The following is a 123,020-nucleotide window of genomic DNA, read 5'->3' as shown; positions in this document are numbered from 1 at the left end:
AATGAAAATAATCACTGGGAATTTTCAGTAAAGACAAACCCAGTAGTGAGCAATGGCTATTAATGGAGACGGAAATAGATGTGAAAACAGGGTAAGATTTTAAGAGCAATATGGAATTTAAAGCCTTTTGCATGTGCCAGAAATTAAAGCATCTTAAAGAAACTTTTGGGCTTCTTTTCCATCAAAAAATATCAGACGAGGAATGAGCATTTCTTATCCAGTCTATAAATATTGAAAACTATCTGAAAACTGAGCTTTACTTGTGTTCTATTACCTCTAGCTGTTTTGGTATTCTAATAATTCCACTGGCAACTCAGGAGCATAGAAATGGAGTTCTCGTGCCATTGTTTCTGCTTGGTCATAGCACCATTAGGCATAGAGTTTAAATCACAACATATTTGTTCCTGCAGATATAAATTTTTGTGACACCATCATTCTGGTACTTTGTCTCTCAACATATTTCACAGTCTTATATCCTGACCTCTTTCTCCTTTCCTGTTGTAGCTGTAGTGATAAACTCGTGCCCTGCAGTCACAATGACTGCAAGATAATTTCTCCCCCTCTCCACCTCCAAAAAGGCATTTTACTTTTTTTTCCTTTTCTTCTGGACTGTACAGAGGGCACCATCTCATTCTCTGATACTAGCAAAATTGATGCATGTCATTAATCTGGAGAGGGCTTTATAAGAAGGAGAGTACACTAAACATTAGCTTAACTCAGCCCTTGCACTAAGATGCATCGCAACCTACTGCTGCATGTTACAAGGCAAAGTTAGCCTTCCAACCTAAAATCTGTCTCACAGCTAAAATTACATTAATTTCTCAGGCTATTCCTTTTACCTGACAATAAGGCTTTTTTCTGACCATTGGATATATTGGATGAAATAGTATTTTATTTTATTGAATACACTTTCCAAAAAACAAAGGAAGACAAGTATTTAGCAATGTTGGCATTAAGAGTTTAAATAAAGAGCATAATACATTAACTAAGTTGAAATCTGAGTTAAAGAAAAAAATTATATGCAAGATTGAATTTTCCTGAGATAAATAAACAATAAGCAAAATCTGGACTTGGCTCAAGTTTAGCTTTGCCAATAAGGGACAGAATTTCACCCACTGTATCTCTATCTCTGCTAGCTGGAAGTTTTATATCTTTTTGCTTTAAGCATTCAAGGACAAAATCCAATTAAAAATGTTCTGTATGGGATAAGCAATTTGTGAAAATAAGAGTCATGAGTAGTATGGAGGAATCAATAGGGATCTGTTCTTTCCTCCTCCTTCCAGTGCAAAAATGAGGAGCATCCAGTGAAGCCAGCAAGTGTATGATTGCATGCTTTATGGTTGATTTATTTTTTATTAAGTACCCAAGCCAGCTTGGCAAACTATTTTTTGATGTATTTTAGTGAACTTCCTGAAGCTAGACCCGTAGTCCAGTATGGGTCTAGACTACAGACTAGTTATTTGTTCCTCTGGTCTGCTGTCTAACGGGCTCCATAGCTTCTCTCTGTCCTTAACAGATCATGATCCTATTCCATTTCTGAGATGAAAATTCACTTCTAAAATTTATCAAAAGTGCTTACAGACAGAAGGTGATCAGACACAGCAACAGGTATTTTCTGGAGGGATTATTGGCAGCAGCCAAAGACTTGCTCTGCTAGTTTCTCTGGAAATCAAGTGGGACCTGAACGCAGAGGGAGAGCCAGATCCCGTGAAAAATCCCAAAGGACCACGTCCCATCTAGACGCAGTCCAGCTTAGCGATTATGGCGAAAAGAGAAATGTGAGCAAAGGGGGTAACAACGGCAGCAGAGGAAGCTCGAGGGGGTGGGGTGGGGGGCGAGGGAGGGGATGAGCTTCGTCCACTGCCCCTGACCGAACGAGGTGGGCAGAGACAGACGCCGTGTTGACAGGGGAAGGGTGACGGAGCTGCCGCCCTCCCGCCCTGTGCCGCGGGACGCTGGGCGCGACGCCCACCCGCGGGGCGGGGCGCTGTCCGCGCCGCCGGTGCTGAAGGGGCGGCGCCGCACCGGCACCTGCCGCTCGCCGCCAGCCGAGCTGCAGCCGCCAGCGGCCGGCCATGGCCGCGCTCCTCTGCCTCGGTAAGTGCGGTGGGAGGCGGGGAGGGAGGCAGCCCCCAGCCTCGCCAGGACCCTCGCTTTGCCCCGGCTTCTCCTCTCCTCTCGGCGGGTTCCCCTTGCTTCTTCTCCCGAGGAGCCTCACGGTGGGAGGGCAGAAGGTACCTTGTCGGGGGTTTGCACCGGTGTGCGACCTCCAGGCCCTTCTTCATCCCGGCTCCGGGTAGCGTGTCTGAAGCGAGAGGTAAGGCAGGGTAGTAGAGGCGGCAGCGGCAGCAGCGATAAGAAGTTGAACCAGTGAGGAGATTCACAAATGGGATGCCTTGTCTAAATAAACAGCCACTTGTTTGCTAAGTGGATAGCATTTCGTGCTGGCAGTACTACACAGAGGGCTATTGACATTTACCTTTGGGTTTGAATGGAGAAAAAGGGAAAATCAACAAAGTTGGTACAGAAGGATTTGGTAGAAGAGAACGCAATAAGACAAGTATATTTTAATTTCTTTTATTCTTCTTCCCCCCCTCTACATATTGTATACGTGCTGCTTCTCTCTTTAACATCCCACTACTCTAAACTCATATTTCACCGTTAAAATCGTTCTGTAGGTAGTTCTGCCCCAGGTTGTATTAGAATAAAATTGTCCTTTATCACTTTTCAACTATATTCAACTATAGTTTGCCTTTCTCCTTTGGAGCTAGCTATCTTGCTGCTCTTGCCGTTGGATAGAAACCACAGCTTGGTTTCCCATTATTAATTTTTATCTGCCAGATAATAATTCTGCAGACACTAATTCCTCTGTTCCTCAGTTCCCAATCTGCAAAATGAAGGTGCCAGAATGTCCTTTTTTCTCCCCTTTCCACTTTAGACACCAAATTCTTCAGAACAGGCAATTTTACATCTACCCAGAGAATCAATAGACACCTGCTTAAAAATACAGACACCTGTAGAAACCTGAATTTATGTGTCGTCCTGTCAAAATGCATCCCTTTCAAAGTTTTAGCTATAAACTAACTCCTAGATCTCCTTAAGTCTTATAAGTAGAAAACGGTTGCTTCGTACTCCAAACACTAAATAACTAAAGTGAATGACTAAAGTAATATCTGTCAATTTAAGCAATTGTATAAGCTACAGTGCACTGGATTGTAAAATCATATAGGCCAGTTTGTTTCATGTATGCTTGCAACAGTCCTGTGTACTGCTGAGGAAACAAAAGACCCATCCATAACACGCCTTTAGATCTAGAGAAGCCCTTTCTTAGACTAAATTAGCTTCAATCATAAAATATGCCACTCAGCTCTTTATTTTGCAAAAGTATCTCCTCCTTTTTGTGGGCAGAGTTTCCAGGTGGGTTCAAAATAAACACACTCTGAAATAATCCTTACAAAGGAGCAGGAGCTGCTAATTGGCTGCTCAGTCAGTCCTACTTCGACTATTCATTTTCAGCCACTGCTTCTCAAAAGCTGTCTTAACCGGAGGGAGAGAGCACAGGGTCTTTGTGCTGCAGATCCTAATCAGATGTGTAAGTCTTCCATTGTAAATCTTACCTACAAAATAGGTAAATGGTCATCCAGCAAAATACCTTTTCTTAAAAAGTTCCTGTTTGTAATTTCTTATTGTCTACTTAGGGTCTTTTTCACTTGTAAAGTATTTGACAACTTTTTTTTTTCTCTGTCATCTGAATAAATAGTAAGTAATTTCACAATTAGAAAGAACTTTTGGAGACAGTCCCAAGACTAAAATGTTGTCATAATGAGATAAAATTTTCCCTATGGATGGGCCAGATGCACATTCCTCAACGTCAAATAGCAGGAGCTGTTTCTATTTATCAGTCTTCCAGGCTGACCGACAGACACAGTCTAATATGCAGAAATATGCACAACTGGCAAAGAATTAGCACCGGCTATAGTAAGCACATGTGGCTTCTTCGGTGTCTCTTAGGCACACTAGATGCTATTGGACTTGTCAGTTATAAAGTATTAAATGTTGCTTCATCTTTAACAATATGGGTCCAGAAAGTGTTCCCTGCGGTAGCACTATTATAACACAGGTAAGCATAATTTCCAGGAGGGATGGCATCACCTCTGAACAGTAGTGGCTCTTTAAGATTACTAAGAGCAATATTTGATATTTAATTTCTTATTTCACAAATGTAGCATTGGAAACATTTCATTTCTCTGGCTAGGGTCTGGACAAGTCCTGAGAGAATATTTCATGCCTCTTGCAGATTATGTTTAAGGAATTAAACAGTGCTAGAAATTCTTCAATTTCCATATGAACTTTTCTGAACATAAGGAAAAAAAGGGGACTTTGTCTGGGAGATGCTGCGTCCTTCAATACCTAAGGAGAACACTCCCATCAGGTGTTCAGCAGCTAGTTTGATAAGGCCCAAAATCAGTGTTTGAAACTTAATTTTATGGAAAATTAAGACACATAGTTACAAATTAGAGGTTGTGTTACCATGGGAATGTTGATGAAAGAGCTAAACCCCAACTGATTTGTCTTTTCTTAGCAAGGCGAGGCAATTTAATTTTCTACTGATAAGCCAGAGGTGGTGCTGATTTAAAATTGTTTACCTTGAAACCTCCATATCGGTCTTCGGTTTCAGAACTTTTTTATGCAATTAACATGGCCTTTCGGTTCAGTGCGCTCAGGGAAGCAGATAAAGACATAAATGCGGGGCTTTCAAGAAATGATGCATCTGTGAAGTAAAAACAATGAGGGTGAAAAGTATTGTATTATGAAATAAAATCTCATTTATTATCTAGCAGCTGTGTAGCTGTCAAGTCTCTTTCATGTGGTCTATTAATAGGAATTCCTGTCTAGTCTCTAGCTTGATGAAATTGCAGTCCAAATAAAATGCTATTTCCTTCGAATTTTTTATACTCTCTTCCTTTCTATTATTTATTATGGGTCTCAGAACTGCAGTCATTTCTATATATCTATGGACTGATGTCATATATCACTACTGAGGTAAAAACAATACAAAATATGCCACACTGCAACTTTGAAAATTTACAATTTAAATTTAATTTTCCAGTTGTGAAACTGAAGAAAAGCTTTTTTTCTGTTAAAAAGTAACTTGGTAGAAAAATTTGAATCTATAGATAAACTACGCTAAATACTGTAGTATATGGTATTTATATATAAAAATTGTTATAAGCTAAATGTAAATGAAAAAGGTCAGTAAAATATCTATTGTATTAAATAGTCATTATATTCTGTCTTTACAGTGTTGTTCATGTACTTCACAAGTATATCTACTGCCCAGACTACTGACTGTCTGCACTTGAGGGAGCAATGTATAAATGCTGCAAATGGATGTGAGAGCGCCTGGAATGTTCTTGAAGATATCTGCAATATTTCAGGTAATTCTTTTAGGTGCACACAGCTTTATTTTGAATTGATGAATGGTTGCATATTCATAGTTTATCATAATATTGCTGTGGTAACTGAATGAAGTCAGTAAGATTTCAAAGAGAAAATGATGGCAAAAGACAGAGAACTTCTGAAATCCTTGACAACGGCTGATACCATTTTCAGTAACAGTCACACGTTTTCTTCAACAAGGTGATAAATGAAATTTCTGGACTATGAACAAAGTCAGAGCCTGAATCAACTCAAGAAGTCTGAATTCAGCAGAAATTATGCTCCTGTGGGATCCTGTTAAACAAAGCCAGCATGCAGCTGGAAAAAAATTCCAACCTTTCTGTCCATAATTCAGAGTTGATCTGCCTGGAATTTGCATTTGGTCGATCTCATTGTTAGACTTGGGCGATACACTTTCTGGAACATGTGTCTGATGCTCTTCACTTTTTGCGATCTGTTTTACTAATCCAGAGGGGATGTAAAGCAATAAAAATGTCGGTAAATAGAATTTACAGACACTAGTGATGAGGCACTGGAACAGGTTGCTCAGGGAAGTTGTGGATGCCCCATCCCTGGAAGTGTTCAAGGCCAGGCTGGATGGGGCTTTGAGCAACCTGGTCTAGTGGGAGGTGTCCCTGACTATAGCAGGGGGTTGGAACTAGATGATCTTTAAGGTCCCTTTCAACCCAAACCATTCTGTGATTCTATGATCTCGCACAATACCCAAAACAAGGTAGTAGTTACTTAATTTTCAAATATTGTATTAGAATATGAAACAAATCAAATAAATCATGCCTTAAAGAGAGTTGTGTTGTAGGGAGGCACATTGTATTTATTCAGTGAATTACACCTACATGTCAGAGTGATTCACTTGCAGGGAGTGATGGTACAATAAAGTGCAGGTTACGATGTGACTAAGCCTCCTTGAATTGTTAAACGGATTCTCACATAAATGAAAGCAAAAAATCAGTCTCTGTCTCTGTTTATTGCAGTTCCAAAGCTTGGTGCATCATTTCCAAGTATTTTTCAAGTGGGTAGAAGAAGGACCAGGTATTATAAGTTTGACCTGAAACTCATCCTACTCTCTGTTGTCACTCAGATGAAAATGTTGCTTTCTACAAAAGCCTATTATCTTCTTGAACAAATCTTGGGTATCGGTCACCATCTCTCTCTTTCTTTAAATCCTTCTAAGACCTTGCTGTTAAATGTTGAGTATTCACTTGCCAGGTGCTCTGAATATGGAAGGCAGAAGAGTGTACAGTGTGGTAGTGTCATTAGACCAAGCTAGTAAAGACACCTTCATTGACTGACAAATGTCAAGGCCCTTGATCTGCCAAAGCTACATTAGTACTAGCAAATAAAATGGGCCAGGGACTATTCCCCCAGCAGCATAAACACAATCACTTGCCATTAGCCTAGCCCATGCCTTGGTCGTGTTCATAAATGTAGCCAAGGGTATGTAGGTACATTACTGCCAATGTAATTCCATATGGCAGGTTCTCCATCACTGGGAATCAGAGGTATCTGTATTGCCATGAAAACCTCCCTTCTCATATTGAAACTATTCGAACAGAACCAACCATGTCCTGATGCCATCATCTGTTCTGAGCCTCAACTGCAGCAGAGTTGATAAAGTGAATGTCCCTTTGTCTGTCTTGATGTCAGGACCCCGTCTCACGTTTGGTCTGTGTGGATGGCCGGGCAGCAGAAGATGCCGTCTGACTTCATGGTCAATAACCCATTGCTAAAACATTCACCTGCAGTGTGAACTATCTGAATGCCTCTGTCTGTCTGATTTGTTGCAGAGATTTGAACTCAAGTGTCCCAAGTCACAAGGCAGTATTTAAAATAATTAGAGCAGAAAATATTCTGAGGGGTCCTTCTTAGTGTGTCCTGTTCCAGATATGTATCTGTATTGCACAGAATGGCTCAATACTTTTAAGAACAGACAGAGTAAATGAAAAATACATGACAACCTAATGGTTACAAGAGTCCCCAAAGGAAGTGTGTTTCAGCTCATGTTCTATTGAGTTTTTAAATATTTTATGTGAAGTGGAACAGTTTCAAAAGATATGGCTGCTGTTTGAAAAAACATATTAGAATATGGAGTAATTTCAGGCTCAAGACCATGATCTAAAGATGAGCTCTCTAGAACCAAACCTCTTCCCCAAATCATAAGTTGTTTAATTTGCTTCTTGCACATCATTCCCAAAGTCATTAGCACCAAAACTACTGGACATAAAGATCAGGATTTGTACTGTAGCCTATTCTTCATCATACCCTGCAACCAGATGAAGTGGACCAGCATGATGATGACTTCTGTGGTCTCCCCTTTGGATTTATTACATTGTCCATTATACGCCATTATATGTCCATTATATGCTATTTCCCTCACTTATTGTCCTATGGGCTTATTCACTGATATTAATGATATTTGTAACTGGGTAAGAGTTACTGAAAAGAAATTCTTGCTTGTTTGCTTTTGCATCTGTATATTTCCTTAGCCAAGGACTCTCCAGCATTGCAGGGCACTCTGATATTGTGTTGGGTCTAGGACAAATTATTCTAAATGTGCTTATTAGGTGCCATGACCCCAGACGGTGTAAACCTGCAGTCAGACAGCTGGTAATACCTCTCGGAGTGCCCACAGAAACAGCAAGAGAAAATCTACCAGCAGCATTATTAGTAAGAATAACATTACACTGTCTGTCAAGAGTATTCTACATGTGTAAGACTAAAAACTTCATGGATGAGCTGTAGGAATGGGAAAGGCCCTTCAGTGCTGATCACAAATGTGTTTGTTGGAGGCAATAGTCAATGCGGCAAATATCCCTTTTGCTAGTTTCTTTACGAAAAACCTAACTACAGATGATAATTATGCTGCTTCTCTGTGGTGTGAGTTCAATAACTCACTCCCCCAGGCTGTAACCTCCAAGTTAAATGTATGCATTATCAAGACCTCCATCTTTTGTTCTTCAAGAGCAGGTCTTGGAACACTCTCCAGATGACTACCTAAGTCACTCCTTTCTCTGTCAAACTGTCCATCATTGCTCCCCTACTCCTACAGCAGCATTTTCAGAGTCTCAGTTTATAGTCCTCTGAGTCCAATCCTTCTTCCATTTCTTCTTCTATGCCAAGATACAGTGAAAAAAAAAAAAAAAAGAGACTGAAAATGTCTATAAGACAGCTTCCAGGTCAGGACAGAAAAGACTGAAATATTTAATTTTGATGGAATCAAAACTTTTCACTTTGAAAATGTCAAAAATGTTTCAGGACCGCAGAATGAAGATTTTAAGGTTTGGGGTTTTCTGTTTTTTTCCTCTTTCACTGAAAAAAAAATAGAAATTTCTGGGTTCTGATTTAACCATGAGTATACATTTTCTTAATTTTTCAGAACTGGGCTCAAAAGAAAAAAAAAAATCTCAAGTCTCTTAAATATTAAGGAATCACACTTTGAATTAGGTTTGGAAGAGTTTATTTTTCTTAGAATCATTGAGATTGGAAGGGACCTCTGGAGACCCAGTCTAAGCCCCCTGCTCAGGCAGGGTCAACCGCAGGCTGTCTTCCAGGAGTGTGTCCAGTTGGATTTTGGATATAACTAGAGATGGAGGCACCAAAACCACTCTGGGCAACCTCTTCCGCTGTTAGACCACTGTCATATTAAAAAGGTTTTTCTGACCTTTAAATGTACTTTCTTGTACTCCAGTTTGTACCTCTTGTCCTCTCACTCGATACCACTGAGGAGTCCATCCCTGCCTTATTCACTCCCCTCCCATCAGGTATTTATACACACGGATGTGTGTACTGGTACACCCCTGAGCTTTCTCTCCTCCAGGCTGAGCAATCAGGACAGGTGCTCCAGTCCATTAATCACACCTATGACACTTTGCAGGAGTCATTCCAGTATGCCCATGTCCCTCTTGTCCTCAGGAGCACAGCTCTGGATGCAGCGCTTCAGACGTGGTCTCACCAGTGCTAGAGGGGAAAATCCGGTACTTTCCTGTGTAGTCTTCAGGTGCAATTCTCACTGAGATGACTGAAGAGCTGGCTGCGCGAGAACAGAGATTATCACCCTGCAAATGTCAGCTTCTACTTTGTCATGCTCCTATCTGTGGTCACATGTACATAAATTATGTACATATAAAGAAATCAAATTATGAATAATGCCTGCTAAGCATTAAGTCAGAGGGCATTTTTTGTAAATACCTTGGAAGCGTATGTATAATATATTACCCAGAACTAATCAAATGTAAAGCAACAATAATTGAAAACCAACAATAAAATATTTCCTTCTGTTCATCACAGCTGAATCAACACAGTGTACAAATAGACCAATACTGATAATAGGTTATTTCTACACAGCTTTCAAGAGGCCAGGCAAGGGACCCCCATAAATTTGATGTGCTTCCTGATTCTGTCTATGCCCTTTGTATGTTTGTAGCCCCACAACCTACATCTCAGCCCCTGGTTGTCAGCTGCTGTGATTCAGCACAGTCTGTTCACTGCACACGGGACCACTCTGAAGAGAGCCCCTGTACCCGACTCCTAACCACAACTTTTTAGTGTCATGAAGAGAGATGAGCTAGGTGAGGCTACATAAAATACACTAGGATTTGTGTTTCTTATTCTCATACCTCTACTCACCTCCACCCTTGAGGTGTCCTCAGGACCTTGAAGAAGGCAGTCGTAAATTTTGTAAATTAGCTCATTTTTATATAAGCCCCTCCTGATCTTCGTTGCTCTTTTTCTACCCCTGGAATTTGTCCTTCTGAAAATGTCTCCTGAAATTCTTTCATTATCCCTTACTCACTTGATAAAAAATACAGTACAATATCCACCCTCCCACCTCCATGTGACTCCACAGTTCCCACGTCACCACGTGCTTTCCACCCTATTTTTATAGTCAGGGAGTGCTTTATGTCTCTGACCTTCAGTAGATCTCCCGAGCTCCTTGGCTACTGGAAAAAAGAAAGAAATGTGAGGGCTGAGGGTCAGGGTCATGGTTTACTACTAAAAATGCAGAAGGCAAGTTGGAGATGGGGTTGGAGAGATACAGGCAAGCCCAGGGACCATCACCTCCTGCATTGCTGATACAAGAGGTGAAGTGGGAGCAGAGACTGGGGGCTATAGCTTTTGCTGGACTGCAACATCACCCTGTAGCAGCGCACATTTTAATACGTCCCCAAACCCTCCTTAATGAGCAACAGCAGCTGGAGAATGGGCAATGCTGACACTGTCTGAAACGGGATTTTGGGGCAGCAGGATGTGGATGTGCATTCTGGAATAGACGATACTCATTCCTTCAGGCACAGGCAAAACACACTGTTTCGTCTTGCAGGCCTTCGCCTAGACTGCCTTCCGCTGCTATTTGTGTCAACAACATATAAATGACGTTAAAACTCTAATCACATTAAAGCTTGCCCCTGGTGGCGGTGACACATGGCTGCTAGCTTTGCAGTTTTACTGGAGCCCACGGTCTCTGCTGCTCCGCGCTAGTGACCGGGGAAACAGCCAGGCAGGAAGCCAGACATCGCTGTTGACAGGGCAGAGACAATAACAGATGTGCTCGGTAGATTAAAACCCATCCTCGTGCCACCCGGTGACCAGCCTGGATCTTGTGAGCCACATACTCCTTATCTTACATATTCTGAGATACTTAATATCTGTGAGGAGAAGAGAGGCAATGTGCTGGTTTGGGGACCTGCATACCGGTTTTGACAAGGTAGATTGTGGCTTTCACAAAATAAACCTTTCTTAAATGGTATGAAGCTGCTGCGTCTATAAATTTCTTAAGTAACCTGTAACTTTCTTAAGCAATGATAAGTAATGAAATACTTTTAAAACCTTTTAGTCCATAAAGTAGAGGGTTGATTGATTTACCTTTGTACCACAAACTAGGACATGCTCTTTGTTTTTACCATGAATACAAGCAAAATACGTCCTGACAGCTTGTGTGAGTGTCTTTGTCATCGAGTCCAAGCGCACACGCAAGCAATGGGCTTGAAACTGAACTGGGAAGCTAAGGCTTCTGCATTATTATTTTTTTGTGTATGTGTTAACTGCTCCCTTATTTTTATCATTAAAAAATGAAAAATCAGAATATTCTTGGACTACTTTAAATTTGTTGTCGTTGCCAAACTGAGGCAGTGAAGTAGTTCTACAGGGTAGCAGTCCGCGGGCATACCCAAATGGCCAGGCTCGTGCCACCGTCAGGTGTGTGAGGGACCTGAACCAGAGCTGACATCCCTCGGGATGGGGTTAGCACCACCCTTATTGCGGGGCTGTGCCTGCCCTCCTACGTCCCCACTCTTACTCCGTTACGTGGCAGTACCTCACCCCGCGCTGTGAATTCCCATCCCTGTGCCGGGCACCTCATTTCTACGCAGGACCAAGACGAGTGCCTCAGTGCCTCGGTTCAGGATGTGTCCCCCCACTCCTGTGCACCTTTTTACTTTAGTGTCCGTGCCTCCTCTACCTAGAATAAAAGGTGTGAGTTCAAGGTTTTACGTACTTTGGAAATGAGAACAGAAACAGACTTTCTGGCAATGGGTCAGATCAGATAAAGGAAGGCAATATTGTAGCACAACTTTATTATATCCTTCTGAATATTATTTAAAACTTGTAAATTATGACAGGTTTTCAAACAAAACTAGGTTCAAACCATCTTCTCCTGGCAAAACATTTTTTTTGTGTGCTTCAATTGAATTGTTTTATGTAACCATATCCCTTAAGCGTTCATAAACATTAACAACTTTATAATTTTAATGGTAAGTTCTAGGTAATAGATGCAAGGCAGAAGACGTTATTGGATGTAATAGAATCATCCAGGTCCTGGCTGACGAATACCCAGAATTTAAAAACTGTGTCTGCACTACAGATGATTTCTGTAGCATCACGACTTTGCTTGGGAAACAGTGCAGCATTAATAAAGGTAACTAAACATAAAGTTTTAATTATGAAGAGCAAAGAGAAAGATATAACTTTGTAACCCTCATTTTAACTTGCTTCAAGTTTATTTGCATATTTCTCAAATCTGATCATTCCCAAGAAAAATTAGTTTTGTCTTTTCTATGATATTCGCTCTCCAACATGCATATGAAAGCAATGCCATATCTGCTTTTGAATAAATAAAAGCAATAAAATGCATGTGAGAAACTCAAATGGTTTCTAAAGGTCTTGCTCAATCTAGTGGAAAGCAAGAGTGAAAATACAATGTTTGTTGGGGACCACTTGTTGCCCCAGGAGGCTTGAGCACTACTGGATCTATGTTAAGTATAGAGAGCCACATCCAGACACCTTGTGAATGTGAATGTGAGTGAATGGGGACGCACAGCTCTGCAGTTGTGTCACACTGTGTTACAGGAGCATCTTCACTACATCTAGGAGATGTTACTGGGTATGGGAAACACATTTACTACCTTTATAAAGCTGTACATATTATATAAAATGCATCCTTTTAAAAATTCTATTGTAATCAATGGGCCCAGCTCCTTTAAATTTATTTTTTATTATTCTAACAACTCTTTTCCCTTCAGAAAGCCTATCTCTATAACTGAGAATTACTTGGTGCATGAAAGGCTTGCAGTTTCAGATCCAGTGTCTCCTGGAGTAACGATTCGCAAAGCTGACATAAGAGAGGTAAAATCAGCCAGTGAATGAGAATCTGGAAAGTGAGCCCCGATGTTGATTCCTGGCACCGATCCATCACTCCCTGCTGGCATCAATCAGTGTACATCATTTCATAGTAGAATATATGGCTTTAATGCAGAGGAAATAATAGCATCCTGATCTGTTACTCCTTGCCCCAGACGAGAAAAGTGGGTATCTAAAACCTGATGCTGATGTCATTGGAACAGTTGCTTTTACTTATAGAAAAATGAAGTAGTTTGTATCTTTTGCTGATTGAGATTACGCTTCTCACCAGTAAATTTGGATGGAGTTACACTAGTATCGGTTTTACCTACAGATGATAATTTATGGTGTTGGTAAATACTTTCAGAATTAATTCTCCTGTCTAACTTCGATGACTATTTTGGTAATGAATGAACCATCTTCTGGAACTGCCATACTCTCTTTACAAGTTGCGCATTGAATTAAGATGATAATCCATGATATGTCCAATCTCTAGGTGGTTAAAATTATGTGAGATGAATCCCTCTATACAGTAATTTTAGTGAGAGTTTCTCGTATTACTGCTGGCAGCTGAATTGTTAAAGTAGAATGTATTATACAGCTACCAGGACACAGTAAGCATGAGTAAGATTCATTAGTCTGCAAGCCTCCGAAATTATTACGTATTTACTTATGGCTCAGAATGAAACTAGGGCTGTTTTCGTTCATTTTATTGCATTAAGACAATCATCCTTTTCCTGAATTTGTTTTGAGCTGACCAGTGATGGTTCTCCATCTTCCATTTGATTTATATCTCTGTTTGTACCTATTTGTACAGAATATTTGGAAACTTCCTCAAGACCAGATACTGAACTGAGTTTTAGGCAACACAGAAACCCCAAACACCAAAGACACCCAGAAGAATTAGAGAATGACTGCAGAATTGCAAAACAAACCTGTCAAGAGGACTCTTACTGCTTTTTAGCATATAAGAGCTTCCAGCGAGCATGCCGGGCAGACGTGGCGAAATGTAGGCTCCCGATGTTCAACCAGGAGTGTTTGTCAGCGTGGAAAGAACTGAGGAAAACAGTGCTGGGAGAGTGCAAGTGCCCCGAGCCACTTCAGATGAGATGCGTTAAAATATGGCAGGGAATATTTAACAACCCTTGTTTACAATACTCTCAAGAGAACCAAGCTTCAGCAGCTAGTGAAAATGATGGTGATGATGATGATGATGATGGAAATCAGGACACCGACACAGGTTAGTGGTATTCCAGCAGTCTGAATGCTTTCATACATAACCGTAGTGCACAAGTCTGTAAAAAGGGATTTCTTAATCATGTGCAGTTTAACAGTGTGAACAGGACAGTTTTAGGAGGTTTATTTAGATGCGAATGAATAATCTGATAGCGAAATGATAGCCTGAGTGCAAATACTATTGATCTTCAATGTGTTAATTTGATACAACCTGATCCAAATCAGTCCCTTTTAGTATTACACTGTAACTAGAAACAATATAAGACCAATAATGATAATTTTCTAATAGCAAGACTTGTCTGCCTGCCTTGACTTTAGATCATGACAAGCAGTTAGTTGAGCTTGAAAACCGGGTGCACTGATGAACACATTGAGGCCTCTGGCCTTTATTTATTCTCAAGAAATCTGCGTTGAGCAGCTCTAAAAACTCCTCCTGAGCTCACAGGATCTATAATTATGTAAAGTATGTTATCAGAAGCCATTGATAAACTGTGCTTTCACCCCAAAACTTATGAATATATGCATCGGTGATTTTAGAGTTTGTTAAGAAGCTGACAGGTCATATTTGGTCAAGCTAATTTGTTTTATTCTTGTTTATTTTTGCTACTGGCACTATGCCAGCAACACAGCCAATACTTCAAAGTTAAAAACTAAGCTAAGACGCAATTTATTACTTTTGCTGTATCTTTTTGTTCTAGACAATATTAGTACAGAAACAAAATTACAGTGGAGTTTATCTGCTCTCTCCAAACAAGGTAAGTCTGATTTACTTGCAAATCCTAATAACTGAATGAATACTTTTCACTCAAATGACTGAAGTGCAGACAGTCAATAGATCCAACACAGAATCACAGAATCAAAGAATACCAGGTGGGAAGGGACCTCAGAGATCATCTGGTCCAAACTCTTTTGGCAAAAGCACAATCTAGACAAGATGGCCCAGCACCCTGTCCATCTGAATCTTAACAGTGTCCAGCATTTGGGAATCCACCAGTTCCCTGGGGAGATTATTACAATGGCTGATTGTTCTCATTTTGAAAAATTTTTCTCTTGTGTGTGATCAAAATGTCCCCAGGAGCAATTTATACCCATTACCCTGCATCTTTTCCATGTGACTCCTTGTAAAAAGAAAGCCTCCATCTTCTTTGTAGCCACCCTTCAAATAGTGGAACATGGTGAAAAGGTCCCTCTAAGCCTTCTTTTCTCAAGGCTGAACAAACCCAGTTCTCAGCCTTTCTTCATATGGCAGGCGTCCTAGTCCTTTGATCATCTTGGTGGCCCTTCTCTGGACCCTTTCCAGCCTGATCATATCTTTTTTATACAGTGGGGACCAAGACTGAACACAGTATTCCAGGTGTGGCCTGACAAGTGCTGAGTAGAGTGGGATAATGACTTCTTTATCTCTCCTGATGATGCCCTTGTTGATGCAACCCAGCATCCTGTCGGTTTTCTTTGTCGCAGCAGCACACTGGTCAATCATATTGAGCTTGTTGTCCACAGAGCCGCTCCCCAGATGGGTAGATCCCAGTCTGTGCTGCACTCCTGGATTATGTTTTCCCAGGTGCAAGACCTAATGCTTGTCCTTATTGAACTTCACAAGGTTATTGTTAGCCCACTCTTCTAGCCAGGTCTTTCTGCAGGGTGGCCCTTCCTTCCAAAGTCTCCACTTCCCCACTCAGTTAGGTGTCATCAGCAAACTTCCTCAGGGTACACTTGATCCCATCATCCAGATCACTTCTGAAGATATTAAATAGCATTGGGCCCAGTATTGATTCCTGGGGGACCCCACATGTGACAGGTTGCCAGTTAGAAAAGGAGCTACTTATCACCACCCTCTGTGTGTGGCCTGTCAGCCAGTTCCCCACCCACCGCACAGACCACTTGTCTAGACCATAACGCATCAGCATATTTTCAGTTAAGCTACTGGGTAGATGAGAATCCAAAAATGTCAGGTAACAATCCTGATCCTGTTAAATTTACAAGATCTCACTTATCTCACTTATTTATCACTTAATCTCACTTATAACTTGGAGAAGGGTTGCTTATGAGGACCAAGCAGTGAAGGGAAAAGTATAAAGGTCACATAACGGGCTTAAAAGAGGCAATGCTGCAAGAGCTGGATCTGTTTTGGGGAGTCACACTTGGTTTTAATGGGAATGTTGCAGGCAGGATGACTACCGATCATCACTTGAGAAAGGTTTTCTTGTGATTTCATTTTAAAAACTGTTATTCTTTTTAGCATACACAGCAAACAGAACCTGTTTGGATGTGAACAAGGAGTGTGTTGAAGATGAAGTATGCAACAAACAGTTGTCCCTGTACCTTAAGGTTTGCTCAGTAAATAAGAAGTGCAACATGGAAGAATGTCAAGCAGCCATAAGGTTCTTCTACCAAAACATGCCTTTTGAAGTGGCCCAAATGATGACATTTTGTGATTGCATCCAGGCTGATGAATCCTGCCACAGAGCCAAAGAACTTCTCCATGGCAAGCCCTGTGCAGTTACTGCAGTTCCACCCCCATCGTGTCTGAATGTAATCCACATGTGCGAAGAGAACGAATTGTGCAGGTAAGAAGAAGAAAGGCCCAGTAATGTGCTTTTGAATAATGATTTGATCAAACAATTTTTATATATATGCCAGATATCTCATCCGTAAGAAAATTATTTTCTGCACTGTATCTACTGTATATCATCACTTCTGTTTGACATCTTCACAGATGTCTGCATCAGCTGTGGTAATTCCACAAGTAATTCCATAAGTAAACTGAAAAGATTCATTTTCAGAAAGGTCTGGAATCTAGTGTAGGCTTTTCTTCTAACCTGTTTCATGACACTTAACACCATTTCTCCTAGACAAACTACGCTGTTGCATATTTTCATTACCACTTTTTTCAGATGACACCTGCCAGTCCACACCTTTGCCCTTGAGCAGTTTGCTCAAATTGTGCAGCAGACCGGACAAAGTTTGTTTGGTTAAAGTAATTACCTCTTCCACCGCAGAGTCTGACCCTTCGTACCCAACCGCCTTACAGCCAGCTTGGCTTGTTCAGAAAACTTGTCTTATTCTTTGCATCTCAAGCAGACCACCAAGCTCATGAAGAATAACACAATTTTCAGGTTTGATTTTATTTTTAGAAAGCATGCAACAGGATTAGCCCATATTCACAGTTGTACTAAATTGCCACCGTTTGAGGGTGGTCAATTGGCCCACTTTGATTTTCAGTGTAGTCACCTGTTCCCTTGTGAATTAGATCTGAATTTTACCTCAAAGCTCTGCTCAAATTAACCTTCAGTCAACAAATCGAGAGGTCGAGAGAGGCTTTCAGTTCTGTACTGGCTATTCAGATTGACGTCAGTGGAAACTGACCTTTTTTTTGTCAAAAATTGGGCTACAAATGTATGTCTGTGCACGTGCATGTGTACACATGTAATATCATAATGGAGACTTGCTGAATTACCCGTTATTTTGGGAACATTAATGTTTCCTGGCATGGACAATCAGTGGATCTAATTAGCAAAATTAGTCTGTGAATTATGGCTAGCCATATCTATAAATTAGGAGGTGAATAAAAATAATTCCATTAGCACAGAGATGGCAACTGCTTTGAAACCTTTGCTTGTTGTAATGCAAATATTTACAGTAATGTCCTAGCTGGTATTGTAACAGTCCATGCTTTACTATGGGACTTGCTTGTAAGAGTTTCACAATATCAAAAGTAAATTAATAACCTAATTTTATGATTAAGGAAAAAATGTTCAATATGCAACAGTTTACCTTTATCGTCCCCTAACATTTAATGTAGGTGATAAATTGGTTTCTACTTAATATCTACAGATTTCTTAGTTAACTTTTAATAGATGTTTTCTATTGTTATACATAGTGCATTAAAGGCCAATTTTATTCTACCCTACGAGCAAATAAACTGAAATCATTTGGGATTATTGAGCTGGGAAACAAGTTAATTCTTCTCATAATTTTCTCTGCTATCAATTAATCTATAAGGTAAACTGAATTACTTCTAATTTTGTCCTGAGACATTTTGTATTTTGTTAGCATTCAGGGGGAGGAGGGGTTGGCATTGGATGTAGATTATTTTATGATGAAATAAATTGAATATTCATTCTTCCTTCACACTGCCCAACAAACTGATCCACTAGAACAACACCTGGTGTGGTTTCCTTGTGATGACTGGTCTAATTCCTCTGTCCACATTTCTTCTGAGGATCTGAGACTGGTGGTATTCACACGGATTTTTGCTGGACCCTGGAAAAATCTCCACGGGTGCTGATTGGAAGTGCGGTTGCTTTTTTCTCAAAAGCTTTTCCAGTAAAACCAAGTTTTTCCTCAAATTACAATTTTGCAGATTTCTCTCAAACCAATTAAGTGCAAATCAGAGCAGAATTCAGGCCAGCTATCACTGAATATTGTGATTTTTAAGGCTTAAGTGGTACCTTGGGAAAACTCTCTCTTTGTGATGATCCTCACATGTCCTTTTGTGAAATCACAGAGTTTTTAAACTATTGTCGTATACATATTATTTTTTCCACCAGGAAAAAATACACAAATTTTCAGTCAAAGTGTTGGAGGCATGTGACGAAAAAATGCTACGATGATGAAGCTTGTCTTGAAACTTTAATCAAGGATGACATGCCCTGTTCTGCAAACGCTGATTGCAAAGCAGCCTACATCAGCAACTGGGGCACGATGCTGCGGGTGGAGTGCACCTGCCAGAATTTGCCTCCCACGGAGCAGTCTTTGTGCGAGCTCTTCCATCACATGCTCCACAGCAAATCCTGCTTCAGTGAGTTACGTGAGTAACGCATAAAACTTTAAAGAGCAATTAAAGAGTATTAAAATGCTGACTTACACCAAATCTTTACCATAACTTTGCTACCACTGATTTCAGCAAGATTTACATGTGCGGGTTTTTTTTTAATTCAAATCAAAATGTAAATTCCGTGTACAGTTTTTTCCTCTGGTTTTGGGAATTGGTAGTAAACCAAGAAAATTGACTATATGTCCTATTACATGAATTTGCTGGAATAACAATAATAGAGTAAATTCTGGGGTCTAGACTATTACACAGATTAGAAAAGTCCAAAGCCTTCCTGTCATTGGCTTAATGTTGTACTTCGGTACACTGTTTTTACAAATAACATGGCATATTATGTTGTTTTTTCCTTTCTTTTCTTCTTGGAGTCTAAATATTAGTATAGCTTACACATATTTAGCAACCAGACTTCATTCCACAGAAAATTACTTCAATGATTTAAATAGGAACCCTCAAAGAAAAAGCTGCTGTGAATGGAGGCTTCAGGAAGTGACCTTCAGTAAAAGCACTGGGATTAACTCGGATAAAATCTATGTAGTTTCTCAGAACCACTAAAGCCATTCATGTGCTAAATCAGCTACTTATTCTTGTTAAATATAAAAGACCTTGCCAAGTCTTTGTTTAAGAGAGAATTGTTAATGCAATGAAGGACAAGATGAGAGCAGATATTAATGTTTTACTCTGAATCAGGAGTGTGCCTTCGAAGCAAATCCCCTGTTTGTCCCCACTTATTGTGCTGTGGGTCACATCACAGGGTGGTTCCTGGACTCCTGCAGCCTAAAATTGAACCTGAAGGTCCATCTGCTGCTTCTGCAATGCTCCAGCTACATCCAGGCACCTGTTCCATGGGCCAGATTAAAGACCAAAGTACCCTCTTCTCCTCAAATCTCTGATCTATCACACCAACTATTTTGCTATATAAATCCTCTTAGGATATACTACTATGCCAGTCATCTTCTATATGAGAATATATATATTCTCAACCTAGCTTGAGAGAGGTAACTATATCTAAAGATTTCAATGAAAAGCCATGACTTTTTCTTAGTTCCATCTGATGGACTGTCTTTTAAAAACATGTATGAATTTCATGCATGCATTTCATTGAATGAATTAGCCAATGTTTAGTTTTAACAGCCAAAATGTTACCACTTATAAGGGTGCAATTTTTTTCTTGTCGCAAAGTCTACCCAGAAATTAAAATCAAGTTGCTGAATCACTGCCCTTAAGCTTAGTTAATCACTAGTAAAATTCAGACTCTGAGAAAAGATTAAATTTATATAACTACTCCCCTGGAAAAGTGATACCATAACACACTTAGATTTGAGACTACTGGCAATGATTTTTCCAATAAATGTTATTTATTTGTTTGCTTGCTTTATGTCTGCATTTAATGGTCCAAATGAGGGATCACGTCATTGTGTTAGTTATTCTTTACCTACAACGCAAAAAGATGACCCTTGTGTCATAATAATCAAATAATTGCTCATGAGCTTTTGCCATTCCCTGAAGCAGTCTCAGGATAAAATGTTGTGGGGTTTTTGTGATGGAAACTTCCTCAACCTAATTGGGACTGAAGAACAGAAGCCTGCTTGCTCCTGTGGTGCAACAAATTCCTGCTAGTTAAACAAAAACAGTTCGGGGATCCTGGGCCTTTGGCCGAGTAAAGGATTGGCCCCTACTCTACAGAACATTTGCAGTCTTGTGAATCTTGCTTTTGATTTTTAGATGTCTAGTTGTACTGCAGCTACGCTGAAGAGAGAGATGATTACGGGTTCGATTGTAAGGCACAGAGCTAAGTGCCAGTATCTGCATGGCATTTCAGAGACGTGGAGTGAATGAGTGCTCTGTTACAGACGCCATCCAACCCTTTCTGCTAACGCGTTCATCTGCCCTGAGTGTGAACTTTGGATAACTTTCATTCTTGCAGTGGTGACGATTTTTAACGTTGAAGTTTTTCTGAATAGACAAATACCCAGGGCTAGCAAAAAGGATCTCTGCCTCTAGAACTGCTGTGAATGGACCCACAAAGTGGTGTTTACACCATCACATCTTCCTACTCTTGTGTAGCACTGCCTGGCTACGAGTGTTTGCTCTTGGGACTGTGCTTACAAGATTAAAGCTTGCTGCAGACTCAATAAAAGGCAAGAACTGTCAGTAACTGGCTGCTACATGAGACAGAAGCACGGCGTGGATCAGTGCCAATGTAGGATCAGTGTCACAACAGGAATAAGCAAAAATGCCAGTGACAGAAAGTAAAAACCTAAGTTTCCAAAATATTTGAACTCTGGGTTGTATTTTTGGATCTCAGAGAAAAAATACATTTCAAGGAGATTTAGTCCATTGCTATTTAGACAATGTTTCAGGCTGCAAACATGAACCTTTGTCATATTGGTTTAATTCCTCTAGGGAATAAAAATTTCTCAGCTTACGGTTCCTGTGAGTGACCATGCATAGTCCTGTATGGTTTAGCCTCGTGGTCTGTAAACTATTCTACTTAGGTAAACATTTTATTTTTCATTTCAACAGAAGACGTGTATTTTCAGATACATTCATGAAATCATGCCCACTAAGAGGACAGGCCTTTGTGAAAGAGTTGATTGAGGTCTAGCAATTCATTTGGAGAATAAGCTCTGCCTTTTGGAAATGACTTCAAACTACTACACATTTCTCATCACTTTGTTTGGTGGGCCCAACTCTTTTGGTAGGCCTATTTCTAAAATAGTTTATGTGAAAAGAGAATTCAAGCTGTTTTGAGGCAGAGAGTATTTTAAAAGCATGCTTAACCCTCATAAAACAAGCTACAGGGGAGGCTTAACTGAGATGTCAAAGGAAGAACTGTCATTCACTCACTCATTTTGTTCATCGAGCATCAGTAAACAATATTTTTAAATAGCTGCCTTTATAAATTCTGCCACTCTTATCAAAACACAAAACAGCAATATTTACTTAAATTATTTTATTAAAGTAATATATTGAATTTTCAATATTCAGGTCAAATTCCCATTAAGAAGAAAGGTTTTCATTGGGTAAACACAGAAATGCCGGGAGAAAAGCTTTCCAGAGCACAGTTCCATTCTTCTTCAATTAATGGTGAGTTTGGGCAAACCACTCCATGATTTTAATAGAAGTACTCTTGAAATTTCCCTCTTGTATCATAGAGAACACTAAAGGTTGGGTCCCTTGGGTGGGTCCATGCGAGTGAGCTCTACCTGTTGCTCCCCCGTTCAACAAAATGTGGAAAAATCTCTCTACCTGTTTGGCTTGGCTTATATAACCACCAAATAAAGATAATGAGACTGAACCTATTTCTCTGATAAGTGGTTTTGAAATAGATGTTTCACAATCACTATATTATAATTGGAGAAAATTAAGCTATTAAGCCTGCCAGAGCCTGACTCGCCGTACAGTCATGAGAGTAGTAGTCATAATGTGTAATACAAATTATTAGCTTTGATGTCACACCTACTTCTCTCCTCTCTCTCTTGACTTTTTGTGCCGGGGTAGTTACAACAACGAAATTGGGAAGCCACAGTAAGTGGTCTGAGAAGGGGCTTGTGTTACAGTCCATCAGACTTTACCTCCTCACACAGCAGAAGGGCATGCAATTGCGGATCGTGATATCCCATGGGCTGAAGAGCTGCATCTGGTTTTATTTCCATGCATTTACAGTAAGCAATTAAGTGACATAAAGTTAAAGGATATTGAATTAATATACAATTTTTCTCATGGTTGAAATAATATTAGTTCTAAATTTCCTTTTGAAGGACCCCATTACAGAGTGAGAACACTAAAGAGCTTAATGCACAGATATCAACTCTAATGAGAATGACCTGTTCTACCTTGTGTTGGGCAGATTACAATACTCCAGACATTACTACAAATTAGTTCCCAGAACTGTTCATACTGAGCACCTTTAACAGTGAAAAAATAATTCAAGCTCTGTATGCAGTACAAACTGAAGGGACTTCATCCTCTCCATCCTTTAACTATTGCTGAAGTGGCAACCTGGGATGGATAACAATAGATTCAAGGGAATGGGATTCCTGAGACCCCTATGTGAATAATTAAGCATTCAGCTGTAATTTTAGCATTACAATTACTTAAGAATTATGCACGCCATCCAAGTGCTCTGTGTAGCCAGAGAAGAAAGTCAGGGGCCCTCGGAGTAAGATTAATCCCACCTTTTCAGACTGTCTTTGCTGGAAGTGTTGGCTTCTTTTTGCCAACTACAGAGGGAGCCTGAATCTCTAGCTGGAACGAGACTCTAGTGGTTAAATAATGCAAGTTATAATGCAAGAAACTCTGCTCTAAGTGAGAAAAGGTAAAATGTGAGATATTTCACCCCTGTGGCTAGGTCTAACTGCAGACCCTTTCAGTGGGTAAATGTATTATCCATTTCCCTCAGAGATTCAGATAAATGTTTGCAAAAAGCAGCCTGCACCCAGTTAATTCTGTTCGCATTGAAGTCTGAATACTTTCCAAAAACCTGTCCTTGAACTCTTAACAGAATTTTGGATGGCTTTAGAAAAATAAAAAGAATGCTGACCAGCCTAAACCATACAATAAAATATTCCTTCTGTTGGAGCTGTCATATACACTAGATGGGAACTCTCTGAGCTATAAATGTCTCATAGGAAGCGAGGTCAAGGAGAAGAATCTGATTCAGGATATCTACCTGATGATAAAAACCATATTGCAAATTGTTTCATAAATCCCACTGCCAAAAATCTAACCCGGTATCCTAGATTCATATGCTAGTAAATGTGCATTACTCAGGCTGCAAAGGGAGCTATCATCTTTACAAAATATTTATCTTAACTGAAATCAAATCCCAAGAAGAATCCCAGGGTGCAGAGGCAAAACGGTTAAATTATCAAATATGTCCTTTTGTGCATGTGAAGATATTTGAAGATATTTGCTTCTTGGCTATTTTCTGCTTGGAAAGCAGGAGATATGGTTTGCTGATGTCTTGTCCCTACATCAAAATCTCAGAAGAATCCTTTCGTTAGCTTGTCATTGAAAGATGCATGCATGTCTTTCACCAATTTAAACTAATGACTGTCTACAGATGAACATGCTCGGAAGAAACTCAGTATTTCTTCAACTTTTTCTTAATTTTATAATTCAAAAAAACACTGTTCAAACCCAGTAAAATTTCTCCATCCTATTTAGTGGCACTGCAAATTATGACACTAGATAAGATTGGTTTTAATAAAGGGAGTCTTTCATAATAAATAATAAATCTAAACATATATACATATATTCACATATAGTTGCAAATAAAGATAGCTCTGTTCAGTTGGAAGAATATTATTCCAGCTTTTGGTGTAACCATATGATTGCGTGAAAATCTTGACTGGATTTACACTCTTTCACATACCCAGCAGGGTACAGGTCACCCCAGTCGTCTGTGGGCTGATACAACCTCGTTAACGAGATGTGATGTGGGCAGAGTCCTAACCACATAAAAGCTAATGAGACTTTTGCTGTAAGCTTAGATGGGGCCAGAATTTTATAGCACTTTGGAAACAACATCAAAAAGTGAGAAATCAAACAAAAAATCTCCAAACTTCAAAAATGTTATTATTGCTTACCTAGTTATGCACTTTCAGCCTGGTTTTGACTTTATCCTATGCAAATTATCTCCATGATTTTACAGATCCACATAATTCAAAAGATTGCTTCCCACACTTTAATTTCAAAAATGATTCATGTGTGAAGATAAACAGTTGCTTTCATCAGCAGAGTGCTTTGGAGCTTAAGTATTTTTGCCTGGAAGAGAAGGCTAGAAATACAGCACTCTTATCCTGTTCTTGTGAGATACAATAAAATTGGGCTTGACCCAAAACTGTTGAAATTAATCTCATTTTGTCTTAAATTGTAGACTTATATTTCCTACTGAGGAGTTTTTGCCGTGCAGAGAATCTAGATAAACAAGTAATTGGCAGGGTTTATCTATAATTATACCAGCTGCTGTGGGAACTGAGATTAGTTCAGCTCCAGTGACTTTAATTTGTAAGGTATGAAACATTGTCAATCTGATTGTTCTATAAATGTAGCAAAAAGCCTGTGACGAGCTGTGGGTAGCTAAGAAACCTCTGAGCACCAGCCGGAATTAATCTGTCTGATGAATATTCACAGCCATTTCATTATGTATACATAAGCAGGTAGATTTACACAAGAGTGTAATCTCACTAATTGTTCCAGCTGCTGAGCCCACAGCTATCCTCTACCAAACTTCACCACTGGAAATGTCCATGTGTCTGTGTAGACAGCTCCAGCTAGTGCTTCAGTGGTACCTGCCGCTCCAGCCATCGCGTCCCTGAGGTTTGCAGCCCATCCAAGGAAGGGCAAGACATGCATCACGCAGCTGCAGTGGTCCTGCTATAGGCCTGCCCCGTGGTGAGAAGGTCCACAAGCTTCTCATGACTGCAGGCCACCTCTGTGGGACAGAGCAGACCTCCCAGTGCCTCGCAGCCCTTCCCTTTGCAATGGAAGTGACTGCTCTCCACTTTTGTCGATTCACTTTCTACAAGACCGAGCTGGAAACATCTCGTATTTTAGCCAAAGTCTTTAGACACTGCGTGTGCCTTTCTTTCTCCATGGAACATGTAGGTATTTGTATCCTTTTCCCCATCTAGTCAGAGAACCCAAACCAGATTTGCTCTTCTGTACCTCAGTTGAAAAGAATTGCTGAAATAGGGACAGCTGTTTCTTAGAAGAGTAATGACATAGGCAATACATTTTTTACCATTTCTGCTAAGAACAGGAAATTATTCTAACTTTTAAATACGTTTTTAATGCATGTGATGGATCTATCTGCTCTCCAGAGCAGGTTGGACAGTTGGACTCGATGATCCTAAAGGTCTTTTCCAACCTAAATGATTCTACAATTCCGTGATTCTGTGATCCCAGTGAACTGTGAATGGGCACACAGCATGAGACCTAAGGTTGTTTACCGATCCGTAACTACAAACCTGCCTAATTTCAGTCAGTACTTTTATTGTTCCTTCAGGGCACTGGTTTTTCAGCCTTAACTTGTTGATAGTTAGGTCATGTTCAGATGATCAATACCATGTATACAGAGATCAAAATGGGATAATACAGCCCGTTATGTCATACAGGAATTGAAATGTGGATTCTGGTAGTTTTCATGGGCAACATTTGGATGAACAGAGCCAAAATTTCATATCTATATTTCTTAACTCCCCCAGCACTATTTCACATTTCAAGAACTGATTGGATATAGATTCATGGTGAAAATTTCCATAAAATATCTTCTGGATTTTTGAAGAAGAGCAGAGTGCCTATCAAGAAACACGCACCCCAATGACATTTGAAAGGGAAGATGAATAAGCACATTCAAGCAGTTACAACAAAAATAAAATACAAAATGAAGAATTAACTCTCCAGCCACAAAATTGTGCCCTCTCCTAGCTTTACGAATTCTCTCAGTTCTTAGAAGCTAGGAGAAAATATGGGGTTTCTTGCATGTTCTCATCATTAACATCTTTCTTGTGTTCCCAACAGAACTGAAAATGTGATAATCAACATCTCTTTTACCAGCAATTACTTCACCAAAACCATAGCATAAGATTTCGACAAAAAGTAGAACGTTTTTATTTCATTTTATCATTTCAGAGTGTTTTATCAAAATAAAACACTTTTTCCAATGTTTTTTAAAAAAATATTATGTTGTTTTGGTGAAATTATATTAGCCCATTTTTAACTATGCATGACCGTTACTCCTAATAATTTTCCTAGTCTTGTGATAAGTTATGTACTTTTAAAATCTCTATTTGCCATAAATATGTGTGAACCTCACTTTCCACTTCAAAAATGTTGGAAACTTTTGACCCTACAACTGCTTCTGCAGTTCTAAAAAGTATTTAATAAATGACTGAGTGTACAATTAAGATCAGAAACTGCAAAAAAACCCCCAAAATTATTCTTTTCCTAAAACTCAGGATCTTAAAAGAAATGTTGTACCTTGAGAGGAGGAGCAACTGCTGATCCATTTTTAATGTATGATATTAGGGGTCCTGCACTGTGACCTTGCCCCTCTTCCTTCAAAAATTCACCACATGAAATATCCTTCAGTAGCTTGCTACATTAGGTGGTATGTTCATTCTGTCCAACTTGTGATGGTTCAATCATTGGTTTCATTTTTCTTTTATTGGAAAACTTGACTTTTTGATAGCTTTTTGAGAAAAAGTGAGTGGCACCCTGCAATAAAGACCAGGCAGGTCCAACCCCCTGCTCAGCTCTTGCCCATGTCTTGCCTCGTTGTAGAACAGATATTCACTCTCTCTTACTGGAGCTGCTCCAGTATCCATACCGCCTGCGTTTGTGTTACACTATACGCTAGATACATTGCATATATGTAGCGCAGACAGAAATGTCTCATTTAGGGTCTGTGTGTGCATATGTATGATCAAACAAACAGAACATACGATAACTGATTCAGAGACCAGAACTTGGCCTTCTCACAGCCCAGATAAGTGGCCCAGTGATGGGGCCGGGACTCCATCTCTTCCTCGGTGAATGTCGCACTGACTATGTAAGGTGGAGCAGCTTGGGAACAGCTAAGGCTCTCTGCATGTAAGTTCCTATACAAACAAAACTTATTTAATTGTATAAACATGACAGAATCAGTGCAACAGGAAAGTAACAGAAGGGTCTCACGTTTTATGCTTGCGGCTCTGGATTTGAGTCGTTTTGCCAAGTCATCTAAGGTCCACACCTCTCCATCTCAGGTTCAGGGTTTACGTTACATTCTCAACTGAAACTTTTCCTTCAGAATATTTGATCAAAAACCGATGGATTCACTCCTCCAGGAAAAATAAGTTTCCTCTTATTTGGAAAACAAAAGTTGAAACAACTCCCAGTTTTTCAACAGTTGGAATCTTTAGCACGTAAGCTGCCTAAGTGACTTTTTGGTGAGAAGCCTAAGAGAAAGAGGAAACTCCATGGGCACGGGGCCCAGAAACACAGTGTTAGATCCCATTTTACTTTAATTTGATTCTAGATCAAGTACTGCTGCACACTGCGATTTGGTAATATGCGAAAAAGGAAAAGAGGTCTAGCAGGTAAGTAAGAGCCACGTCTCCTCTGATACACAGAATAAAATTAACACCTTAAAATCCATGGGGAGAACACTCCAAAATACAAATCGGAGTAACAAGCTGTTCCCCTGGAGTAGACTAAAAGGTAGTGCTACACATAGGAAGTGCTATTGGAGCTGGTATTTACTGAAAGGAGTCTAAAAATTATTTTGCACCAACTGGTGCAGGCAGAATTATTCCTACCCTTGGCATACCATCTAGGTTTTTTTCCTCCTTTTAATTACTTATGTGAGAATTGATAGCTAATTTAGCTTACGTAAGTAGGCATTCCACTTCAGATCTCAAATCTGATTCTGATTACTGAAGAAGTAAATGTTTCATGTCTGCTTTCTATTTTTCACTTGTAGGTGAAACAGTCTACGTTATTGCCTATTCCTCCTGCATAGTTCTCATCCTAGGAATAGTCCTGTTGACTCTCCTAAAGATCAGGTAATTCGATAGGGATATTAATCATTGGTTCTAGGAAATTGGAAAAGCAGAAAATAAAATGTTTTGACTTAGCTGAGAGGTTGGCACTGCGATTGTCTTTAAAAAACAGTCCAGCGTGCCCCAGTGATGGAAAGAACTGACATTGCGGGTGTCAGCAGGGAGGAGTGAAATACGATGCGTATCTACAATGCCCCCCATTCATGCCGAGATCCCAGGCTTCAGGAGGTTTCATTTCCTGTCCCATGGCAGGAGAAGGTGAAATCTGAATTCAAAAATTCTGTGAGGCTACCTTCCCAGCCCTGTAGCAGGCAGAGGTAATGCAGAAAGGAAATGAGAATATTCAGCATTATAACATATTTAGAAACCAAACCGTGAATGCTGCTATTGTAGTTAATATTCTTGCCAAATGCCATTTTTGCTGATAGGATTCTGTAAACAGTCCCCCACACACAGCATGAGAAACTGCCCCTACACCAGTGCTTGGTAAGAAAACAGAAATGTGCATTCACTTAGTCAAACGAACATGGCCTTCTCTTAAATGATACATTTTCTTGGACCAAATTAAATGGCCAGATTTCAAGAATTACACTGTCAGATGATAGGTAACAGAGCATGATGTAGCAGGAGCTATATATAGTGGGAGGGATATTGAGTCAAATTTCATTATTAAATTCAGAGGCAGATCAAAGAGGAATCATGCAGAAAAATGCAAAAGGCAAGTCAAGGATATATGGGAACAGAGGCTTTCTCTTTAGCTTTGCAGTTAAAGGAATATCAGCATATAAATAAAACTCAGATTTAAAGAATACAGGGGATGGAAGAAAGAACAGTACATTAATAACGGTGAAGGGAATTATTTTATACCACAGTGTTCATCATAAAAAGAGGGGAATTTTGCCACTGATTTCAATTAAGCCAAAGTTCAAACCAAAAGCTGTATAGTTTATTGTTAAATACATGCACATTCTTTGTTTTCAGAGCCTGCAGAACAAAACATGCGTCAAGAAGTCCCTCGCCAGACCATTCTTCTGAAACATTTATGGTCCATTATAAAAGTCACAGATGAGCTGCTCGGTTGCTTATGCTTTTTAAGGCTATTCTTGAAAGCCGGCCTGTTGTACATATGCGATAATAAAATATATATTAGAAAGACTACTATAAATTATGGAATTTTGTAGTTGAGCATACAAAAGATTTTTATATTTATTAACACATATTAAACCTTTCACAAGCTAAAAAAAAAAAAAAAAAAAAAAAGTAGAATTTACTCTCTCTCATTTGTGTAGGTTCACAGATCTGTCCCAAGCTGCACAATTCCCGTATCTTTAGATGCACATGGCAACGGTATAAATGCTGTATCAGCATGAATCCGCCTAGCAGCGGCAATCTTTGAAACCCACCCTTCTGATCTGAACTCATCTGGCGGAAAGGAAAAAAATCCACTCAGAAACATTTGAGAGAGCTGTTAAAAAGGACATATGGGGTAGTTTTGTACACGAGGTTCCCAAGTACCTAATGCCGTATGTGTAAGGCAGCGCTCACAGGTGGGCTGCCTGGAGTTTGACGGTGGAGCACTTGGTAGGGTAGGAGGAGATCAGGCTTACAACCATTTTCAGTATGAAAAGGAATTAAACTCTGACTCAGCTGGTGCTTTGACTCCAGTATGTTATTGATGAAACTGGTTATTCTTGCTCCTCCTTCAAGAAGAAATGAGTGAGCCTTTCCAATTCGAATGCAGCAATTTTAGAAAGCTTTTTGTGGTCCGAAAGCCCTGTGGATAGAGCCACTTGCTTGGGGCTGAAGTGCCTACTTCTCAAGAGAGGTGTCACAACCCATCTCATCTGTGTTTCCTATTCGTTGTCTCTAGGCAATACCCGAAGTGCCTAATTCTCCCCGTGCACTGTACTGGGAGTCACGGTCCTTAACACACCACTCTGGATCCCACTTCTGGCTATGAGTTCTGGATTTCTCCCCGTAGCTGAGTTCTTTTGCTAGATTTAAGCTTCTATTTACTAGCAATTGGTTGTCTTTGTTATATCTTTGTAATGATCTGGTGCTGGTCAGCACAGGATAATAGACTGACATTTCCTATACAACCGTTCCCATGAGCAGCACATGAATTGTCTTGTTATGATAGCATCTGATGAATTAATTTTATTTTGAATTCGATTAATTTGCATTTTGAATTCCCACTAAACGTAACTCACGCAACAAACAGCATCAGGATTGAAATACTGGTTCCACTGAATTCTGTTCCAGTTTTGACCATGACTGATTCAGATCTAGGGTGGCAAACTGATGGTGTGATCAGAAGAGCTCTTCAATGTGACTTTTGCTTCTGGCTTTGGGAGTGTGAAATGATTCACTGTGCAATCAAGATCTCAGGTGTGCAGTTGGTTGGGGGAGGGATTAAGAGCTTTTTAACAACTATTACAACATGAATTTCCTCTTTCTTTAGGATCTGGATAAAACCAAAAATTCATTCCTGTTTTGCAATCAAGTACTATCTCATTACTAAATCAGCCCTTGGACAAAAATGTAACAGAAAAGTGGAAAGATTTTTAGTTTGTTAATCAAAACGATCTCCTTCATCATTCCAGCAATTTGCAGCATTTAGTTTACCTCCCATCATGTAGGTATTTTGGCAGTAGCATATTAATATTCTTCATCTTAAAACCATAAAGAGGAAAAAGTTCAAACTGAAAATACTGCTGAGCATATGTTCTCATCAGTGCTGGATAAAAGCATTCCTTTATATAGGAAATATGAAGTGAACCGTGTGTTGGTTTTCGGTCTGACTTCAAAAAACAATGATGCAATGCTCAACCCTCTGGGTCACAAAATTTGAAGAAATCCATTTAAATTCTTATTTATTTAAACCTCAATTATAAAAACACCTCTTGTAACTTTCTGTCTTACAAACTTTTTGTTTTCTTATTATCTTACATTTAAATGCTAGGAACTCTCCTCATACACGTGCTTAGACACGCACACGCAAGTATGTAAAATCTATTTGAAGGGGAAGGTAAGTGTGTGAGTTACTCTGAAAGGCAGCAAGATATTTAGCAGCTACTGCGTTGCTTCCGTAATTTTACAAGCTTTCTTCATTAGGGCTGACTTTACTGCTTAGTGGAAAAGTACATTTCCTCCACTATACATGTAATATGTATTCGATTTATATTTCCTAGTGACGCTGGATTTTGTTAACCGTATCTAGGCATTAATTACTAAATAAAAGAATTTCTGCTGGGATTATCTGCATTCAGGTGATCATGATTAGACTCTAACTGCTTCATGAGCAGTTTTGTGGTGGAAGTACTATCTTTGTAACAGCCTCATCATTAAAATCTTTTCCTCTAAAGCGACACACCTGCACCTAATTCCCAGCTGAGAAAAATTAAGTCTCACTGGTGACTCGGGATTCCCAGGCCATAGGTCATTGTGGGTACGGACGTGGTGTTCATCCCCCTTCCACGGGAGCTAGGACGTCAGGGAGTGAAGAAATGAAGACTGATTGGGCTAGAGGGAGAAAGCATCAATTTTAGCCTTACAACACTCTCATCTGAAAGGGGGCATACTGAGTTCCAGTTTTTTCTTTCAAGATTTCTTATGCAGTTTATCTAAAGATTGTTTCAAATTGAGTGTGTAGAGTTTCTGAGACAAATACACAGGACTAGCTGTTCCTTACGCAGCATTGAAGCTACAAAGCTGTAATGGCCAAGTCTCCACTTCTGCTGTGAGTCTTGAATTCTTCAAAAGGAAGATTTTCCTCAGCCGTCTCACCTGTTTGTGAGGTGAGAGAATGGGCTGCTTGGAGAGACAGCCGGTCAGGCTGTTGTGGGAATCATCTGAGCTAGATGTCAGCTCAAGCTAGTAACACAAAAGATGGGACAGAAGCAGCACAAACGCCATCCCCAATCTCTCAAAAAAGTTCATGGGGGTGTCTTTCCACCAGGGAAAATACTTGGATTCAAGGTGGTGAAGACAGCTGTCTGCACCTCATGTTGAGGCACTTCAACGGTAGCATGGGGTAGGGAATTTGACTGTTGACTTTTCCCTGGTCAACGTGCTGATGTTTCAGGCCACACGCTGAACTTATTCAGTCTCCCATGAAGTGCGTAGGGGGTCTTAGACATCACTTAGAAGGCACAGATTTCTACTCTGCAGTGGAATACCTGAGGTTAGATAATGCTTTATTGAATTTTTCGACTCCTACCTCTACTCCTGCCTGTAGCTTTTAATGTTTAGTTAATGGAAGGCAGAAATGTTTCCCTAGTGACTCAGAAGCTATAAAAGCATACAGGAAAACTGATAAAAAGGTAATTCTAAGAAAATGCACTCCAAATGGATTACGCGGTAACAAAGTCAACACAGGGTACACGTCGGAGTGACAGCTTGTATTTACTAATGCTGTATGTGTGAGCTGGTTACTCAGAGCTGCTGAATCTGGCATAATACATGAGCGTATCAGTTTCAATAAACACCGAGATTTTATTTCAGCTTTAACACCACGTACTGCAAAATCACAAACGCATTTAGCCAAGAGGGTGCATGACAATTCCTTAACAAACATATCATCTCTTTGACATCAGTTTCAAAGGACGACGTTGACTTTGGCTGTAGTCCTTCTGCCTGCTGTGTTATTGCAGCAATGAGGATCAACACTGCGTTACAGCAGGACTGCAGAGAAAAATAATCCTCAAAAATATAACGTAACAGAAGAAAAGCATTGATCAGCAAGTCAAGAACTGGAAAGCAAGTGTCTTTCATTCGGTTCTCCAGACTGATTCTTCTGTTTAGTCAGTTGTCTAGGCATTTCACAATCAATAAAGAGAACTCAAGGCAGTCTGAGAAATCACACAAAAATTCAGTGTCAGAGAATCCTCATTTTCAGGTATCATAATAACTAAACAATATTTCTGCCCCTTAAAAATAACTCTGTGAAAAAATAGGCAGATCTTAAACATTCACACCAACTCTTTGGAAAAGTATTATTTCACTGCAACAGCACTGATCCCAAACATAGGAATTTTACCTCACAGACTTGCAGTCTTCATTTTGTGACTCCTTATTACAATAATAAAAGTTTTATGAACTGAAATGACGCTATTAAGAAAGGAGAATTAGCCAAAGCCTCTCTGGACTTATTCACAAGACCAGAATATTCACTTCTTATTTCCATAAACTCTGGTGATACATGAAAATGAAATATTAAAGTTCTGGTCCAGAGCCCAGTTGCCCTAAAATATAAAAGTCTGAACTACCAAGTAAGCTGCTGCTGGAAGACATTAGCACTATCCATGTATGGGATCCATGTCATTGCTGTCTCGTAAAAGGCACTGAAGAACAATTATGCCCGTAACTAATGGAACTGAACAACTTCTCCAAAAAAGCACACCAGCCATGCCTTTAGAACAATATAGTATCTTGAGCAGCCAAAGAAGCTGGAATTTGACTTTCTATTGCCAACAACGTGGGAAAAAGAAAAACTACTATGAAAGTATTAAAGAAAATTCCAGCAACATGACATTGATCAGCTGTTGAACCTACCCAAGTTCAGACCAGAACACAGACCAAAGACTGCCCTGGGAACTCCAGTTTACGTACTCCACAGCCCTGGCAGAAGTAAGACGATCTCCATGTTGTTCTGAGAGATCTCTGCAGTGAATTTGATACAGTGAGCTACAGAAGAAAGTCTCCAAAGCACAGAAGTAAGTATCTTGGTACATCTAATTTGTCTCCAACAAGACTTAGATAGGGCAGTCAGTAACTACTTCTTCTCTCCCTCATGCTTTTGGAGTTTCCACTATCCCCTTTTCAGCATTTACAGAGGACCATCACCAAAAGAGACAGGGAGACAGCATTACCCTACCTTCCAACAGTGCGATCATGATATTCAGAACTCTCTTGCTTTTTCTTGACACCTTTTAACAAATATATATGTAAAATTTTTATAATGACATAGTAATAGCAACACCTGCTCATGGAAGCCAAACACCTGGATGCAAGCCTTCCGCACCCAGAGGGTTGCTTTAGAATGAAGTGACAGCAATGTACTCGGGGGGGGGGACACACTGATAGGGACTAAAAGAGCAGGCACCACCACTGGTGGGTCACTCTGAACATAAGCATACAGATTTCGAAGGTCAGAAGCACTGGAGAGCAGTAGCGCCATCACACCACTTACAGTTCTTGCCGTGTTTTTGAAGGGATGTAGTCTCAACTGCTTTATTATGTGCTGAACTCAAGGCTGCTTATGAGTGATGCACGCTCATGGTACAGCCACTGGATTAGCTCTTGATCTTAAGGGCAATGTATGCCAATTTTGTAAAGCCAAAGATTAGGCATTAAAACGCTCCACACAGTCAAAACGATACCAGCCCAGGAAAGCGGAGCACCAGAGCTTGACATGCCTAACAAATTTTAGTGGCGAGAACAGGAGATGTCTCAGGATTCTCAGACACACTACAAGTAAAGGATTTTGTGGGGATTGCTCACCTGGACCCACAGGCCTAAATTCATCCCAGGTGGCACTTTTGGCACATAAATGTTGGGTTTTTTTTAATCTGGCTCTATGTTTCTTCCTCCCTTGTAACGATCCTGACAAACAATCCATTTGTCTGTGACCTCCACCCTGGATTACTATAACTCACGATGTGGCTGAAGCTGAATGTGCGGGTAAAGCACGGGCTCCAGATGTGACTGCTCATCTTTTCCAGTGCTCACATCATTACAGAATAACGGATCTGCATTTAAGGCTCTCCACAAGTAGTTTCTAAAACAGACCCAATAAAGAACTGAGGCATTTTAGGTTGTTCATTCCCGTGATTTAATAGGTACCCTGTTTCAGTACATAAGGACTGTTAGGAGCCTCAGAATTGCAAACGACAGCCCAGATGCGGAGAAGCCTCGGATGCACTATGCACAGAGGCATATCTGAAAACAACTCCAGAGTGTAAGGGTCTCCTAGTGCAAATGTTAGCAATCCTTCACTGTAGTTAGGAACATAGATGTCTAGAACTCTCAAAAAACTGAACAGAGCTAAGTCTTTTATTCTATAGTTTATGTTCTACACAGGTATTTTACTTAATGCAAAAGTTGTGGTAGGAGTGAAACCAGTCACTTTTATCTAAGATGTTGTAGCTAGTACACCAAGCAAAAAAGTAGACAGTATCAGTTCAGTTCATAACTTGGCCTACAGTTGAAGCCCTCACCACCATCTTCAAGGAAAAAAAACCCTTATCCGTTGCAGAGACATTTTTTTCCTGAGATCTTTCTGGTCTCAGGAAGTTTGAATTCCATCCTACCCAGCGGCACAACTTCATCCAGATTTACTAGAAGGTGTGTTTTTTTTCAGTTCTGTATATAGCCTGGCTGTTAGATCCATTGATTAGGATTCCAAAAAATATGCATTTGAAACTACTCAGGCTAAGTATCCAGCTAATCTCAGACCAAGTGATTAGCCCAACATCCAGGCTAGTGTTTAAAAGGTGGTCTGCATCACAACTACTTTTTTTTCAAGGGATAACTTCACTTTCATTCTGTGAGCAGCTCAGTCTTGCTTATGTTGGTTAAACACGCTCACAGGAGCTTGGATTGAAGAACACTCATCAGGCCCCACATGAGAACTCCACACTTCAGCTCAAAATGAGCTAATTCTGTGCCTGCACAGAAGCAAACTGAAGAAGAAATTTTACTGTTAAACAGGAAAGTATTATAGTGTGGTTAGTCGCCTTCAGGGGTAAATGGCATCTGAATTAGGAAGTCTTCAGGATGTCAACTGGCACCTCATTTAGGCTTAACTACTAATTATTAGACTAAGTACAACCTAAGTACCGCTGCAGATTCCTCACTTCTTCACTGGACCTAATCGATTACAGAATTTTTAGATCTGTGAATGGTTCAAGACACGTATTTACTAAAGTTCGTGTTTTGATATATGAGCTGTAGCGGCTGCTAAATAAGAAAGCCCCAGCTAAAACATAGGAAAATGAAGACAGAGTATTTTCTGTGGTGATCCAACTATCCATCCAGAGCAGACCAAGCAAATCAGGGTCTTCATGTCTTTAAGAGTACTTGAAAGTCCTCTCACTAGATACCGCAAGAAGGGGTGCAATTTAGTATTTTGGATTGATAGGCAAGATATTTCCTGCCTCACCTGAACACATTTCTCTGCTTATTCATTGACTCTTACCACGAGAAGAGTGAAACAATGTAGTTTATATTGGTTTATTGGTTTTGACTATCATTGCAGCATAAAGAGGATAGGGGTTTTGTATCAAGTTTCTAGCTTTGAGTTACCTGTCATGCAAAGTTTGACTTTCTTAAACTGTGCCAATTCTAAACTACAGTACTGGCTAAAAGATCTCAGAAAACGTTTGCTGTGGAATTTCAAAGGCAAGCTGAGACTCAGCTGTAACTTGGCAGAGCTGAGTTCCAGACAAAAATGATTCAGCCTTTTCCTTCTTTATGTGTTATCTTTCACTTTCTTTCATCTTACCCTTTTCCAACCTTGCATATTTTGGAGGAAAATGGAGAATACAGAAAAAGATCATAGTCCAAGGTTTTGGACTTTTATGGTAACAGGCCGTTTTCAGAAAAAGTCAAGGTTAAGTACACAGAGAATTACAGAAGGATCCTACACAAACAATAACAGCACTGTGTTTCAGACTGAAAAAATGACAATATTTTCATGGCGCATTTGAGCAGTTTATAGATAGGATAAGGCTCTTCTTTTAATTTGTCCATTATTGATCTAAAAGTGACAATGCAGTTCACTGGCATCTTGCTGAATTAAGACATTGAAAAGTACAGTATCACTATCAGTAGAGCACAAAGAAAAACTGTGTTTCCCTTCATATAAACTAGTCCATCAGAATATTATTATCCTCAAAAATTCATGACTTATAAGTGAGAATGTGAATTCATAGATTATAGAATAAAAAACCAAATTGTTTTATGAGACTTTGGACAAAAATCCCTTCTACACTACTACTACCCCAAATGCTGGTTGAAATCCTTGCCAATTTTTAATTGCTTCATATAATTAGGTTTTAATACAGTTGACGAAAAAAAGCAACTACAACAAATTTAACATATGTAACAAATAAGGAAATTTGCAATAGATTTGGAGGATATGGCAGACTGCCATTCACCACAAAGTCTTGGAACAAGATAAAGTCATCCGTATACTTAACAGATGTTAAACAAAACAAAAATAAAAAAGTGCTATTGCTAAAAAATTCTTATGGTGAATTCAGATTTGGCTCCATGTTCATAACACAAATGACTTGACAAATGAAAAGTAAAGATTCAGATAAATAAAACACATAATAGAATGGCCACACACAGTGTGGGATCTCATAAACTACTGCAAATATTTGTACTGTCCTAAAAGTCATCTTGATTAAAAATTAACTATGTATTCACTGCTTCTACTCAGTTTTCCTGAAAAGAAACAAATTCAGTTTAAAACATGGTAACATGTGCCAGTGTTTATACATTTTTCTTATCTGCAGAAGTACCAAGCACAGGATTCTGTACTACAGTCGTTCATTTCTTACTTACAAATCAGACAATTCTTGACAAGACAGTACAGTACAGTAACTCTTCCCATAATAAAAAAATTATATAGGGGTTCTATTTTGATTCTTTGCTGAAACAGTAATCTTATATTAGTTTTCTTGATATAAATATCCTTGGTTAAGGTAGATGACAAATGTAATTAAGCTGCAAAAAAAAATTGGTTTAATTGATAGTTCCATTATTGAAGGAAGCTTGTGCAACCTTTGAGTTTGTTTTCTTGTTCAAAGCTGCACAGATGAAGTTTCCAGCTTCCATCACGGCATAAAGATTGACTCCCTAAAAAAGAGGTGAAAAATGTTAAGAATAATAAACGCATATGTTGAAAATGCTCAAACTCGAATTATTTTTTTTTACTTCAGGGTCTGATTTTTGCAAACAAAGGGCCTGATTCATGTCATAGGTCGGTAATGGAGATCAGTAGAGTTACAGCGACACACGCAATAGTCACAGCTTCCAGTTGTTTGGAAGGTTCTACCACTTTGAGGGTGATTTCTTATCCTAACAGGAGCAGAACGAATAGTCTAGTAGTACCTTTCAAACTCAAAAGAATCTGGGATAAAGAACTGGAATAACAACTTGAAGAAGCTGGAAGTAAAATATAACATCTACAATGTGCTGTACTTATCACCCAATGCTAAGAAACTTCATACTTATATAAGTATCCCATTTGGAGCGCAGGAAAATGGAGGAAACACACTTGTATTGGGAATTGAGTTCCGTGAGAAACAGGATCCTGCATTATCCTGAATAAATATAATCTCCTTCTTGAAGAAGTTCCTTTCAATGCAAAATTACAATTTACGTTGCTAGCACAACTGAACAAAAAATTGCAGCTGCTTGATCTGCCTGTGCTAAAAAAATGTACCTTGAGCAATCAACTGTTTTTTAAGCAACATAAAATAAATATCAGTGCTGCCTGATTGCTGAAATGGAATCAGATCACTGATCAAAGGGGAAAAAATACTGCATTATTAGTCTTCTGGATTATTCACGAATAGTAAAAGCTTTAGAGTTAGATCATATAACTGGTAAGTAAGTACTTGCTCCAAAGATTGGAATTTAGAAGCCAGTAAGGTTCCTGTAGAAGTGATTCGAAAGAGGACTTTGAACTACCAATACACTGAGCAGTGACATAAAACTGACAGAAGTGTGTCACTCAGCATTGAAGAGTACAAGATGTATTGCACCAGAAATACACTTTCATAACACTTAAGGATTTATGCGCTAAAGTTCAGACCAAGACCTGATTTAGATGCTTAATCCTTTAATTGGGTCTAGCGCTTATTTCCATGTTCTAAAGTAAACTTTGCCTTTTTCATTCTTGGAATTGGATAAAAATGTTAATGAGAATAGAAATTACTTCATAGAAATGTAATCAAAAACATTTTTAATTTGAAAAAAAAAATGCTTCAAGGTTTCCAATCAGATCTAGTATATAGCACCATCTAAAACATATTGTTCAAAGACACCCTTTTATAACTGTCTCATTTTAATACATTTATAACAAGGGTGATTTCAGCTCATTCTGTTTATCCTTTATTGGTCATTACTTAGGCTTAGTTTGTAGAGTGCTATTGCACATAACAAAATCTAAAAAAAATCTTACAGAATCTGTGCTTTTTTACTAGGAAGGAATGAGAATCATACCACCATAGACTTACTTGGCAGTTAGATTATGGAAGATGGCAAAATAAAACCCCCAAACTGTACAAAATTCACATTTTCAGCATTGTAATACTGCATAATGTGATATGTGTTGATAAGAAATTTAGGTTCACAGTTCACATTCATTAAATGGAATACAAGCATCTCCGCCTCTTCCATTGTCTTTCTTATGTAAGTGTCGTGAGCCAAAGAGGATTACCGTGGGGACACAAAACGCAGCATTCGCAAGCATGACTTGCAGATGGGGATGGGAAAAGAGTCATGACAGGTGTTTTTAAGGTTGTTGAGTCAAAATAGTATGTCTTCAGATAGATACTCAGAAATACACTTAAGAGTATTTGGTAACCACTCCATATATCCAGAATTATGCCTTGACACAAAGGAATGAAACCATGAAACACAAAGACAAGTACTTCCAATAGTAAATGGGAACTTGGATAAGTGCCTTAAGTCAGAAAAGCTTCTGCCAGAAGGCAAAGTCCTTTAACTCGCATTGACTTCAATTAATCAGTTCTCATTCGGCATTCATAAATACCAAGTCTATTATCTCTCTGAACTTCGGTTTCAGTGTCAGTAATGTGAGGCTAACAGTACTTAGTTGCTTCTCAGAAAGGCTTATTGTTTGCCAAGCACTTTGAAGGCATCATAAGCACAAGTACTATTACTGTAATTACACAAGAACCATATAGAAACTGTTTTTATAGAAAGTACATGTCTCCCTACAAAGTTTCATAAGCATTAATGATCTATGACATAATTATCTATCCATTACCATGGTACAACCAATAAATCTCTTTGTAGACGGGCTCTGCTAGAAAATTATTTCACATTTAGCCTCCTAGAGATTCATTTCACGCATCACTTCTTGGTTACGTGTTCTGAAGAACAGCATAGAACAAGCATCAATTATTATTCTGATGTATCTAGTCAATCTGAACTCAATAATGTACGCTTAAATACTCTCCATCCTTTGGTTGACACTTTAAGTGACTTCAGTCAACAGAATGAAAGCTTTAGTGCATAGCTGAGAGGAACATGAGAAAGCACTCCTTGCAAATGGACAGCATTAGTAATTATAACTTCATTTTGTGCCATTACACAAAAAGGGATATATTAATAGATTTTTGCAACAATGATTTTACAGAATTGGCTTTGGTACCAAAACTAACCAGCACTGCAAAGACCAAAGCTCATATATTAAGGTAGTAATTTTGAGGGTCTGTGTCTCTCATCCAGTAAACCACTCTTTTCTTCATGGGCCAGAAAAGCGTCAAGGAGCAAAACCTTGTGTTTTGCTATTGCATAATCTAAATTTTTTTTAAAAAGCGAGAACTGAATGTTTGATGGTGAGATCCTTATCTCCATGGGATTCGGTATCAACCTTTAGGGCATGCTGCTTGGACACCGGATCACTAACAGATTAATAAATCTTATCAAGAAGCTTGGAACTAAGTATTTTTCATTTAATCAGGCTATTTTTATTTAATTGATTCCTTTTGCTTTGAGTCAGTTGGAAAAGTTAATGCGTATTTTGCCCAAGGAAAGGCTATACTGAAAGCCTAAGTCTAAGGTGCACAGCAATGAAAAGTGAAATGCATGATTTCTCCTCCTTATTCCAAAGAACTGTGTTGTTTCAAAAGAATAACACCTTCTTCATGAAAAAAGCTACCCCAAAGCACACATGAACAGTTCATAACAGAGTCCACGTGTACAATGGACACTTGTGCTTAAACTTTTTCTAAACAGGTATCTGACATCTACCCAAAACTCCCTAAGAAGCACAAGAAAGCAGATAAATATTACAGTGAACTCTGTAAGGTACTGAATACGCTTTGACAGTGCTCAGGGGGTGTACAATTCAGAAACAAGTTCTATGATTCTTTTATGTCAGGGAACTCAAGTCGGCATGTATGCCATGCTGAACTGCAACCTACAGACAACTGATAAGCTCCCCAGTAACTCAGATCTTTCTATTTCAGACACCAGGCTTTCCAATTGCTTTCTACAGTAGGTTAAATACAAACCACACACAGTGCAGTTTTGGCAGCTCTTTATATGTTCTCCTTTGAGCTTGACTCTCAAAGTCTGTGACTAAGTTAAAGGTAAAGTCACTGTTACTGCTTGAGTTAGTACACACTCATTATGCCACATTTCCAGAACAACGACGACCAACAGGAAGACCAAAGAGCACATTCTTTGGAGAAGGCAGCATTACTTGGTTCCCAGGAATACAGAATTATTAACATGCCAACCAAACCAGGGATACTAAATGCGTGCTCTTGAAGTGTCGATGCTCACTGCTGAGGTTCATTAAAGCGCAGCTCAGTGCAGATAAGCTGTTTTGCCCTCACTTCCAAGAACAGGGCTGGAAACAAAAATGACTGTGAAGTCTGCTAACCAGTAAATTTTGAAATATATTAAGTGGATACCTGACAAAATAGCATTGTCCTGTTTCTCGGGCTCCAAACACCACATTTTTTTTCTGCTTTGAAGCCAGAAAAATTGACAATAAATTAATAAGCACTATGAACCAAATCCAAAACTCTGTGAGAAAAGCTGAGGTCTGCTCAGTCTTTCCACCGAAGAGCTGGTCAGCATTCTGGAGCAATGTCTATAGTAGTGGGGGTTTTGTGGTTACTGGGGCAGAGCAATGACTCAAAGCAGTTGCTACTAGGCTCCTCATAGCTCCAGGTAGGGAGAGGGGTAATTCAAATTTCTGTTAAATATGAAAACCAGTTCTACTCTAAATTGTTAGTGAAGACAACATCATTCATGTTATCTGTCAAGGCATGTTGAAGTATTAAGTTTGAAAAACTACTATTTGTTCCCAATATTTTATTGTACAGCATAAGTAATTTTCAGGTATGCATCGTATGTTTTCTAGTAAAATATTTTCGTTTTCCTTGAAGCCGTAAGTAGAAAGTAAAAACATCTTACTGTATTGATTCCCAGACCATTAAGCATGTATATGACGTCCTCTGTGGCTACATTTCCAGTAGCACCTTTTGCATAGGGACAACCACCCAGTCCTGCAACCGATGAATCTACTACAGCAACTCCCATCTGGAAGATAGCAACACAAAAATCCAACATCAGCACAGAGTATCGTTTATAATTAATTATTCATACATAGCAGGCTATACATATTAGTGACCATGGATAAAATACACATTTCTCCACAAGTGGATGTGGTTCTTGGACAAAATTCCTTATAACGGTGTCAGTCCTGACATCTTTATAAGGTAAGACTCTTCAAACACAGGATGTGGAACAGAGAACTAACAGTCCATTACACGTGATTTTGGCATATAAGATGATTGCTGTTTTAGAGTCAGAGTTTTATGTCTTTTCTCTCTTTATCCCTCTACATGTTGTTTTTAAGTACCCTGCATCTATTCCTGCAAAGGCTTACATGCAACCAAACACAATCAATGCATTTATTCAAATGTGTGATTTTAAGCATATGTCTAAGTCTTTGCAATTGGGAAGTCTTACTATTAGCATCTGATTTCCACGTCAGCCAGAAGATTTTGGGACATCTACTCTCTAAAATGTGTTTTATATTAATGGCTATTCTTCCACAAGGAACTTCCCTCCTAGCATTTTCTCTCTTTTCATTTCCTTTTCTTTCTTCTTTATTAGACATCATGAAACCACCGTGTAAATAATTTTTTGTTCTTGTTTCAGAGGAAGACTACAAGGTATTTTCACGCAAACTGAACACCACAATGTAAGGAAAAATTAAAATTTGACAGACCTGTTAAAGAGTTCATGAGTTTAAATCAACTGGAAATAAAAGATTAAAGAACGTTATCCTGGTGAGTCTGACCCATTGTCTATTGTATTCACCAGTCCATAAGAAAACACAACCCCCAAAATAGCAAATTTCACACCCTAGCACAGTCCTGGAGCAGTGTTCAAAAGCCTAGTTTTTAAGATGCTTGGAATAACTAATAGCTTGGATAGCATGGAAGCTCTCCATAGATACAGGTTACAATCTTTGAATATTTTTTAAGTGACTACTTGATGCACAGTGTTAAGCTTTCTCATTTAAACTAAGACTTGAAAAAACAACCAGCTGTCATACATTCATAGTTCTTTGATTTTTATTTTCTTCCTACTGCATCCAAGCTCCTTCTCTCTCCTGATCCCCTCTCAGCATATTCATGATAAAGAATCGTAAACCAGTTACCAACTCTGCCCAACAGATAATATTAAATTTCCTATGGGATAAAGCCTAGCCTGGGAGATTGGCCAGGGACGGAAAGGAATAGAGCCTGTGATTTCCACTGACTTGTTTAGTGAGCTCTCGCACCCTCTTCTTTCTGTGATTAGATTTTAAAATAAAGCTGAAATTGGGAAGCATTGGTTTCTGTTTTAACATGCTAGGTATGTGATCCAGGACACTGGGTCTCCCTTGCTAGAGACAGCTCTTCAGACTTCCCCTTGAAGAAGATTAGATGCTTTTGGAGGCATTCAGGCTCTAGAGATAATCAGAGGCAGGCAATGATATTAGGCAGAGAGGTCATCAGATCTTCAAAGAAACCAGCTTCTCTCTACCTTAAGAACACTAGAGGTTTCTCCTCCCCCTAGGGCTAATTTAGGCAGACATGCACCAAAAGTTTAGAAGTCAGGCAGACCGAATCAGGGTGCAATCACAGCTCAAATTCAGGACAGGAGTTCCTGTTCAGAGATAAGTTTTCAATACTCCAACTTCGACTTTGTGTCCAGAGAGATTCAGAGGTTAAACCATGCCTGTTACTCACGTTTGCAAGTCAGTAAGATCAGCTTAGAGGCCTGATGGCACAGAGACTTCTGTTGCCCTCCTTGAGCCTGAGCTTCTCCTTCACCGCCATGCATACAACTAGCTGGCAAGGTAGGCAAAAGATGATGTCCTGCATGTAGCAGTTGTCAGGTCCCCTTTCCGAATATACCCAACAGTGGGGTTTTTTAGTTCTGAAATAAACTTCCCTAATGTTTTGTTGTATTTGCTTCTAGTTTTAACAGTGCTTTCCATAGCTTTATAATTGGCCTTACAGAGTCTTTGAAGTTCCAACATTTCTGGAGGGCAATAATAAAGAATAATCCAATGAAGCTTTGTCCCAGGTCCTATTCTCAGACAGGGAACACTATCTTGAGCTAAGTAGCTGCTCAAGGGCTGTAATAAAGACCTCAAATGAGCCAAGGTGCATAACTGTGACAGGCAAGACAGTACTGTTTAATATTGCTCACACAATGAGACTTTCTAAGAAGGGATATTGTACTTTAAAGTACACTAATCTGTGAATTATGGAGTGAATCACTAAAGTACATGTTTCACATTTCAGTCACTTGTCACACACTTTGTTTGTATAACCCACCGGTCAGAAAATGTGTTATACAACACATCTGTGTCCAATACACAGAGGATATGCGTTTATGATAGCTTTCAACTGGAAATTCTGTCTCTTTTTGCATTAGCTGCTAAGATTCATATATTTACTCTGGAAGTCATTGCTTCAAGCTTCACAGTGTCAGCTGTCGGGCTTGCTGTCCCTGTAGAAACACACCTAAGGCCTCTTAATGGAAAGACTCAGGGTACGGTGAAGGTCTGGGGAAGAGACAAGGGAGACTAACATGTAGAAGTGCTGGTATGATACAAGCATGAATCACACTACTGTGCCTGCTGTTTCAGGCTGATTTTGAGATTTCCATCAAAAATCACAGTTTCAGGAATGAAAAGGTAGAAGAAAGTGTCCTTCATGGAGTTTCCCCCAGCTGTCAGGTTATGTCATAACTGCTAGAGCATTCTTCTTGATGTACTTATTTTCAGTAACTTTTACACAGGGATAAAAGCTATAGGCAAATAATGTGTTGAGGTACAGCAAAGCTGTTAAACTCCCAAGAAAGATCAACAGGCTCAGAAACAGCTTTAGTAGCATATAGAATCATAGAATCATAGAATGGTTCGGGTTGGAAGGGACCTTAAAGATCATCTAGTTCCAACCCCCCTGCCCTGGGCAGGGACACCTCCCACTAGCCCAGGCTGCTCAAAGCCCCATCCAGCCTGGCCTTGAACACTTCCAGGGATGGGGCACCCACAGCTTCTCTGGGCAACCTGTTCCAGTGTCTCACCACCCTCACAGTAAAGAATTTCTTCCTGATATCTAGTCTAAATCTACCCTCTTCCAGTTTGAAGCCATTATCCCTCATCCTATCACTACATGCCCTGGTAAAAAGTTTCCCTCCAGCTTTCTTATAAAAAAGATACTATATTATTAGGTCACCTATATTACTATCAGTAGCCTGCTCCGGTCCTTCACAGGGATCTCACTGTGAGAAAAAAAAAAAGAAACAATATACTGCCAGCATTAAACGGTGTGTCTGGTAAAGGCACTGGATATACATACATATTAATTTCTTAATAAGCTTGTACAAATACACGTGATGCCACTGTAATTCTGCATTTGCAGTGCAAGCCTAATAACACTGGGTATACTTTGCTTATTATTCTTTGTTGAAAGTGTTTGTGAATACATGGAGGTGTATGGGTTAACACAGCAATATAAAGGTAACATGAAATACAAATCTTTGGCTAAGCACATCCTAGTATTCTCAGGCAGCCTCCTCTGAGTTAATTTGAACTACCTCCACTGGAAACTGGAGTGAGCTCAGTCATTTTAGCCTAACGTACATGTAAGAGCATAAAAAATGACGTCTTCTGCTGGGTAAGCAGTGGGAGCAGCAACCTCCAGATGATGGACCATGATAACTGCTCTGTCTTTTAAAGCATCAACTATTCTAGCTAAACAGAAAAAGGAGAAAGTCTAGTCACAGCTTTACATTGGCAACATCCTCAGTGTGGCGGCTTTCATCCTAGTACAGGACACTTAAGCCATTACTTCCCAGAAGTACTGTATAAATGATTGTATCTGCATCAGGATGAATTCGCTGTTTTAACATTCAGCCAGTTGTAGACAAGGTCTTGACATGGTGTATATAATACAGCTGCTCTGACTGACCTCCAAATCTGACATGTCTTCAAATCAGTGCTTTTAATACGTGATGAGTGGGTTTCTCTGCCTTTAAGATATTGTCCTTTAAAGTCTCTTAATAACGCTTCTGATAAGATGTCCACTGCAACATACTGCTATTTCAGCAGCAGGTACAGCTGCATCTGTCTGCTTTTGCATATGGTACGGGCAAATATAATGTGTTTTCTGATTCATGTGCAGAATCACTGCAGTTCATCTCCAGTGTGGCCCCATTCAAAAAGTCCTTAAATACTCCATACTCCAAGCTCCATTCTAACAGTGCTAAAAACAGATGTTGGAAAACATCCTTCAGCAGCACTACTAACTAATTTGGAGGTTAATATTACAGCCCAGCCTGTCCAAGTACAGAGTCTGAAATAGCACCTAATAAATAACTTCTCTGCAAGTCTGAGCAGCTATGAAGCTGTTTTGCTTTTGCAGTCATTAGAAGCAGAAGGGGCTCAAAAAGAAAAGCTAAAAATTGACATAATGTGTAAAACAAAGCTTCTTCCTTCATCACATGTCCAATATTTGTCAGGCTTTTACAAGAGATAATGAGTTTCAAGCCTTTCAGCAATTTGAGCTTGCAAAACATCCACTGTCAATATGAGATCTTTAAAAAGCCCACAGTCTCGTTGTCACTTTCTGACAGGCACTAAATTGTGCTGAGATTCATGAGAAGTTGCACTGCAGCTATTTTGTAGGATATGTCTTAGACGAGCACTCACAGAGCTGCTTACGTAGGGATGTCTGTGTGGGTGAACAATGACTTGGCTTCCAGGACAACTTAAGCGCTCCCATCTTTTTTGACACTTGTAGAGTTTTGATAATCGCTAAATTTCTGACAGTGGTTCCTGAACATCTTCCAAACTTTAGCTTTGGCTAGCTTTAGCTAACTCTCTAGAGAAGGCAAAAGACTTTTTGCTCCTGTCCCATGCTATCTTCCTAATTCCCCAATGAGAGAGCAAGGAATTAAATTCATCACCTTTGTCAAATAGCCAGTTTTAACAGGAAACCATTATTGCCAGTGAATAATAAATGCTTCATGTTTCTCAGTTTGCTTTACTGCCTTCCCAAAACTTCTTGTTGGGACAGTCTCCTTCCGTACTGATCTTTAAACCTGGCTCCATCTGACAGAAGTTTAACTTTGTCCCTTTCTTAAAAATGGCAAGGTCAGCATCAGTAACTCCAGGGATTCATGAGGTATAAATCAGAAGCTAGAAACAAGGTCTCTCATAAATTAGGGTTTTTTTTAAACTATGAGATTTTGAAACCATAGTTATCAGGGATCCTGGGTATGCATTAAACAGGAAAAGATTTGCTGTCCCACAAAGTTTAGGGGCCACAGCATCATGTGGTACTGAACCTTCACAAAAGTTCAGTACCACAGTGCCTTAAAGATAGGTGCACGTAGCTGTGACAAAGAATTGCTGTATTAGTTCAGCATTTTTTCAAGAAAGGGAGAAGGAAGGGAGGAAGAAGTAAGAGGAGGACCTACAGATGTTAGGTCAAAGGTTGTCCACACAAAAGACAGAACAAGACTAACACTATTTAATCCTGCAGCCCTGTCAGTAGCTAGCTGGAACTCTTGGTGTGGTGTGGTGCCTGTCATATTACTGCATCTCTCTGGCACCAGTCTGCTACCCACCACTACTTGGTATGCCATCAGGAAAAACGCCTTCTCCTGTAGAGACAGAGATAACCATAGAAATATAAATAACTGCCAGCAACACTTTGAAAGGTGGCTGTGCCCGCAGAGACCTTTCTCTAAGTTACATTATCAAGTTGTCTAAAAGCAAGGCTTGCCATACCCCTTTATTTCAATAAAACAAACGTATGTAAATAAATATTATTCTAGCATTTGAGCAATTAGAAGCATAAATTTCTACATGTAAAGCAATAAAATGAGACAACATCTCTCTGTGGAAAACCCTGAAAGTTAACTGCATTTCCTTCCTGCTTCTTTTCTCTCCGCTCTTGCTAAAGATTAATGTATCACAAAAGAAAACGCCACTTTTCAGAGTTAACTCCATCAGTACTGACCACAGGGTGTCACTGTTACATTAAAATCTATAATTTCCCAGTTCATTTAGTTAGAAAATTAATACATTCAGTGAAAACAAAATCCTTCTCTCCCGAAACATATTGAGATACAAGCCATTTGTGGGCAGACGTGCTGCACAAAATAGGTCAATACAGCATTCCTTTAACTTATTGCACACATCTTTTCATATTGCTACTGACACATTTATTATAAGCAAAGCTGGCAATGACATCTAGAGTTAAAGTTCCCTAACACTTTCCATCATAAGGCCCTACTTTCAGTTGTTTATTACTTTGTCAGCCTTTAACTGCTGGAGCTTATATTTTCCATGCCTCGTCTCTGCTTCAGGCTGGATTGTTTTGGAAAGTTTTAGTGAAAAATGGGGCTGGCCACTTCCGAGAACAAGTTTTGGGGAAGAAAAAGGCTCTGTTATGCTAATATCCAATAATTCTAACACGAGCTTCTTGGAGATATTCTCGTAGCTTTGCACTCTCAAATTTGGCACAGGAGGAATACTGAGTTTAAGAGAACACAGGGTCTGGACTTAGTTACGAGCTTAGGAAAGCTCCACCTCAGTGTCAGGAACTGCTCAGCCTGGTAGCTAAAATGCCCGAGGGTCAAGAGAGCAGCAGCTGACCGTGTTCTTTTCCTCAAACCCAACAAAGAACTGTGAAGCAATTTCTCTGAAACCAACTGGAAAATCTGTGTCTCTGGCTGACAGTGCATCACCTGCACAAAAAACCTCTCACCGGCGGGCTCGAGCAGCTGAGATCTGTGTTGCGGATCCAGTTCTTCAGAGAATGTTCGTGGATATTTAGAGGAAATCCACTGGAGTCTCATTAAACATGAGACTGCTTTTGAGATTTTGAAATGCTTAAAAAGGCCTAATAAAAATCCTATGCCATAAAAAAATTAATATTGGGAAGCAGATGTTCACAAATCACTACTAGTATTGCCTATGCAGGTTTATTTTGCTCCTTTTTGGATATGTGCACTGTTCTATTTACAAGACTTTAGGGTTTGCTCCCTCGGGGTTGTACACAATTGAGCTGCTCCCTTGCTAAGGGACACAAAACCTGCAGGGGGAGCAGGAGACGCATTTCAAGGTCCTGAAACCCAAGAAAGACGCGATGACCATCAGAGCACTGAGTGACTTTTCCAGTCTCCCTTCCTTCCCTCCCCAAGCAACCCAGGGCATTACCAGATTTCCCAGTTCAGCTGTTGCTGATTTGAAGCAAGTAGTTGTTGCCCCTGATGCTGTTCAGTAGAAGTTGCTGCTCTGGAGTAAACCTGTGGGGGTTTAACAGTTTGTCTGCTTGCTATGTGTTGTGGAATAATCTGATCTAAAAATGCAGGATATTCATGTTATAGATTTAAGTCTGGACACAGTCAGAAGACGAGTTAAACAGGTAGAGCAGAGCAGATAATAATCCTGGGACCTGGAGGGAAAGGGGGAACCAGAGAGGAAAGGCAAAGGGCAGCTCTGGGGAGAGAATCATCAGGTCGAGAGATGCAAAAAACGCACCAGGTTGTCTGTGCCATACATGCAAGCCAGGTGACAACCAGGTTTTTCTCACGTGCTACATGCCAGCATAAATGACTAAAAATAAACCTGAAAATAAACTGAGGACTTTGAATGGGCAGGGAAGACAAAAAAATTACTTAACTTGTTGGTAAAGTTAGAGGGTTGCTCTGGGAAAGGAAAATTTTGCTGGGATTGGGGAAAGCATGTTTGGAACTGCTGACAGTGAAGGTTCGATGAAGAAAGAAAATCCACTCACTTTGCAAGGGATGGCTCACAGAGGATAAACTGGGTAGGGACATACCTACTAAAATAAAATGTCTGAACTATCATAATGGCTGAATTATGGGACATCAGCTGAGAATGAGTTGAATGAAGGATGAAACCACAGGTAAAAATCAATGTTTGAGATGCAGGCTGCAGACAGCGCACTTCACTGTGAGTTGCAATATTGAAAAAGGACAGGGTGCTACTATGCAGAATCAGGGAAAGGCACTGATCTAGTATTTAAAATGCATATGGCAAATGTGGAACATATGAACCGGCCAATGAAAATGTCACATCTGACACAAGCATCACAGTATCTGAAAAAGCTACTTTTTTCTACATTCAGGAAACACATAACCTAGTTCATCGATTTTAGCTATCCCTTTTATTGGTATCTCTACCTTAGAAAGAAACTACAAATTCTTTTGATCTTGTTGTTCAGTCCTGGTTAGTTTCTGCCAGCTCCCAGCCCTTCTAGTTACAGGAAGACCAATTTCCTCAGCTCAAGCTGGGTGGCCAAAACTGTTCCTGGAGGTGTAATTTCCCTCACTTTGTATAAACAGAACACTTTCAGCATGATGCACCAAGTGGCAGAGGACACTAGCTTGTACCAATGTGAGCAAATAAGATAGGTGGGTGGCAGAAAACTTCTATTTTTATAAAATAAATTTGTAGCAATGATGGCATTTATAAGAAAGCTGGGAAAGCAGAGCAGAACTATTTTCTTTCCACGGTAGTATTATGGTATGTCAGCATCAGGGTATCTAAAGGAACGAAATAGTAACAGCATTTAAAATCCCATCTGACTTCAATTCAGCCAGAGCCCTCACACAGCAGCACCTGACTCCCCTAGAGCCAGGAACATCACCCACCCACAAAAACCACTTTGTTTTGACTTTCATTCCCTGTATTATCTCTGAAATCACACCCACCTGCCACTCAGCAGAAATGGGGACCTCCCGCGCGTCCCCAGGGCTCATCTCCAGATGTGCTGTGGAGTCCTACAGAAGTATCAGCTCCTGTCTGGGGCTGATCACCCATACAACATGTGTGGTCTTCGCAGTCTAAAAACCACCACCGGCTCCTTGGTATGGAAGCTATGGAAGCTCAATGGACCAACATGGGTGGAGGGACCCCAAGATGACCTTAGGAATTCTAATGGGTTCTTCAGGTGTCTGAAAATATATGCTAAGGTCAGCCTCTTCTCTGTCTTCCTCTGAGTAGCTTTCTCCAAGAAACGCTAAGGCAGACTAAAGGTGAGACCCCAGGTTAAGTTATTGGACACTAAGATTGATGCCTGTTAGCTCTAGTGCAAGAACATTTTCTTCTTTGACTACTTCAGCTTCACCCAGTGCTTCCCATCTCAGCTGCATAACGAGCTTCCACATTTAGAGTTAAAAGACCTTTTGAGATAGTAGTGACTTTTAGTATTGTTCCCACTCACACGTTGTCAACTAGACCTACACTTGTTTCTCCTGGATGTGATGATACATAAAGAGAGGGAGCAGTTGCTAAATACCCTTCAGTCCAAGTCTCCCTTGTCTTGCCGCATACCACAAGGTTTTGGCTACTATCACAAACACGATGGCAGTAATGGCATATTAAATGATCTGTTGCACATTACAATTTAAGTACATGACTACTCCTGTCTCATGCTTCCAAGGCTTTTCCTCTGATGTCAGTACCTATGCTTTCCAGAAACTTGCTCACGTTACTGTTTCAACTATTATAACATCTTCCTTCCCATCTCACCTATTTAATAGGAATCAAGCTCAGCTGTAGTCAAATCATCCCCCCCCAATAACCACCACAGAAAGATTCAGCTGACTTAGAAATGCAGCAGATTCAGCAGTGGACCTAAAAAAAAAACCCACAAGCAGCCAAACACAAATACATCCAGTAGTCAAGCAGTGGTACTACTCTACCTAGGGCTCGGGTTTTTCGTCACCTTCCTTCTAAATAAATATACCACTATTGGGGAATGTGGGACACCCAGGCAGTGAACCACAAAACTCCTGCCTATGGCTTTTCTCTCTTTGAGACCCAATCTGCGCTGTGCTTCACAAACACATGGCAACATCTAAATGGAAGATCCTGCTGAAGCTTAAGTTTTCGTCTACTTCGGAAACACCGGAATGGTGGTGGGTTCTGTATCTATTATTATTAGCTCTAACCTGCAGGTGGAGTTCATAGATTTGATTCCTCTTGCAGGTCTCAATAGCAATCAATGAAATATCAGCATTGATTAATTAAGCAAGCAGAAAGAAAAGGACCTAACTGTATCAGAGAACAAAAGCATGTCTGTGTCTTTTTAACTGTTCTTATGGTTTTCATCTTCTGGGGGGGACGAGGTGGGGAGAACAACAGCTGTGTTAATTTACGGAGTTTCTTATTTTGCAAAAGAAGATACTTGAAGTTTTCTACAGGAAGTCACACATTTTCAACAGGGTACATGTGTTATAATGATGTAATTTGCTACTTAGAATGGGGAAATCACTTCAACTTTCATCAAGTGTATAAAAGTGATATCTTTATGCATTGTTTCAGTTGTTCAGAACAATTTAGAATGTACTGCAAGGATGTGCAGAATTGTGAATTCTAGTTTAGTTTTTCCATAATCCACGGTACCTTTTGCATTTTATATTAATATACACAATATATGCTTCAATAGTATATGCTCATAGCAGTTATTTTCTAATGTGAGAGATTCCTCTTCTCATTTCTGGAGATATAGTTCACAACAGAAATGAACTGTGCATCTTAACGTGAATAGATGTATATCTCCATCATTCACTATCACTCCATATTAGATTTAAAGTCTAGGCCAAAAATAATTTGTACAGTTAATGCTGTTAAATAAAACCTGCACTTTTTATTCAGCCATAACTACTATTTTGAATCTCTTTCAATTCTATTTTCATAATCCCCCGAGTGAAACAATACTTTATTCTATTTTAGTACGTAGGATGTAAGGAAGTTCAGAGACTCTGCTCCGCAATATTCATTGACAAAACATACTCAGCATAAAGAAAAGCTGATTGCCAAGACGTATGGTAAACTACCCTTAGAAAAAAACCTCCTGGCATTTATTACGTCATCTGGATTACACAGGTGCATATCCATCTTCTCACATATTTGGAAAATAGGAACTGCATTCTCCATTCAAATGCTTTCAACTTATTTACAGCTAGATCTGGAGACTTAATATTTATCATCACAAAGTATAAAGCCAAATGTCCTTTTTCTTCAGGAGCACCAAAGATTAACAGATTAGAATGTTTTCCACATGTCCATTTTACTGTCAAGAGAATATTAAAGAAGTTTTCCAGCTTCCGCAGCTCAGCCAGATGTCAATGGATCCCACAGTGAAGCAAAATTGGCAGAGTAGCCTTCTCATGACCCCGGCATTGTTTTATCAAGGATCAGTTTAAAAGTATAAAGGGCCATTTCTTGCTGAGATCTGTAATGTTTTTCAGCCCTTTTCCCCTGCAATTACACAAAAGTGCTGACTTTGTTGAACTACTGATACGCAGTAGTATTTCTTATGACTTCTCTCACACTGTGCTGTAATTGCTGTTTGTGTTGGCCCAAGAAAAGTACCACGTCTTGTTTCCACTGTACATTTCCGGACTCTGGTTTCAGTAACATCAGTGTAGGATATTGTACTGGGCATATGTTTTGTTGTGTAAACATTAACTGGTAATTTACCCTGTCAATCTCCACAGTATGGCCTCTAATTACCAGAGGTTGAGGGGCTTCAGTTGGACATTTTATAAAATATTTACAGTAGTTATACTGCTTCTTTTTTTCTTCACTGGTATCTGTTTACCGAAAATCATTGCAAGGGAAAAAAATACAACATCAAAAACCATAAAACAAAACCCAACAACAAAACCAAATGTATTCATTCTTGCACACCTCGTTCTGTAGAGAAACTAAAGACTAGATTCCCAATTAGTTAGGCAAAAGTTATGGCAATATTGCGCTAGACATTACGGTATAATAAAGTATTAGATATTTCTGTTTTCTTTCAATTTGATTATTCCCTTTTACATCTTTTGTAACAAAAAAAAGCTATGTTATTTCTATCAGTACTTTTTTCCTTAAAATTCTTTCTCACTCAGTAGCCCCTGAACTTGCAAACAGCTATGCACATGCTTAATTTGATTCAAGACTCAGACTCAGACAAATGTATTTAACAAATGGGACCACTAGGGTCTTGCTGGAAAATACAGCATCTACTGCAAAGATTCAGAACTAAGGAGCAACGTCCCTTTAAGAGCTCTGGAATATATGTTTTAGTCATTCGTCTATATAATTTCAAGGAAGCAGAACTTTCCATTTTGTGCTAAAATATAATGTCCTGAGTAGAATTCCAGGATGGGATTAAACAGTTAATAACTACAGTAATGTGACTGAAGAAGATGCAATCAAATAGGGCTTCTTTTTGGACACCACAGGCAGTGTGAATCTCTATTTCAAATAAAGTTTTCACCGTGATTTTCATCAGAATGCAGGAAACTAAAAAAAAGTGTGACAGTTTCTCAGCTTCTACTATTCCATTATAACTGGATCAATTTCATAATATTCATCACATTACAATACCTTATCACATTACAATACCTTCAAAAGAATCTTCCCTTCCAATACATTGACTAATTAAATGGTAACATTAAGGTGGGGAGCCACAAAATGTAATCTGTCTTGCAGTATTTCTTCCCTTATTCTGAACAAAGTTCTTTTTTTAAAAAAGACAGTTGCAAATTCCTCATCCAATATATCTGCCAACAGTAAAGCCAAAAATCTTCTTTTGTTTAAAAATGCATTCAGCTTAGCATCTTATCTTTTACTATAGATGCCGTATTACATTGCCTTGCTAAAACTACTTTTATTCTGTTTGCTCAGTTTATTCTTTAGAGGAAAAGATACTACATCAAATTAAAAACTCTTACCTATTGTTGCAACTCAGTGCAAGCAAAATATTACTGTTGTGAACGTAGATCAGAGAAAAATCTTTCCTTCTGTAATTGTTTACTTTATGCATTTGAAAGGACTCTGTTAAGCAAATCACATCATTTGCCTCTGACAATCTGTCACCATATAGCACTTGCACTAAGCAACAAAGGAGAAAAAAATTAAACAAACAGGAAAACATGCAAACTGGCAAAAATTATGGAGTGTATAAAACTATCATTCATTTATCTTTAAAAACGATCAAAAAGTTTTTATTTCTGAAAGCCTGGCTATTTTAATTTGTACTGTAATATTTCAAAACAAAAAAAGATAAATGTCAAATGAATTGACTCAGGAGACTGGTTCAGTGTTGCTTCTGCACAGCACAGAAAGAAAAGATGATTGTCATACTTTAAGTACTGCATCAGCTTTGGTTTCTGTCTTAACTGAAGACTCATCTTCAACTTATTCCACTTAACGTGAACAGTTACTTGTTCTCATGCAGCTACAAAGATCCACCCAACACACTCATTTAGAGTGAGTTCAGGAACTTCAGTCTTTCTGCTCATAGTACCTCCAGATTTTCTGCAGTTTACTTTACCTTAGAAAACACCCAGAGAGTTTGTTTAAAGCCACCTGATGTATCTCAACAACAGGAAGTAACTCTCCCCCCTTCATTGTTTGCTGGATGATAACAAAATTGGTTCTGAGGAGCCATAAATATGCAAGAATGGCCAGAAGTTTAGTTCCACCCCCTCAACACAGCTGTCTGCATAGCTGCCCAAAAAGGAAGGGAGCATCATCCTGTAAACACTGTGCTTCCCTACTGGAGACACTGAGATTTGTGATTTCCCAGGACTTTTCCTGCCATGGCAAACTCTTCTGACCCTTGCTTGGGTCTGAAAGTCAGGTTCCATGGAACACCCTCTTTTTCAGGCAGGACCTAGAATAGACACACTCACAAATAACAAAAGGTAATGAGAAGAAACAATCATTTCCAAGTGGGAAGCACTGTCGTGATTCTGTACTTATTTCACATTTGCCGTTAAACTTTAAAAAAAAACTACTTCGGAGTAAAAAGGAAAGGGGAGTCTTTTCCATCAAGTAGAAAAATAGACATGTCTAAAAGCCTAGTTCTGGGCTCCCCAGTTCAAGAGGGACAGGGAACTGCTGGAGAGGGTGCAGCAGAGAGCTACCAAGATGATTAGGGGACTCGAACACCTCTCTTATGAAGAAAGTCTGAGGGATTTGGGTCTTTTTAGTCTGGAAAAAAGACGGCTGAGGGGGGATCTCATCAACACTTATAAATACTTAAAGGATGGGTGTCAGGAGGATGGGGCCAGGCTCTTTTCAGTGGTGCCCAGGGACAGGACAAGAGGTAATGGGCACAAACTTAAGCATAGGAAGTTCCACCTAAACATGAGGAGGAACTTCTTTACTTTGAGGGTGGCAGAGCACTGGAACAGGCTGCCCAGAGAGGTGGTGGAGTCTCCAACTCTGGGGACATTCAAAACCCGCCTGGACACATTCCTGTGCAACCTGCTCTAGGTGACCCTGCTCTGGCAGGGGGTTGGACTAGATGACCTCCAGAGGTCCCTTCCAACCCTATGATTCTATGATTCTATCTTCTTCTAGCTGATGTATAAAGAGTCACAGCCTCATTAAAGTGCAATATGATTATAGGGAGAATTTCTAAAAACAAGTCAAGCAACTCTTATGTAATAGTTTATTTTCCAAATACCATGAAAACCGAATGAGGAATTAAATCCAGAATAAAAATCTGTTTTTAAAGGTACTTAAAATAATTGTATGCTCACCAAACTTTTGAAATTTTTCTTTCACAATTGTTTTTAGAATTATGTTGAAATATTGTACGTTGTTTCTGTCACTGCACGACATATCTTTTTAGTGTGCATCTGGTAAGCACAAAATAAAGGGAAAGAGAAATGAATAAGAGTGCACTGCAGTCAACCAAGAAGACTAGCTGAAAACACAAAGCTAGATACAGAGCTACTGGCATACTCGTAAGTTCTAGATTAGAAAGTATGTAAAACCATGTATCCTAGAATCATTATCATAAGTACATCTTAATCACAGGAATGAATAGGTGGTCTAATAAACATAAACCTGGTATTAATGTAGAATGTGTTTTAGTTGACTGTTTTTACGTATAGGCACTGATTTTTGTGGTGTGTTTAAACTAGAAATTTAATTTAAACTGGCATGTTAGCCATGTCAGTTACAAACTCTAGCAAACACTTTCCATATTCAGATCCTATGATAAACTGCTTAGAGCTTTGCCAATCTTTTATTAATCAAGCTGATAACCTTTGGGATGGATATCTGCCCTGAACTACACTGTTCCAGAAAAACAGCCAAAACAGTTCAGCTTTGCAGAACAACTTACAGGCACACCTAAATGTGTCATGATAGTAAACAGTGAGGATTCCTCAAGTTCTCATGCCCCCATGCCTTGAATCAAAGACGTGTAATGTGGGGAGTCCCACCTTAGCAACAGAGATGGATGCAGTGTACAGATGTCTAAGGAAGACCTGAAACAGCTCCGCAGTGAAATCCCCATGGACACCAGCAGCACACTCAGAGCTGACCAGAACCTCTGAAATCTCGGCTCTGGAGACATCCTTGAATGGCCACTAGGAATGACAGCAAAAATCTCTCTTTTGTGCTGTTAATACACAGGAACTTGTGCTCTTTTGTGGCTATAAATATACATGTGACCAATAAACCAGATGGTGTTGGGACTGGAACTCGGTTGCCCACTGTGTGTGACTCTTGCCCACAGTCCCTGGCACAGTTTTGTATGCTCCACCCAACAGTTTCTGTCACGGTCTGGGAATGAGCACCATTTAGGGACCATTCATAGGCGGCAGTCTGGAAGTGCTGACATTGTTTTGGAGGGTAAGAATTTGATTTTATGGATACAAGCTTTTCTTATCAATTGGCCTTAGTGTCAGAGAGGCCAGGAGGTGCTGAGACTGGGAACCCTTTAAAGGAGTGATATAGCAGCTGTAGGAGTGCAAAGTCAATTCAGACCTGCAGTCTCCTATCTAAAATTCATGTGACAGCTGATGAGATAGAAATCAATGAAGAAACGCACCCTGTAGGAAGGGTGCTGAGAAGGGAGAATGGGATGGCCCTGCAAGGATGGAGCAGTTCTGAGATGAGCCAGTTGTGTAGGATACTTATCTGTGGAAATCCCATTTCATTTGTTGTGAAAGTTGGAAGGTGTGTGAGAGACAAGCAAGACACCATAAAACCAAAAGCTCTGGAGAGCTTGTCTTTCTATGAATGAGAGAGTGCCTATGTAATGCTGCATGAGGCACAAAATCAACCTTCAGACTAATGAAAACTCTTAATTTTCCAGTCATCTTGATAACCTAAACACTGATTTTCAGGAATTGAATCAAAAACTGTTGTAAAATAACAGTTATAAGTTCAATTTCTGATTGCTATGCTACAGGCAGTCATCTCATCAAACCTACAGCCAGCCACGTGGTCTCATGTTAAAAAAAACAAAACACCAAAATACGACCTTTTTATGCATGCAATCCAGTTGAGGCACAATAAAAATATGCACGGGGAATTTGACACCAGTGTGCCCTCACCATTTTTGTTCATGCTACAGATCAGTGACTTCAGCTTTCTAGTGCTATATTTTCACAACTCCTAAAAGTACTAAATATTTCTTTTAAATTGGGCTTAGCATTTTGAAAACTATTTTATACTAATTTGTTCTATAAACACCTGAAAACCTTTTTTGAAAAGTCTTCTTACATTTCCAGCATTTGGAAGTAATTTGTTTCTAGTCAAAAAAAATGAATGTCTGTCTCTAACAGAAAGAGCTGGATTACTGCCCAGTCCACTTCAGAACTGGATGATGCTGACTCTTAGCCATTTAAATAGTCAAGTTAAACAAGACAAAGTTGGGATGATAAAAGAAGGTCTGTAAAAAGACTATTGCTCTGGCCATGTGGACTTAAAACTATCAAACAATGACTAGGAAAATAGTGAGAGAGGAAAAAATTAACATAAGTGCCACGGTAAATATTAGGACTAGGTGAATGTAGGAGCACAGTATCTATCCACATCATTCTCCCTCCTTGCCAGTGAGTTGCCAGCAGGATATTTACTCTGCTTAAGCACTGACAGAGGCAAAAAATGGCAAAAAGGCATTGCAAAGAATGGCAAAAAGGCATTGCAAAGGAGAACAAAGGAGAGGGGAGGTAGACACTAACAGTCTCTATGGAGTATTATCCTCAAATGCACCTATAATCTGCTAGGATTGTATCTAAATTATATTCTATGTTATTTTCTGAGAGCCTTGTTTGCAAGCACAACTTTGCAAGCCTCTTATTAGCTGGAAAAAGGTGAAATACGACAGAATTGTCTTCTGGTATTCTGTTAATACTAATTCCTTTCCCTTTCACAAACTAGAGTTCCAGATATGACAGCTAAAGAAGGATGCAGCAGAACAGAATCCAATGAAGACCAAGGAATCATTTAAAGTAAATTCTCTGAATGTGTTTATTTTTGCATGGGGAGAAGTGCATTCACAAGAAGAGAAAGATGCACAGTAATGAAAGCAGTACTAGAATGCCTTTTAGGTACTGGTCAACCAAATCAGTATGGCCCAAATGGTTCTAGATTTAATGAATCAGAAAATGATCAATGAATCTGAAATTGGAATGTACCAGTGACACTGAAGAATGAAATGTGCAAATGAACACCACTTACAGGACAGGAAACTCAGAAATGAAAGCATTTAAGATGTGATTAGGAAAGCTGTAATAAAACAGCATTCCAAGAAAAAAGTAGAAGTACGTAAGCACAGAAAAAAAAAAACAGTATAGAATATTTGGCCCAATTTCATTCTTTCTATAAATCCACAGCTTCAATGCTATTAGTACTGAAATTATCTTTGGCTTTAAGATAGAAAACTAAAACCCCTATGGATTTTATTTCTCTAGTTGCTGTGGTGATTTCTCCATTCATATTCCATTTAGACCTAGGGTGATGGATCTATATGAATTTGCAGAGATATAGAGAGAGATGTGTAGATTTGCATGAGAAATTCAAGGTTTAAAGATGGTTTAAAAGACAGTTGAGGTTTGATTGTAAGCTAAAGGGAAGTTGTGTGTACTGCTCCCAGTCAGCGCTAGTAAGGGAATTTGGAGATGAGAACAATCTATAAGTGATGAAGGATCTCTTGGTCTGATTAGTATCCTGAAACAGGCTTAGACTTGAGGTTTGTTGGTTCAGTAACTAGGGTTGAAAGCTTCTGAAATTCAGTCATCATATTGCAGGCAGCTAGAACTACGGAGATTTTTATTGTCTGTTAATCATTTAAAATATACTAAGTTTAATCTAAACTAAGAAAACACAAAACCATACAGGCTACCTATTGGTATATGCATGTAAATACATCTTTGCCTCAGGAACTCTGTCTGCTATTTCAGTATAGAATAACACATATGTTCCCTTTGCTATCCTAAAAAGTTCAAAAAATAAAAATCTTTAAACAAAGTCTACTGTTTAACCTTTTTTTTTTTTTTAATTAATAGTGTAACAGTTGCCGTAACAGCAATGAGGAATTTATTTGTGAACTATCAGGCTATCAAGTTTTTCTGAAGCATAGGGAGAAAGATCAAAAACTTTAAGCTCCTCAGAAATTGCATACCATGCACATCCTGCAAAAAGGAGCAGAGAGCAATAAAAACAGGGTTGCTACTTCTTTTGTACTGAACTGAGAAAAGAGCAGAAGTGGTACTGCCTGTTCATTTGCTTACTTTCTTATTTTGCTGAAATTACAGGCAACAATGTAAAACCAGTACCTATAAAAAGGCAAAAAAAAAAAAAAAGAACAGAGAAAATACTGGAAAACATCTCACATTTTCAGTATGAATGCCTATGTTTTCATTTTCTTCCCATATGTAGGTCTGATTTATTCATTTGTGCAGTATGTTTTTTCACTTACAAAAGTAACTAGCTGACTGCTCATAGTAGCAATATTATTTGACAAAACGCAAGCGTTTTTCTACTTCCCTAAAGCACACACCCTCTTTTTAAGTTTTCTTCACAGAAACCTTGCAGTCTGGTACCTTTTCACAATTCACCTGCCATTTTTTCGCTAACTTATCTGCTTTCAAATACACAGAGTTAATCACCTCTGTCCTGTCAGCTTTCAATCTTAAACAATTTACTCACTCTTTTCTTTCCAAATATCACATATTCTTTCACCTCAACCGTCTGAGATTTTTAATTGCTAGCTTTACCTAAGTGCTATGTTGTTTCTATGAGGAAAAGGGAATAAAAGCAAACAGGAATAAAGTGCACGAACTGATGTTTTCTAAAGAATTTTGTGTTATTGCTAACAGCTCTTTCAGTTTGCTGACACATAATTCAAAGGTATCGTTTATGCTTTCAAACCCAGAAAATACCTGGGAAGCGCCTAGGATAAATTAGTTCCTATAGAAATCCAAAAGTAGAAAGCACTAGGAAAGCCTTCCTTAGAAGGACAGGTATGTTGTAATAAATAAGCTCTTGCTTTACCTAAAATTATGTGTATTCTTATGCTCTTACGTTTGATCCCAACATTTTTCTTTTGCATGTTTTAGAGTATTACATAGATTTACATTTACAAATTATGCTAGTTATCGTGTTTCTTACCATGGAAATCTAAAATTTGAAAAGTTTAATTTCTACAAGTTAGAAAAATTGCCGTCACCATGAGCATTATGGTATCGTGAATCACTCATTTAAGCAGGAAAACCTGGGACGCACAGGCCAATACTTCCACAACCCTGCTGATGGGTGCTTTCCAGCTTGAAGAAATTCCGTTTCATAACTCCATTTGTTTCCTGCCATTTAGCCAACTTTCCACTTATTACACACCTCCACGCCTTAATATTAACTTTCAGTGCAGAACACTGTAAATTGTTTTCTGAAAAATCAAAGCATATGATGGCCACTGTATATCCTTTGTCTTCTTTGGCAGTGACTACCTCAAAGAATTCCAGCGAAATACTGAAGCATGACCAGCCCTTCCTGAATCCTGTACAGCTCTTCTCAGTCAAGCTGTGTTTTCTAATGTTTCCCTATCTGAACCTTGAAATTAGTTTCTGGAGATCTCTGTTAAATCTTCTGCAGTTTCCTAGCGTATCTTTGTAAACAGGAAAGGAAAGTAAACTTGCGAGGTCTGCTGAAACCTCTCCATTTCTAAGCGTCTCTCAAAACAGGAATGCAAAAATATTAACAGTTTTTCAAGATCCCAAAATATGTGCATGCTTCATACGCAAGTCTTTCCTGCCCTCACCTTGTGCTACATAAATTCTTCAGAGTGCCAGGCTGTGCAGGGGAAAGGAAATGGAGTGTTACAGAACTCAGATAATTTGATTGGGCATGTTTGTATTTTGATCACTTGCTCAGTCATATACCTTAGCTTTCTTAATCTCAAAAATTACATTCTACACCAAACTTAAAATCTATTCAGTTTCTAAACTTCAATTTCAAAAATAAATTTGAAATCTAGACTTCATGAAAATAATTTGTACTTGTCTGATGCTCCTCCTCTGTAGATTTTTTTTAGCATTTCACAAAGTAAGAGATGAGCCTTATTCCTGTTTTACACATAAAAAAATCGAAGAAAAGTGGTGTGCACAGTGACATGTCAAATCAAGAAAAGACAAGTCGAGATATTATGATTCCTGCCTCCTGTACCTCATTAATTTTATACAATACTTTCCTATTGGCTTTAAAAAAACTGTGTGTAGTACAGTGTCGAATTTTTAACTAAACTATCATGACTATTTTTGCTCTGTTAAAAATTAGTTTAGACGTAAATAGTTTCATTGCCAGGCAGTGGGCACCCCAACACACTGCTGATAATAAAACAAAATTCTAGTGGTATTAAATGTATTATTCAAGCAAGAACTTTGGCAGACCACTACATACAAGTTCATTTCCTCAATTACTATGTAACTCCCCAAACCCAGTATTTTTTGATTGGTGTAGCAACAGAAAAATATAGCCAGACTACATTCCTCAACTAGAAAGTTCATATTTACTATTACATAGGAAATTCCTAGCTCAAGCCTAGCACAATACGTACATGGCAAGGCTTCACAGATTTTCATGGCTGTTTATCTATCTTCTCTACCTTATAAAAGAAATGTCAATTTATTCTACTGCTCTATAGCTCTGAATGATTGTGCTTTGTGGGGAAGTAAAAAGAGAGCATTTCTTATAAATAAAGAATGATACGGCATCTTTATTTTTTTCTTTCTTGATACCATCTTGAATGTTCAATTTTAGGTTGTTAATGATATAGACAGGAGTTGAGAGATGTAGATGTATAAGCAAATTTATGATCCTACCAATGGTCATTAAGAAGTTGTTGTTGAAATACCAATGATGAAAATAATGCACAGGAGTCAATGGTAGATAAAGGTGGGGGCCGGACAGAAGAATTTAAATCTTTATTCATGGCCTGTGGATACACTTTGTTCTCCATTTTACAGGGAGAAAGTGAAGGAATTCAGATGTTGGTTAAACCTAGACTGTAGGCAGATAAAAAGCAGTGCTACATTTTGATCCTCCAAAATGGTGACCATTTATGTCAGGACATAAATAAATGTGCATACCTGAATTAATTATGCTTTTGAGTTAATCCTGCTTTTTTTGTTCCCTCTCAAAGTCTTTGTTTTGTTACCCAGCATGCTGTGGGTTTTTTGATTGTTGTTTCATAGAAAATCAGGGAACCAAGAGTTTTTAGCTTTACTGTTTAATTTCTACTTGTATCATGTCCTCGTTGCTCTCTTCTAATAGAGCATTTTGGAACAAAGCTCATCTAGTTCTAAAAGCTCTCTTAATTTTGTGGCCCTGTCCAAGCAATCATCCAGAAGATCACAGCCCAACTATGGTTTTGCATTAAAATTATGAAGAAGGGGGAATTTCAACATAAATCCAGGAGAAATCTGCTGGGCTTAACTTTGTGTCTCTTCAGAAATGAACTCCAAAGAAGAAATCAGGACATAAAGCTCATGAAAACTAAACCAAAGGAAAAATGCTTATGAGTTTTTACAACATAAAGTTTCATAAAATTGTACCTGAAACTAATTATCCTGTTGCTTCTTTTTAAATCAAGAGATTAAACTGTGACTGTATATATGTTTGTATGTGTAACTCAGTAAAAAGGTAACAAATCACCAATGGACACCCTAGAACAATTTAAATGTGATGCATATATACATCTATTTGCCTTCTTCCCATTCGGCCTCCCACTATGGCTATCCATACCTTCATGCTGGTTTACCATTATTCTTTTTTATCACTTCTCTATTCTGTTCAGCTACTCTAACTTGCATGGCTTCTAGCAGTACCTCCTCATCATTCACCGGGATAAGCTAGCATGAGCCCTGTATCCTTGCAGACATCTACTAAAATAAGCTGGATAAATCAAAGGTGAAAGAACTGACTGCAGGATACAAATGCTAAGTGAGTTTTCTACTACAGAAATATTCTTACAGATTCTGTATTTACTTGGAAATGCATCATTGTGGGTATATTCTTTTAGGTGATTTAGTCACAGAAATACAGGTCTGAAAACTTCAGAGGAGAATGGCAGTGAAAGTAGCCTGGCACCTAAAAGAGACGTTTAAGTTCTGTCAGACACAGACACCAATTATTCAGGCTGATTTCTGGACTCTTTTTTTGACCCAACAGAGTTCCCAGTGCAGAACTGTTAGGGCTTTGTGTACACCTGGACACCATGAAACACTTTCTTGATTTAACTGAGTAGCAATATCTTGCCTCTCTGCAAGACAAAGCCTCCAGCTGAACTCCGACATCAAAGCACATGAGACCTGCTAACTCTCACAGCTGCTCAATCTCCCAGCTCAGCACCCACTCCACCACCTGCCATTCAGAGCCATCCTTAAAGCTCAAGATATTGGTTGCTAGTCCCTCCTCTAAAGACTCGACTGTCTCAGGCAGCAGCAAGGACAGACTGTTCCATAGAGGAAGGCAAGAGAGGAGCCAAGAGTCACAGCTAGGCGGGGAGCAGCAGCAACCTCGCCAAAAAAGAGCCAGGAAGTTGAGCCAGCGATTCAAGGTCAGGATCAGGTCTGGAGACAGCAACCAGGATCAGTCACAGATCAGCCAGGTCTGAGGCTAAGCCAGTAAATCAAGCCAGCAGGTGAGAATGAGGGAGGTACAAGACTGGCAGCAAGTGCAATTGCTTAGGCGGGGGCCAAGCACAACAGCTCCAGGTTTGAAGCCACCACCAAGTGAAGGATGGGGAGCCCCCACCGAGGCTCCTTAGCAGCAAGCAGCTCTTGGACAAAGAGATGGCCTTTAACCACCAGCTGAAAGGGGTCTTGACAGCCCGTCACTAGAGGCAAGATCAACACCCACAAACAGCCAACGCTGTATTTGAAAAAGAAGGACAAGCTAGGTATTTACATCTAGGAGCTCGCTTTGGGTGGAAAATTCGTGTCACCTAAGGCTTCACATGTAAGCTCACATGAATCATGGGGGAGGGAATTTTAAACACAAGTCTTTTTTCAACTGCTTAACTTAGGCTCTGCCATTTCAGGCTGCTGGCCACTGTTAACTCTATTCCTGTAGCACAATGATCCTTCTGAATTAACAAACTGTGAACTTCAGCATCTACATTCAGATTCCTCTCCTGGTTCTAGCACTTAAAACTTAGCCATATCAACACTGAGTGCCTTTTTGTGAACCCAGTTCTTACAACATAAGTAAACTGGATTCACAACAATATTCACGAGTTGATTAGTCTCTCCAGCCTGCACCAAAGGAGCTGCAATCTATTTAGTTTAAGTGACGAAGGAAAGACCATCAGCAGCCAGTCATTTCTATTTGGATTTAAAAAATCAAAACAAAAGACAGTTTATTTCATCTTTAAAATTCAAAGATCTTAAAGACATTAATGAAATACTATTAAATGTTTTAAACTCTCTGTAAGGTGATATATTATAATGTTTGCAATGAAAACTTCTATTCACAAGTTTGGATTTTGCAGTCTGAACCTTTAAAGTTTAATTAGAACCTTGCTAAATTGTGTTTCTGGTACTAAAGTATGGATTTTATTTCAAAATTCCTGTTTTCTGGAAAAAGAAAGCACTAATAAAAAGTAATTTCATTTGGCATATCATCAATCTCATTCATTTCATTGTTTCCAGTAAGGTGGAAATGATTACACAAAGTGGTAAAAATCCTTGCTCCCTGTAAGTCATTAGAGTTTTATGCTTGTTTTGATCCCGGTAGGTGCAGAACACAACCAGTGTGTGCCCCAGTAGGGCAGGGATCAGTTTACATTAACAAATTATGATAGCGATTTGAATTTGATCAAGTTCTATGAGATTACCATGTGATTGTTTCATTCATTGAGGCCCCACTGCTGGCCAAAACTCCTCTTTGCCTCTTAGCATATTCTTTCTCATGTTCGGATATATGCTATGAAAACAGACAAAGCTACTTCTGGCAACTACACAAGCTATGCAAGAAAAGAGTTCTGTATCACTTCCATTAAAAAACTTCCCCTCTCTTACCCATTCTGTACGCACTAAGGGAGTCAATTGTCAAGGTAACTCAAATCTCCCCGGACCAGCGGTCTACCTTATTGGGGCCTCTCCAGGACAGAAGTTTCCTGACCCATCTTTTTAGCCTTCCTTGGAGGTCTGTAACCATTTCCTATAAATGTTTTACTACTTCTTTTAGCTACATTTTGAGTTTGTCACATTAGCTAACCCACATATGTAATTTTACTCAAAATACCACAACCTCTAACTAGATCGCCACATCACTTCCCTTCTGAATTTGTCTCTTTGGTAAATTGTATACTCTGATATTTTTATATTAAACCATTTAACCAAGAGCCAGTCATGTTTCTACTTTAAATGTTTACTATTTTGTTCTGAAACTTAATTTCATGTTCCTCACATTTTTACACAGCTTCTCTTCATAAAAGAGAGTGAATTTCCTTTCTCTAGGCAATGCTTTCTACCTATATTATTCACTTCAACAACTTGAAAAATTACTTATCCTTTAAAAGTTGGCTAATCTCTCTCCCATCTTTCACTACCTATCCTTTTGCTAAAACAACACACATAAAACCAAATACTAAAATTACAAGACTACTTCCCTGCTAATTTCTTATACAGATACGGCCTGTCAGTTCTAGATGACTTTGGATCAGCCCCAAACAAAAGAAAATATTCTGGGTAGTATAACCCTGCGTGGAACAATGTGATCTGTATAAAAATCACTTACTGAATCACCAGCACCTCTTTCCACTCCTAGGAGATCTCCCATCGAAGCAATGCCTGAATTAGTGCAGAGTGATTTGTGGCTTTCCAGCTGTCATTCATTAATTCTTAGGAAATACAATATAGAATACAATAGTACTCAGTCTGAGGCTGTAGTCTGCAATGTCTTAGGAAGAGCGTAATTTGCCTGCCGAATGTTATTTTAAAATTGTTTTTAAACAATAACCATAGCCCATTATTTCTATAACCCCTCAAAGACATTTCACTCCTGATGAAATACCGTGTTGGTCGCACAGCCCCATAAAGGAGGAAAGGTAAGCAATTGTGTCTGTGGAGAGTCTGGTCTTTGAAATGAACGTCTGAGTTGAAGACAAGGGGTCTGACTCCAGTACTTTGCCATTCGTGTATCTTTGGCAGAGAGGAAAGCACAGACAAGCCTGACAGCGGGGGCTACAAGTGACCTGGGCACTCTGATCCGCTGGCTTTGGCACTTTGCTGTCTGGCTAACCAGTAAAAGTTGTCCTGTTTTAGAAAGAGCATTGCTTAGCTATAATTCACTGCTAGCTGCCTGGTTTCTTTGACCAGACACAGGAGAGGTTGTTGTGACCTGCGGGCCCTGTTTGAGGATCCAAGAGCCTGGGGACCTACCTTTAGAGCAAGCCAAGGAGCTGCCTGCACAAAGCCAGTCAGAGAGACTGTGTAATGCCTGCTTCATCAAGGACTTTTGGCAAAATCTACGACAAGTTCAGCTCAGCCAAAAACACCACACCTTCAAACATGCACTGTAGCAGAACCTGAGCACATAGGGAAGTCTTCTGGTGGGTCTCAGGCACTCTTGGCTTCCCAGAAATCTGAGAAGGCTGCATAGGGATTTTTTTTCAGGTCTATTGCTCTCTTGAATTTACATGTTAATTAGCCTGAACTGCATGTTAGGTAACCAAGAGCTTTTTTCCCCCTTTAACTATTACTCAGTTGATTTAAGAAGTAAATAAAAAGATAGGAGCAGGAGCTAAACCTGAAACAAGAATCACTTACAACAAATATTGGGGTTAACAAAGCATAGCCATCATTCAGCGTTTAGTAGGCACCATGACAGCCATTATTTTAAGGAAGGACTTGAAAAACAATGCTTCAAGTATTTTTACGACGAACTCCTCCCATGCTCAGGGGTTTTCATGCTTTTAGCTATTACATCTGCAACTGAAGCTAACTGTGAAATTAGCAATTTATTTATCCCATGGTACATACACACACATTTGCAACACTAAAAGTGTGTAAGGGTCAAAGTGAATACCATGAGTAAAAGTTAGAACCTTTTTTAACAGATTTTGTCATTCAGTATTTAATCAAATACCTGCAGATATTCCCATAATGAAACATTTCCTGGTTCCTTCTTGTTGCTTGTATCATTAACTCTGTTAACACATTGCTGTTATTTCTAAACAACATAATATAAGCTCTGCCAAAATAACAAGTTGGGACAAAGAAAACTGACCTTAAAAATGGCTGCCTGGATTGCAAAGAAGCAGATGCCATAACGTATAAAATAGAACAATAAAGGCCGATAATTTGTAAACAGCTTTTGATTCTGTAATATTTAGCAAATATAGGTTGCCTTAGGAATGCATGCATACATTATGATTCTTTCAAGATTATATCTTTACAAAAACTACATTAGAACTTGTAGTCTGTTTCTTGTATTGTGCCCTATTCTTAAAAACATATAAACACAAAGGTAAAAATAACTCTTATGGACATTAACTATGTCTGATTATTTAGCCACAGATTTGAAAGAAGATTAAATAGGATATAAAGTTGTTGCTCATCTTATTTGGAAGGTATAATTGAGAAACAAAAAAGCATACTGAAGGCACATTAGCAGTGAACAACTTATCTAGACCACTCTGTGTACACAGTTACCAATAATTTAGATGTATCCATCTGAAATCAAGATGTAATTATGCATTGTTCTATTTTATATTATACACCTCTGTAAAACAGAAATCTTAGTTTAGTGAACAACGAACATACAGATGTTCAAAAGAAAAGTGGACTCTGAGACAGACATCAGAAAAAAATTATATTTTACCTCCCTCATTCATACAAAATCAATGGAATATAAAAATCATCACTGTTTCTTCGTGATTTTGTATGGAATTGAAGGCAATAAGTAGATAAGAATTAAAATTTTCTTGCAAAAGCAATAGCAGTAATAGACAGTCCAGTGTGTGAGCAATACTTTCTGAAAGTTTAGTGAGTGCCTCTTTCCTTTTCTAGTAATGTCTTTAAGGCTGTAACTTTTTTTAAATTGTGCATTTGAATTAAACTAAGACTACTAATATCATATCTATAAAATAAGAACGTGAGTTACCTGTATGGCTGTGAGAATATTGGCTAACGCCTGGCCATATGTGTCATGACAGTGAACAGCGAGCGCACTCAGAGGAATTTCTTTCATAACAGCTTCCAACATTGTTTTCATACTTCCAGGAGTCCCCACACCAATTGTGTCCCCCAGAGAGATCTCATAACAGCCCATACTGTACAGCCGCTTAGATACCTGATTAGAAACAGAGAAACATGAAATGGTCGAGATGAAAGAATATAAAATAGGATCAAGAACATACATTAGAAAGGACACACTTCTGTACAGGTTTCAGAGTTCGACTCACTGAGGCGAACCTATGTATCAGAAACTTACTATTCATTCTTGAAAACTGACACCCAAGAATAACGTCCCATAGATCCTCTTATTTTAAATTTATAGTTCTGCTCCTGTACACAGAACAACCAACCAAGTCAAATCCATCAAAAACTTGCTTTTTGAGTCTCCCACAGAATCCAAATAAGCAAGACTTTACAGTATGAATTAAGTTTCTGTCAAGCCCTTTCCCAACATTTTCCTCTCTTTGGGGATTTCCCAGCTGTTTGGTTTTCTCCATGTACTTTTCAGCTTACAAGTTGTGCAGGGTAAAGACCTGCCCTTTTGTTTGCTTATTACACGGAGCCAAGCACATGGCTGAACAAAGACAATAAATAATTAACAAGAAGCCTGATTTTGCTTTTTCTTGGCACTGAAAACATCAATGGAAACTGACGTTTTAACATGTTGTAGTTAATATTAATTTTGCTTGCTTTTCATGAAATCAAATATTAAAATACTAACAAAGCAAAACTGTAACTTAACATTCTAGTCTTTAAGTTTTAAAATTTTTCTTAGCACTAAACAAAACCCTATTCAAGTAGCTCTTACTTATGTAAGTAGAGCCCTAAATGTTTCTGGAATTACGTCTTTGAGGTGTTCTTTGCATGAGTAAGAGATTTGAAGTCTGGCTTCATAGTGTTTGTATGGAGACATACACTCTGAAGCACAAAATTATGTTTGCACCAAAAATACTGCTTTGGAAATTGAATGTAAGATCTTTCCATCTTAGTTTTGTTGAATTTATTTGGGAAGGGTTTCACTTTATTTTCAGTTGCTGAGTATGTTTGTTTGTCCCCTTTACCATTCCCCACTGCGTATCAGCAATCCCGAAAGGCCACTCCACTGGAATGGAATCACAATCTGGAAATTAACTGTTTAGAAACGAAAAAAATACGACTCTTTTCCAAGACATCTTCAGTTGCACTGCACTCTGCTGCTAAAGCAATTCCAGAACTTCATCAGTGGGATTGCTGTGAATATGTCTGAGGAAGCTGACAAAGTGCTGCACCAGCAGTCTCGGAAGTGCTGGATTAATATTGCTGTTCACTTAATTCAAAGAACAGCTGAAAAAGAACTTCAAGTAGTCTGAATCGTTCTGCCTAAAGATTGGAAGTGCTATGACTATTGCAAAGAGAGTAGAACTCTTTGTGCTTTAAAGTCAAAGAGCCCCTGCTTTGCATCAACATAAATTCAATATACACTGTACGAAAGGGACATTCATCAGATTACAAAAAAGATTCTATCTTGCAGCACATTTTTATATCATCAACACCAGGCAGGTGTTTTAACTGGACTACTGTTGTAAGAAAAAAAAATATATCTGCAGTTAGTGGTTGATTACCTCTAGTTAATCCCCAAACTTCAATTTTTCTTTAAGATCAGGATAAAAGAAGCAGACTGCACTTTTTTTCTCATATTCTTTTTCATTCATGATTTGAAGTTTTTCTAGATGAGCATTTCAGTGATGACAAAGAGACTATATAAACTGTTAGAAATCACCCTGTATTTACTTCTTTCCCATGCTCAGTCCTTAGGTCATTCAGCTTCTGAAAATAAAGTTCCGAAAGATGAAAGAAGAGACGGGGAAACTCTGCTAACAAGCTGAGCATCATCACTGCCTTGTCATGATCTAACCTTAAATTGACCCTTAAAAAGAGATCTATATTTAATGTCAAGAAGAATGTGCATGCTTGGAAGCTGAATGGGAGTTTTTCATCTTGGATTTTCTATCCTACCATAGTAGGAGGCAGCCCATTAGTTATAGTTTTGTAAGTTTTCAATGTGGATTTTTGGGAGGAGGGTAGGGGAGAAGAGAACACACTGTTTTGTCAGTGCAATCAGAATGTGATTACGAGCTTGACGCTTTGTTGATTGAACAGGGTTGTGTTCTGCACCACTGAGCAGTTTTACTATGCATGAGTCTTGTGCTACTTCCCTTGGGAGCACTGCCCTGACACCGAGCATTGATCAAAATGGGAGCTGGTGACCCAACACTGCAACCCCTTTGGCATGTGAACAATCATTCTGCTGGAAATAATATCTAAAACAATACTCTTAAACTGAATACAAAAGGTCATAATTGAGTTACAGATTATTTTAAGCAAATAACAACATAAAAACTGCAGTCCTTGCGCTGTAAGAGAAATTTTGTAATAATACAATAGCATTCAAATAAGAATAGGCACATTTTCTGTAGCCTGCTCAGCCTGAATGCTGGATAATACTTAAATGAATTCACTGCTCTAGGTTAAAAGGAAGCTAAGGAGAGAAAGAAGCGGGCAGAAAGATAAAAACAGCCAAGTATATGTCGGGAAGACAATGGATAACACGACGAGCTTCACGGATGTTATCTGGTGCTTCCAACAAGTTTCAAGCTTTGTTTGCCTAAAGGTGGACATTCACAAACCACGGGATGATGAATGGTTAAACAGCAACTCCATTTCAAAAAAAAGCAGTGTGATATAAAAGATGTAGTTTATTTTAATAGATATCATTGGGTTTTTATTTAAATAGGGAACCATACGGATGTACCAGATGGATTCTAGAAGTCTGAAGACATCTGAAGTTTGCGCTCATTAGATAACCATGTGTGAAACAGTTATGTATCTAGTAAGCTAGAAATGCATGTAGTCTGGTTAAAAAGCCACCTCTCCTAATTGGTTTTGCTTCAGTTAAAAGATCTTTCACTTAAAAAAAAAAAATTATCACTGTCGCTGACTGCAGAAGAAACAAGTCTAAACCTTTCAATCAGAGCTGCTGATTGCAATGCGCTGTCAAGGGAGTCACACACTTCCATCCCGAGAAAGACGATGACGAGAGTAGCAGCTCTTTGAAAGCGTTTAGCAACACGGCCAGTAATTTTGATAATTCTGATACAGCAAAGGATGAGTGCATGTATTTATGTAAAATCCATTAACAGCTAATCCAATGCTTCTATATAAACATCAGTGCTTGCTGAATCAGGGCCTCAATAACAAATGAGGCAGCTTTTATTCTTAAACACATACACAATGGTGCAGAGGTAAACAAGAAGACACTTATTAGGATGAAGACAGAAAATAAAATATCTGTGCAAATAAAACTTTGCAGGTTTGGAACATTAAGTAGCACTCCCGCTGGCAAACTGAAAAGGAGCTCTTCTGTGCAAGGAGAGTAGTTAAAAAACAAGCAACACATGGAAAGAAGCCTGTTGGGGAACACGATATTGCAGTAAGCAATTTACCAACAGCACAGCTGAATCTGTCATCACCGCTCCAACTAAAGCTGTGTCACTTCTAACTTTCACTTCATATTAAACCCAATTAATTTAGAAGTACTGAGCACCTTCCAATTTAGTGATTTTTTTCAAAGAGCGTGAGTGCATGTGGCTGCTGTGGGAGAAGTATTATCATAAATTCCATCTGGAATGTCTACTGGAAGATGCAGGACAACAGGACCTGAAAGCCACAAACGCAGAACACAATACATCAGAAAAATGTTGACTAGTTGTTAGTGCTACAAAGGAAAAAAAAAAGTGGTTCGGAGATTCTGCTACATCACCAAAAGTAGGTGATTAAGTGTAACAAAGAAGACGAGTCTTTCTCCAGGAGGAAGGCCAACATGTTTTGCCTTGTGCTTCCTGAATTCTCTCCACTTTCTTTTCTACTGTCCATTTCAGCTTTCGTGCCCTCTTTGCCTTCCTGCAAAATTAAACACTTGTGTTTCACTCATCTCTTCTTCTGCTGGAAAAAAAAGGCTGGACTAAGACATCGTCCTTCTTCTCCTTTATCCTAAATGGGAAAAGGGGCTGGTGAGGGAAGGTGTAGCTTATTCCCCCACAGCAGCAGAACAAGTTGAGCAGTAGGAAATCATGTTGAAGATGAGTTTTGGTTCACGTGTCACACTCGTGATCACAACACTCACCAGAAGCACAACGTTGGCTCTACCAGCTGACAGCACATTTTATGCTTATGCCAGCATAAAATAGATTTAAAAGCAGATACCCTCTGCAAGAGGTTGTGCTGGAAATCATCTCATACAACATAGGCCACTGACATATATGCTTGAGTCTATTTCCTTAAGCATTTCCTTACCTTCTTGTTGGAGGAAACAGCACATGGTATTTTTCCTCATAACTGATAACAATCATAATATACTATGTTTTGTGTTTGTTTTCCTTAAATTTTATCCATTAAAGACTTTTTAGGATTAAATAGAGAACACTACCTATAGACATTTTAAAATGTATTTTTGATTCATTAAAAAGGCAAGCCATAAATTCACTCTTACTTCTGCCACTTTAGCTGGTATGATGTTTCCTTCATACGGGCATCCCAATGCACATGACACATACCTGGAATAAAAAGAACACATAAATATACTTCTGTTTTATATATGCGTATCTGTATCCATCCATGTTACATAAAAAATAAAGGTTAAATATAATTTTGAATATTTAAGCCAGCCAACGTAGAATAAATATTTGAATGAAAAGGTAAAATTGCAGCAGATGAAAACAGCAGGTTTATCAATTTTCTTTTTAAATCACAGAACAGAGATTTATAGCTTTATTTATGCTCAAAGTATGTCACAAGTTGTAAAGGACTGGCAAAGCAGCCAAGCTAATGCTGCTGCAGGAGACTTCAAATTTTCTTGGTATTTCCTTCTGAAGTTGTAAGAGCCAGCTCAAGTTTTTCCTTGCCTGGCCCACACAAGGTATTCAGAGGAAGATATCACTTTCTTCCTTGTACTAGCTACCCAGATCATAGAGAGCAACATGTGGACGCAAGCAACTTACAACAACCCCACCATCTCGTAAGTCATTAGATTGTGGTGAATGGGGTAGCTTCCACCCTCGATCTCTGTACTGGCATTTCTGTTCCAGTGTCCCAGAAGAGTTATAGTTCCATTGCAAGCTGTAGTTTAGGTATCAAGAAGAAACTGAGAAGCCAGACTGTGTCTCTCAGCAGCTATCAGCTGCACAAAGCACAAAAACTGAAAGCCGCAACCAAGCCTCCATTGTTCACTCTTAATGCTGTGTTAGCATAGAATTTGGTTTAAATTTCCTTTTTTTAATGACAATTAAGAGCCATGAAATTCCAATTAAACTTCTAATTGTTTATCTTAAATTGATTAGGAATAGGATTAAACTAACCAGAAACAGCCATTCAAAATCAAAATAAGTGTAGCTGTAGAGGGATTTACAACAGATTCAGAGGCAGGCAGAGCCCCAGTCCCAGTGGGAGGTTGCTCAACTGCTTAATAGAAGAACAACAGCCTTCATTAATCCCCCATCATTCCCTTTCCCTCAACACTGAAGGATATAATGTAAAATTATACACTGTATAATGCAAACGGGATTGAACAGATGTCAGTTTGTATGTAGTCAAGGTCCGTAGGGTAAAGGATGTATTGTTTCTTTGCAGTTGAAGGAGAAACTGATTGATAGAATGTGAAATTAGGGTGAGTAACAGGCAAAAACAAATTGTAAAAAAAAGTCAACATTTTAACACACAGAACATACTCCATCCCTTATATGAAGGCACGGTGTTGGCACACTGGAAACAGCAGTAAGAATGAAGCAAACCTTGAACCTAAAAAGAACTTGATTAGCCCTGACAAAGAAGTGGAAATTAATTTTGTTTCCGCAAAAATGGTTGGGTCCATTACATCCTGCTTATAATTTTAGTCCAGATGCCTACTAGGCATGATTTCAATTAGCTGTATGTCATTATGAAAACCAAGTTTTTGAAACTTGGCCATAGACTTCATTAAATATCACCCCCAATTTAGATGTCACTTTTTAAGTTTCAAAATTCTGAATCTTCTTATCTACATTAAAGGTAAAAAAAAGTAGCTACTGTTAACAGTTAAATACTGTCCTGCTTTTCAGTGACACAGAACTCAAAAACAATTCAGGATAATTTCCTTAATTTTTTTTAACACATACACTGTTTTTCAAATGAAACCAAGCATGAAAAATTTCAGACCCAGAAGACTGCTTTTTATATAACACTGCAGTGCCTAGAGCTAGTGAATACACAGATTTTTACTGAAATTATTTTGCAACATCAGCTACAGCATTTATTATGAAGTAAGCAAGAACAGTACTAAATACAAAGTAAATGCAAAACATGCACTACGTATACGCACATGTTCCCTTTAATTATATATATCTTTACATGTTCCTAATGGCTACATATGTTAGATCAAGAAGACGTGCATTTGGTAGTGATAAAATGACATCTGGAATGGAGTAGGGCAAACAAAAGTAAAAGCAGGCCAAAAGGTATCTAGAGAACAAGGGAATACTCCCTGTGGTTCACACCAGCAAGCAGAAACTCGCCTGAGCTCACATAATTCAGCTGGGCCTGCTGGGGTATGAAAGTATGTGGTGACCTGAGGAATCTGCCTACTACAATGTACAAATCTGTTTGAGATTATGAACTCTCTGCATGCTTACACCATTGTGACTAGACTGACATTTTAAACAAGGAAAATATGATAGATGTAATCTATCTGGGCAGCTGATATTCAATATTAAACTGGAGAAAATAGGGATTACTGAAAGAATTTGACAGGTAAAGAACCTCCTACCAGAGAGAGAACAAAGTCCTGTGGAGAATGAAAGAACTGTTTTTCAGTAGAGTTCATCAAGGATGAGCTTGACAGAATTTTATCTAATATTTTCTTTTAATGAATTGGCATAAAAAGTAGAGATGTGGTGAAAACATTACACTTCTTGGTACTGTCAATACAAAAAAAAATGCACTGGGATTCCATGGAGAAAGGACAGGAGCAATAGAAATGGGACTCAGTTGATGGCAGTGACAAAGAAAGCAAAATGCTTAAAATGAGGCTGTAAAAGAATAAAATGCACTCCAAACCTCTATAAGCATTTTTAATAGAGAACATAAAATATTAATTCCATTTGACAAGGTCTTGCTATATTCTTATTGGAAATAAGAGATACAATTTGAGTCATTTGTAGAAAAAGTAATGCAAGCTGGAACAGATGCAGGCGAGGGCTGAGTACAGCTAGAAGGGGTACAGAGAGCCTTCCATATGAAAGGAGAAAATATGCATGTCTATGTGAAAGAGGGAAGATAATCATGTGTCTGGTCTGAGCATTTGCCAAGACATCTACATTTAAGGCAGCACCGGCTGGGATGCTTTGTAATTGCATCTTCTCACTTAATAAGCTTAAGTGAGAAGAAATAGGTTTTGATAGGAAGGTAGACCTGTTATCTTGTAGATAACGTTTGGTTGTTACACTTTCTTTTTTGTGTATGAAATAACCCATAAGGCATTAAAAGCACAAGAGAATCCAGCCAAAGCAGAGCCCCAAGACCTCCACTCACAACTCTGAAATTGGAGACAGCTTTGAATAACGTGCTGAAGAACTGCTTAGAAAGAAAATTAACAAGACAGAGCCTCAGAGAGCAACAAAAGACGTAAGTTTAAAGAAGACTCTGGTCAACTGCAGCAAACACTACTGACAAGTCAAGAAGAATGAGGACAGACTACTGTTTCTGAGATCTTGTCATTGGGGAGTTTGGTGAGAGCTGTTGCAGTTGCAAGCAAGGAACAGAAGCCAAAGTGTAGGAGTTATAGGAGGGAATCACAGAAGAGGGTCTCCAGACAGTAATTATAAACAGCGCCTTCAAGGAGCTTAGGAATGAAGAAGAGATAGGCGATGAGATATGATATGAAGAATCAAGTAGGGTCAAAGATGCAATTTTTAGGAGGCAAATGCTTGCTTATATTGCATCAGAGAAGAACCAGAAGATAGTGAGAGGTTAAGAAAGAGAATAAAGAAGGGGAGAAATAAGAGGAAGAACAGAACATGGGGTCACTGGGGCAAGTGGAAGGGGTACTGAAGGAAAATAGACAAGAAACTCCTGGTGCTCTGACAGCAGCGGAGAAAGGATTTGGGGAGGGGAGGGAGAAGAGGAAGAAGGATTTGGGGAGGGGAGGCAGAAGAGGACAGAAGGAAGAGCATACTTTGTTTTTCCTTAGGAGAAAAAGCAAGATCCTATGTGAAGAAAACAGCAGAAGGAAAAAGAGGGAAGAGTTTGAGCAACGAGTTACAGAGGCAACTGGGATTTAATTTGGGGATTCAATTAAGTCGGAGAATACAGCTGTTTTCTAAAAAGATGGCAAGAATGAAAGAAAAAAAAAGACTTTGTAATGAAAAAGACTGTCTTGGTCTCAGTATATTCACCAGAGACACTTCACAGTATGAGAGCAGAAGCAAAATATCTGGGAGTTCACAAAGCAGACTCTGCAATGGAAGTGTTTAATTCTAAGTATGTGCTTAAATCTTTGCGGAATCAAGGCCAGACATTTTAGTAGTTTAACTACGTCTTTAGCATGCAATCAAGAAAAGAGCCCATGCAACCAGAGGTCCAGAAAAGGACGTGCAGTAAGTAAATGTATCTATACAGCTGCTTTAGGAACACACGGGTAAATGCTGTTTTGCTCCCTTTAGTTCTGTGAAATCAGATTTCCTCCCTTTAATAAAAAGTGATAAAAAGGAGTTCTGTACTTTTTTCACCTGGCAGAGTTTACCCAGTACCTTGCCTGCTCTACAGATTTTACTGCAGGTGAGTATCGTTTGGTCTTCTCCTAAATAATTTTCTATGCATACAAAAACAATTAAAAAAAACCCAACCCAACAACTTTACTGTGTAATATTTTGGACAAAAATGTTGAGCAGCCTCTGGGGATGGGGAGGGAGAAGGAAGAGGAAGAGAGTTTTCAATTTCTTCCAGTAAGCCAAAACCAAATTGGAATGTTCCACAAATGGTATAGACAGTATAAAGTCCCCACGATCAAGGTCACTAGGAATGGTGATAATCACCACACCAGCCCAATGACTGTGAAGTGCTGGATATAAAACCGCAAACAGGGTAAATGAGCAAACTTTTCATAACTAAAGTGTGTTAAAAGGAAAATGAATCCAAGCAGAAACTGAACTCCATGTTGTAATCAGCCCTTTGTCAGCTTGTTTCAGCAAGAGTTCCAGAGCCAGATCCACAGCTGCTACCACAGCTGGAAGCATGGAGCCTCCTGAGAAGCCAGTTGCAGACTCAGATGCTGCTGTTTCCTGTTTATTATTATAGTGTAAGTTCGCATATAATTTACCATGTTCACTGCAGATGTATTTATTTTTATTGGATGTTCGTGCTAAAATGTATATGCCTATCATTTGGTGAATTCATAATATTAAGGTTGATATATTCTGTCTCTCTGGAAAGGAAGCCATTTGTTAAAAACAGGCAATCTTTACTGTAAGGAGAGAGGAAATACAAAGAAGAGAGGAGGGAAAGGAGATTCTTCCAGAAACAGACTCTCCAAGCCAAGCCCAGAATGTGTAAATATGGCCAGATTTTTTTTTTCTCACATTTGATTTAAAAAAAAACGAAACAACAACGTCTCCACGTATTTAGTGCCCAGTTGCAAGTAATATATATGCTATTCAAAGTGAAATCCTCCAGTAATAATATTCGTTATTACTTTTAGAATGCCCAGAAAACACCATTAAATTTTGAACTATGTTCTAGAAAATAACTGCTCAATGAAGGGCCCTATAATGAAGGGCCACTTAACCACTTAAATTTCAATAACTATATCGAATTATCCATGGAGCAATCAGTAACATAATAGCAAGCACACTGTATTGTTACCTTATAATTTCATACTAACATTTCAAGTCTAATTTTCCGCTACCCTTTAAGAAGAAACAGAGATCATTTTTACTTCCCACAGGTATTGCTTTTTTTTTAAGGAAAAAAAAAAAAAAAAAGCAGCTCTTCTGGCCTACTAATAATTTTCTATCTGCAGACACACAACAAATAGGTAAAAGTTGGTATAAAGTTATTCCTAAGGAAAATCTCCCCTCTTACTGCAAAAATCCAGCATGATAGAGTTAATACAATGGCTCCTACATCCAAAAGTAGATGTCCTTAACCTGTCCCCAGTACAGAGAAATGCACCAAGTCCCCACATCCCAGCAATCTCCGCTTCTCCGGCTTCTCCAACTTCTCCAGGGGACCGTGACCAGCTGGCTGAATACAGTGTAACCCTGTAAACTTGTTTACCATTCCCACACTAAAATGTGTTGCTTCCAAGTCTATTAAATGTTCATCTACATTTTGTTGTTCTCATAATCCAAATGTAGACTCACTCACAGTGATATGAAGGTGTTAAATTGGTTTTACTATCTAAAGAAGTGATAACGGTATACATCACGCTACTATCAGTGTAATTGTGGCTATGCTAAACTAAACAGTGTAGTCTAAAAATGTAGTTTTAAAGTAATGTGAAAAACCATATGTACTCCAGCACTAAATATTCCAGAATACCAGAAAATACAAGATCAAAGTTTCCATCTGTATTCATAAAACATACACAGCTTTAAACTGTGCAAAGATTTGTGCAAAACTGAATTGTTGGCGTTTATCTCATGGTACTTCTAATTAGGTATATAAAATACAATATTGTAAGGCCATCCAAATATCCTGAATTATGGTATTTAAGAACTGTAATAAAAGAAATAAAGAGTATTATGGAACTGAATTATAAAGACCAGATTGTCTTGATAATTAGAAGTTTCAGATAATCAGGATGTTTTTTTATAAACAAAACAGATTTCATTATTAGTTTCCAGAATTACTTGTTATAAAGTATATAAATATAATAAATATAAATATAACTGATGTGTTCTTCCACATGTATTGCTTTTTAAAATTAATCCAAATAGCACTAGCACAAGATAAAGATAAGAAAAATAAATTCTTTCTCTTTAAGTTTCCACTATTTTGTGTCTTACCTTGTGTATTCGCATCAAAGTAAAACAATAATTATTTCCTATAATCAACAAGGAATTATGTATGTCATAACCTGTAACCTTTATTATAACATAATACAAAAGGTAGTAATAATAATATTGCATACAATCATTTGTTTGGTATCTATTTGTCATAGCAAAAAAATATTGCTGTATTTCAAGTATATCAACCGGTATTTGAATTCTATACAAACACAGATGTAAGTCAAATATCGATACATTTTAATATGTTTTTACGTATTGTGAACTTCACCATACTGCTCATTCTTAAAAGACACAAGACTATAAACAAAGGAATTGCATACACCAGTTTAGAATTAATGTGTGATTACATACGCTTTAATTTATGAAGCAGCAGCTTTGTAAGGAAATGCTTCTATTTTACAGCAAACATTTCCATCTGTTTTTCTAAAGCTGAACCTCTAAACATTTGCATACACGTTCACATTTACACATGCAAATAGTCTAAATGGCCTCAAAAGGGCTATTCACATGAGAATTTTTCAGGACTGGGACATAAATACAGCTTTTAATTGCTGGTCACGGAGAGGTGTTTTTTGGTAGAGGAAAAAAAATTACAGCCTTTCAGCTCTTACGTTGTCAGTTAATTTTTATTAGGACTAAGACAGTCCTACACAGAACTGAATGCTTCAGAGGGAGACAGTCTGACTTTATTTCACTGTAACAGGACCAAAAGTAGGTACTGAAGTACCCCTCATTGAAAAGGGGGAAACACAAGTCCTTACTTCCTTACGGTTCTTCTATTGTACTGATTGCAATTTATTTCTGTGTCTTTTTAAATTTTGGAAGACATTAACTTGGAAGAATCTAGCTTAATCAGAATTTACTTAACATTTTCTTCACATGTACACTTCATTTAAAAATGCATTTAAATTAAAGCAGAATTAAAGTGACTACTTGCAATTACCATTTGCCATAGTTTTTCATCAATCCTGGCTGTTTGGCGTCATTTTTAATCACTGAAAAAGATGTGATATTTTTAATAGTACCTCAGTTCTGCATTAAAAGGTGCCATTCTAAAACCAGCAGTATTTTGTGTCATTTCACATGCAAAATATGCATAGGAATAATTAGCTGACCACATAGTTTGTAACTGATTTGGCCCCGTGTCTTCACAGAATATGTCCCAGATGTTATTGTAAAGTTTTTATGAATGTACAAAAAAATAAAAAATAAAAAAACCCTTTATGATGCTAATAAATACTCTTAACTTCTCAGACCATACGCAAGATTTCAGTTCTTCATAAACATTTGAACTAATTTAGTAAACATTTAGAAAACTGTGTACTGTGCTACAGATTTTAAATGTGACAGCTGACAACATAGATTTTCTGGATGATGATCGAGTCAATGTTAGTGCAGCTGTAGCAACAGTAAGACATGCAAAAGCTTAAAGTTTAGTTTCAACTGATTGAGTGCATTTTTCATAAGATTCAAGGATTGCCAATGATTTACGTTCACTACATAAATTCTGAATTGCCAGTAAAAATAGGAAATAAAATTTAAACCCTTTAAAATTATTTTTGGAAGTATTTTTCAACTGCACAAATAAGGAGTTAGGGCAAGGCATTAAATTATCCATTTCCTGCAAATAAATAACACTTTAAACAATAATAGTGCTTTAGAAAGGAAACAATCTCTGTATTGAAATTAATAGAAATACAATTTGTGCATATTAATATTTTTATTACCTAAGTGATTCAAGCAAAATATTTAGCCTACATAACTGATATTAGAAGCCAAAACGTGTAGTCCTGGGAGCTTGCTTAAGCAACGGCTGCAGGTTTTGCCCATGGTTCTTTAAAAGTAGCCAATCTCTGAAAGGGTGATTAAAAACAAAATGTCGATTCTCCGTGCAGAGTACAAACCTTTGTCCATACAGTCCACAGGTTCATTTTTTGTTACCTTGCATCACAAACCCTATTAAGACATTTATTGTATCTGTTCTTATTTACATAAATGACAAGGTGCTAATCCTTAGCGTATACACAAGCAGGATGGGATTCATCTGTTCTAAATTCTGAATTCAAAGATAATAATCTACAACCTATGCCTTAGATAGGCCATCTATAGGATGACTAACATAGGATAGGACCCAAGCTCCTCTGCAGCCAAGAGGATGGATCACCCGGAGAGTTTAATAACCCCATACACTGGTACAGGTTAGGGGCCAACCTGCTGGAATGCAGCTCTGTAGAGAAAGACCTTTGAGTCCTGGTGGACAACAAGTTGACCATGAGCCAGCAATATGCCCCTGTGGCCAAGAAGGCCAATGGTCTCCTGGGGTGCATTAAAAAGAGCATGGCCAGCAGGTTGAGGGAGGTCATCCTCCCCCTCTACTCTGCCCTGGTGAGGCCACATCCGAAGTACTGTGTCCAGTTCTGGAATCCCCAGTTCAAGGACAGGGAACTACTAGAAAGAGTCCAGCAGAGGGCTACAAAGATGATCAAGGGACTGGAACACCTCTCTCATGAGGAAAGGCTGAGAGACCTGGGTCTGTTTAGCCTGGAGAAGACTGAAAGGGGATCTCATCAACGCTTATAAATACCTAAAGTTGTCAAGAGGATGGGGCCAGGCTTCTTCCAGTGGTGCCCAGTGACAGGACAAGGGGCAACGGACACAAGCTGGAACACAGGAAGTTCCATCTGAATGAGGAAAAACTTCTTTACGTTGAGGGTGACAGAGCACTGTAACAGGTTGCCCAGAGAGGTTGTGGAGTCTCCTTCTCTGGAGATATTCAAAACCCACCCAGATGCTTTTCTGTCCAGCCTACTCTAGGTGAACCTGCTTTGGCAGGGTGGTTGGACTAGAAGATCTCCAAAGGCCCCTTCCAACCCCTACCATTCTGTGATTCTGTGATTATCCTAAGGCAGGTACTTAAGAAAGCACATATGATAAATCACAGCCTGAAGGCTGCCTGCTTCTCTCTAGTAACTACAAGCGCATTTAGGATGATAAGCTCAGACTTGTCATGTGGTCATGCTCAGATCTGCCTCATGTTACAACAATAGTTGTAAATAATATGTAATTATTTTCAGTAAGTAGAAGCCACACAACAAAATAAAACCTGAGAACCATCTTCTCCATGAAATTAATTAACAACCAGTCAAACCATGCGCACCAATTCTAAATACTGAATGTCAACCGATGAGTTATGTAACATCCTATCCTTTTGTTTCCAAAATGCTGGTTTTGAGGTCATTCAACAGAAACTCCCATATTTCAATTTCTGTAACTGTGAGTTTCTGCCCCTGCTTGACTTGCCTATGCGATACTTCAAATACAGATCAGGATATAAAGCATAAAGAACAACTTGCCACAAAGCCTCGATTGTCTCAGCATTTAGAGAATTTTGCATGGAATTGGGATAGAATAAATGGCATTTTTGTATCTGCCACTAAAAGCAGCTTCTTCAGTAGCAGCTAAATATGGGATCATAAATGAAGATCATAAATCGCAGGCTTTGACAGCTAATTATTTTTTGATTGTTTTATCTCCAGGAAAAAGTCACCTTGGTTGCACTGAATATTTCTATGAAATCTCTGTTTAAATTTTACTTTCTGATTATCTTTTCCACACCTTTTTTAATCGAGGAATGGAAGCCCTGTGTTTTATATCATTAAATACAATGTAAAACTCTACAAGTCTTCTAAATGTACCGAAATATTTGGGAACTAATGAAAATTACTTCCACTCAAGTCCTAATTAATTCCCTATAGTAGTGCAGGCTTTTGTTGGGTGTTAGTACCAAAGAAAATTATGGTTTAGTCTTCTAGAATGAAGTTGGAAATGACAATCTGCTTCCATAACCTTCCCACTCACAAGCAGGTGAAATGTTGTAAACAGATGTACTTACTTCCTGGATTTGGCATTCAAATCTGATGCTTCTTCTTTACGGATATTTTTTAATTTTTTAACTAATTAAAAGTTTTAAGTCCACCTTAAAGAGCTTTGTTCAACTGCTAAGAGATCCACGATTAAAAAAAGATCCTTCTGAATTCTGCATTTCTATGTTTGTGCTGCTGCTATTAGTTTTATGGTTTTTGGAATTCTACTCAACAAAAGACAGTACACTGGAGCTTAAAAGTAAGTACTGAGGCAGATGGACACTAAAAAATCCTTTTTTTATTTATTTCTGAGCAATCATTCCATCTCGGAGCTTCCTACAGATTCCTGTAACTCTGCAACCCATGAGGAGTGCATCTGAATGAGTATGAACGTGCACGAACAAGACTCAATAACGCACAACACTTGGTAATTATTCTCTTGAAAAGGTATTTGTCCAGACACTGACCCATAGCAACATTTATTTCTCATTAATTACTATTTTGCCTCCTCAAAATCTCCATGGGAGGGATTTTTTGAAAGTGCACTCAAAGTCCAATCGGATTGTGCTAACCAGTTTGCTTTTATCTTCTAACTTATTAATATACTCAAAAGTTTCTTTTCACATTTTCATATACTGAAATCCATATTCAGTGGGTGTTTTAGATACTCAGAATTATTACCTCAGGTTTTTTTATTATGAAATAAGGCTCCATATTCTGCAATTTAGATTCTCAGCAGATTTTTAACAATTAGCTACTTTATTATTGAATTATGTTAGATCCCCTGGGCAAATACCAGACAGTCCTCTCCTAAAATTTCTGATGTGTTCAAGTGTAACATTAGTCCAGCATTTTATCTGCTGATGCCTCAACCTCTAATTTTCACTGGATAAATTAGTTCCCAAGCTAATATCCTGTGATGAAGACAGTTGTAACATAAACATAAATGTAGTTTATCTTCAATATCCTCTCTAATTGGATTCTTTACTTGGTTATAATCCCACAAAGCAAATGATGCTGTCAGTGGCTTCCTACTTCTGAATGATTCACTTTTCTTAGACCTGTAAGCCTGAGGAAGAAAGATATAGCTGGAGTGAACTTACATCATTTTCATTCATGACTTTGAATCTGTTCGCTTTGTAGCATATCTGATATTAAGGAGTCCACTGTTGAAGCGCTGTGTAACATACTGCACCTGGCGCAACAGACTCAATAAAATTGTCCTGCCTGTACTGTGTGAAGTTTGCCTAGGTTTGCACGCTGAAGTGAAATTGGAGATCTTTGTACTGGATGCATAAAGTAAGCACTTTTAAAACATAATCTGATTGTATTTTCTTTGAATTCAATTATCCTATTTCTCTTCATCTCTGTACTGCTGTTATTTCTGTTTGCTTCATTACCTGGTTCTTGATTCCCCTCTCTTTTTATCTCCTTGCTTTGTTTTCCTTCTTTTTGTTTTGAATTATTATAATTTTTTTTGTGCTCTGCTTCTGTTTGACTATTTTCCACCCTTTACTTCTTCCTCTCTGTACATGCCTTCCCATCCTGCTGCTTTATCAATTTTTTCTGCTGCGTGCAGAAAAAAACCTGCCCCACACTGTTCTTCAGATAGCAGACAATAAATGTATGGGAATGTTGTAGAGTCCTACCATGGGAACAGTCATTTCCATCACGTCACTGTATGAGTGCCAGAATAACTGCTACTGGTCTATTACAAATGCCTTAGACATACAATCTGCGGGGAAGAAAAAAAGCAGCAGGTTTCCACTTTCTTAAACATGTGAGAACTATCGCACAGAAGGTAAGTTAACATTTTAACATCAATCTAGAGTACACCACAGGCGGTTCTTCATCATCTGCAGTTTACATCTTCTGGACTAGTTGCAAAATCCATTTGTTGACACCCATACTATCCAAAAACATATACAATGCATAGGCTTTGAGGATTCCCTTGATGGTTGGGTGCCTCTGTTGTGCCATTTGGTTGAATTTTGTTAGTGAAATACAGGAATTTGAAAGAGGAAATATTGCCTGACATGCCTAGCATAGACATCTGAGAAAACCAGAAAACAAAAGTTTAGCACAAAAACGTTCACCACTGCCTAAGGTTTGTTGCAATACACGTGCTGTCTTTTATGAATTGACTGCCTATTCCCTTATCCACATCTACCTGGGACCTAAAACTCAGGCATCCCTGAGCTTGATCCTCCTGGAAAACTCAAACTGCTAGTTATGTTTGCAGCTCAGAATATAGTTTCACAAAAATGTGGCAAACAGTAGCAGAGACCTTTTAGACAACAGCCCTCTTATAAGAGAAGTTGCTTCGGAAGGCAAACCCTGGCTCTACCTGACAGATTAGCAGCTAGGTAGAGTATTTAAACTCTGGTACAAGTTATTGTTTCTTAATATAGTGAAAGTCCTTACTTCTCTATGCAGTGATTTTCTATCTGAAATGTATAACCAGGCTAGGGAAAAAGGACCCAAGCTTCTATGACCCATCCTTAGTTGGACGTGTATGTGTGTTAACATCCTTGGGTTGGACAAGATGATCTCCGGAGGTCCCTCTCAACCTAAACTATTCTGTTACTCTGTGATCCTCTGAGAGTGAGGTATAACTACATGTCAGATATCCCTTTCTCAAGACAAATGTTCAAAATACCACATTACTGTGCAAAAAGTGAAGAGTACCATTACCTCATCACTATTTCTGAAGGAAAGAGAGATCCCAGTATTTATTCCCAGACAGGTTTTCAAGCACTTAGTCTCTGAGGTATCTACCTATTTTCAAGTCTAGGTATTTTCTGAGCATGATATAGTTTGCATTACTAGTAATGTTCAAGGAATCTCACTGTTAAGTTTCTCCTTGAACCTATGTAAGCCTTTTTGCATTCACAAGGACCTTCACAAATAAATAATCTTAGATAAGTAACTCTGTGTAATGCAAAAGAAAATGGAAATGAAAAAGAAAGACTGTTCAACGCCAAGTACCATTCAGGATTATTTCAAGTTTAAAAGAAGGTAATCTAGAGAAAAATAAATATTGGCCAATTCCAGAGTTTCATGCACTAGAGATTCCAAACTCTTCAATGCCTAGAGTTTTCAGAATAACTTATATTGAGAATAAGTCGGTTTTTTAGGAGTAAATTTGTTCTATCACTTTTATACCTTGATTCTACAGTGTATGAGGTGATATATTATCAACACTATAACAAAATAAAAGTATGCAGGGTAATTTTTAAGGCGCAGGCAACAGTGTTATGACGTCTCAGCAGAAAAAGAAATCTATTCTGTCATCTGTGATGATAAAAATAAATTTGTATAATAGAACGGGAATGTTTACACACACAGGTTTTTTTTAATTTTCAGAGAAAACTAGTCACCATTAGTAGTTACAAAACACAGAGCAAAATTACTAAATATGTTCAATCTTTAAAAAAAAAAATCACGATAAGGACTATTATTTCAGTTCATCTAAAATGTAAAAATTTGGTAGTGTACTTTTCTACTCGTACAAAAAAAACCCTCTAAGATCAACTCCAATAACTCTGTATTACTTAAGAATCTTTATATTTACCCACGCACTGGAATATTCATATTCCTTGCAGATTTAGCAACTTCTTCAAATTTTTCTATGCTTTCTTCAATTGAACAATTAATATTCATTTTGCTAAAAGATTCAGATGCCGCACCAAATACTGAGACTTCTGTAGCTCCTGCTGCAATCTGAAAAATACATTTCAATAAAACAGAATCATAACACTATATTAAGAGATTAGATTAAGCATTTAATTCTGTATGACATTCTAGAATTTTAAAGTACATTACATCATCCATATCTAAAATATAAGTTTCATTCCAATTTTTTGCATACAGATTGAATCAAATTTTGAGTTCATTCACTATGGCATATTTCCTTCCTCTTCTTAGCAATTAGGTAAAAATATTTTCAGAGTGATAAAGGTATTAAGATATAGGAAATCCTATGAACCAACTATGAAAGTAACAATGATTGATACTTATATTCATTTTTCAGAAAAGGAAAAGATCATATAACAACCCTGAAATATCCAACCTCTGTACAAAGCCTGTTCCTCATGAACGCCAGGAAGTCATTCTCATGCTTAGGAAAGCTCTGTGCCTGCATGCACCTATAGCAGCAACAAGAACCAACAGGGATTTCCTTATTAGAGCCAACTCAAGGACCAAGGGCTCCGTTGGCCCTGGTGCCATAGTCGATATGGATCATATGAAAACGTGTATGTGACAGTCTGGTGAGAAATAGTCTCAGAGCAAATACCAGTCTAGAAAATGTGTAAATGTGGTGACTTCACTGAAGGGGCAATTAGTCTGAGCTCAGTACCTCAGTACTCGGTAAATCAATTAACTAGAATCCTGAAAGCGAAATTATAGGAGAAGAAAACAATTAAGCTTAGGAGAATAGCTTATTAATTAATTCTAACTCTACAATGAAAATAATACTCTTGCTCTATGAAAAAGAATGGAGCTTTTCCCTTTGATAAAATCATAGGGTTGGAAGGGACCTCTGGAGATCATCTAGTCCAACCCCCCTGCCAGAGCAGGGTCACCTACAGCAGGTTACACAGGAACACGTCCAGGCGGGTTTGGAATGTCCCCAGAGTTGGAGACTCCACCACCTCCCTGGGCAGCCTGTGCCAGGGCTCTGCCACCCTCAAAGGAAAGAAGTTCCTTCTCATGTTTAGGTGGAACTTCCTATGCTCAAGTTTGTGCCCATTACCTCTTGTCCTGTCCCCGGGCACCACTGAAAAGAGCCTGGCCCCATCCTCCTGACACCCACCCTTTAAGTATTTATAAGTGTTGATAAGATCCCCCCTCAGCCATCTTTTTTCCAGACTGAAGAGACCCAAATCCCTCAGCCTTTCTTCATAAGAGAGGTGTTCCAGTCCCCTAATCATCTTGGTAGCTCTCTGCTGCACCCTCTCCAGCAGTTCCCTGTCCTTCTTGAACCGGGGAGCCCAGAACTGGACACAGTACTCCAGGTGCGGCCTCACCAAGGCAGAGTAGAGGGGGAGGATGACCTCCCTCGACCTGCTGGCCGCACTCTTCTTGATGCACCCCAGGATGCCATTGGCCTTCTTGGCCACAAGGGCACATTGCTGGCTCATGGTCATCCTGTTGTCCACCAGGACTCCCAGGTCTCTTTCAGCTGAGCTGCTCTCCAGCAGGTCAGCCCCCAATCTGTACTGGTGCATGGGGTTATTCCTCCCCAGGTGCAGCACCCTACACTTGCCCTTGTTGAATTTCATAAGGTTCCTCTTTGCCCAACTCTCCAGCCTGTCCAGGTCTCTCTGGATGGCGGCACAGCCTTCCGGTCTGTCAGCCATCCCCCCCAGCTTTGTGTCATCAGCAAACTTGCTGAGGGTGCACTCTATCCCCTCATCTGCTTCTGTAGGATAAATGTCTAAGCTTCAGCAACCCTTAAAGGAACAAATATCCTTTCAAACAGAAGGAAGGAAAAAAAAAATAGCAGCAAGAAAGAACTCAGCAATCACCTACAACTATTTTTGCATTGTTTTCCTTTCATTATGTCACTAAATACAGTATAGAGATACAGCAGACTTAATTCAACTCATACAACCTCCCATTGCAGACAAAGTTTGGCACTATAAATCTGACTATTGATAGTTAATTCGTCTATGTACAGGATTCTGTTTTAGCAGAGATTTTATATGCAGTGTAGAAACTGAAAGACAGTTCATTTCATTTAATTGACTCCTTCCTCATTCTTCTTCACTACCTTCCAATAAGAAGACACTCTTCATAAACTTTTCTAGGGCCAACAGAAGAACTGTCTTTCTCTGTACACACAAGCATCACTTGTAGGAACTTGCAAAGACTGTTTGATCAATACTTCCATTAAAATACAAATATATAGATCTTAACACCACTCTGTGAATTTGCCCATTTTTCACAACGAAAACCGAGAGGTTTTAATTAAAAAAACTATAGCTTAGTTGTAACAGGACAGGTTGTAGAACATTAAATAGCTAGTTTACGGTATTGAACTGAAATGGTCTGAAACATGGAAGAGGTAATTGTGGATATCTTCTATGAAGGCACTTACAGCAGAATGAAAACCTTGAAGATTAGGCGTGAGAACAGGATACTGGACTCCAGGATGCCGCTCAATACCCCTCATTACTTCTTTGTGATCTGCCATCTAAAATATATAAATAATTTGTACTGATCAGCAGTTATTTTCTGACTTTATACAGCTAAGCAGAAATTAGCTTAGACTGGTTTTTTGCCTTCATTAGGAATACAGTTCATACAAAAAGTGTAACAACAAAGGGGTTAAACTGATGATGTACAAGCACTCTTCTTTTGTATTTCTTAACTTTTGAGTACTTGAGTTGCAAGCTTTCCAGGTCTATATGAATACAGAATTGGGTCTAAGACTTCTACGGTGTTTCTTTTTGTGTGTATATGTAAAAACACAATTTGCATCATTTCAAATTGACTGATCACTTTGCATGATCAAATTGCATGATCACTTGTGATCAAGTTCATCATCAACTGTTATTGCAACTTCAAACTTACCTCAATGGGCTCAATAGGTGGAAATAACAGAATAACTGATATATTAAAACCACCCAAATCTTGAAAACTTCAGCACTCTGATAAATGCAACTTCTCAATCTTAAGCATAAGCGAACCTGAATTACTCAACACTGTAACCAACATATTTGAAAAGACTACTCACAAGTCTATCCGTAAGAATACAGCAAAATCCAGTTCTCTGCATAGTGTAACATTTTAGTATACTTAGAATTTTCTTTCAAAAGAAGAAAATCTTCATTATAGTAAAGGCAAACACCATTATTTTATTCAAGCATTTGTTTTCTTTAGCCTCCCCTCACAAAAGAAACTCTGCCTTTTTTAAGATATTCTTACATTTTTCTCACTCAAGATTAAACATACTCCATGTACTAATCAAGAAGATGAATCAAGACTGATTCATGTAATAAACTGTACATTATTTACACAGGTACATTTTCTTGAAAGAAGTGGAAGAAAAATTAGTTTATTTTTTAATGGTGTGTCTGCCTGTAAACAATAGAGTTAATAAAACATATCCCTCATATTTCATGTCTTACAGATTTTGAGTTTTAAAAAATGAATAGTGTACTTTAAATGCTTTTTAAATCAGCTTTCATAAAAGAAAATCTTCCAAGCAAACAGTATTAAATTGGATTTCTGATTCTTTCCACACTGCTGAAAAGTCATTTGAGGAGTACAGTAAGAAAAGACACGTGAACTACAAAGCTTTCATTACTCCTTACTTCCAAGAGATACTTTATTGATTTTTGCAGTACCACAATTCTAATTATGTTACATTAAATTATACTGGATTATTAACTGACAATACCACTGGCAACCCGGAATCTTCCTGTCACTGGTTTCCTACTATGAAAATTAATGGATTAAAAATAGCAGAAAATGTAAGCCCAACAAGTATCTGTAAGGAAGTGGATATATGGTATGAAAAGTGTCTTATAGTCAGACACAACTCACTTCTCATCAGGAGACAAGTGATTGCATAAAGCAACTTTTTGTAATTGCTTCCACATAAACTAAACCAGTCTGAGCAACTAACATATCTGACAGCCTCACAAAAAAATTTGTTCTTAAAAAACCTTGGTTTTTTAAGAACAATTTTTCATTCCTTAATTTAATAAAAATAGTATCTACATTTCTCAGGGTAAGGAATAATGTTTGAAACTAAATGATTAATTAAATGGCAAATGCTGGAACTAATTCCACACTTTAAAATTATAGCCTGACTTAAAATATACTAGAAAACCAAAACGACACTTTTTCAACCAGTATAAAGCTGCCAGTTCCAAATAATATTTTATGTATTACATTTGTCCCATTACTATTTTTCCTGTAAGTAAAATCCCATTTTAACACATACTGCATGTTATAAGATTTTAAATTGTAGTAAAATATTTCTTTTCCAAATTTCTTTAAAAATAAGCTTTTTAATAGTAGGTATTTATAATTTTTGGCCATTTAGGTTATAGGTGTGGGATCCTGTTTTATATGGCACCTAGCTACTGTGGAACTTTTTCTTTTAGCTTTTTTCAGTAAAAAACTGCCAAAAAAAACCATGGATGGGAAGCCATAAAAGAGCTTTAAAATACTAAAAAAAGAAATAAGTGAATGAGTGATCTAAACATAACCGTGAATTCTATTCCCATGACCTATAAAAAGAAAAAAGAAAGGAGCAAAGAAAAGGCAGTCAAGACTGCAAACCCTATCAAAGCAACACAATCTTATCTTTTAAGTAAAAAACACTTTAAACACAAATTAAGCTATTAAAATAAAGTATTCAGACATGAATTTAAGATAAGAAGGGATTGGTCATTTTTTCCAAAACTGACAACCTTTGCTAAACTTGGTACTCCTAATGGCTCACATGAAAAGGAAGTAATTAAACAAGAAAGGAAGAAATCCACCTTTGCTTTAGACTTTTCCTTCTAGTGTTTAAAAACTTACATTATTCTCTGTTGTTGTAACTACTAAAGTTTGACGGCACTTCGAAAAACTTAGCCTCGCCACTTTTAATGGGCACGGCATCATTGCCCCTGCATTGACACCAAAGACATTCTGCATTGTCGCTGTTCTTTTCCCCTTTCCTTTTATCCTTCCTTTAGGCCCTTCCCTGGTGATCCCAAGAACACTGAAATAAATCAAAGGAGTCCCTCAGAGCGCTGTACAGCCAGTTTGCTCTGCTGACTCATGAATAAGAAAAACATTGATCATACCATTTTTTTCTCAGAGGAAAGCCTGGAATACAGTCCAGGCACTGGATGCATTCTCAGTTTAAAGTGGACAAACTTTATATACATTTTGACAGAAGATGTGCAACAAACAATGTTAAAAATTGAAGTATTTTCTCAAATCAATTCATTTCATGTTTTGCTTTTTAAATATCTTGTGTAGTGTGTACTAAACATATAAGCACTCAAATGCCTCTGTGCAAACAAGTGCGTCATTTCTTGAAAATGAGTTTAAAGTACTGATATTTCCTTACTTGCCAGGAATAATTAAGTTTGCACAAACAGGAGCTGCATCGTATACTTCAGGACTAAGGCTGAATTTGCAGGGTTAAACGAAAACCTGGCACTCCTAATGTCAATGTAGTTTTGCTGCTGACTTCCAAAAGGCTTGGATTTTTGCTGAATTGTACCAAATGTAAAATTAATTTTCGAAAAATAATGAGCAAATCAAAAACTCAGTATGGCTGCTGATAGAGTGCTAGATCTGCAAAATAACTAATGTGCCTGACTACTACTACATACATGAAAGTCCCAAATTTAGATCTCTCAAACACATCTTCCAAATGTGGAAAATGAAATTCCACTTAGGTGAAAAGAAAAAGAAGTGTGCTAACTTTCTTTTTTACACCAATGAATATTAGTTCTCAGAAGAGTAGAAAAGAGCTAGGAAGAACATTAAATTATACTAATGATGTGTCACCATCTCAATTCTTTAGTTACAAGTATTTACATAAAGAGCAAAATAAAATGCACAAGTACATTCTTTGTCTCCATTCCACAGCTGTCCACATTGATTGTAAAAAATTTTCTCTACATAATTAACTGCAAAAAGTCACTGCACTTTTGTGAGCAAACTGAAAATCAGGATAGAATCTGCAACATCTCTCCTTAGCAAGAATCCTTCAACATGTAAGTGTGTCTGTGTTTGTATGCGTGTGTTTATGTTAGTGTTTGGAAAAGAAGGACCTGCACACTGGATAGCTACACAGAAACATACCAAGTGCAGCAGACATTTAAAAATAGTGTTTGGCTTCTAGTAAGAGTCAAGTTTCCGTGAAAGTCCACGCTATAGGCCTGGGGAATCTACTCCCTTGTTTGGTGCTAGGGAGCACTCCTGAGAAGTTTACCCACTTTGCACAAGCCCTGTCCGCCTAGGTTTTCCTGCCCTGATCCTAGGTCTCTGAATTGGTGTTGCTTCCACAAGAAGTCCCTTCCACCATGACTGTTCCCCAGAGATCAGCCCCACTGCTGTTCATCTGGATACTCAAACTCAGGACTCTGCATCCCAACTGTGTCATGTTCTCAAATCTTTACCATTATGCGTACACCCAGCATCCTATATCCTGTCTGCCCTTTACTCAGTGTTTACTCTCCACACCTCTTATCCCCACTCAGCATCCTGTGACCAGTTCTCTCACTCCCCATTTACTGCTGTCCCTTGCAGATACACACACACATACAAATTCCTACTCTCGTGCTGCAAGGGGCATATTGGGAATCACCTGCTATATTATTTCTGATTGGAGACCAATGACAATATTTAAGATTTCTCACATCCTATGTTGTAACCGTGGCAAATTGTACTCCTGGAATTTCTTTTGATCAGGACCTGGAGTGCTCCCCTCCTAGTTTAGCTGCCTGCACTCAAGGCCAGATCACTGATAAGAAGACAGCAACTTGAGAAGCCTCAATCAGCCTTGGAGCTCACCAATAAAAGCTGGAAGATCAGCAGAGGCTCCCCCAAACAGCTCTGTTAAGAAGTCTTAACACGGCCCACACTCCCTTTTCACTCAAATTCACAGCAAAAGTTGCTTCACAGCAACTTTTAAGCTGAGACACCCTCATACTTCCTCCCTGCCTGAGAAACAGTGCAGCTGCACTTGGCCACGTACCTTACTGATTGGATCCAGACTACATCTCCCAGACTTGATTCTTGGCTTAACCTGGGACCTGCCACATCACTGCAGACTCACCTGAGTATGTGTCCTCTTGCCTGCCCTGGTTACCCGCACCAGACTTGCTCTGCTTTCACAGACTGCTGGACTGCCCTATGGTCAAGGAGGCTACAACCTCTGCTCCCCGTGTTATCACGCTTGGTTTCCAGCTCCCCTTCCCTTCTGGAGCAATCTGCTCTTGCTGCTGATGAGTTAGGGATTTAACCAGCTTTCTCCACAATTTACTGGCTTTACTTCAGTTTTGACTACTTTTTAGTAACTAGCTCAATTTCAACTGACCTGAATAAAAGCATAAAACTTCAAAACTGTGACAACGGCATCTGATTTTACAAATAAGCAACATTATTTCTGTTCCATTTTCTTGTATACAGGCAATACTACCGGAAAACAACACTGCATGGAATGGCATTTAAATTGAAAAAGTTCAGTTTCAATAAATTGAATGGTGATGATTTTACATACCTGAGGGACCCATTTGGATGAAACAAAACTGGTCACTTCTATTGCAGGCAGGCCTGTTTTGGAAAGCCGGTTGATTAACTCAATTTTGATATCAGTTGGCACTATCACCTATGGACATGAAGACATACTAAAGTAAAGTATTTCATGCAGTAAGAAACTTTTGTAAGTTAAATGTTCTCAGTACATAATCAATACTTTTTCTTTTATATAATGAACTATAGTCATACATTATACCATAACTATACAGTTTCCTGACAGTAGGAAGCTACTGGATAAGCAAAGCACTAGACAGTATACATGATCCTACTCCTTTTTTTGTCCACCACAAAAGAATAAGGAACTTCCTCTGTGTAAATGGTTATAGATCTGGTCTCACTAATTGTTAGCAACCAACCACCAACCTAGCAAAGAAGCGACAAACGAAGTAGCCAAATTAGTCCAACCAGAGAAAAATGTGGGAAAAAAGCTCCACGGCTGGGGCTGAGTAATTCCATTCTGTTAATACTACCAACATCTTTGACACCAGTAACAACAATACACGTAAGCTTATCTTCCTGTTTGTGGAAACAGATGACTGTTTTCATACATGTACCGTATTTTAGATAGTCTCTTTCAATCTTCATCCATGCTTCCCTACCACCCTTCAGGCAAATAATATTATCAAAAGAGTAATATTTTTTTTTTTTCCATGCCTGTTCAGCAGAAAGTATGATGAAACCTATTGTACTATTCCTACCATAGCAGCACTTGTAGCACAAACACATACTATGAAGATAGCCAGTGTTTCATGGCATTTACCAATGATGTTATTGACTGACAAGACAAATTTGAGAAAAAGAAACGTCAGTTGAGTAACAGAAAAGCTAGTTAACCAAGTATAGAAAGAAATTATATGGTTTAATATCTGGCTAAATAGTAATATACTTTTATTCTAATATATAAAACAGTTATTAATACAGAAAGAAATAAATATATTTATAGTACAAAATGGAAGAAACATGATTAGCAGGATGGCTGTGTTTTACACAATGAAAATAACACAGGTATCCATGTCAAAACACACACAAAAAAAAAAAAGAGAAAAATTACTTTTTCATTTTGTAATCCATCCCTTGGCCCAACTTCTACAATCTTTATGTACTCAGGCAGTCCAGATGCTTGAGATTCCTGAAATAAAAATCAATACTGAAACACAAAACAATGAAGGTCACCAAGATCAAAGGTACAGCTTATACTTGTCCTCTCATATGATTCTCGGTATAAAGTCATATTGTCAACATTAAGTTTGCTTAAGGCCTTTAAAAACCTTTGAGAACATGTCCCACACCTTGAGTTAGGGAATGGAAGTTAAAAGCAGAAGTTATCCACGTGCATGTTCCACTGCTCCTCTGAGGCCACAAATGTTTATTATAAAAATGTACATAAAACCATAAATGAACATTGTGTTTTACAGAGTGAGAAATATTCCCATTTCAAAAAGCTTCCCAACGAATGATCCAGTCCTCCAAACTTCTAACTGAATGTTCTCAATTTAACTGAACGGTTACTTCTCTGTAAACGTTTGCAAGACTAGGCTATAAATCTGAAAATAACCGAGCAGCCAAGAAACGCTGAAGAGATTATTAATGAAAGATGAAAGTGATTCCTGAAGATGATGGTTTTAAAGAAGGATTTAAAGGATAACAAGGAAGGCCCCTGGTAGACAAGAAGAATTTTCCAGGTGTAAGAGCAGCTCTGGAAAGGCAGGAGGCTGATGGTGACAAGAGGGAAGGAAAGCAGTGGTAAGGTCAAAGGGCTAGGGAGAGCATGGGGAGTTGGAGGGGGAGGAAGGAGAAACAAGAACAGAAAAGCAGGTGAAGGGAAATGAAACTTCCTTTTTCATTATTTAGCTGCTCTGTTATTGAATCAAGTTGACAGGTGTGGTAGTTAACGTCACCCGGGCCTTTAAATCCTGAAACAGTTCAGAGCAGTTTCTTAGACTGACCCCCAAAAGCTGTGTGTCTTCAAAAATACATCAAATGGACAACTTGGGGCAGGCCGCCTGCGCCTGCAGGAGCGGACAGTGAGGGAGGGAGGCAGCCTCGCCAGGAGCTCTGCAGGCTCCCTGTTTTCTGTATTGCACTGAATACGGAATCTGACCCAGTGTCTCCATTCCGGTGTTGAAAGCCTGTGCTGGGATTAGCACTAGCTACCAGTCGGAGAGCTGCTACCGCTGCGCCCACTGCCTCCCTGGAGAGTTACAGCCCATGGGAACAGCAGCACCGTCAACCCAGGGGGACGGCTCCCACCCACAGGAGTCGCAGTTTGCCCAGAGACCAGAAGTCACTTCTGCAGTGTGTAAATACAGCCACTAATCTCACATCATCCACAACCAGATGAAAATTCCATTTTTCATCCCTCCCTGTCCAGTATCATCAGTCAGCTAATTAGCAGACGCTAATTTCTCCTCCTGGTAATGGAAAATGAGCACTTCTACAGCTCCTTTGGTTTCTCCCCACGTTCTCAGTGCCTGTGGATTAAAGTAAATTCTCTACAGTAACAGCACAATAATAGCCAAAACACAATAAACATATTTCAGAGCATTTACTGTATATTTATCTGAGCCCAGTAAAAAGAATGGGGAACAGCTGTATAGTATCTATTTGATCACGTGGAACATCTGGTAAGTTAAAACTCTGTCAGGCTGTGCTAAGCCCACACTCGCTGACAGTATAAACCTACTTAAATGTGAAGGTAAAACCTTCACATCTGCTGCATATTGTTTCTCTTTTTTTAAGTTATTTTCACAAATATGGCACCACTTCAGCACTACAGGCATAAATCTGGGTTATTTCATGATTATCAGATCCTTCTTGTTACAAGACAAATGCCACAGTTGCACTATGAGTAAAGCTGTGACTGGAACAAAATTAAAAAAAAAAGGAGCTAAAATAGATTATGTGAGCCAAAGCTTAATTTAGAGCATGAAAAATGTCCATAAAACTTCAGTGGCAAAAATGTTCTATTTCTAGGCCAAATCCTGTAAATCCTGTTCAGCTCCTACTGTGGTAAAACTTCTGCTGAAATCAAAGAGCTGTACCTGTCTTTACAGAACAGTTCACACAGCTACAGCACATGCAATAGCCATTCATGTGGCCGTTCAGAGGATGTCTGCAGCCCTTGGGTTTCAGAGGAGACAGAAGTTTGGAATGGGCATTGCAAAAGGCCTTCAAGTATTGATTTCTATTCTCCAGCTGTGATATTATCTCTTTGAGCCATAGTCCAGGTCTCTCATCCTCTGATTTTCTATATAGCCTTCCTGCTCACTAGTCAGTCTCAGCTGCAATTTGCTGTTCTTGAACACGACACTGAGAAACGTGTACAGGATGATTCTCACAAGGGCCACGCAGTGGAAATTCAAGGCAGTACCACAGACAAATCCTTCCATTCTTTGAGCTGATGAACTAACAGTTTCAAGGAAATATCTTGGTTCGTGGTCCAGAAGAGTCTTGCTTTGCACTGAATTTCATCTAGTTTCATCTATAGTACACTGATTGCTCCTGTCTTCGAGGTCAACTCAGTTCCTCCTGTGTGGTATCCCAGTGTGGCACTGATAAAGTCTCCTCCTGTCTTTCTGTCATCGGCATATCACATTACTTTGATATTTCCCGGTGAAAGCATCTGGACTAACACGATTACCTTACTTTACCACAAACATATATTATCTCAAAAAATTTGGGTTAGTGCTATAGAAGAAACACATCTTAAAAAAAGACCACCAATGTCTCTTTAATAACTGGTCTAATAAATCTGTATTCAACATTATCTCTTATTTCCTCCTCAGACAGCTTCTTACTCATCTCACATATCCCGTTCTGATCATTTCTTTCCCCAACTTAACTAATAATTTCTATTGTGCTGCATTGCTGAAGCTCTGATAACAAGCAAGTAAAAGGGAGGCAGAATACTTAGGTTCAGGCCCCTGTGTACTATTTATGCATTTTACAGTGTGTAATTACTGGATAAAACTCAGAAACAAATCAGAGACTACATGAGTACATGTACTATCTTCTGATGACTCTAGCATTTCACCATTCTCTGGTCCAAGCTAAATCAGAGGAGGAAAACAGTACCTCTTCACCTTAATCTCACCTGTCCTATGAATGAATATTCAGTAACCTAGCAGCTAGGCCATTCTGCTAAGAATTTTGGAGATACGTACTTGACTATGTTGTCGGGAAGAAAAAGATATTCCCTGCTTTCTTGGGAAGCCTTCTGACCAGTGTCACACTTGCAGAATGTTTGGACATCACTTGAAACACAGCTGAAGAAGTCACCTGAGCCACCAGTCACATTCTGTGCCAGGTTCAATGGCATCTGCATTCACTAGGCAAGTTTCAAATCCACAGAACAGACTGAAGTCTTTAAGAACTTATTCAGAGTTTAAACATGTCTCTGTTTGCTATCTGGATGGCATTAGACCTTAACCAGGACTTGGGCTTCCTGAATTGAGGGACTGAATGTCACGAACTCTAACTGGAGGATTCCAAATGTGCACCATCCCCTTAGGTAAAAGGAAGGATTGCTAGAACCAGCAATGAGACAAACTTAGAGAATTTCGACACCATCAAGTATGGCATTAAATAACCTACAGATAATAAATAGAAAATATAAACAGAAATAAACAGAAAAATGAGAAGTAGTTTTTATAAGAGAATCCAAAAAAGGTGAACATTACATAAATACACATTAAACACTAAACATGCCAGGTAAACAATCTTTTTTTCAGGAAAAGTATTTATGAAATTGTATTGTATGAAGTATTTTCACGTAACAAAGTATTAAAAAGTAGTTATGGTAGATATTTAGAGGTGACTGCTTATTGAATTATACAGTGGCTCTGTTAAAAAGTAATGACTACCAAAGTACAATGTTTGAAATATCAAAAAGGAAATAGTTGACATAAAAGAATAAGGGCCTGGAAAATTTGTTTTTTCCATGTATTGAGCCTTGCCAAGGGAGAACAAAAAGCATATAAAACCACAAAATATTGCCTCCCTCAAAACAGAATGCAGCCACAGAGTCTTTTAAAAAAAAATTAAAAAAGGAAAACCGTACCATTCAGCTTGAGAGATTGAATGCCAAATTTCTGTATGGAAACATTTTCCCTGAGTTATAAATAGCTGAATATTCAAGTTTATTATAGAAAATCCTAGTAACCCTTAATTAGAGCAGTATAATCTTCTTAACATAACCATAAATGTAATCAAATTATATAAAAATACTTTTTTAAGCTCTGTCACTGCTTCAGAACTTCTAGTAAAGGTGCTGAGGTTCATTCAGCCTTCAGATTTTTATTCTATGCAGCTCATTCATATCGCCACTAATGGCACAGGCAAATATTACCCAGAGCTGCTCAGAAATAACTGAAAGGACACAAAAGTAAAGAAGAAGAATCTGAAGGTTTAGGTCTTTTCAATCTTTCTAACCAAGCAAAAAGGAAGCTCTGCTTTCCTTTTCCACAAGGTGGTGTTCTGGCACAGAGGACAACTGAGCAAAGGTAGGTCAAGGAAGAATTGTGCAAGGAAGTGCAAGGAAGAATTATTCAGGAAAGCAGTTCTAAACAAGGATCAGCAGGGTGGTGGCATCAGAACTCCATATATATATGTGCAGTGACAAGGACAAATGCCCAAAAACTGGGAGAAGGCTCTGAGATAAATAATACAATTGCTGGAAGGAGAACAAAGAAAACAGTGGTCAATCTTCTGAACACATAGATGTCTCTGAACTTTACAAGACATAGAGGAAATAAACAGGAAGACATTAAAATCTTAGTACATAATCAAATAATGATTGAAGTGGTATTGCAAAGACTTGTTTATATAGTTCACACTGCTGGAAGGCAGATATAAAACATATTCATTCCCGAAGCAACTAGGGGGGAAATGAAGAAGATTCACCTGTGAGATATAAAAAATATATACAGATATTCAGAAAACAGTGGGTCATACCTGGTAAATATCCCTCACTAAATATAAACTGAGTATACATCCTAGAACTTCTGCCATATGCTGCTGACATGACCACTGGGAAAACAATAGCCAGGAAGAGGCCATGACTACCAACAAAACTCATCAGCCCTTGAGAGGCTTTCATTAAGTAATTTTTTCTTATGATATCACTGCATATTCATGACCTGAATGATAGCACAGAAATACCACAAACAAAGCAGTTGCAAGTGCTTTAGACAACAGGACTGGAATTCAAATTTCCATTGACATACTAAAGAAACAAATATGATGCATTTCAATAAAAACAATACATAACACTTAAGACTATCCTTATTGTATCTGACATTGACTGACTAATTTTTGCACGTTTGTCCTTTACAAATTCTATCATGTATCATGCTTATTTCTCCGTTTTAATAATTCTGACTTCCCAAAAAAAGATTTCTATAAAATAGAAGATAGAGAGTACCTGAAAAACCAGTTCTATAGAAAAGGACTGAGATATTAAAACAAATAACAAACTGAATATGAGTCAGGAACATCTTGCTCTCAAGAAAAATAAAAGAAGAAAATAAAATGGCAAATCTAATCCTAGGCTATAAACAGGGATGTCATAGAAAAACAGTGGCCTGCCACTTAACGAGTAGTAATACTGTGTCTAGTTTTGCACTTCCTACTTCAAAAAAAGGATTCAATCAATGGGAGAGCCTCCATAGGAGGGCAAAACATAAAATGCAAGCAAATCATTACAGAATGATAATAGTTAGTTGCAGAGTTAACTTATCTATAATAAACCAAATAATCGTTGGTGTCAGAAGGAGCCTCTGGAGATATCTAGTTCAGTCACCCCTGCTCAGGGCACAGTCAACTAAAGCAGGTGGCCCAGAATTGTGTTCAGTTGGGCCTTGGGTATCTCCAAGGATGGAGACTCCTGGGCAACCTGTTCCAGTGTTGACCACCCTCGCAGTAAAAAAGACTTTTCTGATCTCTAAATGGAATTTATTGTACTTCAGTTTGTGCCCACTGCCTCTTATCCTGTCAGTGACTTTGTCTTCCTTATTCACCCTACTAGATATTTGTACATGTAAGATCCCCCTGAGCCTTTTCTCCAGGCTAAACACTCAGCTCTTTCAGCCTCTCCTCATGACAGATGCTCCAATTCATTAACCATCTTCAAGGTCCTTTGCTGGGTCTGATCCAGTATGTCTACATCTCTCTTATACTGGGGATTACACCTACAGTTGTTACTTTAGTCCAGCTCTTCAAATTTAATTTGAACGTGCTTACAACTTTCATTTAGAGGCCTTCTGCGAGCTCATGAAAGAGCAGTGATTTACATATATCAGGAGATTATCTGAACTGACTGAGAATTCACTGTAGGGTTTTCTATTGTAATAACTCTAACATTTCTACTGTCATTACCATTAATTATTAAATTCTAATATAAGCTACTAGTACACTTATTAAATTGTTGCAGGGCTGTTTACAATAAAATACAAGTCATTCATATGACAACAAAAGAAATATGATTTTAAACACAAGGGAATTCAACTGAACTATAAATACTTATGCTGCTGGCATGGCCAGTTGTTTGATCTAATCTTTACAAAGAGGATTTTAATGGTAAAGACAAAGGGCATAAAGTTCAAATAATATTAACTAACAAATAATAAGAAAAAACTATGACTTTCATTTAGAAATTAGAAATTAATATTTCGTAAAAAGAATTCTATCTAATGAGCAGTGAAGAGCTAGGTGTTTCAGATGGCACTAGTCACCTATGTTTAGGCAACTGAGACCTGTCCTAGTCTGCACTAGCAATCACAGGAACTTCCCTGCCTCAAATTAACTAAATATCATAGAATCATAGAATGGTTTTGGTTAGAAGCGACCTTTAAAGGTCATCTAGTCCAACCCCCCTGCAATGAGCAAGGACATCTTCAACTAGATCAGGTTGCTGGGAGCCCCGTCCACCTGGACCTTGAATGTTTCCAGGGATGGGGCATCTACCACTTCTCTGGGGAACCTGTTCCAGTATTTCACCAACTCTCATTGTAAAAAATTTCTTCCTTATATGCAGTCCAAATCTACCCTCTTTTAGTTTAAAACCATTACCCCTTGTCCTATCACTACATACGCTGCTAAATAGTTTGTCCTCATCTTTCTTATAAACTCCCTTTAAGTACTGAAAGGCTGCAATAAGGTCTCCCCAGAGCCTTCTCTTCCCCAGGCTCTCTCAGCCTGTCCTCACAGCAGAGGTGCTCCAGCCCTCTGATGATTTTTGTGGCCCTCCTCTGGACCCGCTCCAATAGGTCCATGCCTTTCCTGTGCTGAGGGCTCAGAGCAGAGGGGCAGAATTGCCTCCCTCGACCCTGACCTGGCCACACTTCTTTTGATGCAGCCCAGGATATGGTTGGCCTTCTGGCCTTCGGTGATCATCTAGTCCAACTCCCCTGCCAAAGCATGTTCACCTAGAGCAGACTGGACAGGAACGCATCCAGGCAGGTTTTGAATATCTCCAGAGAAGGAGACTCCACAACCTCTCTGGGCAACCTGTTACAGTGCTCTGTCACCCTCAAAGAAGTCTTTCCTCATGTTCAGATGGAATTTCCTGTGTTACAGCTTGTGTCCGTTGCCCCTTGTCCTGTCACCAGGCACCACTGAAAGAAGCCTGGCCCCATCCTCTTGACAACTTTAGGTATTTATAAGCATTGATGAGGTCCCCTCTCAGTCTTCTCTTCTCCAGGCTAAACAGACCCAGGTGTCTCAGCCTTTCCTCATAAGAGAGACGTTCCAGTCTCCTGATCATCTTCGTAGCCCTCCGCTGGACTCTTTCCAGTAGTTCCTTGTCTTTCTTGAACTGGGGATTCCAGGACTGCACACAGTACTCCAGATGTGGCCTCACCAGGGCAGAGTAGAGGGGGAGGATGACCTCCCTCGACCGGCTGGTCACACTCTTTTTCATGCATCCCAGGATATCACTAGCCTTTCTTGGCCACAAGGGCATATTGCTGGCTCATGGTCATCCTGTTGTCCACCAGGACTCCCAGGTCGTTCTCCACAGAGCTGCATTCCAGCAGGTCAACCCCAAACCTCTACTGGTGCATGGGGTTATTCCTCCCTAGGTGCAGGACCCTACACTTGCCTTTGTTGAACTTCATTAGGTTCCTCTCTGCCAAACTCTCTATCCTGTCCAGGTCTCACTGAATGGCAGCACAGCCTTCTGGTGTATCAGCCACTCTTTCCAGTTTTGTATCATCAGCAAACTTGCTGAGGGTACACTCTGTACCCTCATCCAGGCCACTGATTAATATGTTGACAAGACTGGGCCTGATACTGACCCCTGGGGAACACCGCTACCTACAGGCCTCCAACTCTGTGTCACTGATCACAACTCTCTGAGCTCTGCCATTCAGCCAGCTCTCAATCCATCTCACTGTCCACTCATCTAACCCACACTTCCTAAGCTTACCTATGAGGATGTTATGGGAGACAGTGTCAAAAGCCTTGTTAAAATTGAAGTAGACAGCATCCACTGCTCTTTCCTCATCTACTGAGGCAGTCATGCCATCATAGAAGGCTATCAGATTGGTGAAGCATGATTTCCCCTTGGTGAATCCATGTTGACCACTGCCAATATCCTTCTTTTCCTCCACATGCTTGGAGATGACATGCAGAATGAGCTGTTCCATCACCTTTGCAGGGATGGAGGGGAGACTGACTGGCCTGTAGTTTCCTGTGTCCTCCTTGCCCCATTTGAAGACTGAAGTGACACTGGCTTTCCTCTAGTCCTCAGGCACCTTTCCTATCCTCCATGACTTTTCAAAGATGATGGAGAGTGGCTTGGCAATAACATCTGATTGGACAGGGCTCTGAGCAACCTTATCTAGTTGAAGATGACCCTGCTCATTGCAGGGGACATTGGACTAGGTGACCTTTAAAGGTCCCTTCCAATCCAAACTATTCTATGATTCTATGATCTGCCAGCTCCCTCAGCACTCGTGGGTGCAACCCATTGGGGCCCAGGGATTTGTGGGTATTGAGTTTGCCTAAATGAACTCTAATACGATCCTCCTTAACCAAGGGAAAGTCCTCCTTTCTCCAGACATTTTCTCTCACCTACGAGGTCTGGGATTCCTGGAGGCTGGCCTTAGCAGTAAAGACTGAAGCAAAGAAGGCATTCAGTAACTCTGCCTTCTCTGTATCCTCCATCACCAGGGCACCCACCTCATTCAGCAGCAGGCCCACATTTTCCCTAGTCTTCCTTTTACTACTGATGTACTCAAAGAGGCCCTTCTTGTTGTCCTTGACATCCCTTGGCAGATTTAATTCCCAGTGGGCCTTAGCCTTCCTCGTTGCATCTCTGCAGACTCTGACAACGTTCCTGCATTCCTCCCAAGTGGCCAGTCCCTTTTTCCACATTCTGTAACTTCCTTCTTCCATTTGAGTTTTTCCAGAAGCTCCTTGCTCACCCATGCAGGTCTCCTGCCTCCTTTGCTTGATTTCTTACTCATAGAGATGCAATGATCTTGAGCATGGACGAAATGGTGCTTGAATATTAACCAGCTCTCTTGGACCCCTCTACCTTCTAGTGCCCTAGCCCATGGCATTCATACAAGTAGGTCTTTGAAGAGGCCAAGGTTAGCTCTCATGAAGTCCAGGGCTGTAATCCTACTTACTGCCTTGCTTCTTCCACGCAGGATTCTGAACTCCACCATGGTCACTGCAGCCAAGGCTACACCCAACCTTTACATCCCCAACTAGTACTTCTTTGTTAGTACAAGATCCAACAGCACATCTCTCTTCGTTGGCTTCTCTACCACCTGTTTCAAAAAGCTATCATTCTGAATCATCCAGAAACCTCCTGGACTGTGTGTGCCTGGCTGTGTTGCTTTTCCAGCAAATATCAGGGTGGTTAAAGTCCCCCGTGAGATGGTGAGGCTACTTTCAGCTGTCCGTAGAAGGCCTCATTGACTTCCTCTTCCTGATCAGGTGGTCTATAGTAAACATCAACAACAACAACCCCTTATTAGCCAGTCCCTTAATTCTTACTCATAATCTCCCGACTCGTTCTTCATCCAGAAAATGAAGATTCAGAGCTAGATACATTCTACTTGCTCTCACATAAAGAGCAACTCCACCAGCTCCCCTTGCTGGCCTGTCTTTCCTAAAAAGTACGTGGCCATCCATGACAGCATTCCAGTCATGTGATCTACCACACCATGTCTCTGTAACTGCAATGAGATCACAGCCCTGTAACCACACACAGATCTCTAGTTCTTCCAGTTTACTCCCCATGCTTGTGTGTTGGTGTACAGGCATTTCAGAGAGGTAACAGAGCATGCGGGTTTCCCTGGAGGGGTGCAAGAGGATCCACCACAGCCATACACACTCTTGGGGTGATTGGCCTTCTCGTTGTCATCTTGGGAAGCAGCCAAGGAACGTCTGACAGTGCTCTGGTTGGCCTGGTTTATTCCCTAGTCAGATGCAATGGCATTGCCATTTTGGACCCCACCCCCAAGTCCTTCAGTTTAAAGCCTGCCTCACCAAGTTGGCCATTCGGTTGCCAAAGATTCCCTTGCCTCTTCTAGACAGGTGGATTCCATCCCTCCCTAACAGCTTACAGTCAGCAAAGAATGTTCCATTGTCATAAAAGCCAAAACTCTCACGATGCCATCAGCCATGGAGACAGAAGTTGATATGCATTATATGTTTACGTATGTTGTGGGGGACCATGTCAAAGGCCTTACAGAAATCCAGACAGATGACATCCGTAGCTCTTTCCTTGTCCACTGATGTAATCACTCCACCAAATACGTATCTCTCCAATCCAGAGAGAAGGATGTGGAGGACCATGTCAAAGGCCTTACAGAAATCCAGACAGATGACATCCTTAGCTCTTCCCCTGTCCACTGATATAGTCACTCCATCATAGAAGGCCACTAAGTTGGTCAGGCAGGACTTGCCCTTGGGTGAAGGCATGCTGGCTGTCTCAAATCACCTCCCTGTCCTCCATGTGTCTTAGCACGGCTTCTAGGAGGATCTGTTCCATGATCTTCCCAGGCACAGAGGTGAGGTTGACAGGTCAGTAGTTCCCAGGGTCCTCCTTTCCACCCTTTTTAAAAATGGGTATAATGTTTCCTTTCTTTTTCCAGTCATCGGGGACTTCACCTGACTGCCATGACTATTCAAATATCGTGGAAAGTGGCTTGGCAACTACATCAGCCGATTCCCTCAGGACTCTGGAACGCACCTCATCAGGTTCTATAGACTTATATGTTCAGGTTCCTCAGGTGGTCACGAACCTGATCTTCCCTTACAGTAGAGACACTTTGCTCCCCTAGTCCCTGCCTTGCAGTTCATCTACTCGAGAGGTGTGGGGAGAGAGGCTGCCAGTGAAGATTGAGGAAAAAAAATTGTTGAATACCTCAGCCTTCTCCTTGTCCATTGTTACCAATTTACCAGTCTTGTTCATCAGAGGGGGTACGCTTTCTTTTACCTTACTTTTCTGGCTAACCTACCTGTAGAAGCTCTTATTGTTATTCCTTGCACCCCTTGCCAAGTTCTGTTCCAACTGCACCTTGGCCTTCCTGACCCCATCCCTACACAACCGGGCAGCATCCCTGTTCCCAGGATACCTGCTCCTGCTTCCACTGTGTCTGCATTTCCTTCTTGCCCTTCAGTTTGACAAGCAGGTCTCAACTCAGCCATGCCAGTCTCTTGCCCTCCTTTCCTGATTTCTTACACCTGAGGATTGAGAGCTCTTGCTCTCTCTGGAAAGCATCCTTAAAGATCTGCCAGCTCTGTTCTGCTCCCTTGTCCCTGAGGCAGTTTCCCAGGGGGTCCTATTGACTAATTCCTTGAACAGCTGGAAGTCTGCTTTCTTAATATTCAGGGTCCTGACTTTAGTCTTTTACTGACCCATATCCCTTTGGACTGTGAACTCCACCAGTGCATGATCACTGCAGCCCAGGCTGCCTCCAATTTAAACAAAGCCAGTGAAAGTATACTGGAAAATATGCATAAAAATTATTATGCTGTGAAGATAATTACAGACCCCTAGAAGCCTTTCCCTGTAGTAAGCAAAGGTAAGAAATGTGAACACTTGAATTGCATAAAGTTACTGATTTTAAATCATGACAGTCCATGCTACATTCTAACTATAATGCCAAGGACAACTTATTACATGTCAGTTGAGAGTCACACAACCATTTCTGGTGGTCACGACTTAAAATTTGTCAAATGTGAGCTCCAGTGGATCAGAAAGTTCCATAGGCAGGCTATTGAAACTGCTGTTCTGACAGCCCTGCAAAAAGGAAATCTCAGGAACTGGGGACTAAATGTCTAACAGAAGGAGTAGCTAGTTCTAAGAGTAACTGCAAATCACGTCCAATTCTCTGCCATGACGTTGGATGCTCTGAAAAAAAGTAGTAGCATTACAGGACAAATACTCGGAAGGATGAAATCAAGCCCAAAGGCTGTTCACAATCTTATAAAACAAAGAAATTCCTTCTTTAATATTCACGTGTCTACTTTACATAAAATCATTCACAACTTGACAGAACAAAAAAATAGACCAAATCGCTCAAATAACAGTCTGCGGGATGAGTCTGAACTTTCTGAATTATCACTGACAACTTGACTTGCCATCTTCTAAAAAACACTTGTTGCTATTTTCAACAAATGTAGAGCACCTGGAATTGCAGAGGTTTGAATATAAGTGTCAAATACAGCTAACAGTTCATGCAACCTAAAAGCAGACAGATGTGCTGTAGTCACAGATAATTTCAGATAACGCAAAATAATGATGAAGGGAATATATTATTAGAGTCAGGTGGGAGCAGAGGCATAGACAACCACAGTTAGACTTGTGTTACAATGGAGTAATTAATAATAAATGGTACTAGAAGTCTCTGTTGTTAGTAAGAGGACAACACAGCCTCTTACTTACTAAAATGACTACTTTAGCAAAAATTAAAAATGTGTTTTCATGACATGGTGTATACATTACCTTTTTCTACTTTCTATTTCCCTAAATGCTTCCCTTGGCTAACAAGCAGCATTTCTCCATTAACCAAGTTGATTTGCAGCCAACTCACTTTCATCCATATCCCTATCTTGGTCAAAGCCTGGAAAAGCAATTACACCCTACCATCTGGGCTGGATGAAAAGGATACAGAGAACTGAGATCAACAGCATACTGATGACACTGGAGCCAAAACCTCCCACACTTTCCTTTACTATTATTTATGGTAATAGTATTATGGTGTGCATGGTGTTTTACAGGCAAGACTGAAGACAGAATTCTAGAAGGCAGAAGCAGTGGTGTTTTTCCACACATTGAAAAAGCAGAGGCATGATCATCCTTACAAGACCAACACGTGAAAGTCATTCGCCCTTTATAATGCTTTGTGATATCAATGGAGAAAACAAATACATTGACAAGCCAGCCCATGCACTCTATCAGATAAGTCTCTTTAAATACCTCATTGTCAATAAAAGTGAGTTATGTATAGATCTTTAAGAACTCAAGTAAAAAGTTGGAAGTAATTCAACTATTCTCAATTATTGTTGTCATCGAAATCACCTTCTGCGTCCAAAGGCAGTGCCTAAAAGATCAAGGAAATCTTTAATTCAAGTGCAGCTGGCTCACCACTATGTTTTCCATACCTCCCTTCTCAAAAGACTCTGATAAAAATTACAGTAGTTTAATGGCTATTTATTTAGCCACAGTTGGCAACTCATCCTTCAGGAGAATCTACAATTTATAAAACTCTTTAGAAAAATAACATCTGCAAAGTGTTACCATAATAATTTTCCAACAGTAGGAAGGAAATTACAGTATCTCGAATGCTACACCATTCTTGACATTATGAAAATGTTTCATTTTCACAACGGAAACAGTCAAATGTGAGCATATTTAGATAATAAAATTTTCTGCCCATTTAACTGATAATAACATGACATCTTAAAAGGCATCAGCAATGAAGTGTGCATCGCTGAATCAAGCCACTTCTCAGCACTATCATCAATGGCCAAAAGCATATGAAACAACTCAGCTGAGTAGTAAGGGTACAAGTCAGATGGCTAATTACAGGCACCTAGTGCATTTGAGATGCATCCCACTTGACTTCCAGTTAATGCAGCAGAGATCAACAGGTATATATGGAATATCTGTGCCATCTGCCAATCCTATAAGCCATCTCAACTACTCCAGGGCATCTCACACGGCACCAGATAACTGTGCTTATGCAATTGAATCAAGTCCTAAATATCAAAAAACAGCTGGGAGACAAGACAGTTCTCAATCACCAGTTGATTCCTCTCTGTATAGCCATCAGCCAGCTGGCTTAGTAGCTTAACTTTCTGTCTTCTTCATACTATTCAGGCAAAAGTGAGACATGCCTGGGCCAAGGAACTTGCCTATCCTCTCTCTTCCCTTTCCTAATAAATTCTTCATGTAAGCTGTTTTGCTTTATATGAAGCCAAAATATAGTTCAATTCAAATTATGTTTCCAGGCTTTTAAAAATTCAGCTGTGATCAGCTGTGGATTCTGTTAAATCTTTTTCCTAATCCCAGTGTTCCACATGATATACCTTCATCACTTACCTTGCTCCCCCATTTCTCACATACTAACACCTATATTTAATCTCATCTTAACTATTTGCATTAAAAGTAAACCCTAAAGCCACATACAGTTCCTTTCCAGATGCTGCTGTTGAATTATTTCCCTATGGGCTTCACCTAACATTCCACCAATGTCCTCTGGCGCTTCAGTCCACACATCTCATGCATTCAAAGCCTTTAAACTTTTTTTTTTCGCAAGAAACTCATAAACTAACACCTTTATTCCCATACAAAACAGCTAACATCTGTGGACAAAAAAAACCGAGCCAAACAAAGAAGAAATGTCTACCCAGCACAGTTTTTTACCAATGCACCTTTGAGCAATTTTTGCATGTAATAAATCTATTTTTTTGTTGCAAGAGCTGTTAAGAAGCACTCTTATAAGTATATTTAATGCAAATAACAAATTCAAATGCAATATAACAATTGGAGTAACTTTCAATTCATTTACACCAAATGATAAAATAAATCTCCACTTAACAAGACAATTATCTAAAAATAGTATCAGCTACAATGTTCTGACTGAAAGTATACTTTTCTTCTCATCACCTGCAACTTATCTGTCATCTTTTGCAACATCAGAAATTTGTCCTAAACTATGATTGAAATCTTTGCCATCAATTATTATGTCTAACACAGTAAAATTCTGAAAAGTCATGAGCTGATTACTTCCAACTCTAACGCCTTAAGATTAAAAACAACCCTTAAAACTATCCCTGAAAGTATTTTCCTGAAATGTAAATCACGCATTTATCAGTTTTCTGATTGCTTCGGAGTGAGAGATTGACTAAAAGACCAGACAGTCAAAAAAATAAAGTCTGAATGTGATTCACAATCTCATATTTAATAAATTCTTTATTATTCATTACAACTTATTTCACTACCAACATATTACAAAATAGAAAAAAACTATTATCTCAGCTGCGCACCGTTTTGACATTTCTACCCCAAAAGGGCTATACCAGTATACACTAATACAGCAGTAATAAAATATTTTCCTTTTGCTGAAAAGCAAAAATGCTGAATTAGCTTTACTGTTATTTAGCACAGTATGAAAGCCTGATTTTGATCATGGAGCTACAGGCATCATTTTACATGCTCTTATCTCAGAAATTCCAATAAGCCAATAAAGTAACTTTTCTCATAGTTTCAATATCCTGATGATTTTTTCTGTGACAGAAGATGGATGGATTTGATAGCCAAAGGGAAGTTTTTCCTATAAAATTGTGGCTGATAGCTTTTTTCCCCCCATTCTTAAAATTAATATTTTTCTGTTCCAGTATTTTCTGAGGTTCAGTTAATTGATGGTCCTTCACTACACTGTATGTCAAGGTACACATATGCATTACTATGCATTGGCACGCATTGTAAGATGGTACACATTCCGCAGCAAGTTCAAAATACCACACACCATCTTTAATACCCACTTCTCTTTCATACTTCATCTACCTTTTCCCCAAATGTATATTTAAAAAAGAAGAATGCTAAAGAAAATATTTCATCTTTGTTAAATGAATGAGCACGCTAAACAATAGAAGAGAATTCAACACAGCCTGAAGTACTGAATAACTACTTTTCTGAAGTCCCCCCCAGTTTCTTTAAATATAATTGCTTCCACATTTGACACATCAAAGGATCTTAATAACGTTCAATTCCTAAAATTTCAGAGAATCATCGCCTTGGTTAAATGCCTCAAATATTTATGTTGTGAAAGAGCAGAGGGTGACAAGAATTAATTTCAGCTTTATCTCTGGACGGCCCTACACTGAACCGGTTTCTCATTCCATGATATTCACATAGAAACTGAAATTCAAACACACATTTGCATAAACAAGTGACTCTTGCAACCCAGATGCTGCAAGAATTGGAGCTACCTTTTTTCCTCTGAAACACCAAAAAAAGCATTAAAACTACGAGAAATTAAGTGTAACTTCATTCTAGGTACCCAGCATTCCATCTTTAAGCCAAGTCTAAGTGAAAAAATCCTAACTTGCGATCCACTATAGAGACAACCATTACAACTATTTATTAGTCACCTTGTCAGACAGTTCAAAGATACAAAATTTGATTAACGAGGAGCAGTAAATATTTTGCTTTATAAAAACTTCTATGTCTGACCAACTGGTAAGCCTTGCAGTACTCTTATAAGCACTTGTGAGATTTCCTTACCCAAACTAGAAGCTAGAAGATCCACAAATTGTAAATAAAATCCTTAGTAAAACCTGAGACAAAGATAATATTCCCATTTATTTAAGTAGGAATTAAATTTGGATCGAGTTGATCTTAGGCAAGTCACTTATGTTCACTCTCAGCCAAGGCAATGAGAAAATGAATTAAGAAGAATGATCTCAAGACGTATGAATTTTAAAATGATGATTTGACACATGGGGTGTCTGAAATTAATCTTTTTCCTTGAGCTGGCAAGAAAGGAAATGAACATCACTGTGCCCATATGTAAGCTTTGAAGGAGGTGGAGGTGGGACAAGTCAAAAACGGGATCTCACCAAAAAACAGATGTTGGGTCTGAGCAGAAATTTCCTGTGCGTTTTTTTAATTCCCAAATTTGCAGAGCAAGATCTGTAAAATCCTTTACAACATTTCCAGCTGTATTATAAAGTTCTAAACCCACATAGTAATCCCAATATAGCATAAATCTGTATCAACTAAAAAGCTCCTGTTATCTTTCCACTATTTGCAACCCAATGGCACAAAAGAACTAAAAGTTAGTGACTCCATTTAGGTCAAACTTACACTTTATTATCAGCCTCTCAACTTCTAACATCCTGTTTGGCACCTTTAACAAGCCAACTACTTAGCCTTTTCAGACATTCACTCTTCAACATTTTATCCACCAATGCTCTTGAGCTCTTACTCTGCAGCATAAAGAATACCTGGCTGAAAAAATTGGCATGAGTTTAATGACTGGATCTTCTAAAGGGGAAACTCCTCCTGACTTCAAAGAAAATTTCGGAAAGAGCTCAGCATTGAACTCTCTCTACTCCAGCCAAATTCACTGGGTTTGTGTTTTATTTACTAACTTAAGTGTCAGCACGTATCAAATGTAATTTATCATCTCCAAAGTCATCAAGAAAAGATACAGCATGCTGATGCAAACTTAATGGTTTATAATTTCATTCTATATTATAGTTATAGTAAAACTTTCTACTTCATTCTTTTACTCATTTCCTTTTCCAATAACATTGCATGCTTTACATCTTATGAACATTAAGAAAATAAATGTTGCTTGGGAATTTGCAACAAAACAAAACAGTCCCATTCTTGTGATGTACCTGTCAAGAAAAAGATCCATTTACTGAGTTCTGTATTGACAAGACTTCTATGTGTAGAGGAGTATGAAGGGCTGGAAATCAGGAATTTCAAAGTCTCTTAGTGATCAGTAATTTAGTCTTAAATTACATGAAAGACGACATAAAATCTAAATACCTTGGAAGTTCAGGATTAAAGCACAGAACGGTGGGTAAAGGAAAGAGAAAAAAAAAAGGATACAAGATCTTTGCCCCATGCAATTAATATACTGTATACTGATTTCATTAAGTGTCTTTAATTAACATCATCCTTTTAAACAAGAAACAAGAATTCTGCAATATAAAGTTCGGGTCATCTAGGTTCTTTTTTCTCTACTAAAAAGAAACTTTATATGCAATTTTCAGCAGATAAAAAACCTGAATGTAAATTATGAGGTATTTCTTGCATAATGTAATTATAACAAATTAATACATTTGCAATATTGATGACAGCAAATTTTTATAATACTTCTTAAACTAAATAAATTAAATTTAAAAATGAAAATAACCTAAATAGTTATTTAAGGAGAGCCTGCAAATATTAATTTGTTCCTGGAATATATAATTCCATGGAGATAAAAAGCACATGAAATATAGTATGTCTCATATCAGTTGCCCTGAGGTGTAGCTGAAAGATTAAAATAAAACAAACATGTTGCTTCTCCCAGGTAGCATAATACCATATGCTTCACTTTTTTATGCTGTAATTTGAATAAAGAATCAACCATCAAATACAAGAAGTGGTTAAGACAAATATCATAATTGTCATATGGGCTGTGGTTTTTTTTTTTTAGTTACTTTAAAAATAAATTTGAGAGCTTTCTAGCATATGGTTAAAACATGATAGTATCCTGCAAAATCTGAACTACCAAATTAAAACTGCAAAAGTAAGACACTTGTGTGCATCTCTTGATCCAAGAGTGTCATGCAGTGAGGAGAGGAGGGAATCTTAGGCTGTGTGGTTTAGGTCTGGATATTTAGGCATGTAACTTATAAATCACTGCAACCTAGGCACTGAAACGGAAGTTAGCTGTCAAAATTAGAGGACCCAAGCTTTTCTTTGTTATTATACGTATTTAGCATGTAGAATTTGTGTTCCTCTCCAGTTATAAAACTGAGAATAACGTACATTGTGCTTTCCAGTGATAATATACTGAACAATTGTTAATAATTCTATGTACTGCATCCCACAGGACAGCCTATATCTGTGTCAGAAATCCTACAAGATAACATAGCACAAATTAGCATTATTTAGATAGATTTATGCCTCCTAGAGTCACAGTCACATCCAGCAGAGCAAGAGACTAGTTTTATTTTTGACTTATTTTTGCTTTGCTTGTGCTAGATGTAGGCAGCCCTCACCAAATCATATAACTCCTAATATACTCCTAATATACTATACCTCTTAGTTCACCTCGCTAGTGGTACATTAAAACACAACAGCCTAAGAGAAAGAATCTTATTACATAGCTATGTTTAGCTACTACCTCCTTGTAGAGTAGAGTAGAATGATAATGTAATTAAAAACTGGATTTGTAATTGTCTCTATTTTACATCATTTAAATATCTAGTCCTCCATTCCTTATTACATAAACTTTAAAATCCCTTAAGAATCAAATAATTTTCACTACTATGGAAACCACAATGCAGAATCCTTCTTCTAAACCTAACTCATATGCATTATTCACCCTCATTATTTTGATTAGAAAGCTATTAAAGAATGTCACCACTTGATACTTAACTTTTAAATTTCTACTATGTTTTTAATATACAGACAGATAATAAGTGTTTGTTTGTTTGTGGCAACATATTCCTTTATTTTAAGCCGCTCTTTCGTCACCTTCTCTCCATGCCCGCCCATCCTCCAGGTCCTAACACTAATTATCAAAAAAACCAGTCATTTTACATTTCATCTCCATTTTCCTGACCATTCCAGTGCATGATCTAACCTGTCCCAGATGAAATTCAATTTCTTCAACATGACTAACCAAAACTGAATAAGCCTCAGATACAATCTTTTGCAATGGCTCCAACATTTCCCTGTTTGACTGGAAATTTCTTATTTGATATATCCAAGGACTTAATCTGATTTTTTTAACAGCTGTACTGTACTGGCAGCTTACAGTCCCACAATTATTGAGTATGCCAAGGTTGTTCTCTCCTTCAATCGCATCTAACTCATGTCAGTTTCTAGTTTGGATTATTAGTCTCAAAGTACCTAATCATTCTGCACCCTTGAACTTCATCCCGGTCTTTTACACCCCTTCTTTAGCCATCCAGCTACTACGTCCTTAGCATATTCCTAATGCATTAAAATTCCATTTTAACCTACATGAAAACATAACATTAAGTCAGATATAGGATGAGACCAATGTCAGTTGCTCTCAGAACACCCCTCCTTCCAGCCAGAATCTTCACGCTAAATCAGAGGACAACCATCAGCAGTAGATGAACAGCCAGCCTTCCTCACTGCTGCTCAGCCTGAGCTTTTTACAAAACAGAACACAAAGTACATTACAAATTCCAGTCAAGTGCTATAAGTCATCATCAGTAGCAATCTCCATCACTGTGGAAATCTCCCTAATTCTGCAACATCTACTTCCACCTCCTTTCTAGGTAGATCCTAGCACATTTTACAGTTCTGATATAAATCCGTGTCTTTAACAAATTCTCATGTAGCTATAGCTCCTATTTAGTAAAATGAATCAGATCTTTAATATTAAATTAATCAGACCTATTAATAAAAACAGTATATACTGGGGTAATGCTAAGAGTATGAAGCAGAACTACGATCCCCTCGTACAAAACATAAAACAGTATTTCTGAAGCGAACAAGAAATTAAGAAAATGAATGGAGTAAGATGAAGATACTGCAACAGGAATGAGGTGTCCTATTGACTAGTCAAGTGCTTGATAGTTTATGTAATATAGTCTAAATGAGAGTGAAATAGCTACTAGTAAATAGCTAATAAATAGTAAAAAAATCTGTTTACTTTCTATTTAGCCATTATCCTAATTACCTTTTGTTTTTCACCTCTCCTTTTCAATAACCTTGCTCCTTAATCAACCCTGTTTTGAAGTCAAATATAGTTGTAAAAATACTACAAAATTGCTGGCTAAATGAACCAGGACTATGTATATGTATTTGGGGTTTTTTCAGAGAAAACTGAATTATTTTACTTCCACAAGGGCCCTACTAGCAACAGTCTAGTAACACCTACATCTTACTTTGTGTTTAAAGAAACATCCTGAAAAACTCCTGAAAATTCTCAGCAAGAAAATCAACTCCTTATTTTCATCAGAGATGAAAGCACTAACTTATTTCTGGGAAACTCTTCTTATGCCTTAAGCCCCTTCCCCTATTTTATTTCTTTGTATACCCACATAAACATGATCACAGTGGTACCCCCATAACTGTCTTGCATACACTGGTCAAAATAAAAAAAATCACTTTTTACAATCACTGAGATAGTGTGGTTTGTAGATCACATCAAGAGGAACATGTTTTATCTTGAACAGGCTTGGTACAGAATGCACTCAAGCATAAGTAAAACCTTTACATAAAAATCCAAGTAAGAAAAATGGAAATTTGAGCAGATTCATGTGAAGAAAATGATTAAAATCATCTAATAAAAATCACAGCAAGGTAATGCAGAAGCAAATGTTAAAACACTAGGAGTGACCAACTCCAGTGACTTAATTAGTGTTGATGGACTCAGTAGACTGTGCAACTTACAATCACATTGATATGCGCAGGGAGGTTAGCAGCAAATTCTCATGTTTGCTGTCTACTGAGAAAGACATCTTTCTGTATCTTTGGAGGAAGAAAAATGGTGATGAAAATGAAAAAACAGCAGGAAAAACGAAGCAAAAGTTACAGGCATCCATCAAAATAAAGAAACCACTTTTTTTTCTTGATCTATGATTTTCTGGGAAGATATTACTGCTTGTCTTTGACTTCAAACCCTCTCTGTTGCAATAGCTCTTGAACCTTTCAGATGCTTTGTCCCATAGAGGGCACAGACTGACGCAATCAAGTGGCATATCAAGGTATTTTGAAGGAATTTTTTAAAAACTTTCACATCACCTGAAAGAAAATGACACACCAAAATATAGCAAGGGCATGTGAAGAGGATTCTAGTGCTTTGCTTTATGCCTAATACATAAAAGTCCTTTCATTCTATTTTCCTTCTTTTTTACAGTAAGAAAACACTTTTTTACAGGAACGACTGAAGGAATGAGGTCTGATTCAGTGCTGGATAGACACTATTCTCAGGGAACTGTGATAGCTGGAAGTTGTATTGAGCCTCCCTATAAAAAGCTCTGTGCTCACAACAGCATTTTTCATGGCTTAGCAAAGTTTGTGTCTACATCTGCCATAAGCATTGCTTTGGCTCTTCCATAGATGTAGCTTTTGAGATATAAAGCCCAGATCATCTGAAGCAAAATTACAATGCAGCGCTGCCAGCTTCCATGGCACCCAGAGCATTGCATTTTTCATGACCTCCCCACTTCTGAAGTTACATTGCTATCTAATAATTAAATTTCACTTCCAGATGGTGGACAAAAATGGAAGATGTACCCCCAATATATCTGAAAGGTGTACGAAACAGAAAAAAGATGTAATGAACAAGAAGTGCATTTTTTTTTTAAGACATGATATTTAAACCAATTTTGTTCTAGGCTTGACTCATGTTCTTTAATGTTTGAAGCACCGAATGATTACTGGAGTTAGACTTGGGAGCGAATGACAGTTCAGACACAATATGCCCCAACAATATATGTGCTGTTATAGGGAAGACAATGTCATGATCAATTTCCTTCTTTGAGGTCTTCATATTGATGTCTTCCTCCAAAGTCCTTCCGGATTTATGCAGCTTCTCCCTGAAATCCACTGGTAGCCTTCTCTTTCCTTCCAAAGCCACGATCAGGACAGTCATGGCCTACAGTCTTTGTTTGGCTGCCTGCCCACGTTCCTCCTTGCCTAACTTGCTCTCCCACTCCCCACTATCTCCAGCCCCTCTCCACACCTGTGGTGACAGACAGGAGGGTGAGCAACCAACTCCACTCATCCCTGCATGACAACACCATCATTACTCAGAGCACCCCAGGCCAAAAGAAGGATACAGCTGTTCCAGAGGAGTTGACAGCTCTGCCTCCACACCCTCGTGGCTCTGGTGACTTTCCACCTGAGAGAGCAGATGGGCCCACCACACTCCAGTTTCAGAAATACAAACTCTGGGAAGCAAGGGCAATGCTGTGGCCTCGGCAAAATATGTGTCACCCTACCACTTCACGACTTTCCACACAGTGGATTGTAACAGGGGAGGGGGGACACAAATGAGCGGAATTCTTTAACACTGCCTCATCCCTGCCCCCAGCGCCACAAGCGATGCCCACCTGTGTGTCTACTACCACTCAGATGGTTTAAAACCAGCTGCCTTCTGAAATATTGACCGGGAAAGGTGCGGCGGCGTGTGGGGATGACAGAGGCCCCCACTCGGAGGGGCGGGAGAGGAGCGAGGGCCGGGCCGCAAGTAGGGGGCAGCAGGGACGCAGGGTATGCGTGTGAGGGGCGAGGCGGCGGAGGCGAGGGGGCGGCATCGAGAGGGCGGCGGCGGCCCCCCCGCGCCCGGCGAGCCCCGGCCTCCCCCTGGCGGCGGCCGCGCCTCGACGGGCCGGCACCATCCCATCCCTTCACCCCCAGCCCGGCGATACCTGCCCGGCGTGCGGAGCCGCCGGCTCCCCGATCCACAGCTGCTCCTTGAGGAGGTGCTGGTAGCTGAGGCAGTGCTTCAGCGCCGACGGCACCGTGCCCATGGCGCGGCAGCGGGCGCCCGGCAGCCAGCCGCAAGGTCGGCGCAGGCTCCCGGCCGGTCGGGCCCCCCCGCCCCAGCCCCGCGCCCGCCGCAGCCCCCGCCGCAGCCACTGGCTGCAGCCCGGCCCCGAGCAGCGCCTGTGATTGGCGGAGGGCGGGAGCCCGCCGCGCCGCCGGCCCCGCCGCGCCCCCTCCGCGGCTGCTGCGGCAACCGCCGCCTCGGCCCAACGGCCCGCTGACCGCCGCCAAGCGCCACCGCGGGGCTGCCGCCTCTCCTCACCTTCCACCGACAGAGCAGCCCCGGCGGCGGCTGCCCGCGTTTGGTGCGGTCTTGGCCAGCAGCCCGCCACTTGCGGGGCGGGAGTGGGAGAAAAACCCCTGAGGAGACTCGGCGGGCCCAGGGCGCGGGGTTGGGGGGTTACAGGCATGGGGGCAGCCGGCCGTCCCTGACGCTTCGCACACCCCGGGGAAACGGGGCCCGGCCTGGGCTTTCAATGCTTTTGGCAGAAGGCCTGAGGGGGGAAAGAGAGGAGCAAGGAGAGGGGACGGGGCTGCTTCGTCGCGGAGCCCGCCTGCCCTGTTTGGGATGGCAGGGCCGCGGAAACGGTGCGGGATAAAACCTGTCCTGCTCACTCGGCCGTTCAGGCGGCAGCAGGTCTTTTGACAGGGGGCTTTGTGCGCACGCTTGCATTTATGCTTTTCATTTGCGTAGCAGAAACATAGAACATAGCAAATGGAATACTTTCCAGGTTTTAACAGCTCTCTCAGAAGCAGCAGGTTATATTTTGTCATCTCCTTCAGCGTTCAGTGTGTCAGCCAACTTTCCAAACTGCTCTCAAGCGAAATACCGTATGCATTGGAAATTGTTTCTGGATCATTCCTCTTCCGGGGTATCAGAGATTTTTTTGTTAAATTCACTAACCTTTCCCTCAGTCATTTTCTGCAGAAGATTATCAGGTTTACAGCCAAGTCTGTTTCAGTCATTCATGGATAGACATGATGCTCTCAAAGCACAGTCTCTTTCTTTTGCTGTTTTACATTTCAAGCTTGCTGTTCTGTGTATCTAAAACTCTCCCTGTTCCCAAGTGCCATTGTAAACCAAAGCTGGATGCTGATTTGTTGGTTGGGAAATTTTTGCTTTTCAGGGATAAGGACAGCTTTTGAGAAATAAAATATTTTAAATACGATTTTAAAGTTTATTTTAAAATATCGCTAGTGGGCATCTCTGCAATTTCAAATCTGGCCACCGAAAAGTGCCAGGGGGCTTCTCTACTAACTGCGATATGAGGCAGTTAACATCTTTTCTGCCTTCTTCCAGTGAAATATTTGTGAATTCAAAATTCTTATATTTTCACCATTCAAAATTCCATTAAGTTTCCATTAAATGCTGCCTGTGGATACTTGCTTAGGTTTTGTTACCTGTAAAGCTAGGAATAAAATACACAAAGGCTGGCCATGAAATCAAGCCTTCCTCTTTTGTTTCCCTGTGAGAGACAGTTTATCTATGATGTCATACATGTGAAGAGAAAAGCACTTTATTGAGGTAAATCATTTCATTTGCACTTTTCTATGCATTTCACAGCGAGTTGGAAATGCAGTCGTGTG

General features: G+C 39.1%; 2 protein-coding genes across 3 annotated transcripts; one reads left to right on the top strand and one right to left on the bottom strand.

The window, feature by feature from the left end:
- The first annotated feature begins 2,075 nt into the window (after positions 1–2,075).
- GFRAL (GDNF family receptor alpha like) lies at positions 2,076–29,758 on the top strand. The gene is made up of 10 exons (XM_054197196.1): positions 2,076–2,097; positions 5,304–5,438; positions 12,212–12,370; positions 13,889–14,311; positions 15,006–15,062; positions 16,547–16,874; positions 18,858–19,117; positions 22,130–22,228; positions 28,611–28,692; positions 29,671–29,758. Exons 1-10 carry the CDS (start codon positions 2,076–2,078, stop codon positions 29,756–29,758), a joined length of 1,653 nt encoding a protein of 550 aa, XP_054053171.1.
- Positions 29,759–33,159: 3,401 nt separating this feature from the next.
- On the bottom strand, positions 33,160–121,478 carry HMGCLL1 (3-hydroxymethyl-3-methylglutaryl-CoA lyase like 1). 2 transcript variants are annotated; one of them, XM_054197187.1, is made up of 9 exons: positions 121,316–121,478; positions 97,764–97,841; positions 96,675–96,782; positions 91,536–91,631; positions 89,007–89,155; positions 75,023–75,086; positions 70,421–70,609; positions 42,880–43,005; positions 33,160–38,553 (listed from the first exon to the last, which is right to left on the bottom strand). In XM_054197187.1, exons 1-9 carry the CDS (start codon positions 121,415–121,417, stop codon positions 38,440–38,442), a joined length of 1,026 nt encoding a protein of 341 aa, XP_054053162.1. In that variant the 5' UTR covers positions 121,418–121,478; the 3' UTR covers positions 33,160–38,439. The 2 variants fall into 2 exon arrangements, with proteins under 2 accessions (XP_054053162.1, XP_054053163.1); XM_054197188.1 differs by having other exon boundaries at positions 96,675–96,727; positions 121,316–121,354.
- Between the last annotated feature and the right edge of the window lie 1,542 nt (positions 121,479–123,020).

This window comes from Rissa tridactyla, chromosome 3 (assembly GCF_028500815.1).
Source record: "Rissa tridactyla isolate bRisTri1 chromosome 3, bRisTri1.patW.cur.20221130, whole genome shotgun sequence".
NCBI lineage: Eukaryota > Metazoa > Chordata > Aves > Charadriiformes > Laridae > Rissa > Rissa tridactyla.
The sequence above is the reverse complement of the archived record's forward strand: the minus strand, read 5'-3'. Positions and strand labels throughout refer to the sequence as shown.

Bases quoted from the DNA above. Each gene is read 5' to 3' on its own strand.
- GFRAL (XM_054197196.1), top strand. From the start codon at position 2,076: ATGGCCGCGCTCCTCTGCCTCG. The intron at 12,371-13,888 runs GTAACTAAACAT...CTATTTGTACAG, and splicing joins ACAGTGCAGCATTAATAAAG to AATATTTGGAAACTTCCTCA. The intron at 28,693-29,670 runs GTAATTCGATAG...CTTTGTTTTCAG, and splicing joins TTGACTCTCCTAAAGATCAG to AGCCTGCAGAACAAAACATG.
- HMGCLL1 (XM_054197187.1), bottom strand. From the start codon at position 121,417: ATGGGCACGGTGCCGTCGGCGCTGAAGCACTGCCTCAGCTACCAGCAC. The intron at 89,156-91,535 runs GTAAGTGCCTTC...TGTATTTTTCAG, and splicing joins TTCAAGGTTTTCATTCTGCT to ATTGCAGCAGGAGCTACAGA. The intron at 70,610-75,022 runs GTAAGAGTGAAT...GTTTCTAATCAG, and splicing joins TACCAGCTAAAGTGGCAGAA to GTATCTAAGCGGCTGTACAG.